Below are 120,095 nucleotides of genomic sequence, written 5' to 3'. Positions count from 1 at the left end.
TCGAGAGCGCGGATACGCTGAGCAACCTTTCACATACTCGTGGAGGACACTCTCCAGTAGAGGATTTTCTCCCAGTAATGGCGATTCCCTGTACAATTTATAAGCCTAAAAGGTCACTGGACTTTACGTCCCGGTGGGTGACTCCGCAAATACAATTCAATTGGCGAAAAACGTCGCGACGACAACAGTTTGTAGGTGCGCCCACCAGGTAAGCACCAACGCCTTGGCTCCGTAAACCTACCGTGGGATTTTATTCCGCATTCGCAATGTGCAACCGAGGCGCGATCGAAAGGCCACGACAGATCCCTTCATTAACAAACGGCAATCATCTCCTCCAGGAACTCGTTCACTATCGATAAAGGAAATCAGGGATACCTCGCCGATCGATTATTTATGGCTGTCCACATCTCGAGAAATGAGCGGCGTGGATAATCTTAACTTATAGGATCTGTACAAAATGATGGCCCGTACCTTATCGTTAGAATATTGATGCCGTGATTCTATTTGCGATTAACAATCCTAGTCATTGAACTCAATGTGAAACTCCTGGAGATTTTCAGATAGTCGATGGGATTTTCTTTTCGATGCGTTCGTTCAATTGGCGAAACTCAGGGCGATCAGAAACCAGGAGATAGCGTTATAATTATTTTTGTACCATGTAATCAGCGCAGGGCGATAATGTTTCATCTGCCTTTAAAGCGAAATCGCTGTAACGCTTTTAGAACGCGTAGACATTTCTCAGGTGTGGGAATCTCCGTAGTTCCCTGAGTTTATTGCTCGCCAGGTTGATATTTTAACCGAGTAAGAGTTTGATATATGCAAGATAGCATTTAATGGAGTTATGTTTTCATTTGTTGTAGTGGAAGATCCTGTGGGCCACCACTCTGGTGGTGGTGCTCTCTACGTGTCATGGACACGAGAGAAGCAAAAGGGCGATAGAGAGCTATGCGCAACCTCAAGCACCGTTTGAAGGTTACGTTTACACTCCGCCGAATAAGCCCTTCACTCTCCCGCCCCGGTAAGCGATAAAACACATCGTTATGTTACTTAGACTGTGTACCTGCGGTTGAACGTTATGAATTAATAGATACGTAGAAGGAGTAATCCATACATTCAATTATCCATGATAGAATTTATCGTAACCGATGTCGATAACCATGACGTTACGTTCTTTTTTTTTTTACAGAACACCATCAACAAGTCCGCCCACTCCACCTCCCATCTCTCGGCGACCGCCGCCACCGATACAATCGCAACCTCCTACAAAGCCGCCGATTCAGACCGGCCCACCCTACAGTTATTCACCTCCGCAAACGCCGTTCACATTACCACCAAGAACCCCGGCACCACCTACGCGGCCGACGCCACCTCCGATTCAGACAAGACCACCTCCTGTTATAACGAGGCCACCGCCGCCACCTGTTCAAACGAAACCGCCGTACAGTTATCCACCACCGGAAAACCCTTTGACGTTACCGCCGAGAACGCCGGCGCCACCCACGCGGCCTCCGATTCCGACGAGACCTCCTCCCGTTCAAACGAGGCCACCACCGCCACCTGTCCAGACAAAACCTCCGTATAGCTACCCGCCACCAGAAAATCCTTTAACGATACCGCCGAGAACGCCGGCGCCACCCACCCGGCCGCCGCCACGTCCCATTGAGTCAAGACCCCCAATTGTTCAAACTAGACCACCACCGCCACCGGTTCAAACGAAACCTCCATACAGTTATCCACCGCCAGAAAATCCTTTAACGTTACCGCCGAGGACGCCGCCGCCACCTACGCGGCCACCGCCACCACCGATACAAACGAGACCTCAGCCCTCGAGACCGTCGGTTCAGACGGTACCACCTTATAATTACTCTCCTCCGCAAACCCCATTGACGTTCCCACCGAGAACGCCACCACCACCGACGAGGCCACCAACGCCGCGACCAACGCCACCACCGACTCGTCGTCCACCACCTCCCGTTCAAACCCGACCGCCACCTCCCCCACAATCTACCGGTTACACGTACGATGTACCTAAAACCCCTTTCACGTTCCCACCGCCACCCCCAACTAGACCGCCAGTGACGGCACCTCCAAGAACACCGCCACCACCGCCAACTAGACCGCCACCGCCTCCTTCCCCGCCAACGAGACCGCCATACCTGCCACCGCCACCTCAGCCGCACACAAAACCACCATATGTGCCACCACCACCTCCGCCGCCACCTACGAGGCCGCCATACGTCCCTCCGCCCCCACCCACGAAACCGCCATACGTTCCTCCTCCTCCACCGCAACCACCTACTAAACCGCCTTATCTACCTCCTTCTCCACCCCGAACACCACCACCGCGACCTCCGACGAGACCGCCTCCTCCTCCACCGCAACCACCTACTCTACCGCCTTATATACCTCCTTCTCCACCCCGAACACCACCACCGCGACCTCCGACAAGACCGCCTCCTCCTCCACCGCAACCACCTACTCAACCGCCTTATCTACCTCCTTCTCCACCCCGAACACCACCACCGCGACCTCCGGTAAGACCGCCTCCTGCTCCCCCTACGAGACCTCCACCACCCTTACCACAACCTCCTACTAGACCACCATATATCCCACCCCCACCCGCACCACCACCAACAAAGCCCCCGTACTTACCTCCACCTCCTCAACCACCTGTAACGAGACAGCCGCCACCTCCTCCGAAACCACCCACTCAACCACCGTATGTACCTCCCCCGCCACCGCAGCCTCCAACCCGGCCACCATATGTCCCACCACCCCCACAGCCCCCAACTAGACCACCTTATATCCCACCACCCCCGCAACCCCCAACTAGACCACCTTATATCCCACCACCCCCACAGCCCCCAACTAGACCACCTTATATCCCGCCACCCCCGCAACCACCAACTAGACCACCTTATAACCCGCCACCCCCACAACCTCCAACTAGACCACCTTATATCCCGCCATCCCCACAACCACCCAGGACTCCCCCACCGACCGGACCAACTTATCTACCTCCAGTCTCGACTCGGAAGCCACGTCCTCCTGTAACTACCCCATCGCCACCAACTTCTATCGTTACAAGACCACCACCGCCAAGAACTACAACAGTGACATTTGCTCCACCCACCAAGACCCCGACTTACCTCCCACCTAGGACACCCGCGACCCCACCGCCACCACCCATTACTCAGAGGACCACGAAATACGTTCCACCTGTAACCCCTCCGACGACAAGATACACTCAACCCCCAACTCAGAGAACAACCTACACCCCTCCTTCGCGACCTACACAGGATCGACCAACATACTTGCCACCACCGGGTCCACCACCCAGCACCCGTCCTCCCCCATATCTGCCGCCGTCGACCCAGCGACCAAAGTACCCAACTGTTACCCCACCTCCATATCCTACCCCACTATACAGTATCACCCCGAGCACGTCCACCTTACCACCACCAACGGGATATCCAGCACCAAGTCCAACACTGCCACCTGGAACCACACCAAAACCGCTAGGATACAACTATCCGATACCAGACATTCCTTTTGATTTTCGAAAACGTTGATCAACTATTAATCTAGTGATAGGTAATGTTGTCGATAGGTAAACACTGAGATATTAAGCGACTTATTTAAATATTACGCTTGCCGTAGATTTTATACAGTCATGGCCGATATTTTCTGAGAAAATACGAGAAGTCCTCGGAAACCATCAATACCAATCATCCTGCGATATAGGGCTAAGAATGGCAATAAGCACTTTTATACATACTGATAGAAAGTACAATAATTGTAAGAATTAATAAACTTTTTTTTCCAAACGGAAAACTGTGATGTGACGTTTTAATCTTCGTTGTACCTATTTTACACATCTTGGGGTATAATTAGATGTACGTTGAAAGTGTCACGTTTAGAACAGCATAAATTTGGTAAACACTTCAAACCTTCACCCATTGATTTTTTTCATATACATTCGTGTACATTTTTTCATGTTCATTGTTACATTCATAAAAATTGATACGAGCGATAAAATAACGAAATTTATGTAGAAGCCTGTTTGTTTAAAAACAAGAAAGTGCTTCAGTCTATTAGTCGACACCGTATGTCAGTGAAGGGAAACAAGAAATGTAAATTAGTCAAAGCGTCATATTCCAATTTTTATGAGAATCATAATTTAATATCTTTTGCAAGAATATGAAACTGGTACTAACTTATTGGTGAAATTCAAACAGGTCCTCTATCGAAAGCGGCTTTATGTTAAAACGTGTCTCTGATGACAATGTACCTAATTTACTCAGCCATTCTTACACTTCATAAGCGAAATTGCAATTAGACGTAAGAGTTGTTATTATCAGTGACAATGACTCGTCGAGTCGCTTTTCTGCTACGCGTCTTGTCAAACAAGGTAATTGAGTTTTCGCGCACTTAATATTCCTTGGAGCATAGCAGAGTTGTTACTATACGACCGTAAGTAGCCCATAACTCTGTGCATTCCCCTCCCAAGTGCCTCCCCCACGAAACAATGAAAATTTCTTCTTTCTTGATAGAATCGCTAGTGAAAACGTGCGTCCGAGAATAGGAGCTGTTAGTCGTCAATAAATCTCTGGAAGAATCGCGTCGTGCAGACCTCCGACTCTAAAAACTAAGTACAACATTTAAATCGGTCAACAAATACCCCCATCGACGTCACCGAATTATAATTCAAAGTAACCTGATTAATTCGAATGGAGCATTTGCCGCCATTTTTATTTGGCCTACACCTTGGAGCATCGAGAGACTGTCTCACATAGTCCGTGATCGACATCGTCATCGCCCAATATATTCGGAATACTTAAATTAAATGATAGCGAGACGAGTCGGACAGGAATAACCTCGCCCTATAAGGCTGTTACAGGGGAAAAAAAGTGGCAAAAAATACAGCGCGTCAGCAACGTCCTTCTCTGAGGCATGTGACGTGGGTGACGGACTTTTTGAACAGCGATGTTCGAAACCGGAAGACGATCAGCCATTAGTACTTCGGAACTCGGTCTTTATTCCGATCGCAGTGACCGGCACGGCAGGAACCAGCACAGTCTTCTTATACGAAAAATTGTGATTGTCGTAATGGTGGTGACAGCGGTGGTCCTAGTAAGTACCGCTACTAAACATCAGTTTAATAGATGGTAGATAATTTAACCACTCTAACAACACTTTCGTATAAAAAAAGAAAAACAGTCGCTGATTACAAGCTTCCAATTTATACCAATACACCATGGCCCTTACTCATATCTCATTTTTAACAGCGCTTTTAATTAAAAGGCCACTTTTACGAAATGTAATATGACAATGTCGGAAAAATGTAAATTCGACTTAAATAATCCCTGGTATTTATTTGATGCCCTGTATTCACTTCGCGAGCTTTTGCTCTGTGAAAAATGTTGATGCATTCCATTTTTCGTGTACGACTTGGACAACTAAAAGCTGTCAAAATTTGATGCATGACTTTGATAGTTGAAAGTGGTTTAAAAGTCCCCTTACCCATTTTTAGGGAATCGTCGCTCACTTTATCCTAAAAGCGCTCAAAAAGGAGCTTAAAAGGGGGTATGGGGAGGTATTGCTGCTAAAACACGTCTTTTAACGCTAAAAATGAAATATGAGTAAGGACCTATATTTCTAGATTTAAAAAACATTGAAATAGTACTACAAAGCCAAGTCACTACTTCTCTGCTTAACATACGATCCGGTATCCCGCCATTATTTTAATTTCTGTATTTACATATTTTCACAACCTCGCCACTGTTTTTTTTTTTTGTTACTATTGCTCCATTATATTTAAGAATGACGCATTGTCATTTAATAATAAGATATTAAGTGGTTCCTTATTGAGTACTACTTGATGGGTCTGTGCTAAAATGTGCAGCATCTACAATGTGTTACACACGTATGCGTAATTTGTTGTCTTCTGATTCTAATGAATTTTATAATATATTAACCAATGTTTGTCAGTATCGGTGACAAAATGACGTCCCGCATTCGGTTCTAAATTCTAGGAGAGGCGCGAAACGTCTCAATTACCATAATTCCTTCAAAATGTTTGATTTTTCAATTGCAAGAGGGAACAGGATTTGGCCGATTAGCAGCCGTGAAAAAGGTAGACATTCTTTCTCGGGATAACGTTTCTCTAACGCGGTTACGGCAATTAAGCTTCAATTAGCAATGTTTTAAACCGACGGTTGCTGACGCGACCACGACCTACGGTAACGCGAGTACTGTTCACAATGGAAGGAGTCGCACCGAGTAGTAATTGTCTTATGGGAAGGAGCTTTCCAAGCCATCTCACTTTCACCTCTTTTACTTTAATTCCAGAGACGATGTGAACAGACGCACTCGGCATTACTTTCACGTAAACATGACGCGAAAAGAAAAAAAAACATCTAATCTTCATTTCGAAATGTTAATTTTAATCGTCAGAAATTTGCAAAAAAAAATTGCTGGGGATTGATGCTATATTTACTTCGTCTGTTTATCTGGTGGAAATATGCCCACGTATTGTATTTAATTTCTTCAAGTAAATGGAGGTGACTTAGCTTGAAATTTCAGCGAAATGAGTTCAACTCAAATTGAGTTGAATTTATTCCCTTTTCTTTCTTCGGTGTACCTAGTGTTATCCTTCTGATATGTGCCCATAATTATGAAAGTGGCCTAAGTCAAAATTAAAAAAAAATGAGTTTATCAGTTATTTCACGCCATATTATTTCAAACGAAATTAATTCAATGTAATTTCGAAACAAAAAATATATGACTTAGACCACTTTCATAATTATGGGCACATATGACATTCAATAGGAAGTGCCAAGAAATTTTCACGCTTCCTATATATGTGCTCTGGGCTATGATAAGATGTATACAATAGATAGAGAACAGATCTTATAAAAACACATTTTCACCTTAAGTCGTAGAGCGTTTTCCATGCATGGTGGACCATGCGGCACGAGCCTAAATGATCCTCCAGACTTCACATGTGGAGCGTTAACTGTGTTCTGGCACAGATTAACGCGAAAGAGGATTAGAAAGAAGGTTAATAAGTTTTTAATTGGCAAAGAGTCGAATCGAGCCCCTTTACGTTCGCGAACGCTCTAATAGATTCGAATCTCTGCTAACCTGCAATTTGACGCGGATGTAAGATGATTCTGGTCCACGAAGCGTGAACGCAATATATTTCCCCAAAGAGCATTTCCTGCGATTTTCACTTTTCTTGAACATCTACAAGACATTCGAGAAAGAAGATGGTTTATTTATTATTTCTATTTTTTACTCTATGTCTAATAAAAGTCCTACAATTTGCTTCGTGATAAGCAATCCATTCTATGCGACCTTTCACGTACATAATCAAGTGTTAAATTTCGTTTTTCGACATGTGTACCAAAAATTGCTTAGGTGCATATATCAATTCTTTTGCAATTTATATGCCGTTACTATCGCACGTGATAAGTTCGCTTCGTGATAAGTAATCCATTCTATGCGACCTTCCACGTACATAATCAAGTGTTAGATTTCGTTTTTCGACATGTGTACCAAAAATTGCTTAGGTGCATATATCAATTCTTTTGCAATTTATATGCCGTTACTATCGCACGTAGAATCTTCACACGAAGAATAAAGTTTAGGTTCATTTAGTTTTTATTTAGAGTTTCAAAAATGTGGGAAACGTTTTAATTCTACTGAAGTCTGGGGAAACTAAATTAGAAAAATCGTCGCATGCGCGGGAAAGCTAACCTTAATATTATATTCTTTCGAAGTAACAGAGACATTGAATAATTTTAGTGACAAAATGGACTCTCATAGTTTTTTTTTTTTTTACTAAAACTGTTGTAAAAGCTATGAATGCTGACATTAGTGATATTAATAAAAAGGAAGTTTTTATATATATAACGAAAAACATTTCAATAAAAAGTTGTAGGTTTTGGAGAAGGAATTAAAATGCAGGTTTTGACTTTTACATAAAGGCCATTTTAAGGCCAACCACATTTTTTTTGTTCTTCCTAGAAAGGACAATTTTTGCTACCGAAACTTGATAAAATGTCAAATTCTAGGTAGAGCGATATAAAAAAGATACTTAATTCAAAAATGTTTAATATCGCATAAAAGTCCGATAACGTTCATTTATATTGCTTTGTTAGTACTTGGATCAGCAATTATAATTTTGATTATACTCTGCTTTACAGGCAGGTATATTTTTATACGACTTCACCTCAGGTACCTCCATTCATAGCAAAGCGAATCAAGAGACAAAACATATATACATATTGCAAAATGCGTTAAAAAAATCGAACAATGCTTCACCGAAATCGGTGTTCAGTACTCCGACACCGGAAGGTGAAGTAAATCGTACAGAAATTATTCTCGTACAAGATCGAGTGGACCAGGATTGCCAGGATGTTGGCAATGATGGCACAGATCAGTCACTGACAAAATCGTCAACGCAAAATGTCGCAGAAAATAATTTGAAATGGAAGGAAAAGACCTCTCGTGCTATCGATTCTCACCGCAGGATTACAACAGATCATTTTGACTCCGAAGAAAGAACTGAGGATGATAACCCTGAAGGGAAGATATTTAATAATCATGCCGTGGTGTATAGGGTAAAACAAAGGTAATATGTTAATAATCACTTTTTAATATCCTGAAGATGTTTGTTTCTTGAAACAGTCGTTTAAAAGGTGTATAATAATCTCTATACACAATAGAAAGCAGTTACTATCTACTATGATACTGATTTAAATTTAATGAATTTCACCAAAATTTGTTAACAAATGTGTACAATTTCAGGTACAAACGTCCATTACCAGACGACGACATTACGAACTCAGAAGAGTCCCGTCCAACACCATTTCATTTTCAGTACAAAACACCACAACCCACTTCCTTTAAGGGACCAAAGTACCCACAATTGTCTCAATACAGATATCCACACGCGTCACGAAACATTCAAGACATTATAAAATATTTAACCAACGAAGCCGATGCTGCAAATCGGGGGATTAAATTCACGGGAGTTTACGTAAACCCGAAGAAATATGATCCATATCCCGAAATGGCTGAAAGTATGACACATGATGACGTATCGGAAGAAGAAGAAGACACTCCATACCCGATTACCATAAACGCTGATCCATTTTATCAATACAAACCCAAGCATCCATCGGACGTCAATCTTCTGGCCACGTCCAATGTTAGGTTTGTCATTAAAATGTCTAATCCTATGCTAATTAAATTCCCTCCCGTAGATAAAATGTATTGAAATGTATATAAACGTCTCGTACTTGGCAATTCATGAGACAATACGTCACAACGAATAACCATAACTATTTTATAAACGCATTGAAAATTAAACGGTTGCCTTTCAGATTTTCCCCGGCAGGGATTTACAGATACAATCCATCATTTGACCCATACTACCAAAGACCATCATCGAACATGAACAAACAACACCTCATGGCAGCGGGATCTCAGTATGACAACTATCCTGCGGAAAGTTACGCAAAAAGGAGGAAACCAAAACCATTCAGTATAATGTTGGACATTTATCCGATTACCGATATCGATCAGACTAAAAAAATAGGCAGGCCAAAGCAATCTGCATCATTCGATGACTATGACTCCAGAAGACCTCCAGTCATGTACAATCGTGGACCCAAAATGTATTCCTCTTCTTCACCTATTCCTGTTGTTGCCATACCGAATCAACCGATGACCGACGAAGAAGAAAGGCAACAAATGATATTTCACCTAAATTTATATCCGCGGAAGAAAAACAAACTCAGCAGGTGAAATTTCTTAACGAATGGAACTTCCTTGTCCTGACAGTACAAAATTTGTTTTCTGCAGAAACTGTCCACATCGTCAGGAATTTAATATTCCGGGACAAACCTCTTTTTCTTTGCTGTCTTTTTTTTTATGGTCGTTAAAAGCAGAACGGCATGCAAAGTTTCTTCGATATTTCGGAGAGGAAACAAGTTTGGACTCCGGAAGGTCATCTTAACTTTTATTCCCAAGTTCGCTGAGATTAAATAATTATTCTTTTATCAGCGCAAAACTCTGCAGTTATGATTTTATTTATGTATCGCCAGATGATATGAGAAACGTGGGTACAGTACCGTATTTCAATTTTCTCTGATGAACCTCTGCATACCGGTTTCATTAGAAATAATTTATTAGACGTTAGAATGAGACTTTTCAATACAAGATAGTTGTTAAATAACGATATAAATGTCAGGATGAAATTAATGGTACATAAAATGATTTTTGTCATAGACACGACATCTTGGAGAGATCAGAGTTCGTGATGTCCGAGGACCAGGAACAGCTTGTCAAAAAAATTCTTTCCCCTTTCAATTCAATCACGAAACAAAATGCAGATCATTTGCCCACTGAAGAAACGACGTTCCTAGAAGACGAATCTCCAAATAATGCAAAGACACTTTTGTCTCGTTACGAAGAAACGCCTCTGAAGTTGTCCAACGAATCGACAGAACAGAATCACGAGGAAAATTCAAAATTCGAAGGAATACATAATGAACAAGACATCGAGATACCATCCAACCATAAGCTAGGAATCGGTCTAGAAAAAGAAGAGATAACCGTGTGCCAGAATTGTAAAAACGTCACATCTACAGAGGATAAATCCGCAAAGAATTTCACAACTCCTGTGCAGGAGATAAAAAATCCCGCAGAAGTCCAAGAATTCCCCGATGGACTATTAGCTACCGACTGAAGAGCACTTCCGGATAAAATTTCAAATTAAATCCAGATTTTCAGAATGTCAGGATCACTGCCAAGTTAAAAACTCTTCAAACGTCATTTCTTAGAGACCTCTGAGATATTTTTGCGGTGCCTTCGACGAGAAATGCGAAGAAATTTGTGGGCAGTAAGGTGTAAAACCTGTCAGCTAAAACGAATGCCTGGGTCACTCACCTTGACATTTCTGCCGTTGGAATTCCATGATTTCTCGAAAAACGAGGAGCCTTTAATTTTAGATTTTTATACTAATCCCAGGAATGCTTAATTAGAATTTGCATCTGAAGAGGATTTCATTGGCGCGCTAATGATACGATCTAGAGGAATAAAAGCGCACGAATCTAATGGCAGTTTGGAGCAATTAATTAGCCATCGTCGGAACGGGTTACATAAAGGCCAGACGTTTAAGGCTGAAAGTCTTCACCAACTTTCTCTTGCTTCGGTACACTGCTGACTTAACAGACGTCAGGGTAATCACATAACGCTTAGTTTCGATAAATAACGTGAAATGTACAATTTATTCATTAAATACGATTTATATTACAGAAAGGCCGAGAGAATCCTAGCGATTCAGTAAGTCTTCAATGTTGTAGACGATGCTCTTAAACAAACTGTATTCGCGAAATGTACAGCAGCGTAGTTAGTTTCCATAAAAAGGGAATATAATCAGATAGGTGATAACCCAGCTGAACAGTTCATTTCCGGCGCGATGCCACACAATAATATTCATGAATAACCTCCAACGAAATATATTATGACCAACTACGCTGAACTTCATTGAACGAAGTTGAGTCCCACTCTTGAGCTTTAGCACCATTTCTTCATATTTTTATGCAGTTTCGTGTTGGGTGAAATTCGGCAGATACGAAACCGAAACTTGTTCATCTAGGAGTGATCATTTTGTAGAAGTGCCAGGAAGTCTTCTGGGATGTTTCATAAAAAACCGAGGTGGACGGTTCAGCATTAAAAGCTCCCCGAGCTGTATCACGTTTCGGAGAAGTAATTCTGTCATTCGAATTTCAACCAGGAATTTTTCTAATCCTCGATTGCCGTGATAGCAAGGTCCTCGGAAGTACTTCAATCTAATATTACAAGTGTCCTGATCTACGCTTTAGAGAGCATACTTCTGCGACACAACGTAGCGCCAGTTTTCCATGTATACACCCACAGTAATTGTGAAACATCGTTGTTTCCACTCAACGATTGTTCAGGAAAATTCTTGAATCGAATAACGAATCGACTCGTCTGGTTACGCTCTAGAAAGCGTACTGGGATGATACAGGGTGGTATCAGCACCCCATTCGTAGGGACCTTCATGGGGACCAAGGGTCACCATGGTTCCTGGTCCCAAAGTAGTATGGGAAGTCGCATTTACCATTCCAGATCCCGCCGAGACATAACTCAATGGTGGCCGTGGATGATCTCGAAGACGAGCGTGTTTCACTTGTCTTTTGTACCTAAAAAAGCAGGAAATACAAATGAACGGTTAGACACATTGCGTGCCGTGGTCCACAACGATCGTCGTGTAATTAATTCTACGCAAGACTAGGATAATCGAGAATTTGTTTAGAAGTCTTTCGTTGGTTTCACTTACTTTGCGTGCATGCAACACAACGCACAACTGGAAATAATAGCAGCAATACCGACAAGAGCTGCAATGGCCAAGACCCACATTTGGGTCATGGACGCATCGGCACGTGCTACTATCGGAGCACAATGTTGCACCTTGTCCACGTGGTACATACGATAGACCTTCTTCAGCTCTTCGTTTCTTGGGTCGGTAAGCAACGCTTTCATTTCATTAAGGTCATAGGACTCCTTGCCTACCATTTGGAAGCAAGAACTCGTGGACGAGAAATCTAAAGAGTTGTCCTCTTTAGAATAGAACTGAGTGTCGTAAACGTTGACGGAAATGGGCAAAGACAAGGCCCGTTGAACTGCAGTCTCAAAATGTTCCAAGGTCTTGCGGACCTCGACGGGAGGTTTAGAGAAAACAAACTTGAGCATATCTCTATCCCGTAAAAGGAATATCCTGACAGTGATGTTGGTCTGTCTGTCTAGTTCGACGGAATTATTGGCATGCACTGGAACCTCCATGTACCCATCGGCATACCCTGTCATGGATCTCGCGGTCCTCAGCTCTCCGGTTTCAGGATTTAAGGACAACGGCGGAGGTATCTCATCCTGAGACATGGTAGAATCTACCAGAGAGGTGAATGACACTTTGCCGATTTTATAATCGATAGGTAAAGCGTCCGCATCTATATCGACAGCTTCCAACGTGACTAGGCTAGTGTCGATAGGAACGTTCAAACGCACTCCTAGAGTGACGTGTCCTTTTTTGAACATCGGTTTGTTGTCGTCGATGTCTAAAATCTTCACCAAAATCTGCCTCTCCGAAGGATCTTGCCGATTATATGCTTTTCGAACCACATCTGTCTTCTTCAACGGGTATTTAAAGCATTTTACAGTAAGGAGGTGATGATCAGCTGTTTCGCGATCCAAACGCCCCGCGGACTTGATGACTGCGGAATTGTTATCCAGGCGTTCTACCGAAAAGAGTTCATCCTCGTTTCCGTAAATGATTCCATAATCGATCATTCCATTTTCCCCGATATCCTCATCGATAGCTTCGATAATGCCCACGACGGTGCCGTTTGAAGTCTCTTCGTAGATGGAGAGCTCGATTGGGCGACTGTCTAAATTCCTCTTGAAATGCGGCTTGTGATCGTCGATGTCGTCAACCATGACCTGTAAAATCCTTGTTGCCTGTTGAGGAGGATCACCGAGATCCTGAGCAACCAGAATCAAGGTATAGCTATCCTTAGTTTCCCGATCGAGCAGTTTTTGCGTGGTGATTAAACCACTATCGCGGTTGATTCTGAATGCGCTGGCATCGTTACCAAAGTTTCCATCTTCCAGCAACTTGAAGGTGATTTTACCATTCGGTAGATTAGGGTCATCGGGATCGGAAGCAACTACTTGAAATACTGGACTTCCTATAGATGAATTCTCGGCAATGTGAGCTATTTCTTCTAAGGTTGGTCTAATGAAGAGAGGTACACCGTCGTTGCTGACTACATCCCCTATGTACAGGGTCAACAGTACATCGGTGTACATGACAGGATCACCACCATCTTGGGCTCTAACTCGCATATTATAGGGCTCGGTTCTTCCTTTTCCTGTTAATTCCCCAGCCGAGTATATCTCACCAGTTGTGTGGTTTATTTTAAATAGTCCTGAAATTGAATACCAATAAATTACTGTGTTGCGACTACCACTTCTGCAACCTATGAAGAAATGCACGGACAAATGCATCTTGTATACAGTAAAGTTCTGGTAGTTCATGGTCAGAGTGATGGATAAACATTGAAATTGTGAATAATTCTCAATTTTACCGTTTGCTTCTCCTTCGTCAATAATTTCGAATTGTATCGCCCCTCCTGCTCCTTCGTCAGGATCTGTCGCGGTGATGTTGACTATACTAACTCCTGGAGAAGCATTCTCGGGGATAACAGCAGTGTAAGAATCTTGGGGGAAAATCGGAGCATTGTCGTTAACATCAATTATATCGACTGTCACCAGAGCTCTGGTTGTTCTTTGTTCCGCTCCACCTTGAGGCATGTCCGACGCCACAACATAAAACCGGAGAACGGATTGCCTTTCTCTGTCCAGAGTCACGTTTTCCGCAATCTAAACCAGGCAAATATTTTAATTATACAAACGGATGGGATGAAAGCAATAAAGATAACTCTGAATATGAATTACCTGTATGTTTCCTGTAATCGGCTCGATTTCAAACATATTTGCATTTTCCCCAGTTAAGGTATACCTCACTTCCCCGTAGCCTCTTTTCACCTCCTGTTCGGTATTTGAACTGTCCATGTCCGTAGCCTTCACATTTAATACAATTTTTCCTGCTTGCGATGACTCGAGAACCGAGATTTTGTAGTCTTTTTGAGTGAAGATGGGACTATTGTCATTTACATCGTGTACATCAACAATTATATTCGCCTCGGACTTCCTTCGCGTTATTTCGTAGTCTCTAGTAAGCGCTCGCACTTTGAATCTTATAAACTGTAATTACAAAATCGAGAAAAAACATTACATAGTACCATGCACCATAATGCTACTTATGCTATTACATTCATACACCATAGAGAAATTTATAAGTAATTGTGCTCGTTTGAAATCGCATACAACTTGTGCACCATTTAAGATTTAATTTGCATAAAATATAATTTAGAATAAAAAGCACTATATTTTAAAACATCACACGTCCAGGTTTAAGACTCCGAAAATGAGCAAATCGATGAATGTAATATGGGATAAAAGGTATCGACAATTGTTTAGATTGGCATACCTTTTGATTTAATGCTTCATAATCCAATCTTCTACTCAAAACAACGTTTCCACTCTGTACCCCAACGCTCACATAACTCTCATCGTCTTCTTCTCGAACAAGTTCGAATCTTTCCACGGGGCGTCCAGTTAATGGTTCTTTAGCCGATAGCATTAACAAAGTTGTTCCCAGTGGTTGTTCTTCAGGCACGGAGACTCGAATTGTCGGATTATTTGGAGACCATCCAGAATTAGTAAAAGTTGGATTGTCGTCGCTGTATGCTTGTATATAAATGGTCACTTCTGCCTTGGCAAATTGTTTTTCCCTGTCAACTACAGCGCTCAAGTCTCTAGCCTCCACTGTCAAAATGACAACGGCAGCTACTTGGTAATCAAGAACCTTGTTCACTGTTATCAAACCGCTGGCTGGATTTATGGTGAATGCCTTTTTGTAATCGTACAAACTTGTGCTCTTCAAAGCCACTCCTGTCTTGTCCATTGCTCTGATCGGCTCCACCAAGGAATATTCGATACTGGCATCCAAATCAGGATCAGTAGCTGTTACCTTTAAGACGGGTTCACCTAGACATAACATTCGTAACAGAAAAAGGATGTGAAAAAGTACGATGCAGGAGAAAAGAGAATTCGATCAAATTAAATGTACAAATATCGAATTGCCTTCTCTTACTCGAATGCTGACTCGGCAAACATTAAGAACTAAATTTGTTACGCTACAATAGCAACGTTTCTGTTTGTTGTATAAACAAAATAACATCGACATTATTTCAAATATCGCCGTTTTTAACTATGAATTTTCCAGGGTATAATTTCAGGGTCAAAGCTGTATAGTTATTAACACTTGCCACTTGTACTAACCGATAGACGCTCGTTCGGATACGTATACCAAGTACGTAGAATTGTCAAAGACCGGTGGTTTGTTATTCACATCCAAAATGTTAACCGTGACCGTAGTTGTGGCGGTCTCTCTGACAGGTGTTCCGGAATCAACGGCATAAACTATCACCTCGTACTTGTTTCCGCCACTCTCCAAATCCAGTCGTGCATCGGGCGATACCGTGATAACGCCAGAACTGAAAAGCAATCGCGAGACAAATACACTCTGCACTTGCTTAAACCCTTAATTTTCAAATCCCGAATTAAAAATCAACATTCGAGTACCTGGAATTAATAACGAAATTGTCTTTAGCGCCAGCAGCAATGTAGTATTGCAATAAGTTGTCCCTGCCATCGGGATCATTTGCCACAACTCGAATGACTTCTGTGCCCGGAGTTGCATTTTCCAGCAGCCTCGCCCTGTAACTACTTGGTCCAGGTAACCCGGGCTTGTAATTACCTCTAAATACTGGTTTCTGGTTTCCTGGTACACCAACGCGTACCAGAAACTTGGCCTCGGAGTAAAGAGGTGGATGGCCATCATCCGTAGCCCTTATTTTCAGCTCGTACAATCCACGTTCCGTATCTCCCGAGCTCGCAGGCTTAGACATTGTCACTTCACCTGTATCCGAGTTCACCTGTGAAAAGACAGCCAACACTATTCCAAAATGCTACACCGGAGCTAGGATTAATTTAAGGCAGTCATGCCGCGTGACGACTGGACCTTTTCCATTTTTTTGTGAATTTTTTCCACCGAGCCACGAAAATACCCCGTCTTGGAAAAAAATCCCTTATTCTAGATATTCTAGACATATTATGGGAGCAATTTATCAAGTAAATTATTTTTCAATTTTCTGGACCCATCACACGGTACGACCGCCTTAAGCCACTTGTGCAACGTTTCTAGAAATAGTCCGATGCAGTTCTAGCAATCTAAAATGTCATATATGCTTAATTTCGAGGACAATGCGATTTCCATTGTTTCTTTTCTGTATTTGGACTTATTTATTTCTTTAAATAGCATATATGATAATTTTTAATTACCCTGAAGACGTTCTCGGTCAAACTGTTGTGCTGACTTATGGAGTACGTCACTTTTCCGTTTCCTTGTGTTGGCCCGTCCACGTCCGTAGCTCTGACGAACATCTGAGGATCAAAACTAGTTGCACCTTCTCTTACAGTTCTGGAGTACTCTCGTTGTTCAAAGACAGGCTCGTTGTCGTTGACGTCTTCCAGCTCGATCAAGATATTCACCGTGGACACTCGTCCACCGCCATCCTTGGCCTCCATTGTTAAAGAGTACGACTTTTGAATTTCATAATCCAAGTTCATCGCCACGAAGACGCCACCCTTTTTGGAATCAGTGCGGAACTTATCCACCCCAAAACCACGAAGAGTGTACGTTAAGTCTCCATAGGCCCCGCTATCGTCATCTTTAGCGAAAACGTTGCCAAAAAATTCTCCAGGTTTGGCGTCCTCAGGTACCGACAATTTATATACAGACTGAGAAAATTCCGGGCTGTGATCGTTTGCGTCCAGCAATTTTATGTGCACCGTGGAAGAGGCGACCTACGAAATAAAAAAATTATTTCTTCCTCGAACAATCGTTGCCTTTGTTGCAACCCTTTCTAGGAATATCATTGCAAACATTGCAGACCACTTACAACTTGGCCAGATACCGAGGCAGTGACTTCAAATTCAAGCTCCCGTCTTCTAGGGTCGTCAACGTCGTAATCGAGAACATCCGTATTCTTGGCCCTGATAACGACAGGAACTCTGCCTTGAGCTTCTTCAGGACTAACAGAAAAGGCATTGCTAATTCCCGGGTATCCCGGCACGTCCCGAAGAGCCAAAATGTACTTTGCATTGTCGCCGACATCTCCGTCACTGACCACCATGTTAAGGCCTTTGAAAGAAATAACCAAGTCAATGTCGATTAATGTTTTATGAATTAAAGATGTCAAATCAATTTACCAGGTAGAGGTGTATCGCTTCCAGTGTCTTCGGAGATCTTTATACTAAAGTAATCTTCGTTAAATACCGGAGCAAGGTCGTCGATATCGGTGACGACTATGGTCACAATGGACGTCGCTGTGTCTGCAGGTATCTCGTTGTTTATTAACTCGGTAGCCTTCACCGCAAAGGTATAGATCCCACCGTTTTGCAGAATTGTTGCATCTTCCCGATCCAATGACACATTGGTCGTGACGAGCTTTCCCACCGTGATGTCGCCTTCATGGCTTAATTCTAAGGTAAAGTGTCCATCATCGTCGTCCTCCAGGTTCAAGAAGAGTGATCTTGGTTCACCTGTGTCACCATCGCGAGCTAATATTGTTAAAACTACGTGACCCTCTGGGGTGTTCTCAGGAAGAGCAGCGCTGTAAGGTGCGTTGAGGAAAACCGGTGGTTGATCCTAAACCATGAAATTAAAATGTGTAATTAGCTACTCGAAAAAAAAATAGAGAAATAATTCGTTGTATCTCAAAGTCATTTTTCCAAACGCATAGTATGTAGAAATGTAAATCGTTACGTTTATAATCAGGGTATTGTACTTTTTAATGCCTCTATGCAAGTTCTGGTATTGACGTGCTTATTTGGTATTTCACTTTACATGCAATTAGAGTGAAATTCATCTCAGTGGTTGTTGCAATACATGGTAATGTTGCAGCGTACAAATAGCACCTTTCATTCCTCTCCTTCCATAAATCGATATTACCTGAACATCCAACACGTCGACCGCAACCGTGGCTTTCGCTTGCAACCTTTTGAACGGATCGCTAGCTCCATCGACAGCTACTAGATTTATCAAATAGGAATTCCTCTTTTCATAGTCCAAAGGCTTCATCACGGTAATCTCCACGTCGTACTTTCCCTCGGCTAGCTGAAAAAAATCAAAAGTCTCGGTAATATCAATCGAACTCACTCCTGAGAATAGAATCAGAGAAACATTTCCAAGCCCAATCACAGAGTCCCAAGAATTCTATACACTCGCATAAAGCAATACGCATACTTTGCTACATATTTAAAGCTTTAAAAACCCCTTTCACTTTTAGAAAAAAATATTCTTGTACATGCCCCACTACCCTCTACAACCCTAACTGATGGTATGTCATTGCTCGTAATTCTATCCTATCTGATACTGCGTGATTGCTCATAATTCTCAAAGCCATATCGATACACCCGTTCCCGTAAGATCACCAAAGTCAACCCTTATCATGGCAACTTCTAATACTCTTCTAATATTTTTGAAGCGATAAGGGTCCCTCCTTAGATGGGGTGACCATCAAGAAGGGGCATCGCGTAGTGCTGGCTGAAATTGATTCTTGGCCCTTAACAAAAAAGGCCAAAATCCAGACACAGGCACGGGTGCAGCTGATATTGTGCTCTGCTCTTAGCAAAGGATTTGCTGAACCTTTTCGGTGGTGACGTCGAAGACATCGCAGACGTCGTCGTCCCTGGAAGCGGCGACGCACTGCACGTGGACGTCGGCATTGACTCCACCGTCACGATCGGTGACCGTGATGGTTCCTGGAGGAAGCAGAAGACCACCCACGCGGACACTCTCCGGCACCCTGGCTGCATATGGACGTCCGTGATAAACCGGTGGGTTGTCGTTCTCGTCCAGGACTGCTATCTCCCGACGCAAAGAGACGGTGTTGGGCTCCGAGCCAGCTACACCTTCGTCTGAAACAAACGGTCGGTTCCAACATCTCAAGAAAAACTTTCAGTATTTAAGGGGACGTGAAAGCGGCACCCGAAAGCTCAATTCTTCATAGAACTTTTCTACAAAGTGGGTGTCTCCACATGTAGGGTGGAGACCCTAAGGTAGGTCCTGAAACTCGCGAAATTTCATTTCTTATAATCTATTTCTAAAATACCTATAAACAAATTGGGAAAGAATTGAAATTTCATGAGTTTCAGGACCTTCCTTATAGTCTCCCTATTCACGTTGTAAAGTCTCAATCTATTCGGTAAACCGAATTGAGAGAAATGTTTTATATACAAAACCTCTTCGACCTCTTCACCGATGACCACCATGAATTCATTTTCAGACAAATCTTAAATAAAAATTAATTAATNAAAAAAAATTTATCTATTGGAAATTATCACGTTTGGCTTACAATTACAATCATGCCTAATATATATAATGTGTATAATAAATGCAATAAAATCCACCGCGGAACGATAGAAGGCATTAAATCCTCATCGTCGGTGTAAAACACGGTACACGTATAGTTGTAAAATCGCATGAACGAGATGCTCTCATTAACATGAAATTATTCAATATTAGTGAAGCTATCATACCTATTATCCATCAGCAAGTACTAAAGTACACGAGATCTCATTGCGAGGCGTTTGCGTCCGTGGAGAACATATTCTTTATAGTACTAAATGCATTCTAAGCATTGCATACTCGACAAGAACATCACCAGGTTTATTATGAACAGGTAATTAAAGTGAAGGGTCACTGGAGCGTAAATCGTAACGTAAATTGTTGCTCGTATCGCATGTTCCCTGAAGAAGCCATCATTAATTTGCAAAATTGCGAGGCAAAACCAGTCCCGGTTCTTCTTGGTCGTCCTTAGTACAGAGAGAGGGAAAATAAACTATCCAAGTCATCGATCGAATGGTGCATCCATCATCGGAAGTGCATATAGGAGGGAAAAGTTAATCAATCTGTCGTAAGAGACTGATAGATGACGGAACATGTAGGTACTGGACCCTCACCTGTTATGCTGATGATAACTTCAATGAGATCTTGCGTCTCGCGGTCCAACGCCTTCCTCAGGACGACGACTCCGGTTTCGCGATCCACGGAAAAGTATTCCCCACTGATGGAATAGTGCAGTCTAGAACCCTCGGGATCTTCGCCCTGGAGGGTGTAAACCGGTGCACCTGGTGGAGTGCCCTCCGAAACCGCCATCCTGGCCATGTCACCTCCCTGGATAAAGTGCGGAGCCCTGTTGATCACCTGACCCCATGACCAGGAGCAACTGGTCACCAGAAGTAAAACGACCCACATTGTCACCTGTGGAACAGAATTTTCTCATTTGTACCTAGGGCATTAATCTTCACCGCAAAATAACACACGTTTTAAAAATCCCCAGGATTTTTCTCCCTAATTAAACCCTGATCGTACCTTATATTATACTTTCACAATTCTTCCACATTAATATAAAGCAAGAATTTGACCCAACGTTTTGCATAATTGGACTAAATTAGGGAATATATTTTGGCCAGATATGAAACGTTAATGACGATTTTTGGTGAGGGCAGACTTATTTTCCCTAATTAGGCTACAATTAATGGGGGAGTATAAATAATTGCTATTTGATGATTTGAGGGGAACTTGACGTCTCCTCAATCTGTCACTATCAGGGAAGTCAGCATGTATCTGTATGTCAGTATCTGTCCCTATCAATGACGTCACTTCCTACACTATCAATGAAGTGGGTACTCGGCCACGTGTATCAAATAGAAAGAAGGAAGTAACATTCTCGTTGACTTTCGTCGGATTAAGTAGAGCATGTAAAATCCCGAAATGAAGTTCAGCAACACTAATTACACGGTGACACCAATGTCGCGAAACCCGTTAGACATTTATCCGGGGAAACCGTCAAGGTTCGACGGCCTATCGTTTACACTCCACTCTAGTAGAAAATAACCGCAGACGTGTGGGTTGTAGGGAAACGTTTCTCTTGCAGAACCTCCGCCAGCTACACGCGTTGATTAGACCCTATGTGCAACAATTCGGTATTTCTTGCGGTTATCATAGGACACTATCAATACCTACAATCGTCACGGCACGTATCGAAACTCCATTACTCCACGCATGAAATCCCTCGGCAAGATTTTATAATTAAGAATTATGGTGCTATCACGAGCAAGTATCGTGCCCACCCTATTTGGCAATTATCAGGTACTCCACGGTTTGATTATAACAATTAGCATTTACTAAATGATCTCTGATCGATCGGTAAATGGTGCAGAGCGCGAAAAGAAAACCATCCCCTTTCTGGAAAAATTAGCAAAACGAGTTAATTGCTTGATCGAAGTTCGGTGACGCCGATGTCGCGAAAGTCATCAGACTTTTTTTTTATCTGGGGAAACTGTCAGACTTTTTTTTTATCTGGGGAAACTGTCAGACTTTTTTTTTATCTGGGGAAACTGTCAAGGCTTGGCGGGGTATCACTTGGACTTTATTTCGGAATCTTCAGGGTAGAACAAGACTTGCGGAGGCTTTGGTACGTGTACGGTGAAATGTACCGAGTTGACTCGATCCGATGTGCAACCATCCGGTATTTCTTGCGGTTTAACGGTTGCGACGAAGTATGGCCGATAAGACGAGCGCCATGTCGGACATCTAAATGCGTACCGTCGAGTATGTGCGGTTAGTGAGAAGCCGTTAGAAATCAGTTTCCTTTTCTGGAGCAGCAGAAGTCACCAGGTAACATTGATCGATGTAGTCTTCGTAACTCTACGTGTTCAGTTGGTTACCTCCCATATCTTCGAGACCTACCTTATAAATTAACCCCTTTATTTCAGTATTAGTGTATTTCCAAAATGACTTTTCTGGAGCAGCAGAAACCATCAGGTAACATTGATCGACGTAGTCTTCTTGACTCTAAACGTTCAATTGGTTACCTCCCATATCTTCGAGACCTACCTTATAAATTAACCCCTTTGTTTCAGTATTAGTGTATTTCCAAAATTACCACATTTCATACATTCATAAAAATGTAATTCCAATGGCGCTTGTATTCCTTTTGGTGTTAAATGTACCATAAACTTGTCACTAAACCGATACTTGATTTTCTTATTTCTGGACAACAGATATGCAAAGTCTAGTTTTTACAATAGGCACATTCTAGCTGTTACAGGGATATTTTTAACAACGTGCTTATTTTTGTAACAACGATTTAGTGACGAAGAAAAAATTCTGAAAGATGTCAACCGTTCTCCTTGGTCCCACAGTTTCTTGAGCGTAATGGTTTTCTCTTGAAACCGTTCCAGCGTTTCCATAAGCTTGACTCCCGTGAGAACATTTTTTGGTGAAACCGTTCCTCCAATCTCTCTTCCAGGATCGTTATTTAATTTTCAGCCCAACTGCTGACTTTCTACCAGCAACACTCGCCTACAAGATGCCGGTCTAGAAGACTTGCGCAACATCATTGTTAAAGATAGAGGCAGAATGTGTTTTGCGTTCTTACGCCTTCGGTCCGGCTCTCACTCCCGGTGAGAGCAGATTTATCATAAAGATTGTCTAAACAAATGCCCATATCCAATGAAACGGATCAAATCTTAGTAAGATGTAGCAGCCAACGTCTACGCAAAGAACATCACTCGATAATCAATTAAAAATAAGTGCATCTCGATTTTATGCATGGCGACCTCCGATCAAAAATCTAATGCATTGCATAAACCATTTTACAAAAGCATACCCAATAAAATAAATACCTAAAAAATAGTCATACGAGTTTACTGGAAATGATTACCGATTATGCATTGACATATTTTTTCTTTAATTAAATATGAAAGAGGTTCATCTAAAATTTAAGAATTCCATTTTTATGCGGTCGGGCGTATCAGGAAATTTGGCAAAAGTTTGTGATTAGTGTCTAGAAAAGGGATACAACACTGGGTTAACAATTGTGTAGATGCATAATTTCTTGTACATCTTATGTGTTATAAGTGTGTACCGTGAAATATTTTACAGCATAGAATTCTAGTATGAAGATGCACATTCCACTAATAGAATTGTCATTCCGGATCATGATAGACAATAGGGACGAGGGGCAAATAGCAGCTAATGAAAAAAGTAATTAACGGAGTAATTGTAGTAAAGCCTGTCCCTGTGATTTGTCAACGCCTTCAAGCGTGCGGAAAGAAACTTCCGTATTACTTAAGTCATTACTGCTGATGATTCCCAAGACACCCAATTACTAATTACGATCACGTGCTTGCAATTATATTAACGAACTAGAGAATACCTTATCGAATTTTAGAAGAATTCAAGTTACACGTGCGAAAGTATGTCAATTACCTTGGTACAGCGAGCCTTATCAAATAAATATTTTCATATAAAAATACATTGTAAATTATTCCAAGGTAAAAGTCTCCTAAACGGTCTCATGAACTGGCGAAAAAATACAGGTCGTTGATCCATATTTCCAAATAAATTAATAATATAACCACAAAATAAATGGAATACTTGGTAGCAGCATTACTTCAAAGACTGCACAGTTTCTCCGGTCACGTAATGCAGAAAAGTATGAAGTCAAAACCGTGACTGCTGTCGTAGTCGGAAGTCAAAACTACGTCGGCTAGGGCATGTCGATTTTTTTAAGTACATGTTGTCGATAGTTTAATAAAAAATGAAGTGACGAAGTGAGTAATAAAATACTCAATATAAGAAATAGGGCGTCCGTAATCTGGTAATGAAGTTTCAAATAATTCGGTGCCCCCAATTTGGAGAAAAGTTTTATTAATATTTTTACGGTTTATGTATACAGAATGCCCCTTTTTTATCACCTTTCACTGCCACGGTGGTCCCATGGGACCGACGCTTGTCTTTTCATTTGGGCCATGGTGGTCACCGGTAACTACCACTAACAATTAAAAAAATATCCTATTGGCAAGATTGTACCGTTATTTTAATATATTTCGCAGTTCTTTGACATTATAAAATTGTTAATATGAAATTTGTATAGTGGGCCAATGGTGGAAATTGAAAAATTCACGTGGCAGCGAAAGGGTTAAGCGTCGCGGACTATATGGGACAGTGCCTCTCCGAGCGTTAAAATCACCACGGACGGGACTCGCTAGCCGTACTTTTTGGCCCAATAAATTCTTCTCCTTTGTTTTATTAACCTGCGTGAAAGCATCTCCCTGGCCTTCCTTTTAGTTCGATGGCCGATCACTCGATCACCCGCAAGAATTCTCTACAACGCCACGTGTTGATCTATAAACAAAAGGAAGTTTATCCATTTAAACGGATTCACGTGGCCTTAACTTTACACCCGAATAGAAAAACAAACTGGGCCGATTACCTAACTATTTTAACTAGTCTCATTAGTATCATACACTAGACTCCCGGCCACAGGAAAACCCGTTACGTTCCTATTGCGTCGCCGACATGGAATTCTGGCACGACGTGACCGAGTAATAAATAATGAATGGCTAACGAAAAATTCAGTCCTGTTGGCTTTTCTCCCGGATCCCGTTCTTCTCATCTCGTGTTAATTACTTCTTACGTGCTAGCTTGGCGTCATATACAGGAAGAGGTGCCGCTCAAGTTTCTACCATTCGTGTGAACCTTGTTCTTAAGACAGACTTGATTCAATTGTTTGTAAGTTAAACTTGAGAATCTTTATAGACAATTGGTTGAAAGAAGACGAATGTAAATCCCCTCCGAAATAAACTAGGCGGTACATCTCATTCCCAAGTTAATACGCGATACAGCTCGATCGAACAAAGACTCTAACAAGTGATTAGCAATAAAGTAATTGAATAAACCTAACATATGCACGATACCTGGAGCCTATTCTTCCAATAGCTAACACTCTGTTCCCGGATACACGTGCGAAGGTAAATATCTAAACCAGGTATGTCAATAAATCCTGTTCTCTACGCAATCATCTACAATATCAAAGCTTAACAAACCCTGATACGCATTAATCTTTTATTACATCTCGCCCGCAACGACTCCATTTGCCAAATTAATGCCCTAACAGGTAATTCAAGTACTCGTATCGACCAAAAATATCCATGATGTCCTCAACCTGTTCCTCCAACAGCCGACCGATTCCTTTCTCCTGTACAAGTACAAAGAAAAATCTATACTCCTGTGTATAACCTACTATGACGTCAAAGTATGACAAACCCGGACACGCGGTGCGAATGGTTAATTGCCAAAACGGAGGAGGCGCCATATTCTCTCATCCTGGATGGTTTAGGGGACAACGAGACTCACCTCATACGTTAAAATAAATCCCTCTTCCGGCACCGTGGGCAAGTCCTCATCCTCGCGGAAGGTTCACGTATCACGAAGAGATCACTCCCTGCACCGAAGACATGTTCGCCAGGGGCGAGTCCGAATTCGGCGAGCAGTTTAGGCCGGCGGCTTAGCGCCTCCACCGTTTCGAAAAGGAACCGGTGTCTGCTAGGCGGTTGGCAAGCGCACACTGCATCGTAAGAAGGTATGCGGCCTCAGCTCCGGGAGTGGAAGGAATCGAGAGAGTCTATAGTCCCTCAGCGGTAGTTGGCCTTTTCCTTTTCTTTCCCTCGACCAGGTGACTCAGGCCGATGGAAGCCCCCGACTGTTCCGAACCGCGGAAGTCCACAATAGGGGAGAGTACTCCGAACAACGAGCGTCGGGGCCGACGTTGACCGATCGGTGCCGATCCGTCCAGTTGCCGGATTGCTCGATCGGTAAGGATGTCATCGTATGTTGAAATTAAGAGCTCGGCATGAAATCATCGTTTCTCCTATTTATTGCAACTTGTGATCCGAAATGAAGATCGGGAAGCGGTTAGATTAAGTTCCTGACAGGGAAATTCGAGTCCACGTGGAGGAAATCGGTACACGTTCGTGATAAAAGGGACTACTTGTTGCTGCTGATGGAAACGCTTGTAAATGGACCAGCAACGTTTTCTTGCAGATATTCCTTTTGTGTACGGAGAACGGGGAAACTATTACTTTGCTGGAGCAACAAGCTTTGTATTTATGAATGTTTTGTATGTATGATCACGGCGTGAAATTATCGTTTCTTCTATTTTTTGCAGCTTGTGCTCCGAAATGATGATCGGGAAGCGGTTAGATTAAGTTCCTGACAGGGAAATTCGAGTCCACGTGGAGGAAATCGGCACACGCTCGTGATAAAAGGGACTACTTGTTGCTGCTGATGGAAACGCTTGTAAATGGACCAGCAACGTTTTCTTGCAGATATTCCTTTTGTGTACGGAGAACGGGGAAACTATTACTTTGCTGGAGCAACAAGCTTTGTATTTATGAATGTTTTGTATGTATGATCACGGCGTGAAATGATCGTTTCTTCTATTTTTTGCAGCTTGTGCTCCGAAATGAAGATCGGGAAGCGGTCGGAGTAACTTCCTGACAGGTAAATTCGATTACTTGTTGCTGCTAATGTTAACGCTTGTAAATGGACCAGCAACGTTTTCTTGCAGATATTCCTTTTGTGTACGGAGAACGGGGAAACTATTACTGGAGCACCAAGCTTTGTATTCATGAAAGTTTCATATATATGATCACGGCGTGAATTTGCATTTATGAAAGTTTCATATACATATATATAGAATTACCCTTTCTTATCACCGGATGTTAAAGTGGTATCTAAAGGGTCAATTGTTCATAAAACTTTTCTCCAAACTGGATGGTGTCGACTCGTTTCCAACTTTACAATGAAGAAATGTTCAAAAGTTGAAACTTCATGAGTTTCAAGACCTTCCTTATACCATGTCAGATACCTCCACCATGATGAATCACCAGGATGCGATAAACTGATACGAGAAGGTACCGCAAGAAGACTGTAGTCTCTTTTTACAGGAGATGATTGCGACAAGGTCAAAAGATACATTATTCTTCAATTATAAGGACGAGTACCCTGACTCGACAAGACCCGAGTCCGTACTTGGAATTTTCTTCGATCCGTCTAGAATCGCAAAGCGTACACGAGAGAAGTTCATTTACTTCTCGTACACAGTTGAAAGATCGTTACCATCCTCCATCATCGAATATCTCCTTTCGAAGCTTGAAACGCGATATGATTTATGTGTCGAGAACCTCTACTTCTATTTCGTTCTCGTTCTGCCTTATTAGACGAGAATCTCGAAATGTGAGCGGTTGTGCCGTAATAAGCGTTCGAGTCCTTGACCCAGAATTTCCATACGTGAACTCGTTATATTTTTTTCAACAAAGTAAATATGGTAATTTGTACGAAATATTTAGAAGTATTAACCTGTCGAAGAGATAATTTTACACCATGCATGGTAAAACTTCATGAAACAGATTTCATTAGCTCCTGACCGTTGTTAAAAGTCAATGGAAAATTGAAAGTTCAATTTTCACCAAAAAATATGATCTTGGCTCTAGTGAAATTTTGTTTGAAAAATGAAATTTCAATTTCAGGAGTTCTTTGTTTACGGGGTCAAGCAAAGGATTCGCAAATCTTGGCACGAGGCTAAAACGGCTCTACACTCCGCGCCAAAGACATCCAGATAAAAAAGTTCTTTGTTCATGGGGTCAAGCAAAGAAAGATTCGCAAATCTTGGCACGAGGCTGAAACGACTCTAAACTCCGCGCCAAAGACATCCAGATAAAAAAGTTCTTTGTTTACGGGGTCAAGCAAAGAAGGATTCGCAAATCTTGGCACGAGGCTAAAACGGCTCTACGTTCCGCACCAAAGACATCCAGATAAAAAAGTTCCTTGTTTACGGGGACAAGCAAAGAAGGATTCGCAAATCTTGGCACGAGGCTGAAACGACTCTACACTCCGCGCCAAAGACATCCAGATAAAAAAGTTCCTTGTTTACGGGGTCAAGCAAAGGATTCGCAAATCTTGGCACGAGGCTGAAACGACTCTACACTCCACGCCAAGTATCGGCCGAGTGGAAAAGAGAGGACCGGAATACGAGAAAGATGGCTTGGAATGGAAGGGGTCGAGTACTGTTACCAAAGGCCGAGGCGAGCGACTCGACATCGACGATGAAGTATCGACCGTTCGCAAAGTCGAGCACGAATCGAGTTCTAGAACTCGAACTACCGCTCGAGATCTCGATCTCTCGGATGTGGACCGACCGATCTGGCCGAGATAATCCGCGCCCATTTGTCTAGCTCGAAAGTTCGGGTCTCGGCTCTCCGGAAGCCGGGATTCCCGGCAGAAGTGGACGGCACTTTTCCCATCGAGCTCCTAGGTGCGAGCAAAGGAAAGGTGTTCCCTGAATTCCTCCTCTGACCTACCTCAGTGTAACCAATTTTCGTCGATAAGGTCGCATAACCGTTAATGCCACGAAAGGGGGACTTCTTAGAGATGGTTGGCTATGTGGAGACACTTTTTTCCCACGTCTACGCGATGCAGACTCTAACGAAAACGTTTTCACAAACCAAAATTATTACAAATAGTAATGAACCATGAGGCACTTTTTTCCTACATCTACGCGTGCAGACCCTAAAAAAACGTTTCCATGAACCGTGTCAACGCTTAAACCCAAAAATGATTACAAATAGTAATGAACCATGAGGCACTATTTTCCTACATCTACGCGATGCAGACCCTAAAAAAACGTTATCACGAACCGTGTCAACGCTAAACACCAAAAATGATTATAAACAGTAATGAACCATGAGGCACTTTTTTATTACATTTACGCGATGCAGACCCTAAAAAAACGTTTTCACGAACCGTGTCAACGCTAAAACCCAAAAATGATTACAAATAGTAATGAACCATGAGGAACTTTTTTCCTACGTCTACGCGATGCAGACCCTAAAAAAACGTTTTCACGAACCGTGTCAACGCTAAAATCCAAAAATGATTACAAATAGTAATGAACCATGAGGCACTATTTTCCTACGTCTACGCGATGCAGACCCTAAAAAAACGTTTTCACTAACCGTATCAACGCTAAACCCCAAAAATGATTACAAACAGTAATGAACCGTGAAAGAAACACATCACTTCCCTAAATGAGGTCCTTCCATACATGCTAACTTACGAGATATACGAGACAAGACTAGCAACCAATAATGAACTGTATCATAATAATTCCAATTTAATGCACCACTGCAGTCTGACGCAGCTTCGACGACGTCTGCACCTAGGAACACAGTTTTGTTTAAAAAACAGTCCTAGGATTAACGGAGTAGGAGCCTTCAATCCGTTCCATTTTCCAGAGCCCCGTTTAAAGTTGGTATGCCTCGCGTGCTTATCTGTTGCCTCATGGCAACGTGCAAGTCTGCATAATTATGGGGGAACACGAGACGATGACTTACATCGTTACGTGGTACGTCACGCAGCTTCGACGACGCATATCGGCGAAGAGGACCTAACGTTCTTCAGGAGCGATTAAGAGGAGCGTGGGATAGTCCGATTCAGACGGAAGCTCTCTGTCTGCAAATTGCGTTCTACGTGCCGTAATGGTTCTAAGAAGTTCTCGCATTATGAAACATGCTCGATGCTGTTTAGTTAACCCAATTCTCACGAAGACGGCGAGGGTGGAAAGTAATTCTTTCCGCACTTTCAGGTGGAAGTAGAATAACGCCATCGCGGATCAACTTCCTCTTCCGACTTTTCTATGCCAGAACTCTGGGAAATCTCATAACCTCTCGGAGTACCGTATTTCCTGCTGGAATTTATCCTAGAAATAATTGTAAATAAATTTAACGGATATTTTTACATGATTAAATGCCAAATTTGGAGGACTCTTGGATTGACAGTGATGGCTTCTATTTCTTACTAAGTATCATATGTACATATATATTACTTTTGTAAACGCATTTCTGTATATAAAATACGTGGATTTTTTCATACAATGACTAGATGCCGTTAACCCAGTTACCAGCAATAAATTGTCCAATTAGAGCGAATCGTTTCAGCTAAAAAGAGAGAACCCTTTTTCATCCTTCCAGTCTCGACCTATCAATGGATAGGTATACTAACACCCTTTTTTATTTGATTTTCAATTCTGCACGCTCGGGAGCCAAATCTTTCGTGTAATTTCCGATATTTCCCCGGGATACCCTGCGAACATGTGTCAACGGTGTCGATTTCACGGATACCTTTTATTGGCTGACGGTACAAATTCAGAAGTGTGAAAAGGGTTGGGGAAAAGTCTCCCGGACCCTTCTTTACGAGCGGGCTTTTTCGAGATCGGGAAATTGGAGCGAGACCCATGCCCAAAGAAATTCCGATAAAATGAATCGTAACACGTTTGACATATTTCACCTGGTATAACGGCGACGTTAATTCCTAGATGGGGAACCACTAACTCAGAAAATCCTGGGAACGAAGGAAAGAAAAAGTTTCCCAGAAGTTGCCTGACTTAAAGGTATCGTGCAGAATTTCGTAAAAAGCATTGCAAATGTTGAGCCATTGACATAGTATGTACGTTGTCCATCCCCGTGCAAATAGCAGACACAATATTCCTGGAAAGGCATCCTTCACATAATCAGACTTGACACTTGATGACAGATTTATTGATCACTCTTAATTTTAGATTTCTAGCAAGGGGTGTTGAAGAATGAGGTAAGGGGAAGACGTTCACCCACGTGAGATAGCATAGCTGGCGCCATCTGCCGTGTAAAAGAGAAAGGTGGACGTGCGAAAATGGCGGAACTGAAATCTGAAATTGATATCTCGTCATATGCCAAGTACTCGTACAAATCATTAAAATTTCTGCGGAAATCGATTATGGGTATTTGGAATTGATATAGATGTAATTGTTGATATGTCTTGATCCATACTTATTCGTTGAATATTCATTTTAAATACGAAATATCTCGCGAACAATCTCGGTCGTTGGGCCTCCAATTTCAGCTGCTCTTTGAATGTGTTAATGAAGTTGCTTCGAGTAAAAGAGTATCTTTCAAACTTCGATTGTGATTCACAAAGAAGCTAAAGAACGCGACTATAATATATAACACTTTGTTGTTAGAGAAAAGAAAGAATCCAGGATTTTCTCCTCGCGTATAAAATTGTCTTTCCGTCTAAACCCCCTTCTTTTTGTTAGTTTATTTCGAACAAAGATGCCAGTATTAACAAGCTGATTCTTTAACTTAAGACAGCTGAGGAAAGTACGGAAGTTTCTACCATCGCAACTTTCCTGGCATTCTATAAAAACCGTGCTGGGATATACCGCAATTAATAGAACGTCTTCTGTGAAACTTGCGCAGAGAGCGCGTAGTTACTCCGCAGCGGCGCCACCATCGCACCATACTTATCCCGCAAAGAGAAAGTGGTTTTTCCTAAATGAACGTTAAAGTCACCGAAGTACATAGTTAACCGAGACAATAAATAAGAATCCGTTCAAGCATTTTATTTCCAGCTTATCTCTTAAAGTGAAGTTTTATGAGAAAATGTACTTTCGACGTTCGTATTATATTCTGCGTTTCGTATCCATTATCCTTTTTCGGTTGGCTTCCTCCTCTAAGGAGATAGAAATATTATTTCCGAAGTTCAGTAATAGACTTTCTAATTGATAAATTCTCCTCATTAAAAATTGCTTCGCCTGTTTCGCGGAAACGTAAGGTACATTTTTACCAGCGTTAATTTATTTAATTGGCGACAGTTCTCGTTGAAAAATATTAACAGAAATTTTTATAGAACCGTTTTTAAACCAGGCGTGAAATCGCGTCCCATAAAACCCCTTCGATCGATTGAACATACGACGAGCAATGTATCATTCGCAATTCGTCACAGAATGTCCCACCAAGTACCTACGGACCATTGCATCTATTTAGCACATATGTCTTTTTTGTTCGATGTATAATCACACGCAAATTTGTATAAATATGTACACACATATGCCGTAGTACTTCATTGAACCTGATCGAATACTACCATGTCTATTTATGCAAATACTGAAGATCAATCCCCATTACGTGTAATGCATTTTAATGAAACTCGCACTTTTAAAAGTGATAATTTTACATTTTATCATTTACCATGCACTGTTACAATTAGAGTACATTTGCACTTTGAAAAATGTACGAAAATTTCTCACCTGATCACTCACTTGTTTGCTGACCTGTACGTATCAAGTGTTCAATCGACAAGGCAGTTCCCATTGAACAAATTATTGACAGTACACTCAGTGTGCGTGAATATATCGCGATAACAAGTTCTTTAACACACAAGAGATACGCGGAACCAATATTCCCCTTTCCCATGTACTCCATAATCCGACATAACTCGTCAGAGATTTGTCCACATGGTTACATGAAATTTGATGGACAGATTCTCATGTTATTAAACCGTCTTAGATCATGATTCATTTAATAGAGAATCCTAAAATATCCGTGTTTAGTTTTTTACCTTATGATCGATGAGGGGTAAAATTGTTACTTTCGATATCTTGATAAAATGTATTACAATTCTTCATTGTTTGTCATAACGTTTTGTGTTATAATGACGGTGCTATTTGTAGCAAACATTCATTATTTACTTCGACTATCATTTATTAGCACTTGCAATTACCGAATTATTTTTTTCAAGTTTTTCAAGACTTTTCATCAAGAAGGCTGGTTTTTTCTCCACTCTCATAAGCTAACAGTTTCTATAGTGACATGCCAGTATTATCTACTGATTTAACAAAGTAACATATGGCTACCGTTGACATTATTAGATTATCTTTCACTTATTTCCGGTCATCCGTTGAACGCGCTCTCGGGCAACAAAGCTCTTAAGAATAGGTGAGTTTTTAAAAACCATTCCCTGATTAGTCAAGTAAAATATGTATATATATTGTACATAATTACTACTGGTTTTAATGTATAAGGTGTGTAACTCAGAATATTCCGATGCACCTTGCACCAACGTTATGCAACTCGGCGTGCACTCGAATCAATCGGGAAGCAGTCTGCTCTATTAAGGTGTTATAAAAAAGTCATTCTTTATGTATAAAAACGTGAAAATATTTGAAACTTCAGCATGTGATAATAAAAGTCTTAAGGAAGAATGCAATCCTCATGGTTTAATTTATTTTAAAACATTCTTATTTATCCCAGATGAACTTTCATGACCATCACGTTCTTCCTTAGGGACTCCATAATCACGTGCTGAAGTTTCTAACGATTCAGTGTATCCAGCTTGAAAAAAAGTTACATAAATATTTTGATATTTTCAAAAAACTTTCACCGACTTATACCGTATAGTGAAGAAGTACTAGTGTTCACCACTCCACTTTCCAAAATCCCAATACATCACCCCGATCTTAACACTATTTCTACCAAAGGTGTCAAAAGACACCTTTTAAAATTTTAACTTGAAATTATTTTCAAAGTTTAATAGTTTTTTCTCAATAAATGTTTTGAGTTTTCGTATAATAATTTTTAAATTTATTTAGCGGTATCATTTTCCTCCAGCTCATCAAAACCTTTTAGTCGAAATAGGTATATAAAAAATCGTGGTAGAAATAGTGTTAACCTCACTTCAAGAGCCTCCCTTGTATCGCATGGCTTCATCCCCAGTGAGATTCGAATTTTCGCGTTATTCCTTAAAAACCGAATCGTTACTCAATCAGAAACAGTAATGTGTTCGCCACTCCACTTTCCAAAATCCCAATACATCACCCCAATCTTAACCTCACTTCAAGAGCCTCCCTTGTATCGCATGGCTTCATCCCCAGTGAGATTCGAATTTTCGCGTTATTCCTTAAAAACCGGATCGTTACTCAATCAGAAACAGTAATGTGTTCGCCACTCCACTTTCCAAAATCCCTATACATCACCCCGATCTTAACCTCACTTCAAGAGCCTCCCTTGTATCGCATGGCTTCATCCCCAGTGAGATTCGAATTTTTGCATTATTCCTTAAAAACCGGATCGTTACTCAATCATGAAATCTTAAAGCGGTGTAATCGCCCCCAAAACCTCTAATCCCCTAACAAGGCGGCTACATTTCCATGGCACGCGTCCAGGATAGGTTAGGAGTAGGGCGAGCCTAGGCGGTCGGTACCCTACTACACTGATTATGGGGCGAACTCTTGGTATGGTACCCCATGCACGGTGGTGGGTCCCATGGAGGGGGCGAAATACCCCCGGGGAAGGTATATATGCCCTTAAAGCCCCTTGGCACATGGACAGTACCGAATCGTACCCCGCGTAGACCGGTAGTGGGTCTTATGTATTGCATCCTTGCACCGAGCTGCAAGACTTGTCTTTGTGCCTATCAGCGACGACATGACGTCCAGGAATCGTTAAGTGTCGTATCTTCTAACAAAGTGCGGACTCGAATTAAATTGCGAAGTGCGATTCGTTCTCCGATCTCGGCGGATAAAAATCTGAAAGCTTATAGGTGGGTGCCCTCTCAAGGTGCAGGCAGCCATCTTGTATTCTAAACAGTTTGCGATAATTATTAGTGTCTCTCCGTTTACGGGAATATCATTTGTCAAAAGTTCGAGTTAGCTTAATCAAATGCTTCTCTTTGTAAAATTATAAAAAGTTTATTAATCTGACTACAGGGACGGGGATTGATAAGGATGTAAGAATGACTTCGGCGTAAATTTGATATTCCGTTTCGCAGATAGAAAAGATTTTATATTCGGTAATTGTAACCGGTTGCAATAGTTATTTGAGAAATTATAACAGCAATGTATCATTTCAATTAATCATTTTCCTCAAGTATCTCTTTCATTTTTATGTAGAAAATAACATTACAAAATATTGAAAAGGTTTCGCGATGAATCAACACGTTCGTTGCCTACGTTTATAACAATGAACGAGAATAATTTTTTAATTCAGAAAACCCTTTATAAATAGAGGAAACCATACATGAGAAGGACAGAATTGATAAAGATACTGATTTCGATAGCTAGTCATACTTCACCTAAAAATTTGTCCGCTAGTGACTCTGTAATTTAATTTTAATATTTATCGGCATCTCTCGTGTTTTATTTCAGTGATCACTATGTCATCAGACTATTCCTTCTGCAGCGAAGGAGGCTTCGACGAGCTCTCGAGCTCCTCAGATTCTGGCTTTGACGTAAGCTTCGAATCTCCGAAACACGAAATACCGACGGATCTTTTCTCCACCGCGAAAGAGGAAAAACGGAAGAAATCTCGAAATTCTCGCTGCAAGAGTCCCACCCAGGTTAGGAATATTCTACGAATCTTCCGAGCCTCCTTACAAAATATAAATATCGCAATATCCCCTTAACCGGTGTTTCGAAAAACATTTATACTTCGAAATGACCGATTCATCAATAACTTGCAAAAAAGCAATTCCTCATATCCATTTAACGTGCCTACTTTGGAATTAATTTAAAATTAGTGTATTACGCGTGTACCTATTAAAGTTCATAATGTTCATACTATTTTTTTCCCCCAAATTAACAAATACATTAGCCCGTTGTATAGGAATATAATGAATATAAGATTAGTTTCCGGTTTTTGATAATTAAGTAACAAGTACACATTTTTACGGCGCTTTATGGCCTACCTTCAATGACGATTTGATACGCGTCCCGGATCATATCTGATATCACGGACGTCATTCCAGGCAGCAAAAAACCTGAAAAGAGATCCAGAATGATCAGGATTTAATGTCTCCCGTTTTCAGGTGCTCCGATTGAAAAGAAACCGGCGCATAAAGGCGAACGATCGGGAACGACACAGGATGCATACCTTGAACGACGCTTTGGAACGACTGCGCATGGCACTGCCGACATTTCCGGAGGACACGAAATTGACGAAAATCGAAACGCTGCGGTTCGCCCACAACTATATCTGGGCATTGTCGCAGACCCTAGGGAACGCCGAATCCGGGGAGATCACGGTGAATGTGGGAAACGTGACGGTGAGCATAAGCGAGAACGGAAACATGATCACCTCCTCGACCGGAAGCTGCGCAGTGGCGGCACAAAAGCGGCTTGGACCGGCACATTCGGCGTTTCCGTATCCACAAGAGAGATTCATGCCGGAATGGCAGGAGTACGACTGCTACAGCGACCAAAGTGTCAGTCCTCCGATGCAATATCAGCCCTGTTATGACCAGAGAATGTATACCCACCATGGACAGCATCAACTGCAGCAGCCCCATCACATGGTGCACCATAACAGCATGTACCAGTGTTTGTAGAGAGTCGACGTTATGACAGAGAATGTACATCCACCATGGACAGCATCAACTGCAGCAGTCTCATGACATGGACAGCATCAACTGCAGCAGCCCCATCACATGGTGCACCATAACAGCATGTACCAGTGTTTGTAGAGAGTCGACGTTATGACCAGAGAATGTACATCCACCATGGACAGCATCAACTGCAGCAGTCTCATGACATGGTGCACCATAACAACATCACACCCACCGTGGACAGCATCAACTGCAGCAGCCTCATGACATGGTGCACCATAACAGCATCACACCCACCGTGGACAGCATCAACTGCAACAGCCTTATGACATGGTCTACCATAACAGCATCACACCCACCATGGACAGCATCAACTGCAGCAGCCCCATCACATGGTGCACCATAACAGCATCACACCCACCGTGGACAGCATCAACTGCAGGAACCTCATCACATGGTGCACCATAACAGCATCACACCCAGTGTTTGTAGAGAGTCGACGTTATGACCAGAGAATGTACATCCACCATGGACAGCATCAACTGCAGCAGTCTCATGACATGGTGCACCATAACAGCATCACACCCACCATGGACAGCATCAACTGCAGCAGCCTCATCACATGGTGCACCATTCGCGACTAGAGCATGAACGTTCACTAGGATACTCGTACCCGGAAAGAGTGATCGGTCCTAAATTCATGCCGTGGAGTAGTCATTATGGTACAAAGTTATTATGGTACAAGTGGTCAGACTAGGACCCGGGGAAGATCCTAGTTCATCGGTATCGGTTATGAACGAGTTGATCGATCAAAAATGTATTTGGCTCGAAACTCTACCGAGTTTCTTGGTGTTCCAAAGAAGTGGTTAGCTAAGGAAACGGCAGTAACGCCTGCAGTGTTCAGATCTCGATGATGATAATTTTTTAAAAATTAGGAATAATTGTACCCAAGGAAGGAGCAAATGTAGATGCAGGTCGCGGAGTACTAATTGAGATACTAAGTTCGGTAATGATTCAGTTTAAAGGATAAATGAAACATCAGTTGCAATTAACTCGTGGTTATCGTAGTAATGTGTTTCAATGCATGTAGAGTTATGAGTAGGAAAGGATAATGCTACTCAACAAAAATTTTCGGTATTATGATCATATTATGAGCTGTGTACTACGTAGAGTTTTGCTGATTGATCGGGAATTTTGACTTTAATATTAACATTTTGGAAATATATTAAGAGGCAATTTAAATCAAACCTAAAAAAATTTCCTAGGCCATTTGACTAATTATCACTGAAAATGTAATTTGGCTCAGGTATATACTTATACTCTACGTGCATATCAGCAGTCTCTTCTTCTGTATCACGCATTCTGATAACCACATAATATGCATTAAAGAAAATAATATCACGTATAAGCAGATTTCTATTATAAAACAAAGACTGACGAATAACCACGATAAAGTTGTCGGTGCAATGACAATCGCAGTATAGTTAGAGATCTTAGAGTGAAAGTTCACAGAATTGCAGCGTAAACGGCTCGATTTACAAATAGTTGCAGAACTGTACTGTTTTTAATTTTTTAATAACTGTACACGAAGAACAAAGCATTTCCAAAGATTATTTGTAACGAAGAATGGACACGAATGACAGAGTAAACGAATTTAACTAAAAATTAAACTAAAAGAATTTAGAAAATAAAAACAATTGCGAATGAGGATAATAACGCCATCAATGATAACCCTATCGAAATTAAAAAATTCAACGGATTAACGAATATGTTCAACATGACAGATGACATATATTGGTTCTTACATTTGTCAATTAGCAGGACTTTACAAATCATGCGTTAGTAATATGTAAGTACAATCGTGCCATATTAAAATACGTACATACGAATTTAGGCGGCTTTTGAAAATGCAATGGGTCATTTGAGTGAATATCGAGAAAGGTAATTGTCAACACCTGCGCCAAATGATAGGACTGTAAAAAGAAAGTAACACTAGACATTGTCGTTATTTACTTTGTAAGAGAATATTCTATTGCAAACGATTAGTGCTAACGAGGTAACTCGAGTGTCGATCCTTCGCGAGTGTATTTACGTGTATTTATATTATTTGTACGCCCGGGCGAAACTCACTTTTTTAATGAGTATGCGAGAATACTTTCGTAATCCGGAAGGAACATAACTCGAATTTTATTTCGCGTGTGACTTACGTTCCTTTTTGTTCTAGTCATTTTTCTTTAGTTGATCTCCGTTTCTCGATCTCATTTTGTTCTCTGCGTCGAGATGTTTAAGTTAGTGATAACAATATTAGGGTATAAGTCTACGCCAGTGCTCTTATTGTAAACGGAATTGCTGATTCAGGGATTACATATTGTACAGAATTTATACTTTACCAATAAAGCATATTTTACCTATAAACCGATCATGTATATTCATTACGTACATAAAACACTTCCCAAATTTATTTACTACGTATTTTAATGGTTTGGAAATTTATGCACATCTGATCATTATTTTCACTCAATATAAAATACGTTATGAAAAACTAAACCATTCATTTAAAAAGTATTTAAATAAAGTTCCAATATCAAATTCGCAATTTTATCATATTCCACTGCATTGCAAATCCAGGAGTAACTTGTCAAAGTAATAACCTCCAATAGTTTTCTCTAACTTCTGAAGATATTCGTTGTAATAAAACATTTGTTTATGACAAAACTTGTTAAAAACATTTGAAGGGATGTGAAGAGACAATTGTTCATAGAACATCTCCGAACTGGATGTGCCGAATCATTTCAAACTTGACAACGTAAATGTGGAGGCTATAAGGAAGGTCCCGATCCTCAGGAAATTTAATTTTTTAATAACAAATTTTTAAAATATCCACATTTATATTATGAAGTTTGAGTCGATTCGGTGCACTAAGTTTGGGGACGGATTTTATGAAAGAGAATTCTTTGACGCCACTTTCACTCCACCTTGATACGTTCCACATCTTTTCCTATTATGCACATATTCTTTGACTAACCTAACCCAGAAGGGACGGAATATTCAATCCAATAACCTTGACAAGGAATTACGAACAAAATTTCGCGACCACCGGGCTTGCATCGAGCATTGTATTCCTGCAGCAATCCACTTTACAGGAATGATGTTCCGGCCGAAAATGAGTAAGCACGTGGCGAGGCACGTGTCCTTTGTTAAAATCACGACGAAGCAGATGTATCGCTAATCGTGGTCACCCACCAACCTAATCCGTCGGATTACATCTTCGTCAGGGTTTTCCAAATCGGAGGGGCCATTGCTAATTCGACTTTTCCAAAACCTGGTGAAAACGACATTTTCCTTTTCCTTCAATCCCGAGCGTGTAATTAAACGCGAGTTCACGTTTCTGCTCCGTTTCGCTCCGAAGAACATCCTACGAACACCTGGAAAATAGTTTTCCGTTTGCAGATATGTTATTGCGAGTGTTTAGTGATAATCTGACATAACAATGCAAAATCAAGCAGCGATCGCCATGAAACTGGCTTTAACGACAATGTTCCAAAGTTATAATAAAACAAAAAATTTTCAAAATCCAGTTCATGACGAATTCACAGTAATATGCTCGGTAATATGAATGTACAGAATATTAAAAAAGAGAAAAGAAATCAAACTTCAAGTGTTTGCATCTTCGTTGAACGCTCATTCTGATCAGTCCTAAACATTTTATATTCTACCGATTAGGTCTTATATGTATAATATTCTCGTCCGTTGTTGAAACGGCACTTCGGAAACATAATATGATGCATCTGAAGTATGACGGATAACTAGGGCCATGAATTCGTGAAAGAGGAGTCCTCTGACGAGGTTCGTTTCCATAACAAGAGCGACCGAAAGTGAACGCAATGCAGAACACGAGTGGTTAGAAAATAAACAATGAAAATGTCCACCTCTTGATAAACCGAGGAGGGCAATGAGGATCTATCAAAATATGTCTTTCACCGAAAGAGACGATGGAACGAAAATATTTTCCCCCTGCTTGCGCAAATTTCACTTTGACACTTTTATCGCGCAGATGCGCTGCAACAACAAAATGCAATTTCATCTGTACGCGACATATGATCGTAACATTATGCGCTAAATGTCGTATATTCAGTAAAAAGGTTATGCCCTAAGAATGAGTAACACTTCTTCACTTATCGACATTACTTTTTCAATTACCAGATTACTAAATATACGATACATTGCCGAAAATAAAATAATAACTAATATGACTGGCTGGATACGATTTAGTATTTACAATTTTCAGGTCACTCGGTGCAACCTGTAATAAACAAACAATGCATAATCGGATATTATATCGCAAGATTTATAGATTTTCACAGAACTGTATTAAACCACATTTCATGCACATGCCAGTTTGTGTAACCAATAATGTATAAATGACCATTTCATTCCACTATTTAATAAATGTTCAATTTTCAACATTATATATTCTGACTTTCCAAATTGCTGCTTACTGAACTAAAGCTCACAGTCGAACAAATTTTGCTGAATTAAGTAATCCATCATTTTGTACGATGTTAGAAGGTTGATTAATTTTTTCGATGATGAATCGATCGGTCCAATTCGTCGTACCGTTTAACGTTTACTCAATAATTTCAAATAGAAAGCCTATTTGCAAACAGCGTGCAAGCTGCGACGAATCCGTTAGCATGGTCGATCGTTTCCCCAAATCTCGGCAATAATGGCGACGCTTCAATGGCACTATTATATCGGCGATGTATCAGCGTGAAGCAGCAGACGGCTTGTACCCATAAAGGTGTTGGATTTAAGGCTATTCACTCAGTTTTTGCCGGAATTTACGCGAAGCAGGAGACTTATCCGAAATCCCGAAAGGATGGAAAAAGATGGGATCGATAAATCGACACGCATACAAAATTAGGCACGACACAAAAAAACAAATTTCGTGATTAACGAGGATTTTTATAGGAATTGAATATGAAATAATTTTTTTTTCCACACGATCATAATTACGTGACACTGAAATACCATCCGTTAAAATTGACAACTCTTGTAGTGTCTTTTTCAAGTCGCTTTTCATTAGAAACTTTTTCCCTATTATTATAAGATCACTGTCGACCGTTCATGATTTCCGTTATCTATCTTCGGATTTTATGATCGAATCATGAAACATACATGGGTCTACCAAAAATTACCCTCTTTAAGACAAAAGTCATCAAAATTGGTTAACGCGGGGAAAAGTTATGCGTGAACATGCATAAAAAAAAAACAAAATTGCAAACCTCCTTTTTGAGGTCGGTTAAAAGTACTCGAAGGAATTAACACTAGAATGCGTACTAAAATGCATAAAAAATGTACGAGGAAAATAGAGGGACGGGTACAGTTGACAGAAGACGTAGGCCAATGTTGAAAATAGGTATGTAGAAATTTCGTGAAAATAAATATGATGCGTGAACATGCATAAAAAAAATCAAATCGCAAACCTCCTTTTTGAGGTCGGTTAAAAGTACTCGAAGAAATTAACACTAGAATGCGTACTAAAATGCGTAAAAAATGTACGAGGAAAATAGAGGGACAGGTACAGTTGACAGAAGACGTAGGCCAATGTTGAAAATAGGTATGTAGAAATTTCGTGAAAATAAATATGATGCTCGGCCGAGTTTAGGCTGCCAGTGATTTCGGCCGATCGACCTCTTGCTGGGGCGTTTCCGTCGAGTGCACATATCGACCGTACTTGGCAATGCTCATTGTGCTGGGGTGCTGGTCTGTACGGTGACATACTGGTGGCTGCCGGGGCTGCACCCCTAAATCGCAGAGGGGAGGGTACCAGGATTCTACGGTGACGTTTTCCTAATTCCCGAAATTTCCTAAAATTACCCTGACCGATGGCTGAGCACTCAATCGATGATTAATGACTATGACTTTCCTCTTGATTCGAATCGGGAGCGACGAAAGCGATTGCTCTTCATTACCAGATCCGAAATCCAGGAAATTTCATCTTTCCAAATTATAATTAAAATATGAAAAAGGGAATCATGAAAATCGGTTTAACTCAGGGGAAAGTTATATAACATCCGTAAATATATGGATCAAATTGAGAACCTTTCTTAAAGTCGGTTAAAAATGTAATTAATTTTAAGTACCTAAACGGTGAGACGAGAACTGCCCAAACACCTTCAATCAATGTCGACCTATCGAGATCATTGTATATTAAAAAAGAAGCAGGCTGTAAAAGAGTAAGTGGTGAAAAACCTCTCTTGGCATCGTATTTCGGCATCTGTTTAGACCAAAAGGTTTGTCCGTACGTACGTCGACGTAGGGTGGCTCTTCATTGTAAGTCGGCATTTGCAGGCCTTTTTGTGGTGAACCACTAACAATGCCATGGACCACCATGTGGGATATTCTCTGATATTTCTGGATATTCCGGAGCCCGAGATGCGAAGCGTTCCATTTTGCGCCTACCGCTCGAATGGCTTCGGTAAAATATGGAAAGCTCTGTTTGATTTTCGTCTTCCACCCCCTATGGGGAATCGGGGATGCAGGTTTCATCCGAAACCTTGATCTCCTTCATCCAAACAAGCTGATGGATTGGCAGCATGTCACGAGAGGGCCTATCGTGGCTCGCAAATATTAATACCAATCTTTCGGCCTATACCCTATTCTGAAATTTCTAACCCTGATTCCCGTAAAATCATAAACTACATAGATTTATAATAAACGTAAATTGTTTACAATTGACATTGACAGGCATAAATCTAGCAAGGGGAAAAACAGACGGATATCAAAATCATGCAAGACCCAAACTAAAAATTTCACGCCACGGCATTTATACACAATTTATTATTTAAATTATTACAGAATTGATTTCCAAGATATAAAATCGTAGTATTGCGGTTTAAAAATATATTTTTCCATACTGCTTTAAAATCCTGGAGAATGAAAATTCGTCGATGAAGCGAATCTCAGTGGTGATAAAATGGCGCATGCAATATACACAATTTATTATTTAAATTGTTACAGAATTGATTTCCAAGATATAAGATCGTAGTATTGCAGTTTGAAAATATATTTCTACATAGCGGTATAAAATCCTGGAGAATGAAGATTCGTCGATGAAGCGAATCTCAGTGGTGATAAAATGGCGCATGCAAGGACACTTAGAAGCCGCCGATTGGTCGGCAGGAAATTGACAATGACTGGTAGAAGCAGGATTTACGGTGGAGTTTGACTCGCGATGGAAATACAGGGGACAGATGTCTATGGGCGCAGGTGTACAGAGCTGTACGCGTGCCAACCAACCCCCCACTGCGCCGCCATTCAAGACTATAATTTACTTGAAGAATGCCCCGGCCAGCATTCATCCATGATGACGTGCAGTCGAGATGGAAAGCGAACTATTCCTCGTCCACCGATGACTTACTGCAAATTCTAGGCTTTGTCGTCGACTGCAAAGACCGATGCCAGCGGGCATTGACTCACTGCCGCGATAGTTAACCTTCGGCATCGAAGGCTTACATAAAATAATCCGTGAAAAAGTTAAACGAGAATTTCACCCTAACATGGGAACTTAATAATTTCGACTCTATTTCCACCGCTCGTTTCTATGAAATAAGTAAAAATGCGAAGAGAGTAAGAACGCGGTCACGATGCAGTTGAGGTTATAAAAACGTTTGGTTATTATTCATATTATGAGAGTATTTTCATGAATTACATGAATCTACTAATTTGGAAGCATTTGTTTAAAATTGTTTAAAAGGAGGTGTTGGATTGGGAAGAAGTTATTAACTGTAATTAATAGATTTATGTAAAATCGTATTATTTCAAATTAAGCAATGTTTCCTGACAGCCACGCATTATTTCTGCATTCTCCAAAAAAATATTCATCCCAGGTGTAAACATCAAATTAAAAATTTCGTAAAACTAACGCTTCGGATCTTTTGTGCAGATTGCCTTGAAAATTGTATTACGCACCCAGTTGAAAATGAATCTAGGTAATATCCGTACTAAATGTTTACGTATTTCCAAGGTAGCGCCGCGAATAGTATGGAACGCTTTGACACTTTTGAACCAGTCGTTAATCACATGTAAAACCTGGATTAAGGTCCTGGAAAGACCCCGTTGGACAAACCATTGATTTAGCATCGGAAGGGCATTCGTAAGAGCCAGCATTTTATTGAGCTCGTCTGGTGGGCTTACACAGGATTACACGGCCGCTCAAAGAGTGTCAACGTGGGTTCGCATCTGCAGGAAAACATACATTCAACCGTGAAAAGACTCAACGAGCACCAGCAAATTCCTCCTCCGATATGAAATTACGGATACAAGAAGTAAATGAGAACGATCAACGTCCTTAAGATTTCAGACTCGTCGAGCCATTCCGTGCGCTTCAGGAAACGAATTCACGTGGGAATCCCGGTGCTCGATGTATGAAAAGGACCGTTTAGAGGTGGCCAAACTAACGGCAGCCCGATATCCAGTTTCGGCCAATTTTCCTGCCAACACTATCGAGAAGAGCGTGCCGAATCGCGGGCGGTGCTGCATTCTCCGGCTACAAATTGTCCGGAGACCGCAAATAGTAACCTAATATGGCCGTCCTGCAACTCTAAGTTTCAGGAGAATCCCAGCTTCTACGAAAAGCTGTTACCAGATTTCACGGATTCGTAATTCCCCTGAAAGCCGTCAGTTAAGCGTAAAGACGGACGGATCTTCTGCCAGTTCGTTTGTCAGTGTAACTTCTTTCCACGCATGATTCCATAACAGGGGTAATTTCCCGTTTTTCGAGGCTCTTCACGTACGTTCCGTAAACCACAGTTTGCCGTTGAAAATCGTAGAAAACCAGTGAATTTACGTTTCCATCGTGAAGGATGCCGCACATCTGCGACATACGGCACCGGCAATATTTTAAAACGTCTTTTAATGCACGCGTCAAGGCGTAAATATTTCTACGGAATAATAAAATAATCCATCACTTGCCTCCAGAATTCTTTACGATTCTACTTTTCCAATATGGCGGACGCCGCAGATGCACGCTACACGTATCCGCTAGATTATGAACGTCTTTTACCGCTGATGTAAGCCCGTAAAAATGTTTAAAAAATAATTCAGCGCTACATTCAATATTCCTTCGACCCTGCTTAATACCAAACATCTAACTGAATATATTACTTTCTATTTAGAAATAGAAAGACACAATATACCTTGCGCTCGGGTGTAAAACTCGTATCGCTCAACCCTGCATTGCAGTTTAAATGATTCTTGCTTCCTCCTTCCAGCCAATTTCCCAATCCCTGGTCCTGATCCGCCTAGACGGATAAAAAAGAAGCGATAAACCGACTCTGGAAGGGTATCGCATTGTCACGGTGCACAGAAACGCCGAGTCGCGATGCGACGAGAGCTCTGAAATATGCAATGTTATTCCTACACTTTACACGGTGTCCGTCCATAAGCAGTCAAGTGGTGCGTAGCTCGTGCCCCAGGAACGTCCTGCCTGGTCCCGTCGGACCCCAGTTACTCCTGGCAACTCATTAAACACCCACAGGACCCCTCGGTCACCCCTCGCGCACCCCTCACCCTGATTTAACTATTGTTTAGGGCAAGCGTGTGCGTGCGCGCTCGTGACGCCCCGCAGTCCGTGGTGGTGCTCGTAGGTACTACCACCACTCATCCTCGTACTACCACCAAGGATCGGGGCAGAAGCGGGCCATCTGTCCGTACTTCCAGGCACATACGAATGGCAGTGGTTCTTACTTTTATATACTCTTCTTACTTTTATATGCTCCACGTTGCCGATGGAGACCACCTTGAGCCTCGTTTCTACCACCCGAAGGACAAGGAAATAAGATTCGAATCGAAGGGCGACGGGAATTCCCGATCCCCGTCCTCGAGGACCTCCTCGAGGGTCCCCATTTCTACAGAGGAGAGCTCATGCATATTTCATGCCCGCTTCTTTTTACTCAAATTTGAATTTACGCTCCGCGGGGGTAGGAACCCCATGTGCGATATCTTGGAAGTGTCTGTGTCTTGGGATGTTGTGTCACTCATGAGTGTTCTTTTATCTTATGGTTATCAAGCATCGATGATAGAGTAATTGGGATAAAGAGTGCCGAGTCGATGAGCTATTGTAAGACGCAATGGTTGTATCGGTGTTGGGGATAGAGAATATATTAATGAATAAGGAAAGATAGAATGTAAGACCTCATGTTTGCAAACACCTTTTAATAAAATATAATACATCCTTTATGCGACCTTTGGATCGATTTTACTTGATTGGGGGTGCTAAATACTAATTTCAGAAACTCCTGAATGTAATCGAATATTAATATGAAGTTTGAATTACGTTGCACTTATAATACAGGACTTCGAAATTAAATGTACGCTTAAGCGTTACAATTCATGGCAAATTTTTGTCAACAGAAAGCGAATTTAAACAATGTAACACATGGTATGTCCAGTGGAAAATAATCTCCGCTGTTATGAAATGTATATTTCTTTTTTATTTAATTTTTCCTTGATTTTTTTTCCATGTTTACAATACTCGTAGCGAGCAATACTCTACGAGCATTGAGCACCACCGAAAACGCAGAAGTGACGTGTCTCGTGAGCGAATCGTACACCAGCTCTGGCTTTGATTGTGATCGTTGGAATCCCCTATCAGGGCGCCGAACTCCCCATCCTACTTTGGCACTGCACTACATTATTATTTCATAACAATCGCACTGCGCGCGGACGATAACTGTTATGCCGCGACCGTCATCGGGGCGAACTTTGAAATGGCAGTGGGGTCGAATATCAAATCCAATATACCAAAATGCAAAATGTAGTGATTATCCTTCGCTAGATTAGGCTGAGAGATCAAAAGGAGCAAAAAAATTTAACCGATGACAAGAGAAATTAAAATGTGAAAAACATCGCAAATAATGCCTCATTTCCTCTTATAAGTGATTCTTCGATGTATCGGTACATCTTAACATTTAATGTGAGGTACTAAATGTAGAATATTTAAAAAAATTTTACCGATGACAAGAGAAGTTAAAATGTGAAAAACATCGCAAATAAAAGTAAACTATGCGCTTACGTGGAATTTTTGTCATACTTTTTTATTAAGTTGATTTTACCACAAAATATAATGCGCGTTGAAAGTTAGAATTTTGAAATTCGTAATTATAATAATCGCGTTAAACTTGTTATATACCAAAAACTGTATTAGTTATAGATTAGGTGCGAAGAAATTGCTGGATTTAATGAACTTACAGGTTGGCTTCGTTTAATCATTTCGTTTAGAGTCCGATCAGTTTAGTTAGCATCCGGCAATTTTAATTGACTTTTTCGTAGGCGTAACCCAAGAAGATGGACGACGGTCCATCTATTGGATCATCTGCCAACGAGCTTAGATTTCGTTTAACTGTTGCCAGCAAAAAGTTAATTAAATCATCTGCTACGCTATCAATTAAAAGTACCCCTAAAGCACACGTTATCCATTCTCTCTTCTTCCGCCCCTTAATTTGATTTCGAGATCCCATTTCGTGGCGATGGGTTTACTCCTTTTACAAAGTACAGAGTAAAGCAACTAGAAATCTAGAAAATATTTTTTGCACGGTTCGTAAATTCACACTTATAGAAACTTATTTTTATTTAAATACACAAAATATATATTACATATCGACATATATTTTGTAACATGATAATGGTAATTTATTCTCTATAGTGCACAAAGTTTTGATATTTTTGCGAGCTGCTCATATTTACACATTTTCCAAGTTCTGAAATTCCCTCCAAAATATGATAATGAAAATATGATAGTAGCTAGTAGATACTTATTCGGCATTACACAATTATGCCAACCTATTTTGTAAATCAATCGGCAGACTTTCTTTAAATGGATTTTCTAAAATAGCTCATATAGGTACACCTACGTATTTCGATTTACGTCTTCGGCTTCTCTTTGAAAGTTTGCGCATTCACCCGAAACCAAAGTTTCTCACGTACCGTCACTCATCCGTAACCGCGTTTCGACAGCCACACTTTCACGGGATTTCGAGACCACCTCGAGATCCGCCACCCTGGGACTTTTCCCGAGGAGTGCGCCGAGGTCCCACCCTGGCCGAAAAGACGAAGGGCGGTTCCTTTGAAATCCGCTACCGGCGGCAAAGATGTAAGGAAAAACCAAGGTGGAGGATTTTCGCGCTTTTGACCTCCTAAACCTCTCGAATGCTCCCCCGGATGGAATTCCGCAGGATCGCTACTAAGTATCCACACTTTGCCCGAAATCGCTTCACCGGTTAATCGGTTTCCCGATTCCGCGTCTTTCGACGCCCCGACCGCACGTTTTATCTCGACCTCTCCTTTAAAAAGATGGCTACCAATTTCACAGTCCGCGGATAAGAAACGCTCTTTTAAGGATTCACTTCCTGATGCAGGAAGCAAGATCCTTTAAAGCGCTCGAGGAGATGCCTGACCTAGGTCTCAACCACCGAGTCGTATCGGCATCAGCTGTTAACTGTATATCAAATGGGCTGAATTTCTAAAGAGACGCCGGTTTCTTTACATTTCCTTCCCGTTATTTCCTTGCCGATGTAAAGGAAATTTCATCGCTGAAGAGTCTTGCGCCTCCTGTGCGCACCCTGGGGTGGGAACCACTCTTTCACCCTTGGAAATCCTGTCCAGATTGGTTGATAAAACACCGTTGGGTCGCAGGGTGGGAAAAATAAAGATATTTTAGAGTCCTTTTTTTACCGGAAACCCCGGGAGCATAAAGCGGCATATGATCGTTTTTTTCTAGCCCAAAGGATCCGGATGCTGATTTGAAAAAACGCTTACGAAACCGTGTCCTTCCTGTATCGTTAATTTCGACGTTTACCAGCGCTAACCCGGTGGAGTGGCCTTTCACGTAGGGGCGAGGAGACGTTTCTCAGACCCCATGAGCTGCTACCACCAAGGGTAAGCACCATAGCGAATTGATTTTATGCCTTGCGGAATGCCCTTTCGGTGGTGCGTGCTACTTTGGTGGACCACCGATCGTGTAATTTCAAGCTATTTAGGCCCCTTAATGAGATTTATTTCCCGAGTTCCGCGTAAATTGGGGATGCATTTGCGTCTACATCTTAAGTCCCGCTCGTAATAGGAACTGCATTTAAGTGACGCGTTTATTGGACGATATTTCCAATTTAACAGTTTGACTGCAAGTATTCTGGAAATTAAACTTTACACTAGCTATTGTAATAATAAGTACAAATAAAATATATATTTACCCCTGCTACTGCAAATCTTGTCAATTTTCTATACTTTTACATTTCGTATTTATCATACGATCATGCATTTATATTATGTACATTTCCACGATTTAATCTTTCTTTTTGACGGTTCATGCCAAACATTTGACAGAAGTAATATGCATTAAATTTCTAATCGAATCAACGAAAGGATTAGGTTATTGTCATAACAAGTACAAATAAAATATACATTTAGCCCTGCTACTGCAAATCTTGTCAATTTTCTATACTTTTACATTTCGTATTTATCATACGAACATGCATTTATATTATGTACATTTTGACGATTTAATCTTTCTTTCTGACGGTTCATGCCAAACATTTGACAGAAGTAATATGCATTAAATTTCTAATCGAATCAACGAAAGGATTGCGAAAGAGTGTCACGATAAAATTGAGTAAAGCGTTTCAAACCACGACCCCTTCGAGCAATCTCGCGACCCCAAATGGGAACATTTGTGTTATCATATGCGCCACGCGTCCGACACGTGCCGAGCAGCAAACGTTTATGCTACTTCGTCGCTTCCTTAAGGGCAAATTTCAAAGTAAACTAGGTGTCAATTTGACGCAAGTCTGCGCCCAAATGCGATATCTCGATGTCCCACGGAAATATCTGGAGCGATAACACAATAAACTAATAATCCTATTACATTTATTCTTCATAAATACTGTCACGTGTCATTTTGAGAGGGTAAAAAAAATCTAACAAAAAGAGATCGCGATAATATGCTCGGAGGTTTTTCCCGGCAATTTCTCCCGAATGTCATATGACACAAAAAATGTATTTACCCTCCTGTGTAAATACAGAAATTACCTCCTAAATGAAAAAACAAAAGATAAAGAAGTAGCGGGTGAATTAAAGCTTTCCTTCATTATGTTGCTCATTCATTGGATCCATATTTCAATACGAAATAAAGTATTTGAGCAATTCTTTTTTTTTTAATTTACTGGAGTTCACAGTTTGCTCTGAGTTTTGGTATTTTCTAGATTTCACGAAGGATATCACGAAAAAGGCATTGGTTATCAATTTTTGTCAACGCCTCAGATAATACCATTAGAGTTTCCCACCGATTGGAATATCCACTTACTAAAGGATGAGTCACGTTTTATTTACCAGCTTGTAAAATTGAAAAATCACATATTAATTAAATTCACATAGCCCCGATTCACGATGATATATAAATAAGTATTTAAACCATCCCTTAATGTCCTTCCGAAAAAAAATAATGAACTTTAAGTTCACCCCTCTTTCTAGAGGACTTTTAATGTCACATTTTCAATGTCAATTCACGGATTTTTAATGTCACATTTCAATGTCAATTCACGGATTTTTAATGTCACAATTACTAATTTGCATCAATCGCGCATACTTTTAATTACCGCGTGTCCAAAATGATAACAACTTACCCTATCTATTTTATGAAACAGGACCAGCCGCTTTCCCAGATCCAAATCCACGATCCGTGAGAACTGAAATAAAGCGTTGACGATTTTCACCGAGGGTGCATTAGTTATCATTTTTTGAGGACGCCTCAGATAATACCATTAGCGTTTCCCACAGATCGAAAGATCAACTTGTTACGGGCGATCAATCCCCTTTTTTAAACCGGAACGAATCCACCTATCGTTCGCCGGCCACGTGCCTTATGTACACGCGTGTTACATGCACGCATATGTACACGTGCGCGCGATGCATGAAGATAGGCAAGGACAAGTTAACGCCTCCGACACGTGTCTTGAATGTGCCCACCGAGGAATTGATCGCGGTTAACTTTCGTGCAATGGCCACGTGGCATCCCTTACAGGAAAGAGGGCGTAATTGAGATATCATACCCAGTTTCACCCTGGAGTGAGATTCCTGGCTAATTCCTGGCTCTGACACGTGCTACTGCATAATACTCACAGCTTAACAGAACAAACCACTGTGGTGTTACGTTTACAGGCAGTCCTAATCTAAAAATGAGTTCGGATTAAAATCGACCAGCCACCAGTCGCAGAAATCGGTGCCGCCATCTTGGAGCCATTATTTAGTTTTTAGAAAGGACTCTGATAAAGGACACGTATCGCTTGAGGATATTAGTCGAAATCTGTTCGCTGTTAATGTTTACACCACGTGAACCCCCTGTGGCAATTTACACAGTGGCTCAATTACGACACACGTTTTTGTGGATGATGTGCCTTAAACGGAGTTACTCGAATCTCCACTAATGTACACAGAGCAATTGAACAGCTGCCGCCAAAGTTGAATGTCAAACTAGAAGCCTTTGATCTACAATTTTTATTTTTATAGGAATAAATTAAATTCGTTACAAAAAATACTGATACGAACTTTGTTAAGAACGAGCCCTCACCATGTATTTCGTAACAAATTTTGATGTATACTATATTGTTTAATCACTGTAAGTCGTTAACAAACCAAACCAGATATACTAAAATAAATGTTTTTCCTTTCCGAAATGCGTAATAACATCCCGAAACGTTATCAAATTTGTTTTTATTACTTCTAGGACGTGTTATATTAGTACGGTATAATTGTCTAACTTAATAGACAATGTCAATGAACATGACCTTATCACGTATGTGGCATTGTATCATTCAGTTTGCATACAACATTAAATGTTGTAAATATGTACACGACGAATTTCATCCTATCAATGTACTTTATCCTTTCGTTACCATTTAAAATAAGTTTCACTGAGTTTGCAGGATAAACTGCAAACGAGGTTAGCAAATGAGTTTCGATATGAATTGCAAATGTCCGAGCGATTCCGAACTCTTCGATCAATCAGCTACGAGCTTAAGACCTGACAAAAGATCCCCATGTGTCAATAATTTGATCTTACTACACGCTAAGGATAAATTACATTACCATATCATTTTCTATGTTAACGAATAATGCTAAAGATTGAAGGTACCTTATTACGCTGCGCTGCATCGTTTTACATATAGTTTATGTACACCATTGTTTTAAAAATGGCTATGTAACAAGCTACATTTATTTGATCCACTGCACTTTATGATCATTGCTAACGAATTTCACTAATCTTACCTTATTACGCTGCGCTGCATCGTTTTACATATTGTTTATGTACACCATTGTTTTAAAAACGGCTATGTAACAAGCTACATTTATTTCATCCACTGCACTTTATTATGATCATTGCTAACGAATTTCGCTAATCTTACCTTATTACGCTGCGCTGCATCGTTTTACATATTGTTTATGTACACCATGATTAAAAATGGCTATGTAACAAGCTACATTTATTTGATCCACTGCACTTTATTATAATCATTGCTAACGAATTTCGCTAATCTTACCGAATAAATTCAAACAAGCTCAGTAAATCGGTTTCGATATGAATTGCAAATGGCCCTGCGATTCGGAGCTTTTCATCAACGGCAACTTCAATCGCTTCGCGCTTAAGTCCCGACAAAAGATCCCTATGTCTCCCCTATTCTGTCTATCAACCACGACCACTCGCAAATCTGATCCAGATAACGAATCTTCTTTCCAGCGCACTTTCGATCGTTCGGGGAATACAGTTTCGTATTCGATCAAACTGACGCTACCAAAGCGGCACTGCAACATCAAAAGGAAAGTTTAATGCATCGTCAAGCTTAACTGCGCAATGTCCATGGATAGCTACAATTTCAGGACATGAATTTAAAGCATCCGATGAACATGTCCTCTGTACCGGGTTTAAATAAAAATAAAAAATTACTATAAATCTATACCCCAATAAAATGTTTATAGTATTACCTAAATGATGGATTTCTTTCATCTTTTTTTCTAGTGCATCATATTATATACGTTAGATGAATATCTGCACTTAAGTCAAATAAAAATAATCCTTATCGATAAACTCCGCACATGCTCGATTTATTTAGTACAGCGTTTAAAAATACCTGACATTTTTCCTTACCAAGTAATACTAACCACGGTTCTCTTAACGATATCCCTTATCAATATATTTATTAATATTTCCCCGATGTAACTGCATTCAGATTGTATTGCAGTTATTGGGTATTTCTTGGAATAATATATTCGTATCTCGGTACTCTTCTCAATGTTAAGGGGCTCTTAAAAATATCTTTAATAGAAATCTTAATCCCGCCATTGCATAACCCTTTCTTTAATCTATTGGGGGTTACTATCCGTGGCTTCGCCAAGCGAAAAAAGGAAACAATGAGGTACATTAAAGTCCACTAAAGATCCAATGAACTTCCAAAATCGGAGCCGATGATGGCCGCCCGTTGCCAGGTGAGGCAACTCAACCGAATAACGCCTTTTGACGTTAACGCCACCGCTCTTGTACATGCCGCCATAAATGCAGTTGGCAACAATAGAGCCGATCTTAATCTCCCGCATTAGTTCCCGGTTACGGTAAGGCTATGTCCATTATGTGTGCACTCGAACTATCAGTCCATTGTTTCACTTATCTGGTCCAGTATCGAGAAGACTCCGCGAACAGGTTTTTTTCAACGGACCTTTACTGCAATTGCGAACTTTACAATATTGTTCGTACTTTTCAAGATAAGTTTCACAAAATAAGTGCCCAGAACCTTGTAATTGTTGTATACTTTCTGTAAATTAAACAAGGTATGAAGTAACTAACGGAAGATATGTACTAGATTTTAATTTCAATTCTATTAACACCTCTATTACACTGTACTCTTCGTCAAATGGCCTAAATAATTAATTCTTTGTACAATTAATATGAAATGTTTTTAATCACATAAATGTATATAAACATTCGAACAACTGTTCTTATATTAAAGTGATATGAAAGTGACGTTAAAAAGCTCTCGTTTATGAAACTTTCTCCGAATTGGGTGTACCGAGCCGTTTCAATTTCTTGAATTATTTATGAAATTTCAATTCTTTACAAAAAATGAAATTTCATGGATGTCAGAACTTTGCTTATAGCCTCTATATTCACATTGTGAAGCTTGAAACAATTCGGTAAACCCAAGTCAGAGAAAAATTTAATGAACAATTGACCCCTCAAATGTCACTTCCCTCTTAAGCATCTGAAAATAATCCTCTTATCATATTTCAACTCTTTTTAGGTACACTTTCGGTTGTTATCTACTACCGTACCTATTTTAATCTTCCTCAAAATCTCTTCATGACCCAAAACGGGGACTTGGGGTGCTATTACCATTAACCATTATCTTCGCCATTATAATCCACCATAAAAGATCTTCCGGCTACCCAGAAAATGGGAGCGTCATTTTATCGGCCTCGGGGATTCCAAAAATAATCCGAGATAGAATTATCGCGGATTCGGTCTGATTAAGCTTAACCGTTTGATCCTGTGCCTAGTAGATGAACACAAAGTCTGAACGAACGAGTGGAGACCTCGTTGGGAAAAGCCCCTCTAGTTGGGAAGGGATCTTTTGTTCCTGCTTACTTAGATCCTCCCGTCTCCCAAGGGAATCTCAGCGTATTATATTCCGGGTACCCTCTCCTAGGAACTATCCTGATCTATTTAGGATCCACAATGCAGAGAGTAACTCGACTGCCGGTCTTTTCATTAGGCGGGTTGCAAATGATGCTGCATGTTAATTTTCCAGGAGCTACTTCAATTTCCACCGATAGCCTCTCTTAATTGAATTAATTTAATATTCCTCGTTACACTATCAAGTGGTACGTCATTAAACAAAGTAAGTCAATATATCCTTCCTACCCTCCTCGAATGAAAATCTTACATTAAGATGAATAATTTCCGTAGCTATGTACCACTATTATTTTCTTTTTTCACCAAGATATTTCATATATTCTCAATACCAAAATTCCACTATTGTAGGCACCCATGGGGAAAAATGATAAATTGCATAGATGAAATTAATTTAAATAACGACTTTTCATCAGTAATAAACACCGATATATTTTTATTCAGTTATTGAGGGAGCAATTATACCGTGAAATTAACAAGATTCATATAAATAGGTTTCTTGTATAGGAGCTAAGGATTATTTTTAATGAAAGAAATTTTATTTATATGCCCTGGAGTGTAGGAAATACGTGGCCGTATTGATGCAGATGCTGAAGTACCGTTCTGGGTACTTCAAGATGAAGCGGACCGTCCAATTTAGGGTCCGGTGGTTCGACAAGTAAAACAGTTGCCGGTTGCGATAAAATAATACTGTAAAAAGTACACGCGCCATTGCTTTTCTATAGCACGAAGGGACGCCAGGATGGACCGAACGCTGCGATGATAGAGGGTCCAAATCCACAGAGATTGCGGTTCTTCCGTCTAAAAGTAACCAAATAAAAATTGGCTTTTTTTATTCCTGCCTTGGAGCTAAGTACATTCAAGAATTCATAAAAATGTAATGCGATTAATTTAACGTATACGAGACTAAAAATTCAACAATCGCCGCGATAGACAATGTAAAAATCACAATATAGAATGGCGGACATGAATGCCTCCCCCGGAGATACGACATCGCCTGTGCAAGATGGGAGGGCATTGATGTCTCCCAGTGTATTATGCCAGATTTGATGTTTTGTCAGTTTATAAGTTCTCGGTGAAATATCGTCGGCTGACGAATGAATAGGAAATTTCACTTGGAGTTTGAACAATTTCAAGTGTCGTATTTTATTTCATTTAATAAACAAAAAATTTGGAATCGTGAAAAAAAAATTCTTTTACTCATACACCAAATTGTTCTAAATGGTATGTTTTTCACAATATATCGTAAAATATATAACTTTTCGAAGACGGGTCACTTGACGCTGTAGTAGAAATACGTATACGTGAAGTTTAGTGTTAAAAAGCCTTTGCCGTCGTTCGGGGCGGGTTTCAGAGGTCCCTAATAAGAGGAATAAAGCGTTCTTCGACTACCAGGACATTCCCCAGGAGTCGTGGAACCCTCCTTCCTTCCCGGCTCGTTAAATGGCCGAGGAAATAAACCCCTAGGGGAGGACGTGCAATGGAAAAGCGCGAGAATTCCCTAGAGTGGCGAAACTGGCTTGCGACCGGAGGAGGCTCCCCTCGGTGAATTTTCGAATATTTTCGAGGAAAACACCCGCGAAGCATCCCCAACGTGGGCTAGACCCTCGCCCATAGGACACCCTAATCTGACGGTGTCGCAGGAGATTTTTTTTTCCATAGAACCGAGTAGGGTACCTGCCCCATGACTGTCCCCTAGAGTGTCCTTCCGGGCGAACGCGTTCGAAGAATGAGGTTATGCGCGAGAGAATATGCGGAAATAATCTCTCCTAAGATTATGGCTTCAAATGGAACTAGGTGCTAACTAGATTGTAATACGTGCACGTTAAATGATATTTACGGTACGACAATGTGCGCAAGGGTAATCAGGAACAAGTGTGCACCGGGTTGGAAATTCCAGTTAGTTAATGAGCTTTAAGGGTGGCCTGATCCAATTTGTATTTGCATGGATGATGTGCACGTTGTTTCGGAAGACTTATTTTCCATTAAATGTATAGTAACCAAAATTTGGTCATTTGAACGTGTCAATTATGTTTCTGTGGCCATAATAATGTACGCGAGGGTAATTAGGAACAAGTGTGCACCGGGTTGGAAATGTGGAGCGGCATGTTCGAGCTTCCTAAACTGTCAGGGGTTTACGGGATTACACGTCGATTACCAGGCTTAATTTCAAACTCTGGGTACGTCGTGCCAACAACTTACAAAGTAAAATTTTTTAAGTAAAACTTAAAAGAATAAATCGATGCAGGGTTCCCACCGACGAAAATTCAACATGGTTGTCCAATCCAAGTGTGGAGCGGCATGTTCGAGCTTCCTAAACTGTCAGGGGTTTACGGGATTACACGTCGATTACCAGGCTTAATTTCAAACTCTGGGTACGTCGTGCCAACAACTTACAAAGTAAAATTTTTTAAGTAAAACTTAAAAGAATAAATCGATGCAGGGTTCCCACCGACGAAAATTCAACATGGTTGTCCAATCCAAGTGTGGAGCGGCATGTTCGAGCTTCCTAAACTGTCAGGGGTTTACGGGATTACACGTCGATTACCAGGCTTAATTTCAAACTCCGGGCACGTCGTGCCAACCCTTTGCGGGTTAGTCTATGGTTTTACAATCAGTCACCCGTGCTGTGACATGGCGAAGGGGGTGCCGGTCTATTCGAAAAATCGGATTAAACATTTTAAATTTCGCTTCGCCGATGCGATGGCTATAGGTAGGGTCTCGTGATCAATGGACCAGCTTTGACCGCGTCCTCCTTCGAGCACCAAGTACAATGCATTTTGCCAAACAAGCGCATACTCATACTTCTTCCTGTCTGACGTTGCCCGCGAAAGCGCTGCGGTTTCATGCCTCTTTCACGGATTCTTTCACCCCTTTCATACGAATTTTGCCTGTCATTGTTTGGATAAATTTCTGACCCTCCCAAGGCGTATGGGCGTGCCTTGATGAATGAGAGGGACATGGACCACTTTTTTTTTTTTAACTGCACCTAAAGAAAAACTGCCATCTGTTTTTGCGACCTAGCCCATCTACTTCCGGGTTCTGTTGGAGAAAATACAATATTTTTTAGTATTATTGTATGGTACGACATGGGTAAGTGTATGTTACATTCATGTCGTTGATAGTATAATATTCCGAAGTTCATTGGTTACTCGAATATCCATAAAGTAACGATAAATCCTAAATAAACCAAGCACCATTACATTACCATTGGATATTCTATCAATATTTCCCGCTGAAAGATGAATACAACTTTTCACAGTTTTGCTTTTATTTTATACAGAGAATGTTTACCTAATTTCTTCCCTGAAATCGTGTAATTCTTAATTATATTTCTCCACGTAACATTACCGCTAACACAAGAAATTAAAAGATACAGAAATTAATATCGTCGGACAGTTCACCCTTTCTTAACGAACCCTTGCCTTTTTCAAATGATTTTATACAGAGATTATTTATCCAATTTAATCCGAAACCGTGTAAATATTAATTACATTTCTCCACGTAACATTGCCGCTAACACAAGAAATTAAAAGATACAGAAATTGATATCGTCGGACAGTTCACCCTTTCTTAACGAACCCTTGCCTCTCTCCAATGATTTTGTACAAAGTATATTAACCAATTTAACCCGAAACCCTGTAACTCTTAATTACATTTCTCCACGTAACATTACCGCTAACACAACAAAGAAATTAAAAGATACAGAAATTGATATCGTCGGACAGTTCACCCTTTCTCAACGAACCCTTGCCTCTCTCCAATGAGCCGGAATTGCGTAACACGTAACCACCGAGGCGAGGTCTTTGCGGAACTCGGTAAGTACTCGGTACTCGGTACTCGGCACTTGGAAACTTAGAAGTCCCCTCCAACGTCCTGGAAAGGTGCCCCTAGCTTTTTTTTACTATGAATGATGATGTATGGATGTTGGCTGGGTGCTGGGGGCTCGGTAAAGGGTTCCATTGTTGCACCCCCCGGGAACACCGACCCTCTCCCCTGCGGGTAGACCTACGTGAAATATTACCGGCGAGCAACAAACTGCATTCTGCAGCCAGTACACTGTTAATTTTATGCCCGATTTTTTGCCACTCCATCTAGCCCCCTCTTCCACGAGGGGGGGGGGGGGGGCAAACAACCCTTACGACGCGAGGAAAGTTTTTTAGCGTCAATATCTTCCTTATATATAAGTGTATAAATATTTTAATATTACATACAGTGTATATCGATAAAGCGCTGAAAACTATTAACAAGAACTATTGCCAAAAAATATATCCTAGCGTCATCAATGGCATAATTGCTTCACATTGAAAGAAATTTTTTATAACGTCTGACCGCCTTAATTTTTTAGCGAGGTGTTTAATTTTTACGTGCCAACTGCGTACAAATATGGATATTAGTGAAAATGGAATAAAGTGGGTTTTAAAGGTTTTAAATAAATCTATTAACACATTCCAGGCCACAGTTGGTTTATAACAATGTATTCGTTATTTGTTTCAGCACTGAGTGTGTTAAATAAATACTTTTGCAATGATACAGTCAGTAATAACTGTTATAGAATACTTTTAGAGAAGAAACGCGCGAGATAATCGTGAACGTGTCACTTTCGCATTAATCTCGTTTAATTTTTCAAAGAATGGCACGTATCGATTTCTTATTTAGTAAACACTTTTTGGAATGTAGTGATTTTTAATTCAAAGTCGCATACTTCGATCTTGGAATGAATTTCCGTCTACATTGGCTTTGCACTTCTTCGACATAAATTCTAAAAAAATATTTGATAATGGTAACTAATCCATACAAATTACGGGAAATTAAATACTAAAAGCGTATTAATTTTGCCTATGTATTTTTCTGTAAAACAAAACCATCGTAATATTCTAATTTTTACTTTCTGCAGGTATTTTATCAGCGCATTAAATCCTCCACGACGAGCAGAAACTTCAAACAAGTAATGTAAACAAGAGACATGTCTCCGCCATTTTTCGATTATTAATTACGTACGTCCAACGGAGAAAATGCTTTTATCGAAAGACAAAGCTTTTAGTGCACGAGTCTTCAGTATTTTAATAGTAAATCGCGGATTTCGTAGGAGCGAAAGACGACCGGCAATTAATAATGGAGCCAGTAATAGGACACCGGACAGGGCATAATATGCAAATCCGATCGGACACGGTTTTAGAAATTTGCCGCAGGCCCCCACTCGGCTTCCAACAATGCGTGACTCCGCCAACAATGGGAAATAATAAACCGTGATAAATAGCCCAGCAAATACACGACAATCGAACTCCGGCTTGCTCCAGGTGCACGATTCAGATTCTTGAATAAATACGCTCGACAAATAACGAAGGACAGGGAGGGGGCGTTACGCCCAGGAATACCCGGTATTAATTTCCCCGTTTGCATGTTTACCCGGTCTTAATTCCCCCGAAGCGGAGGAAGGGTGAAAGGAGAATCACCGAACCGATTGCTCGGGTTTCGCGAACAGAAAAGAAATTGTCGACAAAACGAACTACCGAGGCAATCAGCTGATTCACTAATAAGTCGATTAACTTTTGCAAGTTCGTCCTTCAACGTGTGGTTGTCACGTTTGGTTCCCCCGTTTACGGGAAACAATGTATAAAGTATTACGAAAACGTTGCAGAATGCACCTTGTATTACGTTTCCCGTAATTAATTTTATTTACAAACTTCCCATTTCTTATAAACATTCACTGTAGCCTTCTCACCGATTCAAACTTGCCGCTACTACGGCAATTGGTACCTGACCCCGCCACCTGGCGGCGCCATATACATGAGGAAAATATTCAGAGTTCTAAACGCTGTAATTTACATCAGGACCGATGAGAAATTCCCGGGAACTTATCGGTAATATCTCCAAATCTTTTTTTTTCCCAGTGAAATTATGAGAATTTAAATATTTCCGCCGGAGTGAATGAGAGGTTCTGATTGATCGTAGAGATTATTCTTTAACTTGAACTCCGAAGTGCATTGAAAAGAAATGTTATTTAAACGAAAAAGCCTAAAGTGTAAATACCAGAAATTAAGGTTCTTGTAAATTCTCGGTATTCTCGGCAACTTATCTCCCTGATATTTACACATATGGACTTCGAAAGGATAATTACACATACATGAACAGGAAAGTACTCACATGCGTCATATAGTGAGCATGTTAGACTATATAAGAGAAGCGAACGAATCTTTTCCTCATATTACGTCAGTGCACCGTCTCAGCCATCATCATGAAGTGTTTATTCTACATTGCGCTCTTGCTCGTCCTTGTGTGCCAAATTTTTGGACAACTAGATGACATACAGAAACAGCTCGAAAACTGCCAAAAGAATAAACTATGTGCAAATGGAGAGGAATGCTCTATAAGACGGTATTTCTGCATCAGAGCTCCGTGCCCACCACCGGAAGTGATCTGTCAACCGATTCGTAACGACTGATTGAAAGTAAATCTCAAAATATGCATTGTCTTACCCACACTCACCCTCTCGCTTTTCAGAGGCGGGATTCTCGATACTAATTCGACAGCTATCTGAGCTGTTTGATTATCAAATTCATCAGTTTTCTTTGCTTGACAAAGGATTAAAACCCACGTTCCAGCAAAGTGCGCTGTTTTAATGACCGCGAAATAGAACCTAACTTTACTCGTCTCGAAGACTTTAGTCGTTGTGTTTTAAAGTTAAAAAGGAGCGTTAAAAAGTAGTCAAATAAATAATAATATTATTATTCTTCCAGATATTATTCCAAACCGAAACTGGATGAGGACACCATGAACATGAAAGTGCTACAATGTGCTGTTTATAATTTTTCGGTGTATCTACGTGTTTATTTCTTCATTCATTTACACTCTCAATATCTGAAATGATCAGTCAGTTAAATTGTTTGTTAATCAACGGCTGTTTTCCATTTTTATTGTTTCTGAAACGTGAATTTCTAAGCGCCCGGTATTGTTATCAATAAACGCACACCTGGTACCGCAAAGAGCGTTCTCTTTAAGAGATTGAAGTCTTGAAAAAGGGTGCTAATAAAAAGTGGTCCATGGAGACAGATTGAAGGGCGTACTGAAATAAATCAGTCTTTTGTTTTACAACCCTAAATCGGCCGCTGGGGATTTAACACGAAGTAACGTCCATTCATTCCAACACCCTAACTGCTGTGCAAAAGAATTAAGAGCATGTACCGTCTTAACCGTACATAAGCACAACCGTTGTAAATTAATACCTCGTAGAATTTACTCAGTGAAAATATATTCAATTATATATTACTTGGCGTGATAAAAGAAATGTAGAATATTTATCTTACTTAAATGCAGACTCGAGAAAATCTCATGAAAACGATAGTTCACCGTCTCTCCCCGTCAATCCTGACAAAGAAACAAACAAAAAATGGGAGGGACAACGTGGTAAAAAAAAATAGTTGCCCTCTTCTTAAGGGACCGCTTCGGTATATAGCCTCTTCGATTCTTGCAGTCTCTTCCGGCAGAGCCCCCTATGTCCGAACGCTTGGCAATCCTCTGATTTTTCGAATTAAACAAAAAATCATTCTGCGAGCAGATTCAAAAGCTAACAAAACGACGACCTACGACAGCTTTGCCAAATCCAGGAGTCGGGTCGCGGCTAGGGGTCGCAGCGCAGAGAGCAGAGAGTTGGGAGCAGAAATGAGGAGGATCCCTGAGTTGGGCCACCACTGGGGTGTATCAGATGGCAAGTGCGCGAACCGCCCACATTCTTCACCGAGGGCAGCACAGAACGCGATCGTTCAACCTAGCCCATAAACTGCGAATTCATTTCTATTTATACTTTGTCCCCCTATTTAGTCTGATTTAGTCTCCGGCAATGCTTCATATACCTGAAAATGAATCTTTCCCTGTCCAGACGCGTTCTGCAACGAGTTGAAGCCAGTGAGTAGTTCCGAGGAAAGGCAGTAGAGGTCTCACGAGTTCAGTAGGTCGAAAAAGAATTATTTTTGATTATATGCAAATCTGGTTTCATTCTGTGTTTTTAGTCTGTAATTTTTTATGTCTTTATTCTATGTTTTTACACAAATTGGATACTTATCTTGCAATTACAGTGTTCGTGACAGGTGGAACCATGACTTGATATAATATTTAGTGAATCTTCTTGGTGCCATGTTTATGTTAGCAGAAACTGTTTCCAACCTTCTCTCCTATCAAATGTGCAATCTATAAACTTTTTATTGTTCGGAAGGTAATGGATATTTGAACGATTATAATGAATGGTGATTAACTCGATGAACAATCCATAATTTAATTAGTCCCTATGTAATTGCTAATGCAAATGGATACGACAGGATATGTGCTATCCTATTGGCTAATAAACGTTGGAATGCATTTGGAATACAATCATATGTCAGTCTCTTCGTTTCTCTACCATGGCTCATGCGAACCGTCCTTAACTTTGTCTCATTTGATTTTTTAGCGATTTTTAGTTATCCAACCCTATTATTTCAAACATCAAAGGTCGAATACATGTTTCGCTCCAATCAGCAGCCGAAGCATCATTCTGCTAATGGAAATTTAACGAGTATTATCATACCTCTGTTGTATCGTGTATTTAGACATCTACGTTTGACAGCCTTTTAAATCTCTTACTACATATATTTGGGTAATAAGTAGGAATATTCATGAACATACTGCACTGTAAGCATATTAATTTACTCACTTTTATAAGACATTTGTCAAAACTGTCAAAAATTACAGAATAACGAATTTGCAAAACGGTTACATGATAATTACCCTTTGTTGCACACGTTTTATTCCATACATGTACCGATTTTGATTTCTATTTCAGATTCAACACAAATCCGTTAGAAAGCTCAATAATTACAATGACTTTAGGACGAATAGTCACTTCCATCTGTCTGCAGCGATTTGTCTGCAGAGCCACCTCTTCCAACACATTCCGATACCAACAGAACTTGGTAATTGATATGAAACGATAGCACGAATACATGACTTTTTAGTGGATGTTAACATATTATACAAAAGGTTTGTTCAATAGGTATTTAAAGTGACAAATGTTCGATTTCTATCCGAGCATCGGATTACCAAAAATATCGAGTTCATATCGAACGATCGACAGGTTGTCGTAAATAACAATACGGTGCAATGCATGAAGGAATCATCAAATCGTCCACTAATAGTATTACTGAGTTGGCTTTTGTGCAAACGCAAACATATCATGAAATTTGCGAAGCTATACATGGAACGTGATTTTGATGTCTTAACTGTATCAATCAGCCCTTGGCAACTTATGTGGCCAGTTCAAGGTTCACGGGTAAGCTATTTTTCTGAATACTATAGTTGTTCATACAATGAGTTGCAACAACTAGTGTTTCTTTCTCCGTGCATGAGATAACATTTTATTTAATGTCGAATGGCTGTTTTAGATAACTGCAGCTGATCTTTTAACATTTTTACATAAGAATACCAATTATCAACATGTGGTATTGCACGGATTCTCAGTGGGAGGATACATGTGGGGCGAAGTGTTAGATTTAATACACTCAGACCAGAAAAAATATAATCATGTGATAGATCGTATTGCGGGACAAGTCTGGGACAGCGCTGTGGATGTTAACGAATTGTCAATTGGAACTCCACGTGCTGTCTTCCCAACCAATGCTATGCTGCAATCAGTGCTTCAAAAATATTTAGAGTATGTTGATGGAAAGTCAAATAATATATGAAAAGATATAAAAAGATATAAAAAGATATAAAAATTTGCCATTGTTTCCTTTTTAGGTACCATATGAAAGCTTTCTATAAACAATCGACTCAGTACTACGTTCGCTCCAGCCAATTGTTTCATACAACTCCTGTGCGAGCACCAGCATTACTTTTATTAAGTGATACCGATCCAATCGGCACGGTAACAAGTAATACTAGAGCGCATGACTCTTGGCAATCTCTAGGTATAAAGGTAAATGTTATATGTTCAAAACTATACCTTCTGGTTTGATGTTCATTTATGCATATTTTACAGTACTATAATAATATAGTGATAAAATGTATTTTTCAGTATTTTAATGCCATTTATATTTGCAGACATACCAGAAGGTATTTAAAGGATCGCCACATGTAGGACATTTTCAGATGTATCCTAAGGAGTATGTTGCTGAACTCTACGCATTCCTCGACAAGTTACAATTCGTGCAAAATAAAGAAAAAATAAGAGCTCGCCTCTGATTTTAAATACAAGTAAACACACGAATGAATTTGTGAAAGCACTTCTCGTCGTCTCATTGCTCATCAATTTATTTTGTCCATAATGACACTTAATGACCGAAAAGTAATTACATCGATGCAATCTGTGTTACTGTTTGACTGACTGAATATGATAGGGTTATAAAGTATTAAGTAATAACTTTTTTGTTTCTAAAAAAATATGGATGTAGTACCTTGGTTATTTTGTGATACTTTGAAAAATCAATAGTAATATGAAAATCTCTCTCTCTGATGTTCAGAGGTTTGTAAGATTTGGGACGCTATGTGTTCGTTATAAAATTACATGAACTTGAGAAGACAAGATGTTTTTCTTGAATTATCAAATGCTACATATATGTATACCGATGACGATTACGTATTAAATATGCATATATAATACAATAGGAAATAAAGTTATAATAAGTGAAGGCCCTATAAACATAGCATGTTTAAGCAGACAACTCACAATAAACATTTTTCAATTTTATAAAGAGGCGAGCCCTAGTACCGATAACATGAAAATTAAGATAAAAGGCCATTTTAGGTTTTCAACTAGCGAACGGTCAGCTTATACCAAAGATGACTAGAATAGAATATTTTTCTATTTTCTTACTTATGTTTTTATTTTTCCAATGCCTGTAAGAAGTGTACGCATGCTTTTTTTTTTTTTTTCTAGAAAGTGATCAGCTTATACCAATATTGATAATCTTGTACTTTCCCATTTTCATTCTGATAATCAAATGAATGAGATAGTTGAATAAATACTTTACTTCAAAAATTACTCTGATGTACCGAAGCCGAAATTACGACGTCCTTCCTCTATCCTGAATCTTACATTGTACATGTAAAAGATCGTAATTACTTTTCCTCGAATATCAAGTAATTATGATATTATGATCATAGATCACGTTAAAAATACGTCAAAAAAAATCAGACAATGTACCATTTCAAACAACTTTCTCAGGACTTTGTTTTTTATCATTTGTTACATCATAAAAACTAATGTATATTTCGAGTTCAGTAGATGCAACACTTTGTTATTAAGCCAAAATTCGTTTTCCGTCGTAACTATGCATTGTATACAAAAATGTTTCAAACAAATGTTGTACAGCACGTTCCACTGAACACCTTTTGTAAGAAACATTTTCTCCTGAAGGGCTTCCTTAAACCGAGAAATGATACTTTTCTACGGAGTCCTTGGACCACCGAACGCAGGGCAGCCTATCGATTCTCGGCGCGCCTTCCCTCTCTCCGCGAATATGCCGCATGCCACGAGTTCGCGCAAGCGTAGTTACGATGCAATTTCATATGCAATTATCTTGAAAAATTTCGTTCGAGGTTGCGCCACGAATATCAGCCAGTACGACAACGTCCAGGTATCGGTTTGGACTTGCGCAGAGAATTTGTTGCCGGATAAGCAACGTAATTCCTATGTACACGCGTATACACAATCGCAGTGTTTGGAGTACATCGGTCAAACTCTCTAGTGTATTCTTCAAGGGAAGTACCAACAGAATCGGTCAGTCAGTGCCAGTCTGCCGAGTCGAGCAGACAATTTCTCCCAATTTTCTGCTCCAGATAGTACATTATTATCACAGAGACCTTCAGAAATCGTTCGCCATGAGTCTAGCAAGGCAGAAATTTCACGAAGAGTGCGAAGCGGCGCTTAATAAGCAAATCAATTTGGAGTTGTACTCGAGCTACGTTTATCTCTCCATGGTCGGTGTACTTAGTATTTTTACACTTTCTTTCAAAAGAATCTTCGTAGAATTTATGTTTCATGTGCAAAAAATTTAGTTACTCAAAAGCTTCGTTGCCTGTTTTAATCCTCGGCCTTAAAATGCTGCTTGAAATTAAATCAACAATAGCCAGCGTGTCGTTTAATTTTTTGCATATTCGAAAAATGTTCTGCGAATCAGTTTTTAAATTCTGATTTCACGTAAGTGGTCACAAATGTTAATCACGGTATTTATTAAAGATCTAACGGCATAACCAGCATTTTCAAACAATGTTCTTTTTTTTTTTTCTTAAGATGAAAGAAAGAAGAATAATTGTGTTTACGGAGTTACTCTGAAATTTCAGTTTTGATTCTCTTGAGGTTTCAAAATGACTGTCTTTATCATTCTTCTTTTCGTTCCATTGAGGCATTGTAACAAGATATTGTTTGGTCTAACGCCTTATCATTCCTTTCGAAGAACTAATCTGCGAAACAAATTTTCCTGCGCCGCCATTTTATTATGGAAAGTCACGTTTTTTTTCAATAATAGGAAATACCTAGGCAAAGTGTCTGTTTACTGTGAAGAAAAGTTTACATCGAGTGACTACATTTACTTGAAATTCATATAAAGACCGTTTCATAATCACCTATGATATATGATCGTTTTTTAATAAACGGTTATGAAGGAAAATAATAGTCGGATTCCATTCTTGAGACATGGAAAATACTGTTACTCATTTAATGTACCTATCTCTGTAAGGCGAATAATATCTTCCCCATATTATTTGGAACTGCTAGACATTTTTTTCTTCCATTTGTCATCGATAAGGTACTTAGTATTAGGATTAATATTTAATATTAATAAAGTCCTGCTTTTCTTTGGAATATAGGCATATCACTTCGACCGATGTGACGTAGCTCTTCAAGGTCTCCACAAATACTTCAAAAGTGCGTCCGATGAAGAACGCGAACACGCAATGAAGTTTATGACGTACCAAAATAAAAGGGGCGGATCTATTGTACTAACGGATATAAAGGCTCCTGAAAAAGATAACTGGGGCACTGCCAAGGAAGCGATGGTGGAAGCATTGAATTTGGAAAAGAAAGTCAATGACGTGAGTTATAATATTTTCTCGATATTTCAAGTTTCATGCTCCATCATGCCCCAGAAATATTTTAAATAATTGCAAATTTGTTGCGCAAAACATTGCTGAACTTCCTACGAGATGATATCTATCCAGGAAGCGTTTTATTTTCAATCCACCGTCATTCGTCATCAAACTCTCATCTACGGTCATTTCATGGAAGAGAACTGTCGTCACGGAAATATAGATAAACATCACACGCAATACAATGCAGTAAACAAATTTACGAATATTATAACGTCATTTCATGTTAGCATTCCCAGCGAAATTCATATGAACTTTGATTCGAGGCACTTTAGATTAATCCACATTTGCTTTATTGCAATTTTGAGAAGCAGTTTCAGATGTTAGAATATTAAAATTGCAAAAAGTTATCGAGGAAAGTAAAACAGATTCGTCATAGATAACAGCTGGAAATTGATTAACGCGTCATGATTATATTGACATAATGAGACAAAACAGATACCGCTGTAGTGAAGGTAAATCCTCAAAGCAATGATCTATTGTTCAGTTATTAAATCGGACAGATTTGTGACAGTAATACTAAAATAAGAACAGTACTTTCAGGTGGGGGTGTAACTCAGTGGTAGAGTGTCCGCTTCGCATGCGGAAAGTCCTGGGTTCAAATCCCAGCTCCTCCAGGTTTTTTTTTTTCTTATTAAATTATTTATATTAAGCTAACTTACTTACAAGATGTATAGGATTTTTTTGTATGATTGTATTTATGTACTTTTACCGCAGAGTGTACTTGTTAACGACCAGGCGATAATCAGCGCTCTTTAGCACTCAACGCCGACATACACGTAATGTGCTCAGCATAAATGGCACCTCACGTTTGTAAACCGACTTTTTTTATTTAAACACCGAAAAACTGATTAAACTCGAAGCTAAGTACATGTTTATGTACATACTGTAAAATCATGTGTACTGAGTAAAGGTAGTAATTCAAACAATCACTTAAAGTAAATCTTGTATCGTTTGAAGACTTATCGAAACGATTAATGTGATTCTTTTAAACATATAATTTACACTTGCAAAACTAAATTCTAACGAGGTAAAATGTATTCTAATATACATTATGACATGTTTTATAAATAATTTAGATATTTAAAAGCACCATACAATCGTACGTTATTAAAATCTTTAGGAGAATACAATTAAGAAGAACTGTACTTACATTTGAAGAAATCAGAGTATCTGTTGTGGTAAACATTTTTTTTGTATCGCTTGATAAAAATTATAACTCGAATGTTGTTAATGATACCGACGATTAGGGAATGAATACATTATTTTAAGCTCTTGTTCATTTCAAGTAAATTAAATTAAGATTTACTCCATTTCTTTTACAGAGCCTGTTAGAGTTGCATGCCTTGGCGTCAGGACACAACGATCCGAATTTCGTGGACTTTTTGGAAACGGAGTTTTTGCAAGAGCAGGTCGACGCGATAAAAGAAATCGCCGATCATGTGACAAATCTAGAAAGAGTTGGAGAAGGCCTCGGCGTTTTCGTTTTCGATAAAGAACTCCACGAATCTTCATCATGAATCTAAATAAACGTCATCGAACGGCGACAAAAGGATTTAAAAGGCGATCGAAATAGTAATTTGAAATGAATTTTTTTCACGAGGGTCATTATCGAAGAAAAGAGTAAACACAACACTAATAAACAAAAAAGATAAGGAGTATTATGTTGGAGAACGTGATTTGATTTGTGTCATTGACGAGCTGAAGATTTGTACTACAAAAACCGAGTATTACCTGTCAATTATATAGATCGCACAAATAGGATTGTATGTGTCTTATTGTTCTTACTGAAACGCAGAATAATTATCAACACACCTCCATACACATGTGTACTTTCCATTGATCATTTTAGTGTAACAGTGTTGTTAAAAATTGTACAATTACAGCGTTCTTGTAATAGCTGCAAATGTCAGTCAATGCGGGAAAACTTTTTTTCTTCCTATTGTAGTTATTGTAATATCTTTAATATTCAATATACCAAATTGAGCATATACAAAGTTGTTGCAGTGTTTTTATTTTAACATGTATGTAACGTTTACCGTGACTAATATTATCTAGCTCACGATAAATATGAATGTCATACCTATTATGAATCAATTAAAAATGTTTAACGAAGCGGTACAAGGATTTGCATGAATATACAAACAATTTGTAATTTCAAATGGATTATAAAATAAAGAGGTTGTAAAGCTCTGAAGGTTGACAAGTCATAATCGATTATTGAAATGATCTCAAGTGAACAAATTGAGGAACGCAGTTATAAACATATCTGATGGACATGTCATCTTGTTGACATGCAGATTTGATCATTTTTGAAAATTATAAGTCCGGAAAGTATGATAAAACCTAATGATATTTTTATCATTCTGGTAACGATAGATAATCTTCGGGAAATTAATTTCATAGACGATTTATTTATTGAACAAAGTATACAAACTTAAGGTGATGGGGTTAGAGTCTCATTTAAAAAGTTTTCTGAAAACAATACTACACCAAACTTTCGGTAAATCCCGTATTCAGTAAGTAAACGTTATATTAATACCGTATATAATATAACCGTAACTTGAATATAATTTTCATTACGTCTTTAAACTCATATCTTATATCCCTAACATTTGCTTTTAGTTCACTCATCTTCGGTTAACAATAATTGCGTTAAAAAATGCATGCCATTGAGTAAATAATAAAAGGAAACAATTATATTCATTGCTGCTACAAACGTACTCGATAATGTAATTTTTATCATGCCGAAAACCTACTATTTATTCAATTTTCTTAAACATGTACGGATTGAAGAAGGCAATCCAAGCATATATAAAAAGAGCAATTGATTTCATCTTTTTCCAGAAATTCTCAGTTGCATCGACGAAACTTTTGCACGCATCTTATTTTTATGAAAGCAGTACCTGAACATTATTGCCCAACTAAATTCCAATCGGTGTTCAAGCTACAATATCGTTTCTTTTCATCTGGATGCAAAGATAAGGGATCAAAGTCTTGTCCCGAGATAACGAAATCAAATGCAGGAAATCAACCAGCTTGGCCTTCGGGTCATCGAATTTCTTTTCAATTTCATCCAGAGACAGAGGCTATATTAAACGAGCAACTTAATGTTGAACTAAAAGCATTCTACTACTATCTATCCATGGTTTGTATCAAATTCAAATTCTATAATTTATATAAAAACACTGGACCATTTAATTAATATCCATTTAAGTAAAGACCCATTCGACGAGACATATCGAGTCCCTGGAATTTGTTTTAACAATTATTAATCGCTCCTAAGAGCAAGCTGGCTTCGCCACCGTTTTCAAAAAATTATAAAAGCCTCCATTTTTTTTTTCTTGTGCAATGAAATAGCAATCCATTGGCAATCAATTTTGCAAAAAATTGTACTGGACAGCCAGCAAGCCAACAAGGAAGAAAGCAAAGAAAAAAAAGAATCGTGTGCGCCGGGCGTATTTTTGTGCAATCTAATACTATATGATAAAATACGCGGTAAATGTGTTAAATTATGTTAAAAGGCAGCGTACTTTGGAAGGGTCGATGTAGCATTGCCCGGATGTGAATCGTACTTCATCCAAATGCATAATGAAGAACACGAACATGCTTTGAGATTTTTGAACTTCATCAAAATGCGCGGCGGTTTGGTGAATCTCTGTCCCATCTGTTCCCCTCAGGATCAAGACTGGAAAAGCCCTCTCAATGCTTTCAAAGTGATTACTTATTTAATATTACAATGCATAAGATAGTTTTGAAATATGTAAGAAAACAAACATAGAATATTTGAGCCCCTAAATGTGATTTACATAAATCTGCATTAACGTAGGGGAAAAGCCGGGCAAAGTGGTTATTCTATAAGATGTTATTCATTCAGAGACGATTATCAGAAAACTGAACAATGAAATTGTTTAGGCTATTATTCTTAAGGCCATGAACATTTTAAATGACAGGAACAGACACTGTGTACTTCAAATTCTTTTTATATCCGTTTAAAACGGAAGTACACGCGCGGACTAGAATTAAAAGATGGCCGCCAGTTCTTTCCTCTTAGATCTTGAATCCACCCGTTTAAATCTTAAAACATACCCTTCAAGCAAGGTATTCATAAACAGGCGCTGTCTAAACCATTTTTAAATATATTTAACAATCTTAGGCACTTACCCTAAGTCAACTGCTACGCAAACCAAGAGATTCTTTCAAAAACATCGGTCACTTATTACTGCAAACTTACATAAGAAACAATTCAAAACTACACTCCGGGTTAATCCCAAGAGCCGCGTCTAGATTCAACAAAATTGCAGCAAAAACTAAACCTATGAGCGCCAATGAGCACTTTATCCTATCCGAAGAACTTATAAAAATGTAGGGGATGTATACTGGGAGACATCAATGCCCTCCCATCCTGCACAGGCGATGCCGTATCTGCAGGGGAGGCATTTATGTCCGCCATTGTACACTGGGAGACATCAATGCCCTCCCATCCTGCACAGGCGATGCCGTATCTGCAGGGAGGCATTCATGTCCGCCATTGTACACTTGCGTTTCATCATTTAAGTTTTTAAAATCATCATTCCTATTATAGGCTTTATTATTAAATATATTTTTTTTTTAGAATCACTACGTATTTATTTATCATTATAGGCAGCGCTTCAACTTGAAATTGACGTTGCAAGCAGACTCGTAGCTGTTAATGAAGTTGCTGAAAGACACAACGATCTTAATACCAGCGACTTTATCGTAACTGGCTTTATGGAAGATCAGATGAAAAGTGTCAACGAAATGGCTAAACTTGTTACAGTTTTGTCCGGAATAGGAGACCATGGTTTGGCGCGTTTTATATTCGACCGAGATATGTTGGAGCATTACGTGAATTCCGAGTTTAACGTCTTCGAAAATGGAACGCGAGAAGCTCCGACGAAAAAGTAGTAAACCAACTGTCCCTATTCTCTATATATAATCCTTTACCTGTTTTTCTCACGTTTTATAACACATGATTATTAAAATGTACAAACCATTTCACGTAGAATCTTTTTAAATAAAAGGATTTTAACTGTTCGCAATGTGTCTACTTTTAAGTAACGACAGAAACAAAAAAGAACTACGTACGGCATAGAGTACTTGTAAACTCAGGGCAGGGGGAGAGACAAAGGTGTATTTACGAAAAGAATTTAATTTTTATTACACAGGTACAAGAGTTACAATTATGAGGTATGTAAAATATGCAACGAATATCCGTCGCAATGGCCTGTGGGTCTTCGACATCCGAATTTGGAGTTCCTCGAGGTCTCCCTTGAGCGATTGGTCAACAATCTCTCCTTCTCTTTGTACATATCGTAAACACTCGAGAAATACACGGCACTTTATATACATTCATGTTAAATAAAACCTGGTAAAACGATCTCAAAAGCTGTCGAGGATACCGGAAATAAAATATAAGCGGTAACAAAACTTTAATCGAACTTAGCTACGTAACGACGGGTCTCAAAAAAGAGCTTCTAACTTTCTCCGGAATAAAGTCCTCGGTTTGGGAAACTGACTTACCATCTTCGGTAGCAGTTGGCCCTCCAATGCGTGGCCGTCCCATCAGCGGCTCTCTCGCTTTTCGGAAGAAATGTACCTGCAAATTTTAGAGAAGTATTTCAGATCGAGGAATCAACATTAGAGCGGATTTCCTTGGTACTGATCGATGGTCGATGATATCAGAAATCGCATCGGACGAGTGGTAGACCCAAATTATTCAATATCTACTCACTATATTTAATATTACTCGTTGGCGACGGACTCGAATAAGGGGAACAAATACAAATTATTCACAAATAATTCGACAGACCAGGGTACGTGTGGCTTAAAAGCTTGATCACACTATTTAAAATAGAAAATTGCCTTTACAAGCTACTTCATTCATTAGATAAGTCAACGGAGAAGTAAGAAAAAAATAAGGAAGATATACGGATAAGTTAAGTTTGAGATAGAAAATTATGTTGAATAAAATGGAACCGATTGGAGGTCGGTGAAATTTCAATGTTTCAACGTACCCTAGTTCCTGAATCAATACTTCACGTATCTGTATTTTGTTAATAAATATTGGGGTACGTGTTATATCGGGTAACATCGCATCGTCCATGTTAAAAATTCTTATCATAAACTCGGTTTTGTAAAAGAGAGAATATGGAGCATTGTTTCCACACGGTACAGTAATGATCACCTTCATCCTTTGCATTCTTTCTAAAAACTTTATATCATTTAATGACTTTATGATCAGACAACCCGACCGATCTGGAAAACATAGCATCGTCATATATATTCTTTTACAATTGTGCTTGATTTCATTAGGAGTTAGTTCATAATATAAAATCAAAGTAAAGAATCCACAAGAAAACGCCAAAAACTCCAATCAAATTATCAGACCTTGATGTCACTTAAGAGGCATTATAGGAATCACAATGGTCTCATTAATCTAATAACATAATATACAAATAAATTATTGGTTTTTGTCTCCGTGAAGAGAGATTACTAGAAGAGATCTGGTACTCTCGACTTGACCTCGTATTTCATCGGATGAAATATAAGTCACCTAGAACATAATTAGGATAAGTATAAAAGAAAGTGCTTAACAAAATTCATCGATTTTGTGGCATTTCCAAAAAATTGGTGAAGTGATCTTGTAAAAAACTGATGGAGAGTAGAGCTTATAAAGTTAATACCTACGATAGAAAAGCAAACCGTGTTGCAAAGATTAAAATTTAAATACGGTACGGTGCGGTGCGAACAACGTTACTAAAGGTAGTTTCGTAACATTGTAGAAGAATCCGAATCCCAGATTAAAAGACAGATTCGACGATCCGTTCAGTTTTACCCATCTCCATCTGTTGCGGCAAACGTTTAAAAAAGTATTCCTCCGGAGTATTTCCCAGCTGTCAACCGTATTTAATCTCGTCCTGTCATTTGGCACGTTTCTTTTCAAATTTCATTCCATTGGTAACGTAAAAGTGACCCTGTAACGCTTGTATAAAATTACAAAGATTTTCCTGTGCATCCTTCGGTTATAACACATCCGCACATCTGCATATCACAAACGTGACGTGCACATGGAGAAATGAGCTTAAAGGAAAGAAAATTAATCGACACACTAAGCATATTCTTATAATTAAGTCGCGAAGGAGCTTACTGAAGCTCCAGACTAAAGATTAGGACCACCTTACGTATACAAAGTTTGTTGTGTGCATGTCAGCAGCTAAATTGCTACTGGCCGTGACTGACATTGTGATGAACAAACGGGCAATCTCCGTCGCGGCAAGTGCCCATCAATTCGTACGGGCAGAGAATCCCGTCGGGAAGAGGTTTCCTGAATTTAACATCAAAAAGCACAACCACTAAATCCTACTTTAACCATTGATATCATATCGGAAGAGTTTTACTACGGCTCCACGGAATTTTAACCGACTATTATCAATTTCAAAGCCATACCAACATTTCGCCATTATACAGAATTCCCCTAACGCAGTGGTGTGTTATACAAATATACAAAGGAAAATAATATGCAAATGTAATGAATGTAAAATTAAATATTTCTCATTTTTCTTCTGTGGAGACGTAGTTATAAATCATGTCTGTAATAGCAGCACATTCGTGTCTAGGTGCTTAGCGTTAATGGAAGTCGACCCACCTTGTCTCCCTAAACGATGTTAACAGCGACTTATAAGGCTCGAAACTCTTTTTGTGATTGCACGAACGATCCGGCATATCTTGGCTTGGTTCAAGAAGGCGTACATGGCGATTTTTATGGTGATATCGAGGAGCACTCGTTGGCGGTCCTACTATTTGTACGGAGGCGTTTTGTGTAAGACTATCAGTAGGAAGACTATTTACGCTCTCATGGGAATTTAATTGCACGGCAGAATTTGATTCCTTGGAACAATTTTCTCCCACGATAGAGTTGCGTCTCTTCGCTAAACTCATTCGTTTCATAGACCTGGATTTCCTCACAGGAATAGATTGCTTGACAATTGTTTGTTGACTCTCGGCACAACTTTGTTCGGCTGAAATCGACTCCATAGCAGCATGTGGCCGTTCTTCAGGATTCAAAACTTCAACGGAATCGGATATTTCAAGAGTTTCAGAGTTTGGCTGTTCCGTAGAACTTGGATTATCGACAGAACTCCTTTCGTTAGGAATATCGGTTTGTTTTTGAGAGTTCATTTCACTCGAAGGACATGTTTCTTCGGCAGAATCAATTCTATTGACTGCCTGTAAATGTGACTCTTTAGTACAAGTTGGCTCTTTAAGGGAATTAATTTCGTGTGCAAGTGTGCTCGTTTCATTCGAGGGATTTATCTCTATTACAGAATTCGACTCTCTATCCGCTTCAATATCTTGCCGTATCTCAGAACTTACTTCCTGAAGGGAATTCGTTTTGTCGAAGACATTTACTTGCTTCAGAGGGGTCTTTTCATTTGAGGAACTCGTTCCATTATGAGATTTCTCTTGTACGGAACTTACAATAAACTGCACAGACGTGTCTGTAGTAACTTGTTCTAATTCGGTTCTATGGTCCTCGGAGTTACCTTGAATGGTACTTTCCTTATTTTTCGAAATATTGTTCTCATTTAGCTTTTCGTTTACATCTGTAGGCACATTTGTTGCTACATTTTGTGATACATTCTCATTCGGACTGTTCCGTGACTCAATATTTATATTACTTTGTACATTTTTACTTGAGTTTCTTTCTACACCTGAAATTAAGTTCTTTTCTGCCGTTGTTATTTGTACATTATCGCTCAAATTCTTTCTTACACTTGCATTTGAATTGTTTTTCACACTTATAGCTGAGAGCTTTTCCTGAACACTCTTACAAGAAATATTTCTTTGCACATTAGTGTTCACGCTTTGCTTTTGTACCTCCGAACTCTTTCCCTGTGCACTTGCAACTGAGCTCTTTTGTTCGTTAGTACTAGACATTATCTTCTGCCCAGTGTTTCCATTACTTTTGGATTCCTTTGGTATAGACTTTTCAGGTCTGCGAACTTCATTACTTAGCAATGTCTGGGACACTGAATTGGAAGTACTAGGTGGAATTCTTTTCCTTGATAATGGACGTGTATGACTCGCAACTTCCTTTAATTTATCATTTAACAAACTTGCGCCCGCAGTTGGTACCCTGAAATACACCTGTGTTTGTATCTGCTGCGTCACTATACGCAAAAGAGTACATCGTTTTAGTGAAATTTAATATAATTAATTTAAACAATTTTTAGGTTTATTTTAATTGTTAATTATTAAAATGGATAGGACCCAACAATTGTTGGGTCCTACCAAAATAAATACGTATAAGCACATATATTGTAAATAACTGAGATATGTATGTACACGGTGAGATTTATAAAATCTTCACGATGGATTAGACTCAACTATCGATCTCAACTATAAATCTTTACTGCAAATACAAAAGCACGCTCATGACTATTTACTCTGTTTGGACTAGTTGAAGCAAAAATTATTTGAGGTGAAAGATTAAAAGTCCTCCGCTGAAGATTTAATATTTCGACAATTTTTCAACGCAAAGTTTTCTTTCGCTCTTAAACAAGAAATTTATTCTTGTTAAAATGGCTGGTCCTCAGCGCGTTTCCTAAAGGATAATTTCGAGAAAGTATATGACTTCTGATAAAGGAATATATAAAATGAAACATCTATTACAAATTTAGTCCTTCGTTCTAAAAAATTGCCGAACATACTTCCTTAATGCGTGAAATGTTAAAATTTAGAAAAACTCAACAGCTGCATAAGTCTCTTGCATTAATGTCATACTTGTAGGTTTCGCCGCAAACTCGTTGGCCCAGCCCGGCACACAATCTTGACAATCTGAAGCATTCCTTTCGACCAGAATTTATTTTCTCATGAGCCTCTGCAACTTTAGGTCCCATACTGGAGACGCGTTTCTTTTGCATCTGCAGCCTTTCCTCGACAACTTTAAGCTGTTCGCGAAGTTTATTCACTTCTGCCAGCAAATCCAATTGAATGTCTCTCTCCATCTCCCACAGGCGAAGATTCCCAGACATTTCAGTCAAGTCATCCAGGACCATGTACCTATATTTGCACATGTACATATAAGCTTTAATCGCATTACACTAAAAAGTATCAAGGACCATATCTATAACTCTTTTAAAGGATCGTTAATTTTGGCATGAAACGTCAATCAAGATAATCATACACACAGGGAAGATAAAGCGTAATTATGCCTAATTCCAATGGCTATATTTCCATTTTTTCACTTGAATATCCTGCTTATGATCTTTACTGCAAGACAATAAATGAGACTTACCTTTTCTTCAGCAATTGGTGCTCAGCCTCTAATAGTTGCCGCTCTTGGTCAGCAAATGGAAGCTGACTAATACCTTTAATCTCCTTCTCGACATCCGCTTTGATTTTCTCCAAAATATCTTCCATTTTCGCTCTGCTGTTGGTTTTAGACCCGCCCGGTGAAGAATTGCAACTAGCGCTCCTAGAACTGCGAGGGCTTTCGGTACTATTAGTCCTCGAATTTCGCGACAGTACAAGTGTAGAAGCAGTAGAATCCATAGTTTCGTTGCTTCCAGGAAGATTGCCGTCCTTTGGCAAGAGTAATGTAGACGCCTCATCGTCTACCGACGCATTACTCGACAAATCCTTATTAACAATTTCCACGCTATTATTTACAGGTTCATTATTATTTACTATCATCCAAACACTTCGCGTTTTCGATTTATTAGCGGTATTTACAGGCTCCGAAGTCGTGACGTTACGGCAGTTCTTGCTCCCCAAAACAGGGTCTTCTTCGAGGTTGACAACGCTCGTTTCCATATCTTCTAACGTTACGACTCTGCCTTCACAACCGTGTTTTAACTGAATCTGTACAAATTTCCGGTTAACTTGATCTTTAGTTAAAATCGATAAGCCCTTTCCCATTTTAGGTGTCTCAGCTCGAGGTACTTGAACAGCGGTCATATCTGCAACCCGCGATTCAGTTTCCGGGACATCTAACGTTGTTAATTTATTCTTGTTGGTTATCTTGGTAGAGGTCTCTGGAGGCGTTTTAGGCAACTCTGGAGGCGGTTTAGGCGATTCTGAAGACGTAGAACGTAACGTTTCATCAACAGTTTTCGATATAGAAATCTTCTCTGATGTTACAGAGACAGACTGCATCGGGATGAGTAACGAATTATTCGGTTTATCGACAAGTTTTTCGGTTGATTCTTGAATGACTGTATCATTCAATTCTTTATCGTTGGACTTAGTAGTCAAGGATTTGGAATTAACAATTATGTTTGTTGTTTCAGACTGCATTGAAATATCAGTATCACCACATGTATCCGTTGTCGCAACTGTCTCTTGAGGAAGTTTATTATTTAGAATTTCGGTATTAGATGTTGCAACTCCTGGACTAGGATTAATTGTTTTCGATAATTCAGCCACTGGATTTATTGACGGTCTCGGAAGATTATTGGACTTATCCAGAGGGTTTGACTTATCAACTGGTATTTCAGGAGTGCTTGAAACAGCACCACTTACTTCAGGTTCTTGTCGTTTACCGATATTGATTGCAGTACTGGTGACTTTTATACTACGATCTTTCATTAATGTAGAGTTAGTCAACACAGTTGATGGCGGAATTTGCTTAGAAGGTGGACTTATCCCAGGACTTGCTGGAGACAATGGTCCCGTCGGACTGTTGTTATTCTTGTTATTTTGTTGGGCGGAAGTTGTACTGCTACTAGTGTCCAGTATCCGTTGCAGCTTTTGTTTTTCACGCTCTAATATTTGTTGTTTTAAACGTCGATATTCCTCTTGTTGCGATGCAGGGAGGTGACGGACCGCCTGTAAAATTGAAATAATAACAGAATTTTCCTAAATTAACTAGCTGGTAAATCAACATATCAACGCGACATTTATTAACTAGATCTCCTACTTATCACATAAATATCTGTATTATATAACGATGCACAATATAGAAAAATACTCTACAGAAAAATTGTTTGGAATAATGTACCAAACAAGTTTCCTATAAAACATTGTTCTTCATATTATTTATTATTGAGTTAGAGAATTCTAGACTATAGAAGACATACATGGGGTAGATTTAAATAATTGCAATTGCTCACTACCCGATAAACTTACCTGAAAAATTTGGAAATTAAACACTGAAAGCACTGTTCTGTCGCGTCAAAATTTAGCAAAGACGAAATAATATAAACAATATGTATATATATCTCAAACTTAGGAGGAAAACACCTAAACTGGTTTTCAAGTGAGCAAGTGCAATTATATAGACCTATGAACAAAGTGTTTCGTTTAATGAAATCGAAGGAAATGGTAAATAGTAGTCGAACTTGTCCTTTGCTCTGTATATGAACACATAAAAAAAAAGGAATTATGTGTTCCACTATACTAAATCAATAATCTTGAACTCTAAAAACCCAATACTAATCTATTCTAATCGAACAAAGTGTTCTTAAATCTTGAGACATCTTTTAAGACTCCAACGACATTCTTTCGCACGCAAAAAGTAATGAAGATACTTAAGATGATAACGTTAAGTGAAACACAATGTATGTTAAGAGTAATCCAGAAGTGGTAGATGAAATTGCAATATCACATGCCTTACATTCAAATTTAACCAGAAATATTAAGACGAATAGACGATTATCGGAATTATTGTTAAATAATATGCAATTACTGTTACAAAATCAAAGCGCCACTGCAATTTTAATGCAGCGATGTCAACGGTAAACAAAAGAATAGTTTAAAAAGCGACCCCAGAGTGCACACTGGGAATGAATTTAATTTCTACAAGAAGATTTGAGAAGACTGAACTGTTATGGTTTGAGCGTATCATGTTTGCTTTTAAGAAACGTTAGTAGTTCCGTACGAAAATCATAACATCGGCGTAATTTCTTGGAAAGCTTCACCAAGTACATAGTACCTTCTCGCGATGTCTTCAAAACTCAATGCCGCTTACAATAATTTACCAGATTAACTTGTCTTAAGGTGATATGAAAGGCTCATTCCATATATCAAAATATAAGAATATTTATAATATACTTTTCTCCAAACTGAGTGCATCGAATGATAAGAAACTGCAGCCCGTGATTAGGAAGACCCTAAGGAAGAACGCGATGCTCATGAAATATATTAATATTCCCCTCTTTCGGTAAAAACATCCCTGAACCAACGACACCATTACACTTTGATCTAGTAACATCAATCGCATTATATTTCAACATGATCGTTCACTTGGAACATTTGAATATGACCATATCTCTGGTTCAGGTTTGGATGATAACATTAATATCAGAAGCTTGTCCGCCTTTTCTGGATTAATCCACGTAATGGGGTGAGACGTCTTGTATGGTGTTGAAAATTAGGCTAGGATTACCAGCCTCGCATTATCTTATCGAAACAATTGATAAAGTAGCGTCTCACCAAAGGTGTAACAGAAATCGCGGGTAATTTCGCACTTGCTGATGGCGTGGGAGGCTGAGGCTTTTGTGCAGTCGTGTTCAACGAAGGTTGTTTCTGGCTGGCTACAGAATTTCCCTGTGACGGAGATTTGCTAGCAGCAGCGGATTCCTGCTTCTTCCTCACGTCTCTGAGAAATTGGTCGACGCTCTTCTCGAATTCCGAGGTAGGGATGTTCAAAGGCGGTCGTTTCGTCGTCCCACCGGCATCCGAGTTGACAGCGACATTGGACATCGGTACATTAGTTTCCGTCTCGCTTTCCGAGTCAGAATTCAAGCATATAATAAATCTGTTAGTCTCCGAGAAAACCGTCTTTGGACTGATGGAACGAGTGCTCTCATACTTGACGTTCTGCAGGGTAGCGTTAACCAATGGTTTCTGCGCCCTGAAAGCACCTCCAGCGTCTAGCAGATTCATCTTTTTCTGGTTCAAAACGTTCTGGTACCTTTTAGCGTTGTTCACCACTCTAGTGCTGGCAGGGATAGGAGTTTTCTTTACGATTTTCCTCGCAGTTGCCTTAGGAACAAAGACCGATGGTTTCCTCCTCGCAGAAATCAGACCTTCGCTCTTTGTTGTCGGTACCACCGATCCAGGGACAGAATTACCTATGCTCAATGCACCCAATGGTGCATTTGCTACTGCACCTTGTGGCGCAGTATTAGCCGTTGCAGGACAATTTACACGTTTTCCAGGCTGTGAGTTAAATCTAACTTCTGATGCTACTCGACTCGCCGAGGAGTTCGCAGGAAGCTTTTGTCCTTTGCCATCACCACGGTCACCCTGTTTAGTGGCAACTGCAGTTTTGGAATATGCACCAGCTGCATAATTCATTTCCTTGGTGATAATTTCAGGCGCGGAAGACACCGTAGCTCGTGCTGCTACATTTGTTGTTCCTGTAGATGCTGCAGTCGTTGGAAATGTAGTTACGGACTGCGTACTTACCCTCGCAGCTCCTGAAACTGTCGACACAGTAGCTACAGGAATCGTAACAGTCGTCGTAGTTACTGCATTTCTCGAAATAGCCGTAGAACTTGTTGTTGCCGTGCTCTTTGTTGTTGCTGACGTTGAAACTTCTGTTTTTGCCCGCTTGGCCATGGATGCTAACAAGAGCGCTCGAAGTTCTTCTTCGTCTTCATCGATGCTAGGACGTCTTGCCCGTTCATCTGGCTTCTCATCGATTAGGTTCTTTCCAGAATTTCCGCTCTTATCAATAGTCTTCCTATTATTTAGAACAACTTTGTCTGTTTGAGCAAAAGTACTTACACTGTCGGCCATTTTTTCACTACTTTTCTCGAACGACGGCATATTCTGACTTGGCTGATTTGCGGCGTTTCCTTCCCTCGTTTCTCCTTTCTCATTGATACTTTCCTTTATTTGTTTCGCAACACTTTTAACATTATCTGTAGTAGATTTGATAGCAAGCTCTTGTTCCTTAGGATTTCTATCCGAGTCGCCTTTCCGTTTCCCAACGTCGTCATTAAGCTTGTTATTGTCACTAATCTGTAAACTTACTTTGTTATTTTCTTTTTCCGATGGAACATCACGTAATTCTTTATTATCTTCTGTTCGATCGTCAGGCTTTGATTGTCTCCCCGCAATCTCCCGAACCTGGCAATAATTGTGAAAGGAAGAAACATCCGAAGAAAGTCCCTTTTCATTACAGTTTACATTATTCCTAGTCACTTCATCGGGACTGTTTTGTCTAGACCTTTCGGAATGCTTTTTACTGCGTTCCTCTTCAGTTGAGCGTTTCCTTTTCTTCTTATCGTTCAAATTCTTCGTCTTTTCTCCTTCTTCGATTCGCTCATGTATAGCAACATTGCTTTGAGCATCCAACAAGCGATGTACGTCCTTTTCACTACTTTCCTGAGTTCTATTCTTGTTTCTAGGCGATTCCGGATCGCCTTCAGTGGGAGGAACATTAAGGGCAACGGAAGCGGACTTCTGAAATTGTTGCTTCTTTGCAAAGGAACACAGTTTGATCGGCTTAAAGTTCCCGTTGCTTTTCGACAAGTCTGCATCAATTTCCACCGGCTGCATATCGGCACTCTTGAATGCCGGCTCGATTCGCTTTTGCTCCTCCAACTTTTTAGGAGGAAGAGGTTGTTGCAACTGTTTATTGTTCTTCAATATAGAGACAGGAACCAGCGTTCTGTTAACCAAGGTAGGAATCTTATTAGGATCTTTAGTTATGTGTATACCTTTTAAATAAAGCGGCTCCTGGACAATCCTTTCTATGTCACGGGCGATTTCATCGAGGGACTCCGAGCTTTGAACATTCTGGGAAGATTGTCCTTTAGACAGACTGCCAGGGTCAATATCTGGATCAAAGTCAAAGCTAGCTACGGAGCTGGTTAATGACACGGTACTTCCCCTGGGTGATAAGGAAGCATACTGCAGAGATGGAGATACTTCCGATTTATCGGCTTTATCGCAAGCTCCACAAACATTGTTTCGATCGAGATTACTTTCTGAACAATTCGCCATCATGTTGCTCGTCACCGAGCAACTAGTTGCGGTATCATTTGTAGGAAGTACATTGTTTTCAGATTCATTTACTAAGCTTCGCTGGAAAGAATCCGGATCATATGACTTGGACGGAGACAATATCGCTTCAGACTCCACATTGTACATGTCAGAATGGGAGAGAGCCAATTCTGGATCGTACAATTCGGACCTAGTGGATTGATTGTTGGATTTTGTTTGAAATCCCGCATTCTGTAAGGCGCATTGTTCAAGTACTAATCGCTTCGAGCACATTGTCACTTCGGGAACGTAGCTAGACTTTGGCGTGCTTAGATCAGGCTCGTGTGGTTTCAATTTAGAAAGATCTAGTTCCGGATCATAAATCGGAGTATCTGTAGGAGAGTAAGGTCTTTCCTGACTGGGGATAACTAGATTCGTTCCTAGGGATATCCTTTCCGTTTGGACAGTTGTAACGCATTGAATGACGTTTCTGGAATAATAATCAATCCGCGGAGTGTCCGTAGGATGCGATGGGGAGTAAGGCCCATCCATCGGTGGTAAATAAGAAAGGTTTTTCATGGAGTTAAAGTACTCCAAAGATAATTCATCTTTACTGCTAAGCGTCTCTTTCCTTGGGAGGCGAATTCGGTCATTATTGATGCTACTGTACACGGGACTGCAATTGTTGGATGCAGCTGGTGTTCGATCAGCTCCCATGAAGGAAACATCTGATCTTTGAATGCCTAGTAATTCCGTTTCCACCATAATTTCATTAGAAACGTCATCGGTCGGAGAATATGGTAGCCTCTCCTTTTCGCGCTCTACATCAGTGTCAAGATCCATGTCTTCGGTATAATTATTCTCATTGGTAGTTATCACAGGCGGTGGTGGTGTTTCCGGTTTGTCTTCTTCCCCAGGAATTGGAATACTGTCTAAAAAGCTTTGACTACAAGGATGTTTGGAAAGATTTGTTAATTCTACGAGATAAGACTTCTCCGTTTGGACTCCATCTTCCCTTTTCCTAAGAACCGCTGACTTCAGGGCAATTCTTCTCAACTCTAAGTCTTCGTAATCGCTATCTTCCAGATCGATTACACAGGAAGGCTGGATTTCAGCCTCACTTTTTGAAGGAATTGCATTCCTCTTAGTTCTCCTCTGCGACTTCGTTTCTAAAGCGATTTTTCTGAGCAAAGCTATATCTTCCTCGTCATCGGCATCATTATTAGTATTATTATTTGAACTATTTTTCTCGCTTGCTTTTGTTTCACTACCTGCAGCACTTGATTCCTTCACTATGTTTAATTTCTGCTTCAAAGATGGCCCATACTTTTTACCTCCTTTAAACTTACTCAAAGGTTGAGACCCAACCGTTTCCAAATGTCGTACCTTTTTTAGAAGCTTTGCCACTGTTCCGTGACTTCTGTTACTGTAACCTCGAGAAGGTGATGTATTTCTGGCCACTTTTCGAGGAGGTGATCTTACTGGGGATCGACGATGTTGTGATCTTATGGGAGATCGCCGATGAGGTGATCTTATAGGAGATCGCCGATGAGGTGACCTTATGGGAGATCTTCGAGGAGATCTTCTCGTGCCCCTGAGCGATCGAGTAATTCTTCTAGGATCTGGTGACCTTGTAGTCAAAGAAATAGGTGATCTTGGTCTACGAATAGGTGATTGGTATCTAATTGGAGATTTATACTTTCTCGGTGGAGACCTGGAAACTTTGGGTTTACTAAGGCATTCATTTAGATGTGGAGGACTTGATTCTACGGGTATTAGTAGCGATTCGGTGTCGTCTTGTGCAGGTATTGGTGAACATGCAGCAGAGACAAAGCATCCCGATGATGTGACAAAGGAGGATGGTGGTACGTGTTCATTCTGAGCACCGATGGAGCCATGGATACGTTTCCGTTTCTTTTTTTTGCGCTTTTTACTTAGTCTTAAGAGCAGGCTTTCTCGCGTTTGTTTCATGCGCTCCAAATCGGTGGAATCGTCGCAGTCCCCGAGGTCCATGTCGCTGTCACTCGAGATTGGTACGAGACCCTCGTTTTTCTCTTGCAACGTCGAACCCGCATGCTTGCTTCCAGGGTAGCCAGATTCCCTGGTATGATGGCGGTTCTCCTTCTCTTGCACAGCATCTTAGAGAATAAGATGAACTTCTACTTGATTAGAGTTAAGTAAAACTCTACATGGTAATTTCACAGTTGAATCACATGATCTAACATACTTGACAACTACAGTTTGCGGGGACTAATTTAAGGGGATTGGAAAGTAACGCTATTTGCATTATGGAGTAGAAAATCAAACATGATATCATAGTAACCGTTATATGGCATGTTCGATACCGAATTATCATATATAAAAATACTGAAACTCTCCGTTCGGGACAAAGAAATTAACTCCAAGTATTTTCATACGATGCCAATCGTCATTCAATTCAGATCTGTGTCAAGAAAATTGTTTATCTCCTGTATATGTTTACAAAAAGATCCAAAATGGTTCTCGTAATAGCAAATATTATGCAGTGATCGAACGCAAAAGGTTAACGCGAATATGATGACACATCGAAATATGACATCAAAGGAAGTAGCGTAAACTTTACCTCTCCTCTTTCGCCTCTTAAATTTCTTTGAATTGCCAGTTAACGTGCACCAAGGTGCACAATGTTGCCACGAAAGGCAGCAGGGACACTGTCCAGCTTTTTGAAGATTGTATGCATAATTAAGCTGCGACTCTTCCCAGGAGCTGACGTCGTCCAGCGAGATCTCGCCCTCTTCCTTCTCGTCCAATATCTCGATGGCCTCTGTGCAACCACTGGACAGATCACTGGCCATTTTCTCCGGAATTATCCCGAAGACGTTCAGCTACCCGAAGGACCGATTTCAGCCCTCGAGAAGGAACTCCCGTTAGGGACGCCTTCTTGAAAAAATCAAAGTTAATTACACGTTACAGGAACTTCGTTGTACTCGAAATTGTGTTCGAACTGATGAAGGAGGAATCTTCTGGAATTGAAGTGGTCTTCTAAAGGCATCGAAGGGTCGCAAAATCAAGTCGATCCCTCCGAAGAGACACGAATGGATCAGAAGGAAACGCTCGTTGCGCACTTTGACTTCTACAGCACTCACAAATAAGCAGGCGCCATAACTTTATCCTCAGTACCCACGCATACATACATCAATGCATATGATGCACTACGTTTCTACAAAGATGAGACAAGAAATTGTCTATAGGTAGGTTTGCACGATTGGCTCTCGTGCTGCCCCCTGGTGGTGAATTTTGTCAACATATGTACAAAATCCCTCTACTGGCCAAATCGAGAAAATGGGAAAATGGTCCCAATTAGACTTATTCTGGACTTATTCACTATGTACATCTCCATCGTACTCACAATTCGGAATTTATCATATTATATTATATTATGGATTGAGCATATAATAACTCTAAGCATATAACATTGATCATAATTGATGAGGTGACCAATCAGAAAAGAGTAGAGAGAGAAAGAGAGTGACGCATTCTGCAATAATTAATTATTCACATCAATTCATATTATGTATCTTTGTATATACAGGTTTCACAAAAGTACAGACTTTTAAATTTATATCAACATTTGCTGAGGTTTATCATTTTAAAGCATTAACTTACTTCTTACTATTCCACAGAATGTCAATCTACTTTGCAATGCCGTACAATAGTACAATTTATTACAAATATGTAATAAACATTGTTCACTTATAGTTCAGAAATATTGTCGAGATATGCGATGCTCAATTCATTATAGCTATGACAATACCTAAATAAGTATGAGTATAATATACTTTTTATAAGAATATAATAGTTCTCATTTCCGTTTATCGTGGGCGGTGTGTAATGGGAAATTACGGTTAACCGTGATTTCACGGAACCAAGGCCAAACTGACATTCCTTTCACTTTTAAGGAAGCATGAACACTACGGCCTCGATGTACGTCATTCTATCACAAAGTTTCAAAGATTTCTGTATATTAAAATTCCAGTGCCGGACTGCATTCCTAAAACGCCATAAATCATTGGACGACACTTTGGTGAATCAAGAAAATTAACACGTAACTATCTCGTGACAACTTATACAATACAATTTGTTACTTTCAAAAACATTCTATTTAGCTTTAGATAAGCCTTTTAACTATATTCGTTAAGTATCTGTTCACGTATTTCGCGATAATAAATTCAACTCGTTCATTCTTGACATATGTTTATGTAATTCGAAGTCTTATCTCAGTATACGATGGCATCGTATCATCCCAAAGTACAATATTCGACATACGATTACTAAGATCGTTAACAATGTAGTAGATAGTGTCTATATTATCCGTAAGAAATGCGCAAAACTCTTTTACCTGTATTTGTTTCACCCGTTGACTTTTAGATGACTCACTACTGAGTCATATTTCCAGAATTGTGTTATCTACTCTCACTTCCTCCTAAACATAAGCCAGAGAGAATAGAGTTCGTCATCTCGAATTTTTCTGGAATTGACGCTGCATTATGTAGGATAATGGAAGCAATGCAATTATAGATAAATAATCATAGTCCATTTAAATTGAGAAACCGTTCGACAAAGTTCATCTAATTGAATAAATTGGAGTTCAACAGTCTTGGTAAAACTAGGTTAAAAGATTATCGAAGCCAATTTAATTATCACGCGATATAAAAGTTAATTTATTCTGTTTTTATTTTTAACCCTTTGTGCTCTCAATTATTGATATGTCTAGTCAAACTCGACAAAGGAGCGCAAAGGATTAAACTAAGTTTATTCATTTCAAAAATGGCGGCTAACACTATCACGTGACGTCACGGTTTTTTTTATCGGGCCAATGAAAATTTTACCGACCGATTGGTGGATTGTGTTTGTTCAATAGTTGAATAAGCAGCCTAGATCTTTCTCTCTCTCTTTCTCTGTCTTTCTATACATTTGATAAGGATAAAATGGAATCAGCTGATTGATCTTCATTAACATTTTGGATTCAATTTGAAAACGGTCTTGCGCAGTTTCGGATCGATCGTTAGAAGTGGTACGAAGACAATATGTACGAATTATGGGCAGTTTAAAATTGTTGAGTCTTTATTTTTTAATTGTAATGTTTACAGTGAACTCCAGCATTACATTTATATTGGTCACGTAATGCGTTATCTGGCATTCGCAGATATTGCGCGTGTCAAGGCGTAATTCTTGATCTAACATCAGTACTGGTCAGTACGTCGCCGTACCGGATTTGTGTCAAACAGCAGAAAATTAACGAGCAATGGGCGGAAGAAATAGCAGAAGTTTTTCTCCTACTCACACTAGCAACGAAAAAGTTAAACCTTCCGTAGCGACAGGTATAACCCTTTGTATGGTGTGTTTATTTATAAGATATTATATTTAAGAAATGAACTCAGGTACGTACAAAGTGCTGCTCGATTCTCTAGGCGTTTTCTTTTCCATAGAAACGCGGACAAGGTTACGCACTTTGTAATTAGTCTAAGACAATGCCATAAGGGGATTGGTTGACGTTATTCACTTAAGCACAGTCCGTTGATCGCTTGTCGGCTGTTTTTTCCTTGGTCAGCCATTAGTACAGATTCGACGGTTTCCTCGATACAATTAGTAGCATTTACGGATCGTCCTTAAAGCAACATAGCTACACCTGCAATTTTTATTTTCTACATTGGATTCGTTTATTATATTAATTTTTGATAGAATTGGGGAAAAGGATTTATAGAAGACAAGGAAAGATCGTCGAGATGTTAGGTAACGAGAAGAGGCATGGAAGTCACTCTTGTGAAAGATGTAGAGGCATGGTGGATTTACGTAAAAGTTACAATGTTGCAAACTGTTGTTGCTCTTGTGAGATCATACTTCCCCACTTGGCGTCGTTCTTTAACTTCAAAATAAATTATTTCGTCATATGTGATAAAAATTCTGAAACGATTTGACTGTTTTTAATATTTAAATATTAACCATTTGCGGATGAGCTTTAGCGTTACTCCTGACAAAACACCTAAGAAGTTTCTACTTCTGTCTGCAAAAGGTTAATAACGTGAATGATATTTAATTTATTCTAATTTGTTCTAAAATCTGACTTAGGTAAACCTGAAAAGCTTGACTATGTCGAAGGTGTAGTTTGCAATGAGAAAGACATTGGTGAAAATGAAATGAAGCTGTTGCCACTTGGCGAGGATGGAGGAAAAATTTTGTTGATCAAGCAGAAAGGAGAATTACATGCAATTGGAACAAAATGTACACATTATGGTGCTCTTCTAAATACAGGAGCATTAGGTGACGGTAGAGTAAGGTGCCCATGGCATGGTGCATGCTTTAATATTAAAACTGGGGACATAGAAGATTACCCTGGATTAGATTCACTACCTTGTTATCAGGTATTGTGTTATATTTTATATATTAATTTATTGAAATATTCAGTGACCGGTATTATTGAACATTTCTCAAATGTTGCTTTCACAAGTATATTTATACTTTTTGTATTAGGTTACAGTCACTGAAAAGGGATTGGTGAACGTAAAGGCTAAACGAGTGGACTTAGAAACAAATAAACGCATTAAGCAAATGTGCCCGCTTCAATCTGCCAATGAAAAAGTAGCCGTTATAGTAGGCGGTGGTCCCGCTGGTGCTACGTGTGCAGAAACCCTTCGCCAAGAAGGATTTTCAGGGCGTGTGATTATGCTTTGCAAAGAACCAATTTTACCTTATGATCGTGTTAAGTTGTCTAAATCTTTGGACATTGATATTTCAAAGAACACCTTAAGATCGCAACTCTTCTATGATGAAAGTAACATCGAAGTTAGACTGGGCATCGAAGCTACAGGTAGGACATATTTATACACCTTTAAAAATTCTTACTTTCCATTTTACTTGCTCCACCATAATTATTGGGGAACGATTCCATATGACTGATGTAGTTTAATTTATGTTGTATTAAAAACTACTCATTTTATGATTTAGATTTACGGTTTTTATAAATATTCACATTTTTTGTAGGTTTGGATACAAATGAACGAATTGTCAAAGCAAACAATAATGAAAATATTAAATACGACTACTTGTTTATTGCTACGGGATGTCAAGCAAGGAAACCTAATATGCCTGGTTCTAACTTAGCAAATGTCTTTACTTTACGAAATTCGATGGACGCGCTTGCAATACATTCACAGATATCTCCAGAAAAACATATCGTGATACTTGGGCTTGGTTTTATTGGCATGGAAGTAGCTGCATACTGTGTAGGGAAGTGTGCATCAGTCACAGTTATAGGAACTGAAACGGTGCCTTTGAAAGCAATCTTTGGAAATGAGATAGGAGAAAAAATTCGAAGTATTCACGAGGAAAAAGGTAAAATACTAATTTTTACATATACATGGACGTTGATTCATTCTGATTTTGTCAATAGTATTTTGTATCATTCGAATAAATTTTTCATAGGCGTGCGATTCGTATTCAAGAATAGTATCGCCAAATTCATTCCAAAAGAGGATGACGATAAAACGTTGAAAGAAGTTGAACTTCAAGATGGAGTAATCCTTCCAGCTGATATAGCAATTGTGGGAATTGGAACTACATTTAGCACGGAATGGCTCAAAGACTCCTTGGTGCAGTTATCGGAAAATGGTAGCATCGTAACAGATGAGGTAATATATATTTTATATCAAACAGGTTTTAAGTAGAACTAAAGTATTGTTTTAGATTGCCAAGTTACTGATAATTTTTTTATTTTATCAATGTCCAGCATTTACGAACAAATGTTGAAAATGTTTACGCTGGTGGAGATGTTGCTTATGCACCAGTGTTCGTATCTGATAACAATCCGGCAGCTATAGGCCATTATGGTCTGGCACATTATCATGGAAAAATTGCAGCTTGTAACATAGCTGGAAAAGAAACACCTTTACGAGCTGTACCATTCTTTTGGACGTCCCTGTTTGGCAAGAGTTATAGATATGCAGGTGAATATTGATAAAAAATTACATGATTATTTGTCTTTGTACACATGCGTAAAGTCTCAATCCATTTTCGTAACAGACATGTATAACATAGATAATTGAAGTGGATCCAGTAATTATTTTGTACTTTAATTTATGATTATCAAAGGAAGTATTGAATAACTTATTGAAATCATTGCTACTATATGTATATGTTTTTACACTCCATGGGAAATTATTTACGTGTTTTATACTCCATAAATTAATTTAAATTCCGAAATTCTAAAAAGACTGCATAATTAAAAATTTACAATTTAATATTGGTAGTTTTCCAAAGAAGTGAGATTTGTGCACTAATTAGCAAATACGTTTTTGTTTAATGATATATGTTGTCAATAGGCCATGGAAGACCAACCAGCATGAAGATTTATGGCTCTTTAGATGAATTAAAATTCTTCGCCTACTATTTCAAAGATGGCAAAGTAATATCTATGAGCAGTATTGGAAGAGACCCGATTGTGTCTGATTTTGCAAATCTACTCTACGAAGGTAGAAGATTAACACAAGAAGAGGTTGAACAAAATCCTACTGGTTGGATGCGCAATAAGCCGAAAGATATGTTGGAAGATCCGCAGTCTGAAAAATTTGTTCCAGTGGCTGGAGTCAAGTCGTAAGAAATACGCAATAAAGTATTCTTACAATCCATAGATTTCCTATTATATGCAAAAATGTGTGTTTAAAAAACCTATTACTGCTCTATTGAAATGCCTTGAACAGTGAAACATCAACATTAATTCTCAAAGAAAATTGAGGAGAAATTTGAAATACTCATCGCCTAAAGTATTATACAGTTTGATTTTTAATTGTCACCTGTATTTGAACCGAAATTACTTATCATCTTTCAGTATTTTGTTATACACAATGAAACGTGTATATTTAACCATGTATTATTAAGGCAACTGGTACTATTACGATAAAACCAAATTCTTATTAATTTTATGCGATGTGATACCAACAACACCTATTCTGTAAGCACAATCATGAAAATGCACAATTCTATTGATTTTATGAATCATTGATATGCTGCATATATGATGTTTGATAACAATCTCGTTGTATATATTAAAAGGGGACTACATTTGACAATAGGAACTTTATACATGTACTTACCGAAAGTAGGAATTATGCGCATGCACATAGACTATTGTTATCTTTTAATTTACTTTCTGCTTCTGGACTACAAGTTTTGTAATTAAGTGAGATAATGTATCCTGTTACTTTTATTGTATTATATATCACATATAGCAACAATAATTGTGTATATTTTAATATTTTTAAATTACATATTATTTTCTAGGATTGGCGCAACTTTTGGGAATCAGTCAAAGCGGTTATATCATACATTAACAATAGTACGACCACCCATGACTGTGAAACGATTAAAAACGCGAGTATTAACGTTTAGACAATTCCTAAATTGTGATACATTCTTTCGAACTATTAGATTATTGCGCTTTTGATACTTTGAAACAAAGTGCTAAGAGGGGTTTCTTATTTGTGCTTTGCTGCATATTTAACAGCAGATTCAAGGCTTCTATTGTTAAAAATATTTATTTCATTATTGTATAAGTATTGTAATAAATATTTCAAAATATTGTGATAAAGAATTATTCATGTATGAGGAACATAAATTGGGACTGTAACCAATAATTTTTTATGAACTTTGCTATATGTATACATTAGTCCACTAATGAAAAATATTATTTCCAGAGAAACTAAACAGTATGTGAAAGATACCCTAAATAAATTCAGAGAAGATTCAGATTCAGATGATTAACGATATGAAACAGAATATTACCTCAAAAGCCTGAACAATAATCGAAAAATAGACAAACATGATTTAATGGACGAGATCAACTGATTATTAAGTAAAATGTCAAAAAACAGAATACCTATAACTGATTATATTTGCTTGATCGCTACATAAATTACAAGTTCTTATATTACAACGATCTTAGTCCCAGTTTTCCTTAGTCTTTACATGATTCAATCGCTCTGCAATGGTGATTTGCTTATTATATTTGTTGTTCCTGTATGCATAATAGAAATCCATAACATTGATTTTGGGCCTAATGTCAGACATATGACCATATGATTGAGATGATGTAAGATATGGATGGCGCAGAAGGAGCATGTTTCTCTCTTGCCTTTCGTAGTCGAAACGTAGCCTCAGGAGATCAAGTAGCGTTACCTTCTTAACAATGCGATATTTCCTATTTTACAAACGATATATTAATTATTAAAAATAAAACTCACGATTACTTTAAATTCTGAATTGAATTCATGTAATCGAAGTACTCAAACTGGAAAATGTTACAGTCCAAATATATATAGCGGTGTTTGTATTTTGCGGTTATATCGTCAAATAGATATTCTTACCCTCGATATAGATATCCATGAGGCCTTGTTCTCAACAAAATATCCGTCAAACGCATCGTTCTAATTAATATGAATTTAAGTTAAAAAGTCAGACAGTTAGACCTTTATAAAGTAAAATCGACAATTAGCACCGATTAGAATATACATTTAGGTCCGGTTCATGGACAGAGAGGAATATAGGGAAATATAGGGACCGGGCATCAGTGTTGCCACGTCGCATTCAGAGGGTAGTAGAAATGGCGTTACCGCCACCATAGGGAAAATAACCAAACTAAAATTTAACATGTCGGACACGGCGGAATATTTGAAACGTTCTTTTTCATTCTGAAATTTTCCGTCATCGGATGGATTTAACCATGGACGTAAGAATAAATGTACGTTTTTCCACCTGCCCAATTCGATAAAACTTCGCCAAATAATGAATTTTTCTTTCACCCTTAGCATGACTCGCGCCGATCCTATCGTTTCCCTCCATACCGACGAAACGAACTTCCCCTTCGCAAAGAATCCCCCTCGACAGCGCCAGATGGCGCCACCGAGGCGGCGAACCTCTAATCTCGTAACAGTCGACGGGCGACTAGGCCGACGCGAGCAGGCCGCCCTTACGTTGGTGACCCTGAACGATTGGCTACGCACTTCTATGCCGTCGTCTGCATCGAGGGGCAAGTGACAGCTCGCGAGCCGGATTGTTGACACTTGTCCGCGGCCGCGGGTGGAATCGGCGTGGGCCGCGATGCGCTCGGGATAGCGGCGACGGGCGCGCTCGGACGCCTTCGGGGAAATTCGGGGAAACCCTCAGTTTTCCGAGGTCCGGCGGACACGGTGCGGGTCACTAGGTGCCGCTTGCCGTTACTCGCGTCGCTGCTTCGGTGCCGAGGCACCGCCGAGCGAGCAAGAGGGAGCGAGAGGTGCGGCTCCTCTTCCATATCGATCAATATCGCTCTTCACCGGCTGTAACGGACGATTTGGTCGGGCCGAGAGCCCACGAGAGCACGGAATCGGCCGCTCGAGCCGCGGTAAGTGGTTTGCGCCTCGAGCCCGAACACGCACTCGGGCGCGAGTCCTCTCCTGGAACCGAGTGGAGCCGATCTTGCCCGAATCCCTCCGAACCCCCGTCCTGCCGATCGCGTCGCGTGCGAATTCGAGATGCCGATTTCTCGCCGCATCCTCGGTACCGGGGTCTTGTCGAAATATGGGGGAAACTCGCGGTTAAGTAGGACTTTTCCTTACGGAGAAAAATAGCTTGGTCGTTGGATTTACTCGTGCGTTCGCTTAATCACGGTTTACTCGGTCATGTGGAAGAGAAATGCTGTTCGTTATTTTTCTTCGAAAGGATGCGCGGTGCTAGGTCGAAGGAATATTTCCCGGGGGTTTTAATCCGGTATCTGTTAGATAATTCCAACCCGAGATGTCGAAAATCAGGGGAAGCGATGTTTTGGAGGAGGGTCGTTTTAACTCCTTATAAGGGAAGTTTCGTTTGATCGGGTAGGTCTTGGCTCGTTCGATTATGTCAGTGCGTCACGTGCGGACTAGGTGAAATATCGGAATGACATTTCGGGTAGGCAATATGTACGGGGATTTAATTCTACGCGGTAGAGTATCGCTTGACGTAAATAGTTCGTTGCGAAATTGGTACCGAGGCGGTTCTCCACATTTTCCTGGTACCGGGTAACGTGCTTTGTGGAAGAATCGGTGGAAGGTGCCGTGGGTTCTATTAAGGTTCCCTTTTTCTTCTTTTTCCTTTCTTCTTGGGGAAATTGTTTCGAGCTAACTAGTCATCTTTTCTAATCCTGGCTGCATACGTGCTTTCCCTTCTCGTATAGAAACGCAATGTGGTAGACAAGACGATTTTGTTTATGAAGAAACCTGACTTCTTTTTAAGAAAACGGAAATCGAGTCGAGTACTATTGTATCCTATTTTTATTTTCTTCATTTGCTCTGAACGCTTTCAATTTTGTTTGTGAAAAAACCTGATTTCTTTTTAAGAAAACGGAAATCTTGAATCAAGTACTATTGTATCCTATTTTTATTTTTTTCATTTGCTCTGAACGCTCTTAATTTTGTTTATGAAAAAACCTGACTTCTTTCCAAGAAAACGGAAATCTTGAATCAAGTGCTATTGTATCATATATTAATTTTTTTCATTTGCTCCGAACGCTCTGAATTTTGTTTATGAAGAAACCTGACTTCTTTAATAGACAATCTGAACGCGAACTGGCAGAATCGGCGAAGTAACGATAACAAAAACGTAATGAAAAATCCATATTGGATTCAGAATTGAATTTAGATCCAAAAACAGTAAGCAAAAAAGTCTCATGCAAAATCATAAGTGGACCTTAAAACAAGAAAAAAATTCATTTGAAAGTGAGACTTGAGTCTCATTTCAAGATAATGAATGTTTGTACCGGTATTGTTCGGCAACTAATCTTGCTTAGTGGATTAGCCAACTTTAAACCACTGTAGTTTCGGAACTACAATTCGGATTCAAGTTTGCATTGGATTTTTTTTTTTAGAATTAAATAGAGAGTATCGTCACGTATTTCTTGTTAGCGAGCTCTTGGAAAAGAGTGCAAGACCGAGGCATCGTTGTATTACAATTTGAAGGAATAATCTTTGTGCAGAAGTCACGCGGAAGATGTGTGGGGAAATTAATATTCCTAGATATCGGCACTTCCGAGTTTGACAATATAACCAAGGTCTACTGTCCGATGACGCTTCAACACCATCAACGGAGATCTAATGCGAACTTCTAACTCGTTGACTGCCAGTTAACCCAATTATGGGTGACGCTCTGTGGTAGAACGTACACGGGCGAATATACCGCAGCAACGTGTTAATAATATTACTGAAACTTTCGCGTTACATTAAACCACCTCTCAAATCGTATTAAAGACTTGGGAAGTACATACTTACACCTAATGTCCATAATGCACTTGCCACTTTAGCAGAATTAAATAAAATTTATTGCCAATTTATAGCCATTTTATCGCGCAAGAAAAGAATTTTTTGCTTTTATACTTTTTCGAAATACGGTGGCGATGTCAGCCTTATTTTATTATATTAAGCATTGCCACGTGATAAAAACGATAACAAAGCAAACGTTCATGGTTGACGTATACGCCAGAATTTATTGCTAATTAATTTCTCGCAGAGAGACCAAACTTCGACTCTTTTATTCACCACCCCCAGAGCCGGTGGGTATTTTAAAAATAGTATATAAAAAATGAAATCTCGCGAGGTTCAGGACCTACCTTTCACGGTTTAACCCTTTCAACACGGAGCCATTTCGACATATGGGCGAAATTCGTCTGACCGTGCAGGCAATATTGGACCAAACGTCGGGCGACTTTAGGCGCTCTTAGTAGCCAAAGGGTCAAAGTGTGAAACGATTTCAGACCCCCAGTTCGAAGGAAAGTTTTATGAACTTTTCCCTGATTTTCAGGAGAGATGGTTACAGCCAGACCTACTACAGCAAACGAAAAAAGAAAAGTTTTATGAAAGCTTTAGGATGCCACTTTCACATCCCCTTAACGTTACTTAAATACGGCCCTAACTTATAACGTTAACATTTTACTCTTACGTCCCTTGGTACGAAGTCACTAGTAAAGAGCACATGATTGCGATATGAATGAATAAATTGGGGAGGTGGGATTAGAGCCCTGAAAAAGGTCAGGGACCGAATTAAGAAGTATCGGCCATTGAAGCGTTCGATATCTGCTCCTGTCACGCTCAGGTACGAAACGCGAATCTCTTTCGCGACAAAACGTCATTTACTGTTGTGCACCTCTTGGTTGTACAATGCCATCTTGGTATCGTCGCAGTAGTCGCGTGACTCCGGTTCCTATCGTTAGTTCCATTGCGATCGAAACGGTCGACTTGTCCGGAGAGTAAGACCAAGGGAAGAACTCGTAAAATTCGGGATTACCAGATTTCAACGATGACATCGTTCTACACGTTATCTTGGAGAAGTCGTAGGAGAAACGGTATGCCTTCGTTGTCTTGAAATTAATTACCGTAATTAAATAAGCGCAGAATATACCATTTATTGGGTCAATCTACCGACACTTTAGTTTTTTACTATTTTCCGAGGCATGACTCCGATTCCTATCGTTAAAGTCGTAGGAGAACCGGTATGCTTTCGTTGTCTTGAAATTAATTAGAGTAATTAAATAAGCGCAGAATTGACTATTTATTGGGTCAATCTACCGACACTTTAGTTTTTTACTATTTTCCGAGGCATGACTCCGATTCCTATCGTTAAAGTCGTAGGAGAACCGGTATGCCTTCGTTGTCTTGAAATTAATTACCGTAATTAAATAAGCGCAGAATATACCATTTATTGGGTTACTCTACCTGCACTTTAGTTTCTTACGATTTTCTGAGGCATTACTAGGCGTGCCAGAAATGTTCATGATTGAATGTCTAAATCCGAAGAAATTGACAAAAATTGTATTTAATTGGACATTTGCTAAAGTCGTCATTTTTTGGCTCCTCCGTTCTCGTGTACCATCTTAACCCATTTGCATAATTAGCGTATATATGCGCTCAGTTTTCCTGGTCACTATCACTGAAGCGCATATATGCGCTCAATTTTACTGGTCATTATCATCCAGGCTGAAATTTCGGTGATAAGGACCCTTTTTTCATACTTCCTTATGATGCAAATGGGTTAAGAAGCGTATGTTGGATTTAAATTTCTGTGAAAGTGGTTATCTCTTCGGTAGGCAAATTGTCGTGATAATTTAGATATTCGTCGATAAAAATCTCTGTTACTTGCTTTTACTAAATAAAAAACGATAATGTTTATGAAGTTACGTGATATATGTTCGTTCACCTGCTTTATCATTATTAATAATCAGAGTTCTGATGACATTTGAAATTGGGCTCTACAATCGGTTGTATTGAATTCTCGAGGACGTAACAAATTTCCTTATTTACCTATTATTTTATAGATTTCCATGTATAGTAATATGGAAAACTTAGTGTATGCATGAGTTACTTATCACGTGTACTTAGGAAACCAAGTAGGTCTGGCTAAAATCATCTCTCCTGAAAATCAGGGAAAAGTGTACCTCTGCTCGTTACAATACTCGAGGTTCGTTTCCTATTCGTTTGTGAGCAATTTCCAGACTGCTTCGAAACCTCCTGCCGGTAGTATAATTCAGGAAAAGAATACTACCGAAGTAACCTCTTGCTAATTCCGTCGATATTCTCGACCCATCCGCCGAATCACTAGACAGCCAGGCCAACCAAGATTGCTTTCAATAAATATACTCGTCCTGGAATATTTTCCGCAAAACAACTTCTGGAAAAACCAACCCAAGTTTACGGGGGGTGACTATGTTAAGAACATGGCAGTATTTGATAACTGCCTTATCACCTCGAAACTCCACCTTCAACTCATGAGATTCGTCCAAATAAATTCCATCCATGATAATATCCCATCATCCCGAAACCAAATCCGTGATAATTATTAATTCCGATAGCAAATCTTCCTACTGATCCTCGCATGGAATATTTTCCGAAAATTAAGAACATGGCAATATTTGGTAACTGCCTTATCACCTCGAAACTCCATCTTCAACTCATGAGATTCGTCCAAATAAATTCCATCCATGATAATATCCCATCATCCCAAAACCAAGTCCGTGACAATTATTAATTTCGATAGCAAATCTTCCTCCTGATCCTCGCATGGAATATTTTCCGCAAATTAAGAACATGGCAATATTTGGTAACTGCCTTATCACCTCGAAACTCCACCTTCAACCCACGCGATTCGTCCAAATAAATTCCATCCATGATAATATCCCATCATCCCGAAACCAAATCCGTGATAATTATTAATTCCGATAGCAAATCTTCCTCCTGATCCACGCATGGAATATTTTCCGGAAATTAAGAACATGGCAATATTTGGTAACTGCCTTATCACCTCGAAACTCCATCTTCAACTCATGAGATTCGTCTAAATAAATTCCATCCATGATAATATCCCATCATCCCAAAACCAAGTCTGTGACAATTATTAATTCCGATAGCAAATCTTCCTCCTGATCCTCGCATGGAATATTTTCCGGAAATTAAGAACATGGCAATATTTGGTAACTGCCTCATCGCCTCGAAACTCCATCTTCGACTCACGAGATTCGTCCAAATAAATTCCATCCATGATAATATCCCATCATCCCAAAACCAAGTCCGTGACAATTATTAATTCCGATAGCAAATCTTCCTACCGATCCTCGCATAATCCGAAGAAGACTCGGATGTCCTCGTGCAAACATCGAAATGCCATGGCAAACAAATCAGCCAGAAATCCGCGGCTTCGCCCTTTCTTGCATTATGCCCTCGAGGCTAGATCCTCTAAGAAGCTCAGCCTCCTCTGCACGTCCCGAATCTCTAATCTCCCGGGTCTTGTCGATTCCAGGTCGCCTGGGGCCGTTCTCAGGGATCTATCTAGGAGAAGGCGCCTCCACGGAATGCCTTTGCACGATTCGGACGAGACCTGGGACTCCTGGTGGTACCTCGACGCGCTCATCTGCTGGTCTGCTTGAAGGGCGGATCGATTCCTGCCCGGACCTTCCCCAAGGAGGGAATTGTTGCTGTCCTAAGGTGCGCGCCTCCTGGTTCCGGGACCGGGGAATACATCGCATCCCTGCCCTTCTTCGGGGCTGTTGGACTCCTCGGAGTGGTCGGACTTGCCGGGTCTGCTGGATCAGTCGATCGGGACGGATCTGTCGAGTTTGCCGATTCGGCGAGATCTGCCGGGTTTGTCGGCGCCCTCGAGTGGACGGTTTACAGCGACTAGGCCTGACCGGTGAGGCCAAACGGAGTCGGCATGATCCGTGGAGGAGACAAGGGCGAGCCGGGGACATTCTCCGGGGAGGCATGGAAGCCGAGGCTGGTCGAGGACACGCGGCGCATCACCAGCTCGCCCTACCAGCCTCGGAGATACCTGGACTCGATGTCGTGAGAGCCTTGCACCAGGTAATTCGTCTATCTGGAAATGATATCGCGAAGGTCTTGCACCAGGAAATTCGTCTATCGGGGAATGATGTCGCGAAGGTCTTGCACCAGGTAATTCGTCTATCTGGGAACGATGTCGCGAAGGTCTTGCACCAGGTAATTCGTCTATCCGGAAACCACGTCGCGAAGGTCTTGCACCAGGTAATTTGTCTATCCGTAAACGACATGCACTAAGTAATTCGTCTATCTGGGAATGATGTTACGAAAATCTTGCACCAGGTAATTCGTCTATCCGTAAACGATGTTGCGAAGGTCTTGCACCAGGTAATTCGTATATCCGGAAACGATGTTGCGAAGGTCTTGCACCAGGTAATTCGTCTATCTCGGAACGATGTCGCGAAGGTCTTGCACCAGGAAATTCGTCTATCTGGGAATGATGTCGCGAAGGTCTTGTACCAGGAAATTCGTCTATATGGGAACGATGTCGTGAAGGTCATGCACCAGGTAATTTGTATATCAGGAAACCACGTCGCGAAGGTCTTGCACCAGGTATTTCGTATATCTGGAAACGATGTCGCGAAGGTCTTACACCAGGTATTTCGTATATCTGGAAACGATGTTGCGAAGGTCTTGCACCAGGTAATTTGTCTATCCGGAAACGATGTCGCGAAGGTCTTGCACCAGGAATTTGTCTATCCGTAAACGATGTCGCGAAGGTCTTGCACCAGGTAATTCGTCTATCCGTAAACGATGTGCACCAGGTAATTCGTCTATCTGGAAACGATGTCGCGAAGGTCTTGCACCAGGAATTTGTCTATCCGTAAACGATGTCGCGAAGGTCTTGCACCAGGTAATTCGTCTATCCGTAAACGATGTGCACCAGGTAATTCGTCTATCTGGAAACGATGTCGCGAAGGTCTTGCACCAGGTGTTCCGGACCCCGTTCCCGGTGGGCCGGCGGGTACCAAGGTGTCTTAGAACCCTGAAATCCATCAAGCCAAATGATGGATTGGTTTGCGGTTCACGGAACGGCAGGGTAGCGTCCTTACAATGCGCTTAACATGAGATGGAGTACATGGGGCATTTGCCCGCAGTACTATAGAAGACACGTTTCCGCTGCTCGAATTCATCGGATGGGTAGTTCACTTCCCTTAAGTAAAGTGGAACAGATTGGTTTGGATGTTACGGAACATCGACGCCTGTTCGGTGCATTTAGCGTAGGTTAATGTCTTGTAGATACTGCTGGTACATGGGCACTGTACCCTCGAGTAACCAAGAACACATTGTGGTAACAAAGTAACGCACGAAAAAATTTCGGAAAGGAAATCATATAGAAAGCACAAAATGTTGGTATAAAAATTTTTATTCTTTCGTGTAAGCGCCGCGATAACCACATACACCTTCCTACGTGTCTAGATTAATTGAATGCCTACGTCGACGACATAAATCGCTTAAGTGATCGATTTGACCAAAAGTAAGAATTCCACTGGAAAACATGTACGAGGTAGAAAAAATCTGGGACTAGCTCTGAAACGACATTTCCCGAAATATCGTTGCCACGCCTCGGGAAGCATTTCCTGCAGATTCACAATTTATGAGTTAACATTTTCTCACCGAGAGTCAGAAGTGTCCCTCATTACCCCCAATTACTCTCGAAGCCTCCACCTCCCGCGATGTACGCACGTCGTTAGCGCCTTTATCGCGCCGACCGTTCCAGACTTCAATGCAAAAAGTACTTTAAATCCCGTCACGTACAAAGTCGCACTTCGCGTGGGAGGTGGAGGTAGAGAAGGTAATTCTCCGCGTTGGACGAGTCCCTCTTTTTTTCTCTCTTCTTTTTTTCCCCACCTTTTTTCTTCGGACAACGAGATCGTTTCCTTGGCTTGTCAACAGACCGTCGTCTCGCTGCGCTCCGCCCTGGACTCATCCCGAGAGGAGCTCCGACGACTCAAGGAATCCATCGGCGAGTTTTCCGGCGAAGCCTACGCGGATACCGTCGAACGCCTTGCCCTGGAGAACCACGTCCTGCGCCGCAGGATCCTCAGCAAGGGCAACGGGTTTCTCAGCGATGCTGCCACCAGTCCACCTCCTCTTCAGCTCCCCGCTTCAGTAGCCAAAGAAGAGTGAGTCTAATTGGAGATGATGGTACATTCTGGTTTTATGCTCCTTTTTCTAAGTGATCCGATGAAAATACTGTAGTGGCGAAATCATTTTTATAAGCCCGCGCCTGATGAGGAACTACGGTGGCGCCCCCACGGAACAACGAGAGAAGGACTCTGTCACGCGATCCGCGCCGATTCGGATTGTAACTGTGATTTATAATAGATCATCTTGTATTTTTGTCCTGAGAGTATAATACTCATTTCCAGGACATGTGATATGCACAATTGGTACTTTTCATTAGGATGGAATTAACGAAAAACGTCCGTAATATGTAGATATGTTGGTCCTTAAGGGGGTGTTGAAGTGACGTCAAGGAGGTCCTGTATATGAAACTTTTCTCCTAAGTGTACCGAATCGTTTCAAACTTTACAATGTTAATATAGAGGCTGGAAGGAAGGTCCTGAAACCTATAAAATTTAAATTTCTTTTTTTTTAATTTGTTTATTGATATTTTCGCTGTCACGCGATCCGCGCCGATTCGGATTGTAACTGTGATTTACAATAGATCATCTTGTATTTTTGCCCTGAGACTATAATACTCATTTCCGGGACATGTGATATGCGCAATTGATACTTTTCATTAGAACGGAATGAACGAAAAATGTCTGTAATATGTAGATATGTTGGTCCTTAAGGGGATGTAGAAATGACGTCAAGGAGGTCCTGTTTATGAAGCTTTTCTCCTAAGTGTACCGAATCGTTTCAAACTTTCCAATATTAATATAGAGGCTGGAAGGAAGGTTCTGAAACCCATAAAATTTTAATTTTTTTTTTTACATTAGTTTATTGATATTTTCGCTGTCACGCAATCTACGCCGATTCGGATTGTAACTGTGATTTATGATAGATCATCCTGTGTTATTGCCCTGAGACTACAATACTTATTTCCGGGACATGTGATATGCGCAATTGGAATTTTTCATTAAGACGGAATGAACGAAAAATGTCCGTAATATGTTCCTTTTTAAATATTCTCTAGATTGAATAATTCCTAGAACATAAATTTGCAGAATAAGGTGGAGCACTCCCATGTTAATTATTTATATTCTATTCTGCCCCAACACCCGTAAGTGGTTCCGTGATGAATCGAACAGACAGCTAGAGCCTAATTTTTCTAGTTTCTCTTTAGAAAAAATAGAATATAAAATCCAGTTTAATTCGATCGTTCACTCTTTTGTGGTATTGTTGGGTAAGTTGTAGATTTTCGTAGTATATTGTCGAGAGCATCCGGTTGGCCTGATCTCTGCCAATTACCCCAGGAAAGAGACGCAATTAAAAGAACGCTGCGTTTTGCGGGTACATCTATTAATAACCGCGTAGTTCCGCAGCCTCCAGCTGACTCACAATCAGTCCGGTCTGCTCCGTAGGTCGAGCAGTCTGTCACAGCCAGTTCTACCAACGATCATTATGGAGGGGAAAAAAGACAAAGTCGATTCCACCATGGACGAAACTGACGACGGAACGGCTGTAACATCGATATCGGCGATCTCGAGGAGGCCGTCAACGACAGATCCACGAGGGACTTCTCCTGGAGGATCATCAGGTTCCCCGAAGACATCCGTAAAAAGCGGCTCCTCTGTCCCGAAGACCTCTGGTCAACGGACACAGGACGAGGGGACTACCAAACAGCCGAGCGGTCCTATCTCCTCCGATTCTGGAGCTGCAGGAACTGGATCAGCCGGTTCAATCGGTCCCACGAGTTCCAACAATAAGGACTCCCAGAGCACGGAAGCCATTAACGTCGATCTCCTCGAAGTCCCGGAAAAGGACGCGGAAGACGTCAGTCTGAAGTCTGTCTCCGATGGAGACAACTCCGTCTTCAGCGACAACCCCGAGAACCAGGCAGAAGTTAAGCCTCCGGAGTCCGAGAACGAGTCGGAGGAGCTCGACGACATCGAGCTCATCTTCACGACGGAGGAGACCAGGGATGTTGGCCTTCAAGAGGACCTGGTGTCCATCATGGAGAACGAGACCTGGCAGCAGTCCGGGCAGCCGGTCTTGCTGAAGTACACAAAGTCCCAGGATGGCGAGGTCCTCGTCTGCAACGGGGACAAAACTGGCTTCGTCGAGGAAGCGGCATCCTCCCAGGGCTCCAGCATCGACAGGGAAGAGAGCGTTGATAGGTTCGACGAAGGATCCACCACCAGGCTCAACAAACTATGGTCTCAGTGCTCGGTTTTGGTCGAGACGGACATCAGCAAGTGCGGAGTCGTCGAGGAGCCTGATCCTACAGCTAGGCATGCAGTCAGGAGGAATACCCTCGCTGCCCCACCTACAGCTTACAGGTGAGTCTATGACGTCTATAACCATACATCCCATTAATGCGCCTTCCTGTTACAGTCCATTGGTACTTTTCCCAATCTCGGCCACTCTTGACAGTCAATCACCCCAAGGGTGGTAACAATATCCGTTCTGCATGATCTTGACAACTATTAGCCACTCTTGACAGTCAATAACCCCAAGGGTGGTAACGTTCTGCATGATCTTGACAACTATTAGCCACTCTTGACAGTCAATAACCCCAAGGGTGGTAACAATATCGGTTCTGCATGATCTTGACAACTATTAGCCACTCTTGACAGTCAATAACCCCAAGGGTGGTAACAATATCCGTTCTGCATGATCTTGACAACTATTAGCCAATCTTCAAACCTAGACTTCTATAACCATACATCCCATTAATACGCCTTCCTGTTCCAGTCTATTGGTACTTTTCCCAATCCCAGCCACTCTTGACAGTCAATAACCTCAAGGGTGGTAACAATATCCGTTCTGCATGATCTTGACAACTATTAGCCAATCTTCAAACCTAGATTTCTACCCCTTCGGTTCACGCGTCAACCTCGTTACTATTATTCGCAGCTTCTCTCCCATGTTAGATCTAAAACCATTAATGTTCTCCGTGTCTCCTCTTGTTCCAGGCCGATTATTCATCGTGAAGCTTTGGCTGCTGGTCGCAGAAAAAGCACAACCCCGTTGCGTCCAGTGATGGATCGTAGTAGTGGAGCTAGACGCGAATCTGGGGCGCAGACCGACATCTCCGCTCTTCCTGCCCACTGGAGGTCCGAAAGTTACCTGGCCCACAAGGTGGCTCACACCTTTACGACGTTACCCAGTAAATTCGCGCTTCCTGCCGGGGTACCAGGGAGGCTCAGGTTGTCCGACAAGACCCGCGAGGCCAGGAGAGTCATGCTCTCGGACATCAGCTTCACCAGCATGGTCCCGGAGCTCTCCAGGAGTGCCGATCACCTATGCCAGGATCCGCACGTCCAGGTGAGCTTAACCGCTCTTCACCTGCCCCTGCTTGCACTTTTGACGCCTTCCCAAGTCGCTGCGGGTTACTTTTAATGAGGTCGTTGCACGACTTCCGGATGAAATGAAGGGTTGCCCGCGAAAGCGCCGCAAGTGCGAGATACCCAACGCACGGGAAATGCGATGTAGCGTGACGAATCCCGGGGCGATAACACGCAATGGTACAATTTCTCTAACGTGACGTTAGATTAGGGACTATACTTGCAATTACGTAGTGATTAAAGTTAGCGGTGAATTTAATACTTGCGGTTTTCATGTAGGGATTTAATTGCGGTTTACCCGCCGCTGGAAATGTCAGAACGGAAGTCAGTAGAATCTCTTTAGCCATGTCGGTACTCCTTATGTTGGATTCATTGATTGGAATTTTTTTGAATGCTTGTTACGTGTGGGAATTCAATTACGTCTGCTTATACTGGGCGAAAGGAATTCCATGATTTCTAATGACATTTAAAATGTGGAATTGGGCTCGACAGAGTTAGAGGGAGTTTCGTTAAATAATTGTAAGGTTTAAAAATTCAAAATGGGATATTATTCTCAATTTAATACAGTATAAACGGTATAAACCGTATTAATACAGTATAAAGAGTAAATAATATAATATAAACGGTGCCGTTTCTTTGGAAAAGTTAAATTAACATTCAATACAACTCCATCGACTGCGGTGATATCCTTGGAGCTTTTATTGGAATCGTTGATTGCGGCTCTTTCATCGGCATCGTGCAGCACGAATGGTCGAGGGACTCCGCATTGTACCTTGCGGAATAGGTTATGTCAGCAGAAAGTTACTGCTACGAGACGAAACTAAACGAATTGCAAGTTTGGCGAGTCGCAAGGTCGAGGGCATGCTACGGCATGATATACAAGATACCGAAGCGTTTGAAGCATCCACTATGATGTACACTTGCGTAGTACAGTTAAGGTGAAGTGAAACCCCCCTCAAATCACTCAATTCGAGTACAACACTTTTTTTAAGGGTTTGGACCAAACTGTCCGAAACTTTGACACATCGTGATCATCTAAGAATTGTCCTGACATATTGAAAATTACTACAAAATACCGAAGCGTTCGGAACATCCACTATGATGTACACTTGCGTAGTACAGTTAAGGTGAAGTGAAACCCCCCTCAAATCCCTCGATTCGAGTACAACACATTTTTTAAGGGAATTGGGTCAACCTATCCGAAACTTTGACACATCGTGATCATCTAAGAATTGTCCTGACACGTTGAAAATTTGGATTTTTAGCAAAAAATCTTTTAGCCTAGCCCAGACCAGAACCAAAATGGCGGCGGGCTCACGTATTTCGATCAATATACAATTATCGAAGGCTCTGATATGAGAAACGAAAGCATCATTAGCGTATATATACGCTCAGTTTTCCTGGTCACTATCACCGGAGCGTATATGTGCCCATACTTATGAAAGTGGTCCAAGTCATATATTTTTTGTTTCGAAATTACATTGAATTAATTTAGTTTGAAATAATGTGGCGTGAAATAACTGATAAACTCATTTTTTTTTTTCAATTTTGACTTAGACCACTTTCATAATTATGGGCACATATATGCGCTCAATTTTGCTGGTCGCTATCATTCAGCCTGAAATTTCGGTGATAAGGACCCTTTTTTCATACTTCCTTATCATGCAAATGGGTTAAGACCCACTGCATCGCCGCCATCTGTAGATAGCTCGGCTTTTGACATTTCAGGCCTGCATCAACTCTCGCGGATGCGGTCTCCGGACTCCTGAGGTCCATCGTCGAGAGTCCCTGGGGTCTCCTGCGGGATATTGGCCACGCTGCAACCCCGGAGCTGGACTTCCCAGCCCCTGCGATTGCAGACTCTCCACCGACTTGTACACCTCACGGTACCGAGGGTCCCTGAGTTCCATCCCTTCACCTGGACTGGAGATCGTAAGCGGTCCCCCCAGAAGACATTCCTGGCGGGCAACTGCGGCATCCTTCGATACCTGGAGGGTTCCTGTGGCTACCTCCACCCCGAGACCAACCTGGTCCTCCATGCCATCCTCGCCGACACACGTCCACCCTCCGCCGGCCTGCTCGAGGACCTCGAAGACCATCCCCAAGAGGACGCGATCAAAGGTCACGTTCCAGGGTAAATATTCATCAGCTCCTGGAGATGAACTTCAACGTGAATCCTGGTTTAAGGGGATTTGGGAGAGGTTACTCTCGGGAGAAATCCTCCAATTCGTTGTATTTGGTTGTCTCATAAGTTCCTTCCACATCGTGTATTCATGTCCTATGAAAAAGTGGAAGAAACTTATGGGACAACCTAATATCATCGAGTCGGCGCTTCCTTGAAGTTCGAAAAGCTCCCTGCTCGGTGCATCGCGATTCAAACGATTTCTGCACTTTTGGGATGATATATTGTAGGAATATTGAAATATATATGAAGAGTGTATTGTAAACGGGAATTATTGAGCAGGGAAGACGGGACTTGAAGTAATGGGAGGAAGAATTAATGAGCGATTAAAGAAAATGTCATAGCAGTATTACCTATCCTAATTTTTTGTTATTGCCATTTGTATCGGTACTTGTTCCGATACGTCGGTATCTCTTACGTCGTCTTAAATGACGCTTCTGTGCGTGAGGTTAATGTTTTCCATGCAACGTACAATTTATGATACGCGTATTTTTAGTTCATTGTTGGTGATATCGATCTCCTTTTAGCCTTAGCGTGCGTGTTGGGCATTGCCCATGAAATCCATTATAAGGCTACGTACATACTTTTTGCTATTACATTATAATGGTTTCTCCGACCTGATAATTTTTACTCCGAAGAAGTGAAATGTTACTTAATAACTTTTTCGCTGAAGTTCATTTCGTAAAAGTTCAATTTTTTTTTTTTCTCACCCACACTTAAGTTGAATGGGTGAATTAATGCTCGAGAGAAGATAATTATTTATAGGATTGTGGTGCACTTAACAAGAGTTTTTAATTAAGCCCCTAGTTACCCTGATATGGCATTTTCTTGATAACGTTTATACGCTTTAAAAACTTATGTTTACATATACTCATGACCCATGTCGAGCAGATATGATTAATTTAAATATTGTCTAAAATCTTTTTATACGGTCAACTTTATTTCCCCCCGTTTAAATGTCACCTAGATTTTATCCATTACTCTACTTTGATTTGTTTTACTTTTTTAGAGTGTCCCATGACTCGGGGAAGCTTGCCTAATCTGCGGTCCGATTTGGTCACCGGGGACAATAGTGGCGACTCGACCGAATCGTTGATCGACGAAGCCGAGGATTACTTAAGAAGAAGCATTGATTCTATGCTGACCATTTCCACTGCGGATTATTGGACCCGACAGTCAGCCAGGCGGAGAAGGACGCGACGACATTCTGAACCCGATCTCTTCCGGGATTGGAATCCTCCTCAAGATGCCAGGCCATATCTGCCAAAGGTATGTTCTAGGATTAATCTATCATAAGTCTTAGAGGTCATAAATCTACCATGATCATGAATCTTATAGAGCATAAAACAGTCTGCGACACGGTATCCACGCATTATCATCCTTCGCACTATCTATTTGAAGAACATAAGGAGCGGCCTCTCTGAACATCAAGCAATTGTTAGTATTTCATAAAGATAATCGGTTGTATAAGTTAATTATGAGTTATTTCTTGGGCAAAATTAACTGGTGTCTGGTTTTTAGCGGCTTAATGTCAAGCTTCTCATCGATTATTATAAATTAAACGCTAGGGGGAACCTGACAAATACAATTGACTTGGATACATGTACTTAAATACTTCTTTACACTTTTTCTTCTTTTTCATGTCGTATTTTATTGTGGGAATTACGTATTCAGATCTGTCTGAAAATCATAAGGAACGGCCCCTCTGAACATCAAGCAATTGTTAGTATTTCATAAAGACAATCGGTTGTATAAGTTATTTATGAGTTATTTCTTGGACAAAATTAACTGGCGTCTGGTTTTTAGCGGCTTAATGTCAAGCTTCTCATCGATTATCATAAATTAAACGCTAGGGGGAACCTGACGAATACAATTGACTTGGATACATGTACTTAAATACTTCTTTACGCTTTTTCTTCTTTTTCATGTCGTATTTTATCGTGGGAATTACGTATTCAGCGGTCTGTTTTCGCTTTGATGGAAGATTATGAGATTCGTGTCGCTTCGTGGCGGGTGAATATGAGAAATTGTTAATCTTTGGGATATTTGATTGTTGCCAGATACCACGCGATCTCAAACTGGACCATCTCGTGAAGATTATTTCTCCCGAGGGCCGAGTTCTTCAGGGTAGAGTGAGATATGTCGGCGCGGTTCCAGGAAGAGAAGAGGCTCACGTTGGCGTGGAACTTCCAAACGAGAATGGGTCCTCCGACGGCACCTTTCATGGAAGAAGGTTCTTCGACTGGTAAGTCGACTTTGGTCACACAATGTACTCCTGCCAAGCAACCTGAATTTCGTGCCGAACGAGCTTTTTCCCTTTTTCCGAAACTAATTGCGGCTCGTCCTTCCAGTTTTTCGAACCAATAATTTCCCACAGCTCCCAGATTTCTCGTTGCTTCCTGCCATTGTCGTCGTGATTACAAAATGCTATAGAATCGTTCAATGTGCAGAACATGGTCTGTAGAAATTCTTCTTCTTATGCGACCTCAGCGCCATGGAGAGGAACTAAAAGGAAATGATGCGTTACATCGTTCCTTTCCTAACATCTGCGAAAGAAACAAAATATCATTCATATTCCTGCTACGAAAAACATTTTCAAGTTTCCATTGTTTTCTTTTTATTTATTTTCCTATAAAGTAGCTCACGATATACTTTTTATGCGACCTCAGCGCCATGGAGAGGAACTAAAAGGAAATGATGCGTTAACAAAATGGACTCCAATTTGCGTAACAATGACAGGAATTCCAGGTGGTAAGATCATATATATGAAATAATATAAATTATGAGAATGTAACACTTGATAACCCTATTACGTTAAAATGGACTCCAATTTGCGTAACAATGACAGGAATTTCAGGCGATAAGGGTTAATAAATCTACGACAGTCAACTTCGGTTACGATAGCATGCTCGAGGAAACTCGGGCAATTTCTGGAATTGTCGCACGCCTCGTGGGAACTCTTGGGGTCTCTTTGCATTGAGGATTGTTCGGTTTCGCATCAGTCGCGTGACAAGACGCCCTTGAAAGTTCGTTCATTCCCCAGGTCTCGAAGGCAAGGGTGCTCCATCGTAATTGGATCCCCCTGTTATTGCATCCGTAACCTGATGTCAAGGGGAGGTTCTTTCTCGCTTTAAGGCGGTCGTATCGTGTGATAGGTCCAAAAAATTGAAAAATATTTTATTTCATAATTTAATATGCGTTATCGTTATTCAGTTGATATCATGATTTCATTCATTGATACGTACCTTTAATTTGCTTTTAAATTCTTGGTAGTGCTTGTCGCAGTCGTACCGTGTGAAGGTCCAAAAAATTGAAAAATACTTTATTTCATAATTTAATATGCGTTACCATTATTCAGTTGATATCATAATTTCATTCATTGATATGTACCTTTAATTTGCTTTTAAATTCTTGGTAGTACTTGTCGCGGTCGTACCGTGTGAAGGTCCAAAAAATTGAAAAATACTTTATTTCATAATTTAATATGCGTTATCGTTATTCAGTTGATATCATGATTTCATTCATTGATACGTACCTTTAATTTTCTTTTAAATTCTTGGTAGTGCTCGTCGCGCTACGAAGTGTTCTTAAATGATAATTCATTTAAAAACATTCACAAGAATTCGAAGAGTCCCTCATCTCTGTTGTTGCTCGCAGAACCTGAAGTCAAGAAATGATTTTGCCCGTTTGTTGATACGCGGTGGAAATGTCATTTTAAAAAGAACTCGGCACTGCAGAATAAAACATGTGCATTATTTCAAAGATTTTTAGATGTTTGTTATTCCACGTATGTGCATAAATTTCAAATTCAAAACGGAGTTTGTCGCGTGACGAAGCGCTCTCGAACGTTTGTTTATTCCCCGAGGACTGGAAAGTACAGAGTGCTTTATAAATATTGGATCTTTGGTATTAAAAAAACTCGGTAGAGTTTCGCACCAAGTATATATGTAGAGGCGCCAAACTTGTTAGAAAAATTAAGAAAAAAAGTGAAAAAAATAAAGTCGTCACACGGTACGACTGCTTCAGAACGTATCCTGGAAAATTCATGTTAACGTCACAAAATCTATAAATCGTCATTTATTCATAGAGATACGTTGAAGACATTTGCAAAGTAAAATTGCAAATCGTAGCGAATGATAATACGTAGTTAACTGAAATTAACTTCTAATTTACGCAGATTTGGTAACGTGCGTAGTTTCAATACGGCACAGGAGTTACTTGAGCAGGCAAGACAACTCGTAAAAAACGCGCGAGATATCTTCCATGATGTATTTAATGACTGTAATCATGGCCAGATGTGACCAACGTATTTATCACATGCCTGTTAGATAGCGGTGGGCGTTTAATTGGATAAGTATCTCAACTTTAAAGCGTTCCATGTTCCAGCGATTTTCAAGGCGATTCGAAATTGACGACAAATCATTCGCAATAGCACCATTATTGTAGCTGAATTACAGCTAACTATTCAGGTTTTTATTAATGAAAGAAAAACTGCGGAAAGGGGAATCACCGGTACCGTGATTACCGCCTTTAGATTACCCTGCTAATTCGATTGTAATTTAAAATCTTGTTCCATTTTGATATTTAATGTGATGTAAAAGTGGCATCAGAGAAGTTTCGTTTCTGAAACTTTTCTTTGAATTGGGTGTATCGAATCTTTTGAAACTTTGCAATGATTGCAAATTGCAATTGAATATGGAGGCTGTAAGGAAGGTCCTGAAACCCATGAAATTTAATTTTTAATAAACAAAAATTGTTTAAATACTCATGAACAAATTTCATGGGTGTCAGGACCTTCTTTATTATCTCCATATTCACGTTTTAAAGAATTAAACGATTTGAGAAACCCAGTTCATAAAAAAGTTTTATAAACGATTGAGCTTTCGAATGCCACTTTCACATCCCCTTAAGCAAAGACCCATAGAAAGATCGATATGATGTCTGATATTCGCGGTGTAAGGATTCCGTTTCACGATTAACTTCCGTTTGACAAATTTAATTTCTAATATTTGCGTGCCCCTTTAATTTTCAGTATGCCAGACCGAGCCGTCTTCGTCCCCTTCAAGAAGGTAGTCCTTGCATGGTGCACCACCTGACCCGAAACTGCGGCAGTATCAGCGACTTCCTCATCGTTCACGACACCTAGGATCCTGCTCTCTCAATACACGATGTAAGAGAGTAAAATAAGCCAGATGCAGATTTACAAGCAAGTTGTATAGAGACACGAGGGACTTCCGAAAACCGCCAACCCCGCAATGGTTGGTTCTGGGAGACGGCGAAGTCTGAGGTTATCTCTTCAAAGGGAATGGCTCGTGGAAGAGTAGCATAAACCATTCCCATAATTGCGATCGAAGGTGCAAAAGCCGCGATCCAACGTTCAAAGGTAGAAAGAATCGATATCTAATAATTATGCCGAAGGATCCTACGAACCCTGGCCCAACTATCGGGACCAAGGGTTCGAACAGTCCTAATACAGTCATCGAGATTATCCAAGGACAATAAGGATCTAAGGACTATCCAGCCATTGCAATCAAGGATTCGGAAGATCCTCTACCATCGTGACGGTGCAACAGACCCTTGCTCGGCGTCATAATCCAGGATCCATAAGGTCTTTTGTTCGCATCATCGTCAAGGATCACCCGGGCACCATACAAGCTGTTGGTGATCCCAAATCAACTCGGCGACCTTGATTGTAGAGTCTATCGTGCAAGAGGAGGATTCCCGGTTCTGGGATCCTCTGGCCAAGGACCTAAAAACGAGGAGCGGGGTCCTTTACGGTTTGTCCTGGAGGTTGCGGCTCCACACTCTGGTCTCGACCCAACCGGTGATGTACCTTCGGCTGATATAATCAAAAACGTCGGTATGTATAGTAGTTTAAGATGCTAAAGGCTATGAAAAGGACACGTCGCCTGTGGCGGGCGAAGTGTGCATTTTACTGAAGTTTACGAACTTCAACGTGCGAGGACGAGAACCTGACCTGCTCTTGTAAGCCGGGGAGACTTCGGTGCATTGAGATGCATCTCGGGGTGCACGTATGTATGGACCCTGTTTCCTCTTTCAAAAGGGGTTCACGTGTCTTCTAAGCCAGGAGATAGCATGGAGTAGGGCTCTTCGAGGAGTCTCGAGGCACCGTGTCGTAATACAAGGGAATCTAGGGAACGAAGCATCGTAACAACAGGCTATAAAACAGTCCTATATCATTCAAAAGTGTACCATTTATTCCGTGTAGATGGATGTGTCCGTGTAAGCTCGTCGGGGTGTTACGAATCATCCATAAGGTACGACGAATTTCTCTTGGAAAAGCCGAACGCGCCATTGAGGGTTCAGCTTCCAAAACGGGGCTGTTGGAAAATGTGAATTGGAATTTCATGAAAACCGCGATTGGAGGGGGTTTTAATTTGAAATTAATCATTTCGTCTTATACTTGGTGATGGCCTTAGAATCTATGTTGTTCCCTTTATGGAAGTTAAGAACAAGGGGATAATTGAAAACGGTGATAAACTTGATAAACCTGTACTTTTTATTGTGTTGCATTCGACGATACAACCTTCGAATTGGTGTGTTCATTTGAACAAAAGTAGCTTATTTTATTGTCACGAAAGCTTTGTTTATTTGTTTTATTTATAGACCCGCCTATGAAGGTGGAGCGGAATAATTTATCGGAATTTTTTAAACCGTAGTAATCGATATGAAATTATAATTTTTCCAATTCATTCCTATGGTGAAGAAACAGATATAGAGTCGATAGAGAGAATCGAAATGGACTGTAAAGCCTTTGACTAAACATTTCATGTTCCATATACATAATTAATGTACACGTTAATGTACATCTGTGTGAACATCTCCACACGACACCTATACGAGAGTCTACTTTCCTGATATTTTATTTTTCTTTTTTACAACAACGTTTGTAGAAAACATTTGAAAAATTCACTCGCGCTTTAGAAGCAAATCTCTCTTCGAAATTTCCACAAATCTCGATATTTACATCTGTAACTTTCGTCTAAACTCTGTAAGCTTAGTTGAATCGAGTTTACTTATTAACTTTACATTATTATAAGATAGTTTACTGCTTGCAGTTGATCACAAACCACTATTTTCGGTTTCAAAACTTGTCTTGAATTTCTTTTTGAATTTATAGTGGGCTCAGGTATTATTATTGTGACGAGCCTGTTCATTTTATTTAAACGAATCTCCTTATTGACTTTACCTACATTACATGGATTTTTTTTCCATTATCGCTAACAAATCGATAAGAATGCCTGGAGAATTTATGACAGGTGCATCGGTGCACGGAGATCGTTATGTATGTACAATCGGGTACCTGTATCAATGACAATTTATTATTTTAACTATTAATGACTTTTTCAAAGTGCTATATGTACAAAGAGCAGAGTTAGGTTTATATACATGATACGAGACATTTTGCGATTGCACTGAGAAGAGGATAATTAATTAATATTTCAAGATATGTATGTGTTTACGAGGAGATAAATATTGATTATATTTTGTAAACATTTAACGACGAAAATTTACATAAGTGCATCGGTGAAATTCTATGGAGGATAAAGTTGAAAGATTTATGCGTTATTGTCACATAAAGGTGGAAAGGAACAAAATATTTGTGAACTGCGAATTGTTATTTTTTTTATTATTTTTAATCCGTTCAACTGAGTCGTTTAATGTTATCCTGAATAAAATCAGGAGAATGAACCTATTTTTATAGATAACACTTGTTTCATCGATGTCAATGGATACTATTAAAAAGTATTATTTATTTTGACATTTTTATCTACCATATTTGAATACGTAGTTGCTAATATTAATTAAATATCCTTTCCTGAATGTACGATTAGCACAACAGTGAGAGATCGATTTGCTTTTTTTATATAACAAAAAAAGGCTAATCTAAAACGATTTATCATCTTTGTACTAATAATATTTGATTTACCACCATAAGTTGGTATCTAGTAGTTTGACTAATATTTAATAATTGTGGCCCGATTACGGCTCGGTAATATTGGAACAGTATTTTTCTCTTAACTTGGATTTCTTTTAGATATAGCCATTGGCTATTGCCACTGTAGGTGAGATCAATCTCATTGTCTCGAACAATCTTCACAAACGGCTGTACCTGGACTATAATTCATTTAAATATTTACTAATTGTAAGTAAGTACGAGACCGTATCTCTATTTGAGGACTGGGTGTAGCCGTAAGTACGGCGGACTAAGATTAGTCCTTTAAGGAAAATCGAGGCTTGACAAAGTGTCATAATTCTTTCCATGACATTATTCTGTCACTGCAAATGTATTTTCATTTGTTTAAAAAGAATCTAGAGAAGATAAGTCTGTTAGATCTCGAGAAGTACCGAGAAATTTCGTTGGGAGACCCATAATACAAAAACGATTTGGTCAACTACTTTCCGCGAAACAGATCTGGGAAGATTCTGAAATTTTCATCTTAGGTGCATAAAGCGCATCTCTAATCGATTTACTGATGAACTCCTCTGACTTATTTACTTGGCGACACCCAATAATTAATATGCTCAGATGATGATGACCTGCGAAATAAAATTTGGATAAAAATCTCTTTATACGTCTAAAGAGAGAGAGTCGATTTCTCTTCGATTAAATTTGCCTGGTAGCCTTGGAAAATATTTATCTTTATAAATTATTGCACTTAATATTCAGCGAGACTTGGTCATTTCTTTATCGGAATTTTTTTGGGGGGAAAATCTATTTTAAGAAATAGGGCTACCCGTTCAATTTTCCATTATGGGAATTAAATTACGTCGGGTCAGGAGAAGAAACAAGATCTCTACCTGTGATCGATCAATTATCAGTATTAGGGTTAGCTGTACCGCAACTCGTGAGGAGCGGGCGAAATCTGAAGAAACTTTTACCTCCGTGCCGCTGAGAATCGACGCCACGTGAGAAATCGGCGAGGGCGTGAAACTATTTCCTGGATAAAAGTTGGCTCTCTCTTTTGCGTGTCTGCCGGTAAATTTAGTTACGCCAGCTGCGATAACAGTCGAACATGCCGTAGAATCTCCTTCTCGGGGGAAAGGGTGTGAGTTTCAACTTTTGAAAGCTTTTAAAACAATCGCCAGTTGCCTACTTGCCGCTCGCCGAGAACGTACACTGGGAGACATCAATGCCCTCCCATCCTGCACAGGCGATGTCGTACCTGCAGGGCAGGCATTCATGTCCACAATGTACACTGGGAGACATCAATGCCCTCCCATCCTGCACAGGCGATGTCGTTTCTGCAGGGGAGGCATTCATGTCCGCCATTGTACCTCGATTAGAGCCGAGGATTAAGGTGATATAAAAGTGTCATGTATATATATACCAAAACGTCAAAGTGTACATAAGACTAGACACCCTAAGGAAGAACGCGACGCTCATGAAATCTCATTTTTCAACCAAAAATTCTCTATGGATCCCATACAAGAACCAAGGGCACCTATATATTTTTTTTTGTGAAAAATGAAATTTCATGAGCATCGCGTTCTTCCTTATGGCCTCCGTAATCACGTGTTAAAGTCTTTAACGATTCGGTGCACCCAGGGAGGAGAAAAGTTTCATAAATATTTTGACGCTTTATATATATATATATATATATAATGATTCTTTCATATCACCTTAAGGTGAAGATTTTTGCCATACAAAGTTCAAATCCGTCGTACTTACAGGGCACCCAGTATATGTACATCACGGACAAGCAGTATGTTACTTAACTATAGTTTATACGCCATTTCAGTACAACAAGATCGATAATGTTTGCTTAATGCAATATATTACTTGGTTACTTCGTTCAGTACAATGCACTTATATTTTGTGATTGCGTTTGAGGTACTAGTACCAATTACTTTCGATAATGTAATATCGTAATATTATTTGATTCCCGCGCGTTCCCATCCTTCCGACGAAGGCACCTCGCAGTATTGTTTAACGTCTTATTATTAAAGCTACTATTTTATTATTAATAATGCGGAGAGGCTTAGCTTTATTTTATATACTTGCAGGGATAAGAATCTTTAAGGAAGAGTTAATAATTCGCTTGCGAAAATATTTATTCATCCATCGAAATGCTGTAAATACTCCTAGACTCGGTTACAGCTGTAACAGCTATAAATACAGAATCGGGTAAATCCAGTAATATATAATTATAATTAACCGTCCGAAAGTGACATGAACTATGAGGATCATTTACTAATTTCGGAGGTCGAGTTTATTCAAAATTGAATATTGCACTAATACATTTTTCATGTATCTTCTTTCTATTTATCTGGTGAAAGTAGAAAGTGAAGTACCATTACGGCCTATGATATGGCATACAATTCAATAGATGTAAAATTGTACATCTTCATGAAATAATCGTGGCTAGAAAAAAATCAGGTTCAGAACTTGTAATGGACGTGTTTAATTAAATTTCAATCTACTTTAGGACGG

General features: G+C 40.1%; 11 protein-coding genes, 1 long non-coding RNA gene and 1 other non-coding gene across 31 annotated transcripts; 10 read left to right on the top strand and 3 right to left on the bottom strand.

The window, feature by feature from the left end:
• Positions 1-860: 860 nt before the first annotated feature.
• LOC105703820 (proline-rich extensin-like protein EPR1) lies at positions 861-3,572 on the top strand (the record flags this gene model as incomplete). The annotated part of the gene is made up of 5 exons (XM_023432283.1): positions 861-1,018; positions 1,187-1,834; positions 1,901-2,001; positions 2,323-2,534; positions 2,640-3,572. Coding segments are annotated over 5 exons (2,052 nt in total), but the record flags the coding sequence as incomplete, so codon positions are not given.
• A 1,414-nt stretch (positions 3,573-4,986) lies between these two features.
• On the top strand, positions 4,987-11,329 carry LOC105703818. Its single transcript, XM_012432508.1, has 5 exons — positions 4,987-5,133; positions 8,211-8,638; positions 8,815-9,222; positions 9,393-9,812; positions 10,300-11,329. The coding sequence occupies exons 1-5, from the start codon at positions 4,987-4,989 to the stop codon at positions 10,757-10,759; spliced, it is 1,863 nt and encodes a 620-aa protein (XP_012287931.1). The 3' UTR covers positions 10,760-11,329.
• Positions 11,330-11,337: 8 nt separating this feature from the next.
• LOC105703940 (cadherin-87A) lies at positions 11,338-26,184 on the bottom strand. Its single transcript, XM_012432746.1, has 14 exons — positions 25,991-26,184; positions 20,746-21,046; positions 19,430-19,701; positions 18,734-18,898; positions 17,992-18,430; positions 17,682-17,923; positions 17,062-17,586; positions 16,303-16,655; positions 16,000-16,214; positions 15,146-15,705; positions 14,551-14,859; positions 14,181-14,475; positions 12,377-14,021; positions 11,338-12,239 (listed from the first exon to the last, which is right to left on the bottom strand). Exons 2-14 carry the CDS (start codon positions 21,038-21,040, stop codon positions 12,032-12,034), a joined length of 5,523 nt encoding a protein of 1,840 aa, XP_012288169.1. The 5' UTR covers positions 21,041-21,046; positions 25,991-26,184; the 3' UTR covers positions 11,338-12,031.
• Positions 26,185-35,656: 9,472 nt separating this feature from the next.
• LOC105703843 (neurogenin-1) lies at positions 35,657-36,829 on the top strand. Its single transcript, XM_012432537.2, has 2 exons — positions 35,657-35,842; positions 36,311-36,829. Exons 1-2 carry the CDS (start codon positions 35,660-35,662, stop codon positions 36,827-36,829), a joined length of 702 nt encoding a protein of 233 aa, XP_012287960.1. The 5' UTR covers positions 35,657-35,659.
• Positions 36,830-61,592: 24,763 nt separating this feature from the next.
• LOC105703939 lies at positions 61,593-62,828 on the top strand. The gene is made up of 2 exons (XR_001104411.2): positions 61,593-62,010; positions 62,300-62,828. It is a non-coding gene; the product is annotated as an uncharacterized LOC105703939 (long non-coding RNA).
• A 206-nt stretch (positions 62,829-63,034) lies between these two features.
• Positions 63,035-66,276, top strand: LOC105703938. 6 transcript variants are annotated; one of them, XM_012432738.1, is made up of 7 exons: positions 63,522-63,771; positions 64,003-64,223; positions 64,375-64,504; positions 64,585-64,860; positions 64,973-65,241; positions 65,328-65,505; positions 65,631-65,771. In XM_012432738.1, exons 3-7 carry the CDS (start codon positions 64,412-64,414, stop codon positions 65,769-65,771), a joined length of 957 nt encoding a protein of 318 aa, XP_012288161.1. In that variant the 5' UTR covers positions 63,522-63,771; positions 64,003-64,223; positions 64,375-64,411. The 6 variants fall into 6 exon arrangements, with proteins under 6 accessions (XP_012288167.1, XP_012288166.1, XP_012288161.1 ...); XM_012432739.2 differs by lacking the exon at positions 63,522-63,771 and adding an exon at positions 63,795-63,932; XM_012432744.1 differs by lacking the exons at positions 63,522-63,771; positions 64,003-64,223 and adding an exon at positions 63,035-63,464.
• An 874-nt stretch (positions 66,277-67,150) lies between these two features.
• Positions 67,151-70,668, top strand: LOC105703935 (soma ferritin). Its single transcript, XM_012432733.2, has 3 exons — positions 67,151-67,508; positions 68,397-68,621; positions 70,001-70,668. The coding sequence occupies exons 1-3, from the start codon at positions 67,221-67,223 to the stop codon at positions 70,193-70,195; spliced, it is 708 nt and encodes a 235-aa protein (XP_012288156.1). The 5' UTR covers positions 67,151-67,220; the 3' UTR covers positions 70,196-70,668.
• Positions 69,221-69,292, top strand: Trnaa-cgc. Its single transcript has one exon. It is a non-coding gene; the product is annotated as a tRNA-Ala (tRNA).
• Positions 70,669-70,788: 120 nt separating the features above from the next.
• On the top strand, positions 70,789-73,657 carry LOC105703934 (ferritin, heavy subunit). Its single transcript, XM_012432732.1, has 4 exons — positions 70,789-71,194; positions 71,523-71,823; positions 72,200-72,391; positions 73,320-73,657. Exons 1-4 carry the CDS (start codon positions 71,121-71,123, stop codon positions 73,602-73,604), a joined length of 852 nt encoding a protein of 283 aa, XP_012288155.1. The 5' UTR covers positions 70,789-71,120; the 3' UTR covers positions 73,605-73,657.
• Positions 73,658-73,832: 175 nt separating this feature from the next.
• Positions 73,833-87,808, bottom strand: LOC105703885 (serine-rich adhesin for platelets). Of its 6 annotated transcripts, none has more exons than XR_001104405.1 (8): positions 87,238-87,808; positions 82,134-86,773; positions 78,997-80,528; positions 78,483-78,761; positions 76,345-77,835; positions 75,881-76,023; positions 74,220-74,295; positions 73,833-74,085 (listed from the first exon to the last, which is right to left on the bottom strand). XR_001104405.1 is itself a non-coding variant. In XM_012432638.1 (8 exons), the coding sequence occupies exons 1-7, from the start codon at positions 87,467-87,469 to the stop codon at positions 75,921-75,923; spliced, it is 8,217 nt and encodes a 2,738-aa protein (XP_012288061.1). In that variant the 5' UTR covers positions 87,470-87,808; the 3' UTR covers positions 73,833-74,295; positions 75,876-75,920. The 6 variants fall into 6 exon arrangements, 5 of the variants coding, with proteins under 5 accessions (XP_012288061.1, XP_023287986.1, XP_012288060.1 ...); XM_012432638.1 differs by having other exon boundaries at positions 73,833-74,295; positions 75,876-76,023; positions 82,134-82,554; positions 82,615-86,773; XM_023432218.1 differs by having other exon boundaries at positions 73,833-74,295; positions 75,876-76,023.
• A 798-nt stretch (positions 87,809-88,606) lies between these two features.
• LOC105703895 (apoptosis-inducing factor 3) lies at positions 88,607-94,438 on the top strand. Of its 7 annotated transcripts, none has more exons than XM_012432660.2 (9): positions 88,607-88,719; positions 89,765-89,995; positions 90,744-91,036; positions 91,146-91,482; positions 91,656-92,006; positions 92,097-92,302; positions 92,401-92,617; positions 92,993-93,263; positions 93,951-94,438. In XM_012432660.2, the coding sequence occupies exons 2-9, from the start codon at positions 89,920-89,922 to the stop codon at positions 94,111-94,113; spliced, it is 1,914 nt and encodes a 637-aa protein (XP_012288083.1). In that variant the 5' UTR covers positions 88,607-88,719; positions 89,765-89,919; the 3' UTR covers positions 94,114-94,438. The 7 variants fall into 7 exon arrangements, with proteins under 7 accessions (XP_012288083.1, XP_012288084.1, XP_012288082.1 ...); XM_012432661.2 differs by having other exon boundaries at positions 88,612-88,719; positions 89,821-89,995; XM_012432659.2 differs by lacking the exon at positions 88,607-88,719 and adding an exon at positions 89,547-89,688.
• A 104-nt stretch (positions 94,439-94,542) lies between these two features.
• On the bottom strand, positions 94,543-95,309 carry LOC105703897. Its single transcript, XM_012432664.2, has 2 exons — positions 95,033-95,309; positions 94,543-94,866 (listed from the first exon to the last, which is right to left on the bottom strand). Exons 1-2 carry the CDS (start codon positions 95,086-95,088, stop codon positions 94,608-94,610), a joined length of 315 nt encoding a protein of 104 aa, XP_012288087.1. The 5' UTR covers positions 95,089-95,309; the 3' UTR covers positions 94,543-94,607.
• Positions 95,310-95,624: 315 nt separating this feature from the next.
• Positions 95,625-118,781, top strand: LOC105703894. Of its 3 annotated transcripts, XM_012432656.1 has the most exons (9): positions 95,625-96,048; positions 101,463-102,022; positions 103,895-104,124; positions 105,532-106,449; positions 107,086-107,437; positions 109,186-109,591; positions 110,649-110,908; positions 111,700-111,884; positions 114,672-118,781. In XM_012432656.1, the coding sequence occupies exons 2-9, from the start codon at positions 101,924-101,926 to the stop codon at positions 114,733-114,735; spliced, it is 2,514 nt and encodes an 837-aa protein (XP_012288079.1). In that variant the 5' UTR covers positions 95,625-96,048; positions 101,463-101,923; the 3' UTR covers positions 114,736-118,781. The 3 variants fall into 3 exon arrangements, with proteins under 3 accessions (XP_012288079.1, XP_012288080.1, XP_012288081.1); XM_012432657.1 differs by lacking the exons at positions 95,625-96,048; positions 101,463-102,022 and having other exon boundaries at positions 104,069-104,146; XM_012432658.1 differs by lacking the exons at positions 95,625-96,048; positions 101,463-102,022 and having other exon boundaries at positions 104,085-104,124; positions 105,515-106,449.
• Positions 118,782-120,095: the final 1,314 nt, after the last annotated feature.

Source organism: Orussus abietinus, unplaced genomic scaffold (genome assembly GCF_000612105.2).
Source record: "Orussus abietinus isolate OABI.00-Male unplaced genomic scaffold, Oabi_2.0 scaffold36, whole genome shotgun sequence".
Lineage (NCBI taxonomy): Eukaryota > Metazoa > Arthropoda > Insecta > Hymenoptera > Orussidae > Orussus > Orussus abietinus.
Note: the sequence above shows the minus strand (reverse complement) of the source record. Positions and strands in the feature narration are given on the sequence as shown.

What these genes read in the sequence shown, in the direction of transcription:
- LOC105703818 (XM_012432508.1), top strand. Translation starts at nt 4,987, where the DNA reads ATGTTCGAAACCGGAAGACGATCAGCCATTAGTACTTCGGAACTCGGT. An exon ending in GTGTATAGGGTAAAACAAAG is followed by an intron (nt 8,639 to 8,814) that starts GTAATATGTTAA and finishes GTACAATTTCAG; the next exon opens with GTACAAACGTCCATTACCAG. An exon ending in AAGAAAAACAAACTCAGCAG is followed by an intron (nt 9,813 to 10,299) that starts GTGAAATTTCTT and finishes TTTTTGTCATAG; the next exon opens with ACACGACATCTTGGAGAGAT.
- LOC105703938 (XM_012432741.2), top strand. Translation starts at nt 64,412, where the DNA reads ATGACTTTAGGACGAATAGTCACTTCCATCTGTCTGCAGCGATTTGTC. An exon ending in GGCCAGTTCAAGGTTCACGG is followed by an intron (nt 64,861 to 64,972) that starts GTAAGCTATTTT and finishes TGGCTGTTTTAG; the next exon opens with ATAACTGCAGCTGATCTTTT. An exon ending in GGCAATCTCTAGGTATAAAG is followed by an intron (nt 65,506 to 65,630) that starts GTAAATGTTATA and finishes TTATATTTGCAG; the next exon opens with ACATACCAGAAGGTATTTAA.
- LOC105703895 (XM_012432660.2), top strand. Translation starts at nt 89,920, where the DNA reads ATGGGCGGAAGAAATAGCAGAAGTTTTTCTCCTACTCACACTAGCAAC. An exon ending in GTAGCATCGTAACAGATGAG is followed by an intron (nt 92,303 to 92,400) that starts GTAATATATATT and finishes ATCAATGTCCAG; the next exon opens with CATTTACGAACAAATGTTGA. An exon ending in CAAGAGTTATAGATATGCAG is followed by an intron (nt 92,618 to 92,992) that starts GTGAATATTGAT and finishes TGTTGTCAATAG; the next exon opens with GCCATGGAAGACCAACCAGC.
- LOC105703934 (XM_012432732.1), top strand. Translation starts at nt 71,121, where the DNA reads ATGGGGTTAGAGTCTCATTTAAAAAGTTTTCTGAAAACAATACTACAC. An exon ending in TCTACTACTATCTATCCATG is followed by an intron (nt 71,824 to 72,199) that starts GTTTGTATCAAA and finishes TTATGTTAAAAG; the next exon opens with GCAGCGTACTTTGGAAGGGT. An exon ending in GCCCTCTCAATGCTTTCAAA is followed by an intron (nt 72,392 to 73,319) that starts GTGATTACTTAT and finishes TTATCATTATAG; the next exon opens with GCAGCGCTTCAACTTGAAAT.
- LOC105703885 (XM_023432218.1), bottom strand. Translation starts at nt 87,469, where the DNA reads ATGGCCAGTGATCTGTCCAGTGGTTGCACAGAGGCCATCGAGATATTG. An exon ending in TAAGAGGCGAAAGAGGAGAG is followed by an intron (nt 86,774 to 87,237) that starts GTAAAGTTTACG and finishes TTATTCTCTAAG; the next exon opens with ATGCTGTGCAAGAGAAGGAG. An exon ending in CACCAATTGCTGAAGAAAAG is followed by an intron (nt 78,762 to 78,996) that starts GTAAGTCTCATT and finishes GTGCAAATATAG; the next exon opens with GTACATGGTCCTGGATGACT.
- LOC105703843 (XM_012432537.2), top strand. Translation starts at nt 35,660, where the DNA reads ATGTCATCAGACTATTCCTTCTGCAGCGAAGGAGGCTTCGACGAGCTC. An exon ending in GCTGCAAGAGTCCCACCCAG is followed by an intron (nt 35,843 to 36,310) that starts GTTAGGAATATT and finishes TCCCGTTTTCAG; the next exon opens with GTGCTCCGATTGAAAAGAAA.
- LOC105703897 (XM_012432664.2), bottom strand. Translation starts at nt 95,088, where the DNA reads ATGCGTTTGACGGATATTTTGTTGAGAACAAGGCCTCATGGATATCTA. An exon ending in CATGGATATCTATATCGAGG is followed by an intron (nt 94,867 to 95,032) that starts GTAAGAATATCT and finishes TTTGTAAAATAG; the next exon opens with GAAATATCGCATTGTTAAGA.
- LOC105703940 (XM_012432746.1), bottom strand. Translation starts at nt 21,040, where the DNA reads ATGTGGGTCGTTTTACTTCTGGTGACCAGTTGCTCCTGGTCATGGGGT. An exon ending in TGACGAAGGAGAAGCAAACG is followed by an intron (nt 14,022 to 14,180) that starts GTAAAATTGAGA and finishes ATTCAATTTCAG; the next exon opens with GACTATTTAAAATAAACCAC. An exon ending in TTGTGTTGCATGCACGCAAA is followed by an intron (nt 12,240 to 12,376) that starts GTAAGTGAAACC and finishes CTGCTTTTTTAG; the next exon opens with GTACAAAAGACAAGTGAAAC.
- LOC105703894 (XM_012432656.1), top strand. Translation starts at nt 101,924, where the DNA reads ATGGAAGCCGAGGCTGGTCGAGGACACGCGGCGCATCACCAGCTCGCC. An exon ending in GCCCCACCTACAGCTTACAG is followed by an intron (nt 106,450 to 107,085) that starts GTGAGTCTATGA and finishes CTCTTGTTCCAG; the next exon opens with GCCGATTATTCATCGTGAAG. An exon ending in GCCAGGATCCGCACGTCCAG is followed by an intron (nt 107,438 to 109,185) that starts GTGAGCTTAACC and finishes TTGACATTTCAG; the next exon opens with GCCTGCATCAACTCTCGCGG.
- LOC105703935 (XM_012432733.2), top strand. Translation starts at nt 67,221, where the DNA reads ATGTACACGCGTATACACAATCGCAGTGTTTGGAGTACATCGGTCAAA. An exon ending in GCTACGTTTATCTCTCCATG is followed by an intron (nt 67,509 to 68,396) that starts GTCGGTGTACTT and finishes TTTGGAATATAG; the next exon opens with GCATATCACTTCGACCGATG. An exon ending in TGGAAAAGAAAGTCAATGAC is followed by an intron (nt 68,622 to 70,000) that starts GTGAGTTATAAT and finishes TTTCTTTTACAG; the next exon opens with AGCCTGTTAGAGTTGCATGC.